General features: G+C 40.5%; 1 pseudogene; it reads left to right on the forward strand.

Annotated features, from left to right (window-relative positions):
• The first annotated feature begins 53,678 nt into the window (after window positions 1-53,678).
• LOC148012341 (trans-cinnamate 4-monooxygenase-like) lies at window positions 53,679-105,252 on the forward strand (annotated as a pseudogene).
• The last annotated feature ends 38,927 nt before the right edge of the window (window positions 105,253-144,179 follow it).

Genomic DNA, 144,179 nt, shown 5'->3' on the forward strand with positions numbered 1-144,179 from the left:
AACAATATGACCTTCTTCGTTTTTCATTTTGTCTAGGTTACAACAAGCAATTTGTTTTTGTTATCATTCTTTTCTTTTCTTAGATTGTTATCCTCTCCTTCCATCTCTCTCTTTTTCTATGACCTAGCATATAGTATCATAGAACATTAGTATTTAGTACCTAGTACTCAGTACCTAGCACATAATATTTCATTTTCTCTCTTCCTCTCCCTCTCATTTTCTCTCCCTCCCTCGCCCTCACCCTCTCTTCCTCTCTTTCCCTATTAGGTTTAATGATATTTCTCTTTTTATCTCTCCTCTCTCTCTCTCTCTCATTTCATTTTCTCTCTCCTCTCTCTTTCTCATTTACTTTTTCTCTCTTCTCTCCCTCTCTCATTTCCTCTCCCTCCCTCACCCTCACCCTCTCTTTCTCTCTTTCCCTATTAGGTTTAATGATATTTCTCTTTTTCTCTCTCCTCTCTCTCTCTCATTTCCTTTTCTCTCTCCTCTCCGTCTCATTCCTCTCCCTTCCTCTCCCTTTTTCTCTCTCCTCTCTCTCTCATTCCTTTTTTTCTCTCCTCTCCCTCTCCTCATTCCCTTTTTCTCTCTCCTCTCCCTCCCTCGCCCTCACCCTCTCTTTCTCTCTTTCCCTATTAGGTATAATGATATTTCTCTTTTTCTCTCTCCTGTCTCTCTCATTTCCTTTTCTGTCTCTACTCTCCCTCTCATTTCTCTCCCTCCCTCTCTCTTTTTCTCTCTCCTCTCTCTCTCATTCCTCTCCCTCCCTTGCCCTCTCTCATTCCCTTTTCTCTCTTCCTCTCCCTCTCTCGCTCTCACCCTCTCTTTCTATCTCTCTTTTCCTATTAGGTTTAATACTTTTTCTCTCTTTTTCTCTCTCCTCTCTCTCTCTCATTTTTTCTTCTCTCTCCTCTCCCTCTCTCATTTACCTTTCTCTCTTTTCCTTTCTCTCTCATTTCATGTCCCTTCTTCACCCTCACTCTCTCTTTTTCTCTTTCTCTATTATTTTTAATAATTTTTTCTCTTTTTCTCTCTCCTCTCCCTCTCTCATTTTCTCTCCCTCCCTTGCCCTCACCCTCACCCATACCCTCTCTTGCTCTATTTGCGTATTATGTTTAACATCTTATCTCTTTTTCTCTCTCCTCTCATTCTCTCCTTTTTTCTCTCTCTACTCTCCCTCTCTCATTTCCTTTTGCTCTCTTCCTCTCCTTCTCTCATTTCTTCTCCCTCCCTCTCCCTCTCCCTCTCTCATTCCCTCTCCCTCTCCCTCTCCCTCTCTCTTTTTCACTCTCTTCCTCCCCCTCCCTCTCTCATTTCCTCTCCCCCTCCCTCTCCCTCTCTTTAATTTCCCTCTCCCTCTCCCTCATTTCTTCTCCCTCTCTCATTACTTACAAATTATACAAAAAATAAATAAAAAAGAGAGAGAATACACTCTTCCTCTCTCATTCTCTCTCTCCCTCTCTCTCTTCCTCTCTTTCTCTGTCATTTCCTCCCCCTCCCTCTTCCATTTCCTCCCTCTCCCTCTCTTTAATTTCACTCTATTTCTCCCTCTCCCTCTCCCTCATTTCTTCTCCCTCTCACATTATATACAAATTATACAAAAACTAAATAAATAAGAGAGAGAATACACTCTCTCGATCATTTCATCCCCCTCCCTCCTCCATTTCCTCCCTCTTACTCTCCCTTCCTCCCCCTCTCCCTCCCTCCCCCATTTCCTCCCTCTCCCTCTCTTTGTCTCTCATTTCCTCTCCCTCTCTCAATATATATATACAAATTATAAAAGAAAAAGGGAGAGGGAGAGAGAGAATGCACTCTCCCTCCCTCTCCCTCTCTCATTTCCTCCCCATCCCTCTCCCTCTCCCTCTCCCTCTCTTTCTCTTTCTCTCCCTCTCTCGTTTCCTCCCCCCTCCCTCTCCCTCTCCCTTTCTTTCTCTTTCTCTTTCTCTTTCTCTCTCTCTCGTTCTCTCATTTCATCCCCCTTCCTCTTCCATTTCCTCACTCTCCCTCCCTCCCCTCCCCTCCCCCTCCCCCTCCCCCTCCCCCTCCCTCTCCCTCTCTTTCTCTCTCATTTCCTCTCCCTCTCTCAATATATATACACAAATTATAAAAGCAAAAGGGAGAGGGAGAGAGAGAATGCACTCTCCCTCCCTCTCCCTCTCTCATTTCCTCCCTCTCCCTCTCCCTGTCCCTCTCTATCTCTTTCTCTCCCTCTCTCATTTCCTCCCCCTCCCTCTCCCTCTCCCTCTCTTTCTCTTTCTCTTTCTCTTTCTCTTTCTCTTTCTCTTTCTCTCACTGTCTCTTTCTCTTTCTCTCCCTCCCTCTTCCTCTCCCTCTCTTTCTCTCTCATTTCCTCTCCTAAACAAGCAAAAGAGAAAGAGAATTAAACCCTAAAAAAGCAAAAGAAGGGGAGAATGGACTCACCGATGAGATATGGCGAGGGTTTGGCGGCTCCTCTTCACGATGAAGGCTCCTCCTCTCCTTCGTGATTCTACATTAGGGCAAAAAACGCTTCAAAAATGGCACTTGTAAGAAAGTGATTAAGTTGCTAATTAGTTGAGGTTTAGGAAGAATAAAACCTCTAAATTTGGTTGTCCAGATGTGATTAATGAGAGAATATTTGGTTCATTGAAGAGGTCGGCCATTAATTGCCCTCATCTTTTAATCCAGGTGAGGGGTCACCTTTTCGGCCGTTTATTGTCTTGGAACTCGAGAGATTTTGTATTTTTGAGATTTTCGTACGAACTTCGCATTTGTTTGCTCCCGCGTTTTCTTTCTATACACTATTCTCTTTTACCATTCCTTTTGCTGCACTTGCTTTCTATCACTGTGAGATTCTTGCTCGATTCATTTGCTAGAATGTCTAGCAATACTACTTCAAATAACATAGGTGCAAGCACACGTAAATACAAGTTATCTATTCAGCTAGATCCGACTTACACATCTTGGAGAAGTATACATCATCGAGTATTGATAGATGAGATTGAAGCCAACAGGTTGCGAACACAAGGAATGAAGCATATAGATTTGTGGGTGGATGGAAATATCTATCCCAGGGATCCTTCTACAGGTAAACCACCTCCTTTTTTGAATGTCCATGACTATATAAGATATGCTGGAGAAGGTTACAATGGAATGCTTGGCTACTGTATGAGGTTATACTCTGCATCTTACACATATATAGCTCAAGTGCACGAAATGAAAAAAGCACTAGAAACTACACAAACAAAAATTTTAGAGTTGACAAGTCAGATTGATATTTTGAAAAATGTTAACAACTCATTGTAGAATAAGCTAATACGCTTGAGAGAAACTCCAGTAGGATTTAGAGAGAGGAAGAGACCATTAAAAAATATAACCAGCTTGTGTGAGAGAGGAAAGAAAAGGAGACTAAATCTTACAAAGAAATATGTCTCTAACATACTAGGCATAAATATCCGAGAGAATGAGGAAAGAATCAAACTTGTGAAGGAAACCATGAATAAGAAAGACATTTTGAGGATTCTTAAGTCACCAGAAAATGTGGATTTGAGAGGTCCAACTCTGAGAGAGTTAGTGAAGGATTTAAAAGGCACAATGAAAGCAAATGAAATCGTAGAGACATGTGATACTGTGGGTATAAGTCGAAAAGGTTACCGTGCTATCTCTGGATTATGGTTTAAAAATCTTAAACGCAATAGGGTAACTATATTTGGATTGCCCCGAGCCCTTGCAGTTTCCACTGCAAGAATTTCCATGAATCGCAAGATTCCACATGTTTTTGGAGATTACTTTCACATCGAAAGGTCTATGTCCTATGAAAAACAAAAAAAACAGGCAATTTTTTATTACAATGAGTTTAACAATATATGGGTTGATCTAAAAGGGGTGTAAATTGCAATGGTTCACATGTATAAAATCACAGTAGAAGAAAGTTATGGTGTTCTAAAGTTTTCCTTGAAGTTGGATGAAGCACAGATTCAAAAGGGACAGAAGATGGAAAGAATTAGCATTTGCCTCATGAACATGGCATTGGACCATAGCAATGGCGAGGGCAAAGCTCCATTGCATAAGATCCAATCCGAGATGGAGATTTGGTGGATTGGTGCAGCCGAGGTACCAATTGAAAATCATCAAACGTTGAAATGGTTGTTCAACCATACAGGTATTCCAAATATCATTAAGTCTCAAAGTGAAGGCGAAATGTTGGTAGTTGATGGGGTTGGTAAATTTAATGTGGAATGGCATATGAGTGCTGATTTGAAAACTATCAAATGTATGCTTGGAATATGTAATGGTGCAAATGCAAAATATCCTTGCATTTATTGCATGGAAAGTATTGGATCCAAAGATTGGAGTAGTTTGCCACCAGTAAGAAGAGCCCCAAATAGAGACTCTATAGATTTGAGTAAATTTAAAAACATAGAAGGCATTTGGGATCCCATTCTTTCCATCTCTCTTAAGAATGTTCATATTTGTACTTTGCATGCAGAGATTAGAATAATCGATAAGCTTCTCAGGTTGCATCTTGGCTACGCATATTCCATTAAGCCATTATCTTTATCAGATGAGTGTATTGATAAATGCAAGGCATTGCTATCGAAAATGGGATTTCATGGGGGCCAAGTTCACTTGAGAAAGGATCCAATACTTTCAGGAAAAACAAGAGATATCTTGGCCGATGTCTCTATGGGAGGCTCAAAAGCTAGACGATTCTTAGGAAACCATTCAGGAAGGCAGGTGAATGCGGCTTGGGAGTGTTGGAGAGAGCTATGTGAGATCACAACAAATGTTGCAAGCACGCCGAGGCTTGCGTTTCTTAGAATGGAGGTTTGGATACACCTTGATGTTTTTCTGAAACTCCTCAGGCAACATAAGACAACATATACATATGCGGAAGATTTCAAAAGATCAATCACAAAGCTTGTTCAGGCGATAAAAGAGGCATGGGGAGAAAAAGATATCACTTTTTATTTGGTAAAGTAATAATTATTTAATATTGGCTTATTTTGATAGGTTTTTCAATTGGTATAAAATTTGTGTTACTTTGTATTGCAGCATATTCTTCATATTCATGGACCTTTCTTTGTGGAGGAGCATGGCCCCTTAGCAACTTATAGCAACCAAGGCATGGAAAAATCCCACTATCAAGCACGCACAAGTTATTTTCGAAGCACAAGGCATGGGGGAGGAGTTACAAAAAGCAATGCTTTGGAGAAGCTATTCAACTGGTTTTTTCGACGACAACTTCAAAGAATGCAAATAAAAGACAGCAATGACACATGAGCAATCGCACTTTTATATATAAGAAAGAATATATACAAAGCTAGTTTTCCAAAACTCTCACATTCTCTTCCTCCTCAGGAATCTTTCCTCTATAACGTAGAAATTTTTTTCTCTTGTAGCCAGCTATAGATTTTACATCAATTCTGTCTGTAGCTAAGGTGTAGGATGAAAACGCCAAAAAGTATCCTGCTCTAGAAGCAGAGTAACCTGGACTGTAGCCAAAAATCCTAATTGTTGCAGTCTTTTCGAAAACATTACTTTGTGGGCATTATATTGTAATCATGAGAAACCTAGAAGCCTTGTAAGAGCTTTAATACAAAGTATCCTCCATGCTGCGTCCTCTGAGAAACTACTATGAAGTACAAAAAAGGATTCAGGGTCAATCCTAGCCAAGTAGTGGCTGAGTGCAATGTCTTTGGTGGTGTTACTAGCAGCTCTCGATCCTTTGCCACGCCCCAAGAAGTTATCTGTATCAGCAATCTCCAACTGCAAATAAAACCCATACTGAATGAGCATGAAATGTAAACCTACTAATGTGTAAAAGCAAATTCAAAATTATCTTACCACTTGATTTTCATCGTACTCCAATTTAAACGGATTCCATAAATTAATTGATGATGCTATCTCATTGGTGTTAGTCAATTCTTTAACATATTCAGACTCTTCTCTTCCAAAATTGGAAATGCCGAGCTCGCTTTGAATGCGATCGAAGTCCTCATCAGTAATACTCAACTCTTTCTCAGCTTCTTTGGCCTTTTCAAAACAAAGAGAGAGGGCCTCACCAGCATCAATAAACTTATCATCTAGATTTTCTTTATCAAGTTTCAGAATCTCTTCCTTTGATTTATTTTATGTGTCAATTATCCCATTTGCAGCATCAGAAGCCTCTGCAATAATTGCAAGACAATAATCTTCCTTGAGATTAAAAAGTTTTTGAATATCTGATAGTAAAATGTACTCCTTGTCCTTGAAATGGTGCGCAGATCGGACGCAGATAGCTCACGTGGTGAATCCCGGAAGGTCCCCAAGAACAAAGTACTCTACTTTTTAGCACAAAAACCAATGTAAAAGCAAGCACAACATGAGATAAGAGACAAATTGGGTTCAATCTCCCCCATGCCTTGTGTGAGCGCTTCACAAAGCATGTATTTTAATGTATATTTCCAATCTTTATGCTCAAAAATAGCCCAATTACAAAAATATGACAAGCTTTTAGCTTTTGAGTTTGCTTTCTACCAAAAATAGGAAAATAAAGCTAATGGACGGTGCCCATAGAGTCTGGCACGCCCAATCTCAATGTCCAAATAGAAATAACATATCCAGGCGCATAAGCGCATACAAAATAATAATAAATAATCGATGTCTCTATAGACATAACAAAATATAGGCGTGGCGCCTATCAAAATCTAATCCAAGAGTCGAAAACCCGCTAGACTCCAATGCTTTCCTCCGCACTGCTGCTATCTCTACACATCAACTGAAGCATTCACAATCGTTAGTAAAATAACACAATTAAACCGACAAAAGTGAATACCTAGCAGTCTTCAGCTACATAAATAAATCAACCGGTTAGAAATAAATCCTAACCTTAATTTATTACGAGTGCGCACTCTAAACTCATAAACGTTTATTAATTTAATATGCATTTTGCGGAATCACCCGCTATGGAATCACCCATGTACACACTAAATTAATGAAACGCCCGAAAAGGACAGGCGTCCCCATCAACTTCTCGCACAAAGAATCCTCTTTGCGTATGAGCCCCGGTCATCTAAGTTTACGGAATCCACCGTAAAACCTCACGGAATCCACCGTGGAATATGCCTCCTGGCATCATACCCCCGGGGTGGGATAGCAATTGACCTCAATTGCTATTAGCTCAATGTGGAGCTAACAGAGTGGGGAAAGCATTTAGGTCTCTAGCGTGCATCCATTGTGCTTCCTCTACAGGATGGTTCTTAAATTTCACTAGATATCTAGAATACCTTCGGCCAGTTCTAGTGGTCATATAGTCAGTGTCTATGATGGCTTCTGGTTCAAGTATTTCAGTCTCTTCTTCTAGTAAAGGTGGGTTTTCATAGACAGGGTGGATAGGTAATTGTCCTCTAAATGGTCTCAATAAACTAATATGAAATGTATTATGAATTTTCCAATGTGATGGCAGTTCTAACTTGAATGCATTGTCATTAATCTTATGAATAATTCTAAATGGTCCGTAGAATCTAGGGGCTAATTTAACAACTGGATGTCTATCTACACTTTACAGTCTACGCTTTTCTATTCTAAGCCAGACATAATCATCAACTTTGAAACTCATGGCTTGTCTTTTCTTGTTGGCTTGTTTGGTATATGATTGTTGGGCTTTAGCAATCATATCCTTTACTTCATCAAAAATAGTGTTATGCATAACAGCAATATCATCGGCACTTTGTATTCTATTAGACAAAGATGCAACAGGTGTAGATAATCTATATCCATAAATAACTTCAAAAGGTGCTTTCTTTGTAGATGTGTGCGGTGTATTGTTATATGCAAAGTGTAATAAATGTAAATGAGTATCCCATGTCTGAGGTTTAGAGATAGTGTATGCACGTAAAAGATCTAGAATGGTGCTATTTGTGGCTTCTGTTTGTCCATTTGTTTCTGGATGAAATGCAGATGAGAAATCAATCTTTGTGCCTAGATTTGCAAACAGTGTAATCCAAGAATTATTACAAAATCTAGAATCTCTATCTGAAATAATCACTTTCGGCAATCCATGGTTAGTAAAAACAGTTTTCAAAAATAATTGTGCTGCTTGTGATGCTGTTAAAGTTTTCTTACATGCAATGAAATATGCTTGCTTACTAAATCTATCTACAATTGTCCAAATCATGTCATGGTTAGATTTAGTATTTGGTAAACCAGTAATGAAATCCATAGATATATGTTCCCAAGGTTTAGATGGAATGGATAAAGGCATTAATAATCCATACTGTTTACCATGATGTCTTTTTATTCTTTGACAAATCAAACATTCTGAAACAAAATTAGATACATCTGCATCCATATGCGGCCAATAAAAATCTTCAGTTAACATGCGTAATGTAGAAATGATACCTCTATGACCTTGATATGGGGGACAATGAATTTCATTCAAAACAAAAGATCGGAATGGAATAGTAACACACAGTCTCTTTTCAAAAAACATGAATCCATCATTATATGACAATGAATCAACAAGAATGAAATTATTTTGAACTAATTTTTGCCAATCAGAATGAAAAGTAATATCCTGGTGATATGTGTCTTTCATAGCAATCAAAGAATCAAAAGATATGATAGAAATGTTGTGAATTGCAGGTCTTCTACTCAATGCATCAGCAACTACATTTTGTTTTCCAGGTTGATATTGGATGATAGGATGGAAACTTTGAATGAATGAAGCCCATTTGATATGACGGTCAGAAATTTGGGGTTGGCTAAGTAGATGTCTAATGCTTTGCTGGTCGGTCTTTATTATGAATTCTAAACCCATTAAATAATGCTTCCATTGTTTTAATGCTTGTACAACTGCTAAGATTTCCTTGTCATAAGTGGAATATTTAAGCTCAGAGGGTTTCAGTTTAGAACTAGAATATGCTATTGGATGGTTGTCTTGCATTAGCACGGCTCCTATTCCTGATCCGCTAGCATCGGTCACAACTAGAAAGAATGGTCTGTTAAAGTCAGGCAATTGTAGAACAGGGGCATTGGTCAATGCACGTTTAAGTAAATCAAAGGATTTCTGCTGGTTTTCAGTCCATTGATAAACAATGCCTTTCTTAAGAAGTTTGGTCAGTGGTAAAGCAAGTAATGAGAAATTACGTACAAACTTCCTATAGAAACTAGCAAGACCAAGGAATGAGCATAATTCATGTACATTTTTAGGAATAGGCTAATGCAATATTGCATCAATTTTCTTAGGATCAACTTTTATTCCTTCTTTTGATACAATATGACCTAGATATTCTATTTCTGTCTTAAAGAATTCACTCTTGTCAGGATTTGCAAACAATTGATTTTCTTTCAGTAATTGAAAAACTAATGATAAATGCTGATAATGCTCTTTTTCACTTTGACTGAACACTAAAATATCATCAAAGAAAACAATCACACAATATTGATATTTTAGAAAAATACGGTTCATCATTCTACTGAAAGTGACAGGTGCATTAGTTAATCCAAATGGCATAAATAAGAATTCGTAATGGCCAAACTGTGTCTTGAATGCAGTTTTAAATATGTCGGATCTATCTAACCTCACCTGATGATATCCAGATTTAAGGTCAATTTTACTGAATATAGAAGATCCTTGCAATTTGTCCATAAGGTCATCAACTCTAGGTATAGGATACCTATTCTTTACAGTAATCTTGTTTAATGCTCGGTAGTCAATACACATCCGATAAGTATTATTCTTTTTCTTGACTAAGAGCACAGGTGCACCGAATGGGGAACTGCTAGGTCGAATTAAACCTCTATTTAGTAATTCTTCTACTTGACTCTGGATTTCTTTTTGCTCTATTTGATTGTGCCTATATGGGGCTTTGCAAGGTGGTTGTGTGCCAGGTATTAGGTCAATCTTATGGTCTTCTGGACGTGATGGAGGTAAACCTGGTGGTAGGTCTTCTGCAAAACAATCCTTAAAATATGCAAGAAATTTCTTATGCCTAGGGTGCATATGAGTTTCTTTTGCGTGCAATTCATTCACCCAAATGAGATATGATTTAGTATTCTTGCGTAGTGCACGTTTTGCTTGGATATGCGAAAGCAGTGGAAACATATGAGATGCATGCATACCAAATAATGTAATAGATTTTCCTTGAAAATTTATATTCATTGTGTGTGTGGAATAATCTATGTTGGGATTATGTTGGTGTCTCCATGGCATTCCTAGAATAATGTCGCTTGACTGTAATGGGACAACTAAGAAATTTCTTCTTTCAATATATGGACCAATTTGAATTTCTAAATCTTGAACTTCTTGTGTGCCATTGTACCTAGTACCTAAAAATGCAGCTTTTATGCGATAGTGCGTAGGTACTGTATGCAGTTTCAATTCCTTTACCAATTTTGCTGAAATAAAGTCATGGGTACTACCGTCATCATGCAATATAATTCTTTCTTTTCCATGCACCATACATTTCATAGTCAACAATGAATGTAAAGTAGGCATACCTGGTAAAGTGTCGGAAGTAGTAACAGGATCATCTTCCTCTTCAGTGAAATCCGGCATATCCTCATGCTCATCTTCGTCCATAGCTCCAAGGTAGTTGATATGTGCTGATGGCTTCTTTGAATGACAATTTGCTGCGAGATGCCCTGGTTGGTGACACTTGTAGCATACGATGGGCTTGGCTTTGGTCACATTATTTGCAATGGCTGGGAGTCTGGGTATATTTGGATTTGCTTGTGGAATAGACTTAGGATTTGGATTGACAGTGGATGGTAATGCAGGTGGTTTAGGCCAATTCTTGCGGAAAGATGGTGATGAGAAACGACCTGGATTAAACCTTCTGAAATTTAAATTGAATTGTTTAGATCCATAATTACCGTTTGCTTGGAATGGCTGTGGTCATCGATCTCTTCCGCGTAACTTATCTTCAGTGTCGTGAGCTAAGGAGATGGCGTCTTCAAGGGTAGCAGGCTTGAACATATTCACCTCAGCGTAGTAATGTCCAAAAAGTCCAGACATGTACTTCCGCTTATGTGTCGTCTCTGGTACGTCTTCAAGCATGCGTAGCTGTAAGAGTGCATTCCAAAAACGCTCTGTATACTGTGGAATAGGCTCACGATCGCGCTGTTGAAGTAAATCCCATTGCTTGATAGCCTTCTCATGAAATTGCGGTGGAAGGAAATTTTGAATGAACTTCTTCTTAAAATCTTCCCATGTAGCAGGACATTCTATGCTCTTGCGGACTACAGTCCACCAAAGTGATGCTCTGTCTATCAGATGATTAGTAACACTTGATTTTATCTTTCTCAGGATAAGTTTCCTCATGGAAATAGTCATCAAACTAGCTAATGAATGATAAAACAGTCTTTCCTTCTCTTATGCCATTGAAAGTGCGAAACTTGAAACTTCGTTTACTTATCTTGGATTCCTTGCAGATGGTTTGTGCTTCAAGAGTGGCGTCGATGGTACGGCGAATCAAATCTTCAGCTTGAGGTTCTTCTTTATCAGTGGACGCTCCTTGTAGCTTTGTCAATTGCGCTTGCAAAGCTTGCCTAGCTCTTCGCTCTTCCTCCAATTGCAGCATGATAAGATCCAGCTTTTGTTCCATGGTAGGCTCGGGTAGGTCGTCTTCCGCCATAGGATCATCCATATGTGGGGTAGTCATCCTGTAAAACTCAACAAACCTTTCTCACTCAAAATCAGTTAGCGGGATGAGCGTAGCTCAAATTTGGGGTTACAAGGCTATGTATTTTTGGGTATTTTCTTCTTCAATTTTCAGAAATTCTGCAATATTTCTGTCTCCGTTTGCTGAAAGTACTTCAACGAACTTGCAGATAGGTAAAACAGCTTGCTGCGAACAACTTTCCAGTTCAGAGTTTTTGCATACGAACAAGTCTTCTATGAGTTTTATGCACTAGTCAGTTCTGATTTAGTCTGACTTGCAGAGTTGCAGACTTAACAGACTTGCAGAGTTGTGGACTTGCTGGACTTAGGCCGACTTGCAGAACTTGCAGAACTTGATTCCAATTGATTTGCTGAACTTGACTTCTGGAGCGCAGGACCCGGAGTTACTGACTTTGTTTGGCTTAACTGACTTGCAGAGTATGGAGGGACTTAAGCTTAATGAATTAAGCTTAAGCTTAATAAGCTTAAGTAAGGAAGAAGCACGTCGTGAATTTTCGTGGGGGGGGGGCCGTTTTTGCCTGCGCGTGATTTTCGGGACCCTCCTCTTGCCAGACGATTTGACGATTTGAAGCTTTTAAAGCTTCTCAAGCTTAAGATTAAGCTTTAAGGTCATACTAAACTTGATTAAGAAGAAATCTTATCTCTGTTTGCAACGACTTGATGAAGAGAATAGATGAGTGGTCCTCCGCCGTCAGAGATTGGTCCTTCGCGATCTGACAGTGGAAACAGGGGTTCTTGATCGCCAGAAGTCTGCCTGTATCGACGGTTCGCGACGAAATTGACTGTAGAGGCCGTTTGTTCCTGGAGCTCCGCCTTCGCCCGAGATTGGTAGCGATTGGAAGCCCTTGATCTCTGCTCCGCTCTGATACCACTGGTGCGCAGATTGGACGCAGATAGCTCACGTGGTGAATCCCGGAAGGTCCCCAAGAACAAAGTACTCTACTTTTTAGCACAAAAACCAATTTAAAAGTAAGCACGACATGAGACAAGAGACAAATTGGGTTCAATCTCCCCCATGCCTTGTGTAAGCGCTTCACAAAGCATGTATTTTAATGTATATTTCCAATCTTTATGCTCAAAAATAGCCCAATTACAAAAAATATGACAAGCTTTTAGCTTTTGAGTTTGCTTTCTACCAAAAATAGGAAAATAAAGCTAATGGACGGTGCCCATAGAGTCTGGCACGCCCAATCTCAATGTCCAAATAGAAATAACATATCCAGGCGCATAAGCGCATACAAAATAATAATAAATAATCGATGTCTCTATAGACATAACAAAATATAGGCGTGGCGCCTATCAAAATCTAATCCAAGAGTCGAAAACCCGCTAGACTCCAATGCTTTCCTCCGCACTGCTGCTATCTCTACACATCAACTGAAGCATTCACAATCGTTAGTAAAATAACACAATTAAACCGACAAAAGTGAATACCTAGCAGTCTTCAGCTACATAAATAAATCAACCGGTTAGAAATAATTCCTAACCTTAATTTATTACGAGTGCGCACTCTAAACTCATAAACGTTTATTAATTTAATATGCATTTTGCGGAATCACCCGCTATGGAATCACCCATGTACACACGAAATTAATGAGATGCCCGAAAAGGACAGGCGTCCCCATCAACTTCTCGCACAAAGAATCCTCTTTGCGTATGAGCCCCGGTCATCTAAGTTTACGGAATCCACCATAAAACCTCACGGAATCCACCGTGGAATATGCCTCCTGGCATCATGAAAGGTATACATGGCAGGGAAGGAACAATATGGTGAGAACTCTCATCATGTTGAGGGTTTGTATCTCCTTGGCTCTCCTCAATGATAGTCTCAGCTTTGAAGTGAGCAACATCCAAATTCTCAGCAATAGAAGCCTCAAAATTTGTATCTACAACCTCCTCTGTTTCCCTTTCATCTACCAGATCATCTAACATGCAAAAGCTCGGAGACTTTGCTCCTTCCAACTGTTGCTCCTCAGCTTTCATAGGGTATTTGACAAGGGTGAAAACAATAAAAGCAACAGATTTTCTCATCATCTTGCAGTTTTTGGAATGAGTGCAGCAAAATATGTCTGTTGAATGAAACCTCTCCAGAGAGTGGGCCCTACACTTTCTAGTAAATACTGCCTTTTCATTTCCTGTTGACCCAATGGGAACATGGACATATTCAATTGTGCCAACTTCAACAGAAGGACCTGCAAGAGTTTCAAACTCCAAAAAGTCCTCCATAATATATTTTTCACAAGATTTCAGAACTTTGTCAAGTTCCCTTTTAGGATTAAAAATATTTTTCACAACTCGATAGAATGAGAGACCCATTCCATTCTGAAGCATAAAATCAAGTAGCCTCTCTGATGGAGTGATATCAATGAGCTCTGATACTCCTTGACCTCTCACTACCGACGTTCGCTTCCCCGGAGATGTACTTAGCTTTCTTACACTGGTGGCAGAGGATGGAGAGGAAAAAGAATGCACAGGCTGATCAGATGTTGATGCACTTGAGCCTTTTGAAAGCCTTTTTCTTTTACCAGTTCCTGGAGAAACCTTGGATCCTTGGAATTCTATGGGTTCAGACACGTTTACAACTTCTGACGATACGATGCGATAAGAGAGAAACGATTCAGACGGATAGGCCCCCTCGCACTGTATCGGTGATCCCAGTAAGAAGCGCTAGAGCCACAACATTAGTCTCATACACGTGGCAGTAGCCGTTGGGCAACACGTGGCTGATAACCACGTGGCGAAAAAGTGGACCGGTCATTACTTGACACGTAGCATACGGACCATAAATGCAGATACGTGGCACAATCAGTATCGGACACGTGTCTGACACGTGTCATGATTGACCTGGGTATATAAGTGGTCATTTTTCCGACGTGTACACTTTTCATTTCTCGAGCTCTTCCCGCCTTGCTTTCCGATACGGTGCGATACAAGACTTGCGTCGTCTCCGTTTCTTACCTCTCGCGTTGTATCGGTTGTCTTTCCGCTTAGTCCTTTTTTCGCTAGCAAAAAGAGGTGTGCCGATACGGAGCGAGGGCGTCCAAATGGTGTGCTTGTTTCCTCCATATCGCGCCATATCAGTAGTTTCCTCCATATCGTGCCAATACAGAGCGAGGGCGTCCTTACACAGTGTTGGTTTCCTCCATATTGTGCGGTATCGGCATCTGATCTCCAATACGGAGCGAGGGCGTCCAAACAGTGTGCTCATTTCCTCCATATCGCGCCATATCAGCAGTTTCCTCCATATCGTGCCAATACGGAGCGAGGGCGTCCTTACACAGTGTTGGTTTCCTCCATATCGCGCCGTATCGGCATCTGATCTCCAATACGGAGTGAAGGCGCTGTTCCATTCTACTCGCTTTGTTCATATCACGCCGTATCGGAATTGCTCATTTCGTCACTTTCCTCGCCAATTTATCTTTCAGTTATTGTCCTTCTGGTTGTTATTTTTGCTTTTCTGGATGGCAAGGACAAAGCAAACTGCAAGAAGAGTGTATCTAGATGGGAAAGACAGTGGGGGTAGAAGAAAATTAAAATTTGATGAATCTAAGGGGGTAGAAGAAGCTGGTCCATCACAGGCTCCAGAGCATTTTACAATAGAAATCCCCCCTACACGAGGTGTTGTCCTTACATCTTCTATAAATGTTTCTTCACCTGAGGTTGAGGAAGCAAAGGGTGAGGCTTACCCTGTGAAAGATTCATACCCTACAATGGTACCTGAGCCCACATCTACTGAAGCCACTAAACACCCCAAGCCACAAAAGAGAAAGAGGAAGTCCAGGTTCTTCTATATGCAGAGATGTTTCAGTGAGATAAGGAAAGCCCAGAGAGCTACACAGCATGTCATTCCAAAAGGTGCTTTTATAAGGGTGGTTAAAGAGATCTTTGATAGATTGTCTCAAGTGGCAACTGTCTCTAGTTTAAATAAGAAGTGGCAACTCTCAGCCATTCTTGCCCTGCAAGAGGCCGTAGAAGATTTTGTTATTGATTTCATGAACGACGCTTACATTGCTGCCGCCCATGCTCATAGGATCACCCTTATGAATAAAGATTTCAGCATCATTAGTAGAGTGAGGTATAGGTTTGACAAAGTCCCGAGGCCCTTGCCTTCCAATGATCAAAAAGCCTTTGAAATCCTTAACGTTCCCCCAAAATTGTCCAGGAAAGAGAAAAAGCTAAATGTTGAGGATGTTAGTCACCTTTACCCTACAAGGGGTGCCACCCAGCAGGAGGCTTTCTTGAGTGAAGAAAATCAGGAGGTGTTTGAAACTGAAGACGATGTTGACAAGAGGAAAGCCGCATCACTTGCTCCCGTCAACAGCGAGAGGATGGGCAAAGTGTATGGGCAGATTCTTGTGAATGTTGCTGGGGAACCTGAGGAGGAATATCTTAGTATATCTCCCGAGGACAAGCCCATGTTGGAAAAAAGGGATGTCCAACTATCTGACTTCGTGGTTTTTTGTTGCATAAGGTAAGGTTTTTTGTTGCATAAGTTAAGTCTTATAGGTTCAATTATATTTTGGATGAAATTGGTATTGAATAGCTTTTGCTATTATCTGCAGGGCATTGGTCTCTCCTCTCACTCTCGATATCCGAAGAACCATATACATTGTTGATCCACTTCTCTCTGTGGAACTTTTTGCAAAATCTGGTTCTAATATTCCACCATTTTTTCGTAGCTTCGATAGTGTGACAAATTACCACATCTTTTTCCCTTATGTAGAAAGGTATTTTTCTTTTTCTGTAGAGGAAAATTTATGTTCATTTGCTTTCACCCTTCTACTCACCTCTTTTATGAATTTGCAGAGGGCATTGGAGTCTCATCTACATTAATTGTCTTTCAAGGAAAATTATCTTTATGAATTCTCTCAGCGGTGTTCACGGTCAAGCACGAATGTATGTTGGAAGAAAATTACTTACTTTGATTTCTTTTATAAATAATATTTTGAACTTACAAAGCTTCCTTTTGTAGTGCTGGTAGACTCGTTTCTACATTTTTGCATACAACATACGAGGATCTTGCTGATCCTCAAAGGCCGTATACTTTTCTTCTACAAGAAGTTCCATTGCAAAGCGATGCGCATTCTTGTGGATGGAGAGTTATCTCAAACATTTGCAGAACAGTGGATTCAAAGTTGTTACAAATAGAAGGAGTGAATGTAAGTTTATTTCATTTGATGTTTGTGTAACCCTTATCATGATGTCTTTTCACTAACTTATAATATTTATTCTTACAGTGTAGAGACTATCCTGAATCATATGTTTGGTGGATAAGGGAGAGATGCATCGAGCCGATTCTAGACAAAGCAATCACACCGTCTGATCTTGACTCCCCTCTTCCTCCCAAAACTTCAATGGCCAAGGGCACAAGCAAGGGAAAGGTCAAGGGAAAGGGTAAGGACAATGGCAATGGTAAAGACAAGGGCAAGGGAAAAGGCAATGGGACCATTGCTGCAGAGTCTAAGAAAAAAGGAATGCCAGTGCTCTCTCCTCTTAAATTTGATCCATCCCCTCTTAAGCCCCAAGAAAAGAGACTACCTGTAAAGGTCAAATTTTTTCAACAATCAAAGAAAGGCCCTGTGAGAAAAAATATCTTTGAAGAAATCGATAAAGAATGAAAATAGCAAACATAAGCATACACGAGCCTTTTTATTTTGGCTTTGTACATTTTTATGCAATTTTTGTACCTCATTGTGTAATGAAAATTTTCACTTGTAAATCGAATGTAATATACATTTTATACACGAGCCTTATTATTTTGGCTTTGTACATTTTTATGCAATTTTTGTACCTCATTGTGTAATGAAAATTTTCACTTGTAAATCGGATGCAATGTACATTTTATTTATACACATTCGAAAGGCGACTTGCTTCACGATAGCTTATGAAGTTCCCATTAAAAAATATCTTAAGGACAGTCTATTAAGATAAATTCCTGCCAAGTTTTCATTCTCAAGGCCCCAAACTCACAATTGTGGGAGACAAACAACTTGTACAAAAGAAAGAGCGCTCGGCTCTTTTACCAATTGTTACACCATTCACTTTGAACTTTTATCTAGGGGATATATTATCTAGCAATTCCAAGGTATCCCTCACATCTTTCAGACTCCAATTGGAAGTAACATTCACCTTCTTTACTTCTTCATGCAGAAAAACGTGCACCACAAGTTTATATGGTGTGTTATCTGTATCAGAATCCAAGGGAACCCAAATACCCAATCTTAGTTTGTATCGCCTGTAATCAAAGCCCAAAGCAAGATTTTGGCGAGGGATACTGTAAGCCAAAGCCAAGGATTGAGGGCATGCACTGCACCTCAAGATATCACCTTTATGATCACACTCTCTAGATTTCTAATGCGTCCCTATAGTGTTGTCCAAATCCTCTTCCGAAAAGTTTCTACTTAGCCAGGATACCTTCGTTCTTTGTAAATTTGCTGTTTTGAAGCAAGCCACGAAGATATGGAGGGGTATAAACCATGATAAACATATTCTTCTTGAGATCCTTCCAGCTGTCATGGACTTTTTAATATCTTGAGATATTTTGAATTTGAAACTCTGCACTGTTACCTTGTCAGGAATCTCCCAATTTAGAGATGAAAGACTTGGCAATGGCAAATCTTCGATATTCCCATACCTATCCGCTTTAGAGGGAACCACATACTGTGCATAATATATAGAAACCTTGCATTCACTATAAAAAGACACAATTTGATCAGCATAAATAATGCCTACCAATACCTTATGAATGGCATGGAAAGTCCCACTTAGGCTTTCCACAGGTTGCCATTCAATACTTGTTGACGGAAAGATATCTACAATGACGAACCGTTTGTTAGAACTTGCATAAATGGAAAAGAATTATATACGTTATTCAACTTATAACTTACAATGTGTTTGTTGGGGAACACGTTCGTTTGGAGGCAAGTGCATATCCTTGGCCATGTAAACATGTTGCACCTTGACAAACCAGCCTTCAGGCATAATTTTGAAGGCAATGATACGCCCCTTCCAGTGATGTTTTATATCTTCTCGTTTTCTTCTTTTCACCTTATGAGAACCCTTGCAAGATGGCAGCATGGTAACCCAATCGTTTACAGCAAAGGTTTTGGGCTCAAAATTTCCATCTACTCCCTGGCTATAGACTGTGCAAGAGTGTATTAAACGAGAAGGGCGCCTGGAGGAAGCCATGAAAAGAATGAAAGCGCAGAGAAAGAAGCTCAAAGAGGGGTGAATGAACTAAAAAGTAGCGCCAAGAACCCAAATGAGTATGTATTGGGCGCCAAAAACAATATTGAAAGATCTCCCGACTTTCAAAAAACTCATTATTAATTTCATCACATCTCTGTCATGTATTTTGTCAGATTTGTAAGTAAATAACGTCTTTGGGACTCCAAAACATGTCAAACTTTAGGGGTTTTGGCTAAAAAAGAAGAGAGAATCACGAAATGGACTCCACTATCTCTAAAAAAGAGGAGACAAGAATAACATATTCTTGCACACGTGGCAAACTCTCTTTGGCCCTTTCCTTAATCGCGTGATTAACAAAAGTGCATTTTTTGAAGCGTTTTTGGCCCTAATGATGAACAAAAAAAAGTCTTTCATGGGTAAGATTAGAATGACATATCATTACATTTTGGGTTCGAATATTGCACTACAGATGTATACACAAGGGGAATGTTACTTCAGTACAAATAGACAAACTGATAATTGTAAGGCTATTCTTTAGCTTCTCCCTCCTTAATACTTCTCTCCTTCTTTGGTAGGTGTTTTCTTTGGTCGCTTGAAGAACTTAATTACCTCAGGCACTCTTTTCTCCTTGGGCTTTAGAGGGGATGGACTAGATTTCAATGGAGAAAGCTTAGGCATGCCCTTCATTTTGGGCCCCTTTTGTTTAGACCTTGGAGACTTCTTTTTCCTGGTGGTTGCCATTTTCTTGCATTTGCCCTTGGTTGTTACCTGTCCTTTGGAAATTTTAGCTCGGAGAGGGAATCTGGGTCCACCAGTGTAATTGTCCTATCTAAAATAGGTTGAATACACCTCTCTCGTATCCACCACGTGTATATGAATCTGGGTAGTCTTTGCACTGTAACAAAGCGCACAAGTTATTTGAAGTAGCAAGAGACTTTCACTATAAAGAGGATAAATCATAGGAGACTTACATTCACCCCCTCTACATTTAGTAACTTTGAATCTATTATCCTTGAAGCATTTGAAACCACTCTCCCGCCACAAATATGTACGTCATTTTGCAATGGGACCTCTTGAAGAAGAAACTTGAAAGGTCCCTGAGGATCAACAATGCTTTCCAAACTAGTGTCCAAGTGGATAATAACAAGTCTAGTAGCATTGCATATATTACCTTAATAGCAAATATTATAAAATTTATCCAATAAAATATAAAATAAAAAGTGTTTATTGACAATACATCTTTGATTGGCCATGGATTCCTGAAAGAGAATTCATAAAAATGACCTCTCTTGCAGGAATGTCATATATTAGGCTCCAGTGTCCTTTGCAAACCAAAACACAAGTGAGAAATAACCCTAAAGACAAATGATGAAGAGATAGAATGTTGAAGAAAGTACATTTCAATATATGGAAAAAAAATATGATGGTTTGTGACACTATCAAAGTGCTTTAAAAACCTTGCAATATTTGAATTAGATTTTGAAAAAAAATCCACAGAGAGAAGTGGATCAATAACAACTATACCCTTAGCAATATCAATGCTAAGAGAAGTAACATATGCCCTGTATACAAAAGTAAAGAATGAATAAGAGAATGAGTGCAATATAAGGAACCTTGGAAAAATTGATTATAAATAAAGAGAAGCAAAAGACCTTACCTCAAACAACAGAAAACTACTGAATCTGTTAGTTGAGTATCCCTTTTCTCAAATAGGATCTTATCCTTTGGAGAAATGTTGAGGTAGTTTTCTTTCTCAGGACTAATAGAAACATTCATGACCATTTGGCCGTACACTTTGCCCATCCTCTCGTAGTTCACTAGGCCAAGAGACAAAGTATTTCTCTGCCAGATCAAATTTTCATTTTTTATTACCTCTTTCCTTTTCTCCTCCAAGACAACCTCCTGCTCACTTGCAACCCTTGTAGGATACAAATGGGTAACCTCTTCAATATTGGGTGCTGGTGGCTCTTTTTGCTTTCTCCTGGGTGGAACATTGAGGATTTCAAATGCCTTTTGATCAGTCGATGGAAGAGGCTTCAAAACTTTGTCAAACCTATATCTAAGTCTGCTAATCATACTAAAGTCTTTATTTCTTAATGTAATTCAATGTGCATGGGTAGGTGCAATATAAGCATCATTCATAAAATTTGTTTAAAAAATCCTTTGCTACCTCTTGCAAGCATAGTAGGGAAGACCGATGCCATCTCTTGTTGAGGTCATCCATAGAAGAAACAGAGGAAAACCTATTGGATATCTCCTTGACCAGTCTAAAAAATACAGCCTTAGGAACAATGTGACTAGTTGACTTTTGAGCCTTCCTGATCTCTACAAAACACCTCTACATGTAAAACCATCTTGAGTTTCTCTTATTCCTCATAGGGGCTTCCTCAGCAAGCTACTCTTGAGGAGAAATTGAGGGATCAACCTTACCAGATGACTTGTTCTCTGAGGATTCACCCTCACATACTATACCAGATGGTGTGATAGGGACAACAATTTATTGAATTGTCTCCTCAACAATCTGCTCAGCACCTTCTTCAAAATATTTCTTCACCAAGACCTTCCTTGCATTTTGGTTTTTCCTTGCCATCGATCAGATATGTCAATATTTTCGGACGAACGATAGTCGTGATGTAAGGTGTGAATTCGTGTTTGCGCCAACTAAGTTCTTATATACTCAAGGGTGTTGATGTCCACGTGTCATATTCTCACTGGCCGTTTGATTAGGGTTTCTGTAACGTTCCTTCTTCCACCCTCGCACCTATTTAAGGCCATCCAAATTTTTTCGCGCACTTTTCTTCCCCATTTCTCCCGCGTCGAACGTCTCCATCTCCATCTCCTTCCACGCGCTGCTCCAAACTATTAGTCTCCTCTTGTCGGCTCCTTCATCATGGACGTCCATCTTGTCTCCTTCTTCATCACCGACACCTCCTCTGTCCTTATATAATCCCAACTTCTTCTTCATTGAACCTGTCCCCTCCATCCATTATCCCTTCAACCTTCACATCACTCCCTACCTCCATAATTCGTCACCCCATCCATCCATACTCTATCGCCCTATTCGTCCATACTCCATGGCCCCCTTAGTAAATACTTCATGACTCCCTCCAGAGCTCCATAGTCCAAAACCCCCTCCGTCAAAGTAGTCCAGCCACAAGTAGATAAATAGAAAGGTTTTGATTTTCTTCCTATCTCGTCGTGTTCTCGTCAGAAATGACCTTTTCCTACCTTTGCGGAAATGGTGTGATGTTGGTTTCTGGATATTCCGAAAAGCTTCTATTTGCGTTGTTTTCCTAACTCATCCAACACGGAGTGAGGGCTACACTTCAAAGAACTTATACGTTGATATTCGCGTTGTGTGCAAAGTAGTCTAAAACCTTTAGAGCTATTGAATCTCAAGAAGATGTCTAATACAAATATGTCACACATGTGTGCCTCCACATGTATGAAGAGGAAAAGAGTCCTTGAGCCCACCATGACAAAGGAGTCAGTTGCCTTGGATATTTCAATAGCATCTCATATGTCTGTGACAACTCAAGTTTCAAGAAGGGCTTCAAAGAAGGGAAAGGATTCAAAGTCTCCTGTGAGGATCCTAGGGCTGTCTCAAATTACAGATGTCATAGCTTCTGAGAAGCCTTTGGATTTTCTCATATAAAACAATATTGACATTGCTTTCTATCCAACAGGTAGGGATATTATCAATCTAGAGTGGGACCTTGATCAAGTTCTTAATTTTTCAAATGACTTTTGTGAGGAAGATTTTGCAAAGTTTGAAGAGTTGGCAAATCCTGTTGTTCAGTTGGATTCCAAGGACTATGTTCACACCCCTGTTGGAAGATCAAGCACTAACAAGTCCTTTTTTACCAAGAAATGTGGTTATTATTGTCTTCATAGATTTTATGTATCTGAGTTATGCTCTTTACAACCAAAAAAATGTAGCCTTATGTTTAAGTCTACTACATTCATTGTATTTTCCCTTGTGAAATACCGTTTAAAATCTTATGAAAAGCATAAAGAAACCTCAAAATTATCTAGTTGTTGCCTTCTTAAAGAGATTGTAGATGAAGTGGATGTTGAGGAGAAAATAGACACCTAGATGGAAGCATTAGTTGCAAAAGACCTGGATGTTGCTAAATTCAAAGCAAAGATAGTAATTGAAGAGACCACTATAGAGGTTGATGAGCCATCTGACACTCCTTCAAGCTTTATTGTTCCATCTTTGCCTACTTTCCCAATTAAATACAAGGAGTACATACTATTGTTTGATATCCAAATTCTTTTCAATTTGAGAGAAGATTATTGCTTCACAGTTATGGTAGAGGCATTTGTAACTGCAAAAGGCATAGTGGATGTTGAAAATGAGTCCAAGGAGGAATTACTTAAATTAGATACTCAAATGTCTGATGATAAGTTTATAGATGCATCAAATGTTTTTTCCCTATGTTTAAGCAAGGTTAAAGATGCTGAGAGAGAGTTAGAGGCTGCTGACTGTTAGAAATCAAGCTCACCGTCAGTATGTCTTCATCTATGACCGACATCTATGACAGCTAGTGTGTACAGCTGTCTACATGTGACTACATTAAATAAGTCAGGTTAGTAGTCAGTCAGTGACCTGACTAGAGTTAGTCAGTCTAGTCTACGTATACACTAGGTCACTTTATCTTGTAGTGTATGTGCTTTTGAGTATAGTGTGTGGAAATGAAGGAATGAGCTTGAGAGCCTGAAGGCTCATGGATATGGAGTCTTTCCCTTTCTCTCTCTCTACTCTTTGAACTTGGTATCAGAGCTTCATCCATGAGGCTGTGGGAGAATGGGCATGACAACCTACAGTGCAAAGGAGATGGAAGTAAGGAATGAGGAAGAAGCTGGACACTTGCAAATGAAGCCATAGTCAAAGGAAGGAATCAGAGTGGACTGCCTTCTGAAAATCGTGGATTGCCTTCTGAAAATCAGCAACCTGTGTCTGAAAATCGTGGACTGCCTCCTGAAAATCAGCAACCTATATATGAAAATTTTCGCCTATTGATCTGAATGGACGGCAACCTATATCTGAAAATCTGCGCCTGCTGATCTGAGTGGATAGTAGCCTGTCAATCTTCAGTGGGGCACCTGGACAAGGTTCATAGAGTATGTATGCTCACTATTGAAGGTATTTGAAGTGTTCAAGAAGTAAATGCTTGTGTGGGAGCTCTGTTATGAGCTGGAGTGACAGACACAAACCTGAATTCTGGTTGACTGCAACCTGAAACTGAATTTGTTGATACACTCAGTTTTGGACTTGAAATTGCTGATGGTTACTCACAGTTTAGAGTTTTCAGACTGCATGTATGTACCCTTGCAGTGAGGTTACATAAGCTTAAGCTGAAGCAAACACATAGCTTATGTATTGACAGTTATATCTACAGTTGAGACCACTTGTTTGAGGGTTGTTTTGGGGTGTCAGTGGACTGAAATACCCTATTTTTTTTCTGCAATTTAGTGCAGAAAACTGTCATAAACTGTTACGGACTGAACTTAGTTAGTCATACTTATTGGACTGAAGGGAGTCAGACACTTGATAGACAGTCTATTGCATCATGGATAATGCACATGGGACTGACAATATCACTCAGATAGTTGGAGAGAAGTTGGATAATAAGAACTTTACATTATGGAAATTCAGAATGAAAAACTTTCTGGTTGGCAGAGGTTATTGGGATTTATGTAGAGGAGATGAAGTTGCTCCTGAGTTGCCTGCACACAATCCAACAAATGAACAGAAAAGAGCCTACAGGCTATGGAATGAAAGAGCATGCAAGGTGCTGCATTGGTTTTCCTTATGTATATCTGATGCTATGGTAATTCAAATCACTAGATGTGAGACTCCGAAGGATGCTTGGGACATACTGATGAAAAATTATGGAACCATGACACATGCAAGAAAGATCCAGTTGAAACAGCAGTTCAACAATATCTCTAGGAATGGCAAGAGCATCCAGACGTATACCACGGAGATTAAGACCATAGCTGATCAACTTGCTACTATTGGCTCAAGTGTATCAGAAGATGATATGATTACTGTTGCTTTGAATGGCTTAGGCAAAGAGTACAAAGCTTTTGACACTTCCATTTCTGTCAGAGAAGAGCCCCCTAGCTGGGAAGAGCTAGTTGCTTTGTTGCTGCATGAGGAAGTCAAACTTGGTTTGAATATAGGTTCTAGTGCATCTCAGAGTAGAGACACTGTATTGTACTCTAGCCAGCGTGGTAGAGGATCTAGAGGTCGTGGTTCATTTCGAGGTCGTGGTGACACTCGTAATACTTATGGACAGCACTAGCAGCAGAGTGATTGGCATGGTGCAAATACACAAGGCCAGCATGGATCTGGTGGGTTTAGAGGCAGGGGGAGATTACGCCGAGATAGAGGTGTTGGTTCTGGTTCATGGCAGTCGTCTGATCAGTCCAACAGGGACAAGGACTGTCATTATTGTGGTAAGTATGGGCACATAGAGAAGGAATGTTACAAAAAGCAGAATGACATGAAGACAAAAGGGAAACAGCATGGGCATTATGCATCCTCTAGTGGTGGTCAAGATGATCAGGTTGATAGACTCTTTGCCATGTAGCATGTGTCCAAGACTGCGTCAAGGCAGAACAGAGATGACAGGTGGTACATTGACTCTGGTGCATCAAACCACATGACCCCGCATGGAGAGTGGTTTGATGAAATGGTTGCAGGTACACATGGTCATGTATGTACTAGGGATGATACCCAACATGACATAAAGGATAAAGGGATTGTTCCATTGATGATGCTTGATGGCAAGAAGAAAGGCCTGCATGATATCTTACATGTACCGACCATAACAAAGAATTTGTTTTCTGTAGGTCAAATGGCAGAACAGAATTTGCAAGTGAGGTTTAACAAGGATGGATGTTTCATTGAGGAATATGGAAATGGCTGCAAGCTAACTGCCAAGGGCAGAAGGGATGGCAGGATGTTTACTTTGGAAGCGACCATTCCTGAACTTAAAGCAGCCATGTTTGCACATGATGAGAGTGCCATTTAGGATGTAGAGATTTGGCACAAGCGGATTGGACATGTGAATGTACAATAGCTGAAATCTATGCAGCAAAAAGAAGTAGTACTTGGATTACCTAAATTCAAGTATAATGATTTTGGTCATGTATGCCCTGCATATCAATTTGGGAAGCAGGCACGGTTTCCTTTCATGAGACATGTAAAAAAGAGCACTAGGCCTTTACAGTTGGTACACTTTGATGTCTGGGGTCCTTCACATAATGCTTCTTTTGGCGGTGCATGATATTATGTCTCATTTATTGATGATTTCAGTAGGTACACTTGGCTTTATATCTTGAAACATAAGGATGATGTGTTTGATGCATTCACAGACTTCAAGAAACATGCTGAAAATGAATTGGGCTGTTACATATCATGTTTGAGATTAGACGGAGGAGGTGAATATGTCTCAAACAACTTTGACAGGTATCTTGCTAAACATGGGATCAGAAGACAGCTCACATGCAGTTATACACCGCAGCAAAACGGTGTTGCAGAGAGGAAAAATAGGGTTTTGATGGAGTTAGCTAGAGCTATGTTGAATGAAAAATGTCTACCAAATGGTTATTGGGCTGAAGCAGTGGTGACTGCTATATATGTGCTGAATCGAACCCCTACAGTAGGGATTCATGATGTCACTCCGTATGAACGGCTATATGGTCATAAACCTGATATTTCACACTTGAAGGTATTTGGCAGCATTGCATATGTGCATATACCGGATGAGAAGAGGAAGAAATTGGATCCTAAGGCAGTGAAAAGTGTGATTATTGGATATGCACAGGAACGGAAAGCTTATAAGTGTTATGTACCTTCTACGCATGAGACACTCATAAGCAGAGATGTGGTATTTGATGAGTTAGCATCTTGGTATGGGAATCCTGTTGCAGTGCCTACTGATGGCTCACCCAGTATGAGTCATGCTGAAAATACTCTTGCAGAGAGTACTTCCATGACTGGTTAGACAGGTGATGCATCATCTACAGTGAGTCCTTGGACAGGACGATTACAGAGTCGCATTACTACATCCACTGACACGGATATGTCAGTGATGGGGAGAACAGATAAGGGAAAAGAAAAGGTTTTTGAAGATGTAACAGGTCCACTCACTACAGGTTATGATTCATCTAGCAGTGACAGCTTAGATAGTGAATTGGGGATTCTGTCTATTATGACGCCAGGTGCTAGACAGAGCCGTTATGTGCCGCCTCATGAGAGGCAAGCTCACAGTGAGCCACAGCTCAGGAGATCAGAGAGGGTCAGACGACCTGTTGACAGGTATACTTACACTGGATATTCAGCCCATCATTATGCTTATATGACGAAAGTAACAGGTTTTAGAGAACCAAGTAAGTTTGATGAGGCAATTTTAGATGAGAATTGGCGTGCTGCTATGGATGAGGAATATTGAGCTTTGGCTGAAAATTGTACATGGGATTTGGTACAGTTGCCTGAGGGAAAAACACCTATTGGATGCAAGTGGGTGTATAAGGTAAAATGTAAATCAGATGGATCATTGGAAAGATATAAGGCAAGGCTGGTTGCAAAAGGGCATGCGCAACAGTATGGTCTTGATTATGAGGAGACTTTCAGCCCTTTAGCAAAGATGGCTACAATTAGAACTTTGATTGCTTTGGCAGCAGCTAGAGGCTGGAAACAATCGCAGATGGATGTAAAGAATGCATTTCTCAATGGAGAATTACAAGAAGAGGTTTACATGGAACAGCCTGAAGGCTATGTACATCCAAAATTTTCAGCACATGTATGTCGGCTGAAAAAGGCATTATATGGGTTGAAACAGGCACCCAGAGCATGGAATGCTCGCAGTAGCAGTTATTTACAGCAACATGGTTTCCGATTGGGAGATGCTGATCATAGTCTGTTTGTGAAAAAGACAGATAATGGCTATGTTTTCCTAGTTGTCTATGTTGATGGCTTAATTATTATAGGAAATGATGAAAATGGGATTGCTGAAATAAAGACGTGTTTACAGGCTGAATTTAAGGTCAAGGATCTTGGAGAGCTGATATATTTTTTGGGGATTGAGGTTGTCTCTACACCTCAAGGCATATGGCTGCTACAGAAGAAGTATGCTCATGACATGTTACAGAAATATGGTATGGCTGATTGCAAGCCTATGGATACGCCTTTGGAGCAGAATGTCAAGATACAGATTGATGTTGGGACAGAGATTGAGAATGTTACTATGTACAGACAGATGGTAGGCAGCTTGATCTATCTCACGATCACTAGACCTGACTTGAGTTATGCTGTGGGGCTGATCAGTCAGTTCATGCAGAAGCCTCGCAAACCACACTTGGATGCAGTCAGAAGAATTCTGAGATATGTAAAGGGTACCACAGATCATGGGCTATTTTATGCATATGGGAAAACCCTTGACTTGATGGGGTACACTGATACTGACTGGGCTGGTTGCACGCATGACACGAGGTCAACCAGCGGCTATGCATTTGGATTGAGAAGTAGAATGATTAGTTGGCAGAGTAAGAAATAGCCTACTGTTGCACTGTCTAGTACAGACGTAGAGTATCGTGGTGCGGCCTTAGCGGCTTGTGAAGCTAAGTGGTTACAAAAGTTATTGAATGACTTGAGAGTACACTTGGACATCAAAGTCAAGCTGTACTGTGACAATTTGAGTAGTGTTATGTTAGCAAGCAATCCTGTTTATCATGCAAGATCAAAACACATTGAGGTTCACTACCATTTCATCAGGGAAATGATTTTAGCAGATCAGATTGACTTGGAGCATGTGAAGACTGAAGACTAGGTAGCAGACATCCTTACCAAATCACTTGGTAAAGATAAGTTCATTCACTTTAGACAGCTTCTTGGAGTGATGCAGATGATTTGAGTTTTGTTTTTGAGCTTGAGGGGGAGTGTTAGAAATCAAGCTCACCGTCAGTGTGTCTTCATCTATGACCGACATCTATGACAGCTAGTGTGTACAGCTGTCTACATGTGACTACATTAAATAAGTCAGGTTAGTAGTAAGTCAATGACCTAACTAGAGTTAGTCAGTCTAGTCTACGTTTACACTAGGTCACTTTATCTTGTAGTGTATGTGCTTTTCAGTATAGTGTGTGGAAATGAAGGAATGAGCTTGAGAGCCTGAAGGCTCATGGATATGGAGTCTTTCCCTTTCTCTCTCTCTACTCTTTGAACTTGACAAAGAGTTTGACCAATTTCAAGAGAGGCTTGGAATCTTCAATTTCGGAAGGGAGGAATCAGAATATGTAAAGGAGATCAATGATATCAAGGATACATCAATTAGCTTATGGAATCCAGGTAAACTTGAGAGCGATGAAAATCAAATGGTAATGCATTCTTTTATTTTTGTGGAACCACATATATATCTTCATTTTTTTCATTCTGACTATTACTTTTACCGTTGGAGATTCTAGATGAGGATAATTTCTTGGGAAGAGCCAAAGGATTGAGAGTTGGTGGTAGTTCCCTAAAAGGATGTTTCACTTGGGCATTACATATCAAGGATTGATCCCAATATTCTCTTGGTTTTACATAGCACTTTCTCAGAGGAGGCCTCATGGCCAACTCTCTGTATTAAAGCATTTACAAGGATTCTTGGATACTCAGGTTTGGAGTACAATGCACACAAAGTTATGTTTTTGGAAAAGATAGCGGTGATCCGAATACTTGGTTATGGTCCCAGCTTCTCTGCCTCCAGGGTTGAATACTTCCTTACATACTCATATTATGTTTTAGCAGCAAACAAAACAAATATCAAATCCATAGCTGGATACAAGAGAAGAAAGTTTTTACGTTATAGAGGAACAATGTCTGAGGAGGACGAGGATATAAAGGCTCTTAAAAGCTAGCCATGTATATAATATTTTGAAAATAGTGTCTATATTTTAAATTCCATCGCATTTATTGTGTTCTCCACCTTTGAAGTTTTCTGTGAATAAACCAATTGAATAACTCTTAAAGGGCATTGGTTTTTGTTGCTCCTTCTCCATGTCTAGTGCTCTGAAAGAAATATATACGTGCTTGGTAGTGAGATTTCTCCATACCTTGGCTATTGTAAGTTGCTAGGGGCCATTGCTCTTCCACAAATTAAGGCTCATGAATAATAAGAATATGTTGTGACAACCCAACAAGCAATAATTAGTTTAAATCATTAAACCTTTTTTTAAAAGTAGAAAGGTTCAAATTTATGTATATCTTACCAAGTAGAAAGTAATATCCTTTTCTTCCCAAGCTTCCTTAATTGCTTGAACAAGATTCACAATTGAATGTTTGTACTCTTCCGAATAGTTAGATGTTATATTTTGTTCCCTGAACATTTTTTAAAATATGTCAAGGTGTCTCCAAACCTCCATTTGTAGGAATGCAATTCGTGGTGTGCTAGCCATATTTGTTGTGATTGCACACAACTCTCTCCAGCACTCCCACAATGTGCTCATTTGTTTATGAGTATGATTTCTTAGAAATCATCTAGATTTTGCACCCCCCATGGAGACATCTGCTAAGACCTCTCTTGTTTTCTGTGATGCTATTGGATCCTTTCTTTGGTGAACTTGACCTTCATGAAAACCCTTTTTTGATGCTATTGGATCCTTTCTTCGGTGAACTTGGCGTTCATGAAAACCCATTTTTGATAGTAAAGCCTTGAAAGGGAAGTGGAACCACAAGGGAAGAAGCTCGAGAGCTATGGCGGATGGAGAGCAAGAGCAAGAGAGAGACTGAAACTCAAAGTGGGAACTCCAACAACCACAATGTGTGGCTAGGCCTTTCTTTATTCAAACTATCACTAAAAGAACAAATAATAAGTGACTGTGACAGTCGCCCGCCACCTGTAGTGTGTAGTGGCGGGTACTGTCAGTGTAGTAATACACGGGCGACTAGGTGGAGGCACCTTTACCCCCACAACCTCCCACTTAAAGGCGAATCTACCCCAATGAGAGAGAAAAGGAAAAGATAGTACAACATGTACACATGTACAATAGGATGAGGAAAAAGACTCGTCTCATCCAACACCCATCAATCTCCTGAGGAAGGCAAAGCGCTCTGTAGTGATGCTCTTCATGACCAAGTGTGCAGGATTCTGGTCAAGTGGAATCTTGAGAAGGTCAATAGACCTGTCCTCAATGACCTCGCAAATGAAGTGATACATCACTTCAATATGTTTCGTCTTCGCATGGAAGATCAGATTCGTCTTCAATATGTTTCGTCTTCTCATGGAAGACCGGATTCTTGGCCAGATTCTTGGCCAATTGAATGGCACTCATAGAATTCAAATGTAGTGCAAGCATAACATCTGTCATACCAAGGTCTGCAATCAAACCACCTAACTAGATAGCTTCATTGCAAGAATCTGTGACTTCAATATACTCGGCCTTTGTAGTACAAAGGGTTGTACACTTCTGTGCCCTGGACATCCACGAGATAGCCCCTCCAGCATAAGTAAACACATAGCCATATGTAATATTCCCGTTTGAATAAAAATATTACTAGACCAACCTCCCACGCACCGTAAAATCATGCAAAGATTATCACCAGTGCTACCGGCAATTGATCTATAACCGTACGCGAGAAATGGAGTACTCCGCATTGGGAATCCGGGACCAAGGTTCAAAACTGCATCATCTCAAGGGAAACATCCTCTTGGGAGGAGGTTAAGAGTATAACGATGAAATTAATTTCAAATTTTTTTACTATTCCTTCTCCCCCAGCCAATGCACGGCTGGAGGAGAGGGAGTGTGGGGAGATGGGCTAGTAGGGGCTCCATGAGGAAAGGGGGGAGAGAGAGCCATGCAAGGTAACACGTGGGGGGGAGGTCCCCTCTCCCCTAGACTATAAAAACCCCCCATTTGGGGGGAGTAAGGGACGTGTGGAAGGTAGGAGAGAGGTTTCGTAAGCTGTAGGAGACATCATCGCCGCGTTGTAGAAGATAGCTGCCATCAACCGTCCGGCTCGCTGCTACTGCCGCCACTCTCCGCCATGGGCTATCATGCCACCATCAGCCTCTGCCAAATCCACCTGCGAATGGTGTCATCCGTCTCCATGCCGCTACGTGGCTGTCAAAAGTTGTTAGAAGCTTCTTAGAAGCTTCTAAGGGGGCTTCTCTAAGCCCCCCTTCCCATTGGATCTTTCATAAGTAAATTTTACCCCTGGGATTTAAAGTCCCCTTCCCACTAGGTTTCCCACCAATCATCTTTACCTCCCTCGGGCTGTGAAGAGGAAGCCCATAAGGCATTCCTACCAAATCTCCCACAAGGTTCTAGGCCCGGTTCTTTGTAAAGAAGAAGAGGGGTTTCTCTAAGTCCCTTCCCACTCGATTTCCTCCATAAGCCCGTCCCTAAAATTTTTCCCCCCGCATCTTGTAGAGAAGAAGAGGGTTTCCTTAAACCCCCTTTCCACAAGATCTTTACCCCTGGAACTTTTATGAGAGGAAGGAGAAGTTCATAAGTCCCCATTTTCGCAAGGCCCATAAAACCATTCCTAGCTGGAATTTCAAGGAGAAGAATCTCTCACGCCTCTGTTTTCACAAGGCCTTCACAAGAACCCTAAGGCCTTCCAAAGCCAAATTCTGAAAGTCGATACTTTTGTCAAGGAGCCGTACCTCAAAGGGAATTGCACGTACTAGGGAGATGGGCAAAGATCATAAGGCTGCGAACCAAGGCAAGCAATTTGAATCCGCAAAGGCACACTTGCAGGAGGATCATCTCCTAATATTCATCCGCGAAGGCAATCCGCAAAGGCAAGTCATGATGGCTCCTAAAAAGTCACAAGGCGCACCTGCAGGAGGATCATCTCCTAATATTCATGTGGATATTTCTCCGAGCCCACAAGTCTAGGTTTTCTTCCTATTTTCTATTTATGTAGAAGTATTGCATTTATGCATCGTTATTTCATGGAATTAGGATGCACTTATGCTTGTCAAATCCACCTAGTTATGATGCGATTGAAATAAATTGGCTATTTTAAACTCACGATTGGAGATTGGTCGTTTGTACTTTCAAAGGAATGAACGAAAAAGAACATAAGGTGTCTAAGCATTCTTTTAGCAAGTTGCCTTTGTGCATTGCAAAGTAACGAATCTAGAACAACTAATGACTACCATTACAAGGTCAAGTTTATTGTAGTACACCTTGATTACGCATGGAAAGATTAACTTGCATGTCGCATTTTTTCTTCATAATGATTCATTAAAAAGGTCTTTATCAACCATAGGAAATTGCAAGGCATGGAAAAGATTCTAAGGGTTGCATGAAGTAGGTTAACTCTAGCTTCAATTGGCATAAATCTCATTTAACGACATAGTAGTTAGGAAAGGTTGCATAATGCACATACATCGTAAGAAGAATTTCATTCATCAAGAGATGTAGTTAGGGAAAGGCTGCATGGTTCATTTTAACATAAAACCTCAAAATCTTAGTGACATAAACCGTGAATGCAAGTTCTAGTAGGATCAATGGAAATTATGCCGTAATTTATAATGTGCTTTGGTCTTAACAAGAAAAGTTAGGGATTGTGAATCTAGTTATATACATAGAGGCAATGAATCGCATGCTTACGTGAATTGCAACATAATGTGACTAGTTTTCCCTTTTTGATCAATTTAACATCCCTCGGATTGGTTCGTCCTTATCGTAAGACAAGTAAAATCGATTACCCAAAACACCTAAACCGCAAAGGATTCGCATAGGATTGTTAAATCGATACATTATACTCCAAATACTAACTAGGGTTTAGCACGTTGAGGATTTGACCCAGTTTTGCACTTGTTGCCAAGTTGAAACCCTCATACCCAAAGGTCCTACCCACATTCACGGAATGTAGGGACAATTGGACGCACTTGCAAGAAATGATCTAGGGTTTCTACCCTAAGGAACACTCGTTCAAAAGATGAAACTCGGATTGAGTTGGAAACCCTAGGACCGATCGTTGTCGACCTAGAGCAACTGGGATTGGGTTGGATATGAAGACACCATAAATCCTACTTCTTGTCTAATGATGATTCCGTGATCAGAAGACGCCGTTTGATAGGTGAAATGATCCCACGGAATAGATGCAACACTTGTGCAACAAGTTGCAAAAGTCGCATGATCTTGTGGTTTGACCACAAGAGAGTTGCCAATTCCTTGGAATGAGATTGGCAAATTCTTGCGCAAGTTTAACTTGCAAGAGGATGAGTAGCCATCTTGCTATAGCATCTTTCTTGGAGGGAAAAGTTTCCAAGATAAGGGAATTAGGTATTTGCTTGGAAGCAAAGGACCAATCAATAATTCGGAGCGACATGGTCGCCATGATTTACTGTTAATAGAACTTAAGGTATTGGTTTAGTTGGGTTAATAGAGTGCAGCCCTAACCCAGGGACATAAGGGTTAACGGACAAACCCTTGGGGGATCTTTCCAAGTCGTAATTGATCCCGGATCGAATATTGGATGCATTCGGAGAGAAGAATTCACTCCTTAGTAGTTGGGCAAATAACGACCACTGGAAATGATTGTGCTTGCAATAGTTTAAAGAGCACTGTTTGCTTTGTTTGCTCAAGGAACTAAAGGATAAAAAGATATCTAATGCTTCAGGTTGAAGGCCTAAAGGGAGAGGCAGCCTCAGTTACCCCTGATTCTCTTCCTCACCCTAACCAAGGGAGTTATTAGCCGCGCTAGGAACGTGCATCGAACCTGCCGCGTGTGAGGTCTCTCCGTTGAGCACCACTTGGAGCACGAGGACACTTGCGTGCTAGGGGGGGACTCTGGCCATAAATCCCTCGCCTTCCGGGCCCTGCACAAGAGGCCAACATGACTCGGGATTGGATCTCGAGGCTCGCATAGTAGTCTATGGGTGGAATCTTGGATTAGTAGTCCCTGTGGATTGCTGGATAGCCTTCGGGTGGATTATGGATAAGCCTACCGGTTGGACTTTATGATTGTATTCCAAAGATAAATATGATAACTTGTTGAAAAGGAACTTGTTTGAAATGGATTTTCTTTGTCAAGTTCTAAGATTACGTGAAGGAACTGGTGTCTAACGGCGAATTAAGGAAGCTTCTTGATGCATGTCCAACTAAATGTGGTAGGTAATTAGAAAACTAAAGCAACGGGTTCGTCCTATGGATGGGTGGTCCCGATTGGCCGGGAACTTTTCTCAATCATAATGGACAGCAAGGGGATCTTCTCAAAGGAAATGAATAGCAAGGGCGCTGACCTAGAGTCTAGGTTATAATAATCCTGATTTATGCTATTTTAGGGGAACGGAATGGGACTATGCCTTATGGCACAGAGGTCGAGCCTTGCATCCCTCTCGTTTCCTATTCTCCTTGAACCAAGTACAACGTGAATCCGCTTCGGCCCTGGCATTTTTACGTAAAGTAGTTCGCTTGGGGTTTGACGCTAGTCGCCGTTTACGAAATGACTATTAGGGGAAACCCTGATTCAGGTCGGTCCTTAGTGGGAACTGCTAGAATACTTCCGCTACGTAGCAGATGTGGGAAGTCCTAGATCCACAATCCCCCTAACATTCCATGGGTGTACCGGGCAAAGCTTTCTAAACCTCCTTTCCGATGGACTGCTAAGACATGTCCTGAAGGGAATAGGTGGACACATTACAGTTGGCATCATAGCGAACCAACGAAGGAATTGTTTTTAAGAAATCTTAATAAGAAGAAGTAAAGAAAATGTCGCTATTAAGAACATTTTCTTACTTTCGATGATGTCTTGCAGAATTATGAAGCATGGAACAGGTTCTTAGTGTTCCGAGTCATATTTATGACCGCAATGCACTCCTCAGATTATCGACAAAGAATTGATATGATGAACATCCTAGACCGTATTTATAATCTATCGCCTTTGTACGTGGAACCAAGATGGACGGGTGACTCAAGAATTTACTACATAGCTGCCCATCGGTTTGTGTACCTTTGAACCAACCTAAAGAAGATCAAGTGGTTAGAGGACCTGAAGATCGTGAAGCTATTCATTTTTGTGGAGGCTCACGTAAACTCAACTTTACATATCGAAGGTCATAGCGTTGAGCTGAACTCATATGTATACGAGGAAGTGACCCGCATAATTCCCAATGACAGGATCAAGGTGTTGGGATGCTACGAGAAAAATGGGTACCAAAGGAAAGGATACCCTAATCTTTCGATTACTTATCAATTCCTTAAGATCCATGACCCGAAACCATACTATTATCCAGTTCCCGTAGCTAAATGTAATACAACATTATTCTCCCTGAACTAAATGTAATAGTTTCTCTATCATCCAAGGAAATATTGTACTCCGAAAGGGCTATGCCCATAAAAATGAAATAAGACTTCTTTTTATCAATGTCTGTCTTATCTATGAGAATTGATAAAAAGTTAAGTGGCTAGGTTTCTTGGTTGATAGAGCTAAATTGGGTATGAGATATAAATCATAACGATTAGTGAGTTATAACATTAAGAATCCTCTATCCAAGCACAACCCCAGCTACAGATTCCCAGTTCGCCCCCTACATCAAGTACGGTCGTGATCCAAGATAAAAAGTTTCTTCTCAAGCAGATCAAGCCACAAAAATTTGACGGGAAAGGTAGGACTGAGCGGATGCTAAGATTTGGATAGAGTCCATGGAAGATTACTTTGAAGTAGCCGGTACTGCACCTGCCAACCAGGCTATGCTCACCAAGCTGAAGCTCACCGGCGAAGCCAGGCTTTGGTGGAAGCAATGGTGCAGAGATCAAGGAATCTCGGAAGGATCCGTTACCTAGAAAAAGCTGAAGAAAGCTGTGTAAGGAAGATACTTACCACCTGCGTATCGCACACAAAAAATGAATGAGTTCTATGAGCCGAAACAGCTAGGTCTCACTCTTGATATATACTACTCAAAATTCGTCTCACTTCTTAAGTATGCACCATAGATGGACATGACATAGCAGGTATCAAAATTTTGTGCTGGTTTAAACCCATCAATGAATACTCGTCTCGAATCGATGCGCCCAACAGATCTACAGGACCCGCTCATTTGAGATGCGCCCATAATTTGGGAGGTGCAGGCTAGGCCAAGAAGTAACAAAACTTGGTCTTATAATGACCAGAATAGAGGAGCATTTAGGCCCCAAGTGAAGAGAGTTCAAGGTCAAAATCGGGGACAAAGAAAGAAAGCAAGGACCAATAATGTCAATAACTTTGTCCCTACTCAAAGCAATGGCCAAAATCTTTGTTGTTTCCACTGCAATGGACGGACCCATGGCCACATCCACTGCACTTTCCTCAGGGTTGCTTTAGTTGTCTAATTACCTACCACATTTAGTTGGACACGCATAAAACAACTTCTCTAATTAGCCAGTTAGACATTGATTCCTTCACGTAATCTTAGTACTTGACATAGAAAAACAGTGTCAAACAAGTTTCTTTTCAATAGGTTATCTTATTATCTTTGGAATACATCCATATAATCCAGCCCGTAGGCTAATCCATAATCCGCCCGAAGGCAATCCATAATCCACCTGAAGGCCGCCCGAAGGCAATCCAGCAATCTACAAGAATTACTAATCCAAGATTCCGCCCGTAGACTAGTATACGGGCCTTTGGATCTAATCCCGAGTCGCATTGGTCTCTTGTGCAGGGCCCAAAAGGCAAGGGATTTACGGCAGAGCCCCCCTAGCACCCAAGCGTCCTCCTACTCCAAGTAACGCCCAACGAGGAGACATCTCACGGTGGGTTCGGTCCATGTTCTCGGCGCGGCTAACAACCCCCTTGGTTAGGGTCAGGCACACAGTTGGGGGTAACTGATGCTGCCTCTCCTTTCAGGCCTTCAACTTGAAGCATTAATTATCTTTCCATCTTTAGTTCCTTGAGCAAACAATGCAAACAGTGCTCCTAAACTGTTACAAACACAATCAATCTAGTGGTCATTTAATTGGCCAACTGCTAAGGAGTGAATCCTTCTCTCCAAATGCATCCAGCATTCGATCCGGGGTCAATTATGACTTGGCAAGATCCCCAAGGGTTTGTTTGTTCACCCTTTTGTCCTTGGGTTAGGGCCACACCCTATTAACCCAACTTAACCAACATGTTAGGTTTCATAACTTAAGACAGTGAATCGTGGCGACCATGTCGCTCTAACTTAATTAATCCTTGCTTATTAGGCAAAACATAACTTCTTGGCAAATCAACCCAAGAAAGGTGATGTAGCAGGATGACTACCCATCCTCTTGCGAGTTAGACTTGCGCTAGAACTCACCAACCTTATTCCAAGGAGTGGCAAATTTATCTTGTGGATAAACCACAAAGCCATGCGATGTTGCAACTTGTTGCACAAGTGTCGCATCTATCTCATGGGATCATTTCACCCATTGAACGGCATTTCCAGGTCAAGGAATTGTTTAGTCAAGATGTAGGGTTTAGGGTGTTTTCTTACCCAACCCAACCCTAGTTGTACTATACCGACAACGTTCGGTCCTAGGATTTCCAAACTCAATCCAAGTTTTAACATTAGGTTAGTCGATCCTTAGGGTAGAACCCTAGATCATTGTTTACAGGGGCGTCAAATTGACCCAAACATTCTGTGAATGTGGGTGGAGCCTTTGGGTTTGAGGGTTTCGACTCGGTGTCCATGTATGATATTAGGCTGCATTTCTAACATGCCAAGCCCTAGCTAGTACTTGAGGTGTTTATTGTATCGACTAGTTATGCCTATGCGAATCCCTAACAATTATATTATTACAAGTGATCTAGCTAATTTGATCTACTTGTCTTGCGATAAGGACGATCCTTTCCTAGAGATGCTCAACTTGTTTTAAAGGTGTAAGTAGTTGCAAGACATCACAATACATGTAAACATGCAATTTATTACTTCTATACGCCAAAAGGTTTTGCAATAACCCTATCTCTTCTTGCTAAAGTCATTATGCCTGATAATCTGGAGAAGAACATACTTAGGACCTACTAGGATTTACATCAAGGAGTTATGCCATCAACCTTTTGTCTAAGCTTTAGAATTTCATGCTTTGATAAGCCATACAATATTTTCTAAATGCAACTTGATGAAATGAAATTTACACATGACGAATATGTAACATGCAACCCTTTTCTAGATAAAACATAGTTAATGAAGTTCATGTGACATGCAACCTTTAATCTATTTGACAAGCATCTTCGCATGCAACGTGCAAGTCTATGGTCCCATTTCCATGCTAAGCAACGGACGTTGACAATTCTTTCCATGCGAGTCATAACAAGGAAGTTATTGACTAAAAGCAAGATACGCTTGTTCTTTCATGGCCAAACAAGGATGCACTTAACAACTTCATCTTTTAACCCTAGGCAATATGCATTTAGGCTTGTCACTTTGAAATGCGTGACAAGGCAACATGCTACTAGGCTCATAAAATGGATAGGTAGCTTACATTCATAACATTGAAAATGCAAATAACCCAATTGCATGTCCTGCATTAATTTTTAGTAAATCGTTCGATTAGGAAATTTTTCCTCAAATGCATTTTAACTAGGCTAGGTGAATTAGAAACATGCATAAGTGCTTCCTTTCCATGAAAGTTATCGTGCTTAATGCATTTCTCTTACGTGGAATTAAAAACGTAAAACCTGGGCTTGAGGGCTCGTGGGGATGTCCACGTGTATGTTCCGGGAAGAGATCTCTGCGCATGCACCTTGCGACTTTGGCTTTGAATCCATTTATGCAGCGTGTTTTTTGTTGCAGTGGCTTCCCTCGTGATATTCGCACATCCTGAAGACTTACGGTCTACGAATTTTCTCTCGTGCGCGGGATCATGCCTTTGGAAGCTTGGATCTTGAACCCCGGGGACGAGCTGTATGCACACGGCCTAAGGAGGCTGGGATTGTTTTTCCTCGGGGACAATCCGTGTATACAAGGCTTAAGGTCTTGCCTTTAGAAGCTTCTAGGAAGCTTCTTCTTCCCAGGATCAAGTGGAAGAAAGGAGGCCAATGATTGGAAGGAGGGGATGTCGAAGACAGGGGGAGGTGATTGGGACGATGGCAAGGGAAAAATGGCAGAGCAGCGCTGTAGGCGGCGGTGTTTCTCATGGCGGTGGCAGTAGCTCCTCCTCCTCTCTCCATGATCGTGTAGCCGGCAGCCTCCTTCCCTCCTCTCTCTGTTCCTCCCCCTTGTGCCCATGCTAAGGGGTGTTTTTATAGTGCTAAGGGGGGGGGGGGGGGAAGAGACTCCACACACGTAGAGTTCTTATGCTCCTCTCTCTATTCCTCCCCCTTGTGCCCATGCTAAGGGGGGGGAAAGAGACTCTACACACGTGGAGTTCTCATGCTCCTCTCTTCTCCCCATGCACTCCACCTCTACACCTCCCTCTCCCACTCCCTCTCCTCCAGCCATGCATCCTTAAGAGACTCCACACACGTGGAGTTCTCATGCTCCTCTCTTCTCCCCATGCACTCCATCTCTACACCTCCCTCTCCCACTCTCTCTCCTCCAGCCATGCATCGGCTAGGGAAAGGGATAATTAATTAAAAAATTTTGCCTAATTTTTACCCAGTATCCCATTTTCCCTTTTTCCCATAAGGGTGTTCTCACTCGGCTTTGTGATTTTGAACCCTGGCCTTGATTGAACCTCGCGGATGGGGATTTTTATCGCGCGCGTCGGGTAACCACTTGGCCACCATCATTAGTCGATATGGGAGATGATTTTGCATAGTTTTTTTTGCGGCATGCGGCGATCAAGTCCTATAATATTTTTGGGTAGAAATATTACAATAGGACAATACTTAGCCCTTCAACTAATGCATCTGTGTGCACATGAAACTCCTTCGTCCAACTAGGAGGCTCCAAGATAGGTGTTTCGATAAGGCATTCTTTTAGGGTATTAAGGGCTTCTTCGCAGTCATCAATCAAAAGGAAATTAACATATTTCCTTAAGAGCTTGTGCAAACGGGCTACCTTGGTTGCAAAATGTGCAATAAATCTTCTGTAGTAGCCCACATGGCCAAGAAATCCTCTCAATTGCTTGATATTTGTTGGTGCTATCAAGGCGACAATCTTCTCAATCTTCATCGAGTCTGTTGCAATCCCTTGTGCAGAGAACAATATGGCCCAAAAGAACTCCCGATGAGACGCCAAAGACACATTTGTTAGGGTTGAGAGAAATCCCATACTCTCGACATCTATCAAAACATTGCTCTAGGTGTCCTCAATGCTCACGGATTAAGCTATAGACGTAGAAGTCATTGAGATACACCTCAATGAGATCATGTAGATGATTCTGGAAGGCAACCATCATTACTCATTGAAAGGTGGCAGCAGCATTACAAAGCCCAAATGGCATCACTCTATAGGCATAGGTCCCCCATTCTATGGTGAAGGTTGTTTTGGATTGGTCCTCTTCTACGATTTGGACTTGGTTATATCCACTGAATCCATCCAAGAGGGAATAGAGCTCATGGCTAGCTACTGTGTCCAACAATTGGTATGTAAAAGGGATAGGGAAATGATCCTTCTTTGTCTTCGAGTTTAGCTTTCAAAAGTTCACACATATTCAAAGTTTCCTGTTCTTCTTGGGTACAACCACAATGGGAAAAACACATTCACTGTTAACCTTGGAATAATTGAACTCGGCTTCAAGAAGCTTCAATAATTCAGCCTTCACTAGAGTAGAATAATTAGGATTCATGCGCCATTGTCTTTGTCTCACTCGTTTGGCATCATGCTCTAGGTCAATGTGATGTTGGCATACTGTGGAATCAATCCCCTTTAGATCTTTATATGACCAAGCAAACACGTCTAAGTTCTCCTTTAGTAAGTCTCGTAGGACTACTAGTTTCTTCTTCCGAAAGATTGAGACCCAATTTCAGGGGACATTCAGTACCATCAGTATCCAGGAACGTCACTTGCCTTTCACCTTCCACTTCATGGATAAATGTCCCACGAATTTCTTTTGGATAGAGGTATTACTCTTTCAAGAGAGTAGTGTCATTGTCTGATGTTCCATTAGAACCAGTGTCCTCCTTCTAAATTGATGACTCATTTGTTTGTTAATATTGTTGGAAGGGTATCAGAGCTTTGTTTGCTTCTGTGTGAGTGGTGATTTCTTATGGACTTAGGGATTCATCTTCAGGGGATGCATCTAGGAATGTCACAAAGCAAGGACCTTCTAGAAGTCGTGGCTCTAATGGCTCTAGCTTCTATTGACAAGGGACATCATCATCATCTTTTCTCCATACTGAATAGTTAGGGTGACAAGGGCCACTGGTGAACTTAATTTTTATGCCTTTGATCCATTGCTTATCTAGATTCTGTATACTTTGTGGTCCATTAGTCAACCCAAATGGAACCATGTTCATTATATCCAACACCCTGAGATCTCCGGCCTCTGAGGTCTCTGTGGGGACATCAACAAGATCATCCGCTATCAGAGGATCTTCTTCAACTGCACTTTCATAACCTACTTCATTTCCTTTCTCATCATTTTCATCCTCTTCCTTTGGAGGCTCTGTCTCTGCTTCTGTAGAGGCTTTGTAGGAGAAGAACATATCCTCCACCTATGTGTCTCTTTCTGCTTTTGCTTCTACTTCTAGCTCTGTCTCTGTTAATGACTTTGCTTCTGCCATGTAACAGGGGGAAAAGTACATCCATGCTTCTATTTCGCTGTCAAAGGTGATTTCAAAAGTCAATTCTAGTTGAGGGAGGAGGTATTCTCCCATAGACAAAGTCTTGGCTTCCTTTGGTAGTTGGCTTACAGTGCTCACTGTTAGGGATTGTGCCTCTATTTTATTGGAAAATATATCTTTAACAGCCTCTTCGTCTCCTGATGTACCATTTGTTACCTTGTTGGAGGAATCAGTTATGACTTCGATGGATATGGATCCATTGCCTTTTTGTGATCCATACAATTTCAACACCACTTTATTGGGTGCTCTACCTAGGGTTAGGGTTCCTTTGAACCAATCCGTCCTGGCTCTTGCTTCAAAAAGCCAAGGTCTTCCCAATAGTAGAGGGTGTGCAATTTTCAGTCTCTCTTAACAATGATCCCGACACATGTGAATTTTCCCATCTCTCTTTTTTATGAACTAGCTGTAAAAGCAACTTGCTTTTTGCGTGTCATCCTAATCTAGAAGCTTTTTCTAAAATTTTAGGATTTTTTACAATAAATTACATAAAAATAGACCAAATTTGTCCAAAAATCTAGTTATTTTGGACCATTCATGCCACTCACACTAGTACTAATGACTCAGATCACATTGACTCTCTTGATCAATAAGAAAGTCGGATGATGATGCACTTCAGAGTTTTTCACACTATGTCTGCGTAGCGGCATGACATCCACCCCCTTTGAATCTGCATATCCTCCAATATGTGCCAAAATCCTAGTTGCTATCCTTGAAATATTCAAGGAAAATCTTTAGTTGATGGATTCTTGTAGACTTTCTTTAGCCTTCAATACAACCTTTGGGGAAATTTTAAAATTTTTGGGAGATTTTGTACCTTTCTTCATCCAAGAGAAGACAATGCTATCTATTGTTTCCCATCATTCAAGATCTTTTTTGTTGCACATCCAATATTTATCCCAACAATTAAAATACACCTTTGCATCTGTAGCATTTTGACGACTACAAACTGGTGCCCAATATTGTATACATACCTTGTTGAAGTTTTTGGAATGTCTATTTGTATTGACCTAATATGTTTAATTGCACCAAGTTCCAAATTAATGAAATTCCCAAAATTCATGAAACCCATTTTGATTTGGGTTTCCCATATTGATGGAAAATTCCCCAAATCCCAAATATGGAGTTTAAGAAAGAGGGGGAAATTGAAAAGGGGAGAAATAAAATGTCAAACATAAAAAAATAAGAAAATGAAAATTCGAGTTACAAACTTCCAAGAAGTGTCAGCTTTGTATTCCCCACATTTTCCCTTATTTTATTGTTGAGGGAAGATTTGGGCCAAGATATGGCTAGAAGATTCATGTTACATGAATCCTCCATGAATCTAGAATCCCAACTCTCTCATTGGTTAGGCCTATATTTGTTTATTCACTCCTTAAGGGGCAAAAAAGAGAGTCCATATTTCTCCTGATGAAATTTATGAGATGCTTTTGGTAGCTAGGTCTTAGCTCCATGGGGACAATATTCACTCTATCTATAGCATATCACCCCCAAATTGATAGTCAAACTAAGAGGATAAACAAGTGTCTTGAGACCTACTCAAGACATTTTTGTCATGATGTACATCATGTGCAAGATTCTTGGCTCCATTTAGAGGATTTCACCTATAATAATTCTACTCATACTTGCATTGGAGTGTGTCTCTTTGAGGTCTTGTATGGTTACACAATGCCCCTTTCTATAGTCATATTTAGGGAGAAGTTGAATCCTGATGGAAGAGAAGAATTGGACTGCATGTAAGCCCTACTTGAGCAATGTAAAATGAATCTTAAAAAGGCCCAAAAATACAAAAAGCTCTATAATGATAAAAAAAGGCACTCCTTTGAGTTTTAAGAAGGTGAGTTAGTCCTCCTAAAAGTATCCAAGCCCTAATACTCTACACTTAAGGGATGACTCTAGCAATAAGTTGACACAATGTTATTATGGGCCATATAAGATAGTCAAGAGAGTAGGTGGCTTGGCTTATCAACTTTGACTCCCTTCCTCTACTAAGATTTATGATGTTTTCCATGTGATTCAACTAATACCTTTTATTGGGCTCCCCAAGGACTATGTGGAGGAGCTACCACCCATAGATAAAGAGGGCATCATTTAATATACTCTTGAGATAGTCGTTGGACAATGAGAAAATCGCCTTAGAACGAGCTTAGAACTTAATAAAATCCAAGGAAATTTGATCAATGGCACAATTTACCCTTGGAAGAAGCATCCTAGAGACCATCATCTATTTTGGAGGAGTTTCCCTATCATAAAGATGCAATCTTAGCTGAAGGGTACCTAGTTTTAGTATAGTTTACTATAGATAGCTTTAAAACAGCACACTCCTTTGAAATAGTTTCTACCCTACATTATTGATAGCCAAGTGTAATATATATGGGTTGAATGTATGCTAGCCATCTCATTTAAAGCAACTCATAGAAAGTTCGACTTGATTTTCTACTGCAAGCCTATTATGGAAAATAGTTGTCCACTATTTGAAGGACCCCAATTGTGAAGAATTGGTGGCCAAACTCACATAATGCCAACTCTTACATGATATACATATCATATATATCTATATGTCCTAATTCCACAAGGATTTGAGCTTCCCCACATACATATTATCCTTTATAATGTTGAACAAAGTAGTACTCTATAACTCCACTATTAAGCCACATCAATAAGTCCTCCTTTTATTTTTTACAATAAAAACCTTAGGGGTGAGGATCACATGTAAAGTGTGGAATAGATGAGATAGACAAGGGAGTTAGCATGGAAACAATAACCGATCATACCAATAGGGTATATAAGGCATTGAGAAAATCAGTCAGGGTATCAATTAATCAAAAAATCACGTCTCATCACCTTCTCTTCATCTTTCATGGCTTCCCTTGTCTCTCTCTCTTTTATGATCTTTTGTCTCGTCTCTTCTCTCTCCCCAATCCTCTTCATTACAACTATTCATCTATACAAATATGCAAATGCACTTTCCTCTTACGGTTGCTTATATCTCTAAGATGCTTCATTTTAGAAAATGGAAGATATAATAGAAAGTAATGTAGATAGAGTTTTTGATATGATATTGATTTAGAAGGATTAAAGGGAAAAAATAGCATGAAAAATGTTTAAATGAATATAGAATACAGTTAGGACCATTAGATATAGAAAGTACCATTTTTTGAGAGAGGAGAAAAAAGCGACTCTTTGGAGTCAAAATTAGCTTGCCTTGCTAATGCGGTGTTGTGCCACTATGTGGACACAGTGTGAAAGTCTCTAGAGTGTATCATCATTTGACTTTCTTATTAATGTAGGGAGTCAATGTGATTTGAGTCATTAGTGCTAGTATTAGTGGCATGGATGGTTCAAAAATACTAGATTTTTTTACCATTTTAGCCTATTTTTGATATTATTTATTGTAAATATCCTAAAAATCTAGAAATCCTTCTAGAATAGGATGGCATGCAAAAAGCAAGTTGCTTTTTCAGCCAGTTTTGGGATCTTTCATGAAAAAGAAAGATGGGTAAAATTGCACGCGTCATGATCACAGTTTGACAAGTAGTAAACAACACTTTAAACTGAGAGAGGAAGAAGGAGTGATCTGGGAGATCCCTAACTAGGTTTCCTAGAATTTTACCCCCTTTTGGAGCTAATGGAGCCATCAGATTTGGGTTCGAAGAAGCAGAGAGGAAGCTATTCTTTTATCCATATTTTTGGTCTATGAGAAAGATCTAGGAGATTTAATGTTGGGAGATTGTTTTTGAGTAGTGCTAGACATCAATACATATTGATTTGATTCATTATTCTGCTTTACATTTATCGTGTTTACCTCTTCTCTTTTCTTTTTATTCTCTTCCATATTGTTGAGATGACAAGCTCAACACATGCAGACATTGATGATGGACCGCCTGGTTAGATGGGTCCACACATCTACACTTAGCACGTCGATGGCCATTATGACTCACACATGGCCATTGACTCATTACTTATTATATTCAGGTTGTTACACCTATTTACAGATGGCATAGTTATAGCGCTAGTCAACTAGTGTAGTCGGTTATGCATTGTTTGACTTAGTAGGCCACTTTCCTTTATGTTGCATCTTATCTATACTTTGTGTACATTGTAAAGAGTGTGGAAAAAGAAGAAGAAACCAGCAAGAAAACGTTTTGGCCTCCATCCCTCTTCTTGTCTCTTGAGTGAGCTTCTCCTTGTGCATTCTGTGTGTGTTCGGCACAGCATCTTGAGCAACTCCCCCCGCCACGCGATTCTTAACATGTTATCAGAGCCGTGCTACTAAGAGAGGCTGATTTCGAAGGCTGAAGTGAAGGAGAAGAAGCAAGGTTCGAGCAAGCAAGCCACGAGTAAGAATCTCTCCCATTCTTCCACTCCTTCTCTTGGATAGTGCTTGTGGAGGCACCGGAAGCAAGGTAGAGCAAAAATCTCAGATTGTAGTGAGATTTGGTGTGCGCAAAGAGCGCTGTGTATTCTGCAAATCAGCCCTTCAAGGCTATCCACAGTTATTTTGGGCATCTGAGACAGTTTCAGGGCCTGTTTGAGAGCCACAAGGTTGCGGACAGTAGTTTCAGGGTACACTGTGACTTCGATTGTATTGACCGAACGTGGGTGCACAGGTTACACATTTATATCTGTAAGTTCAAAGGTGTTTACCAGTGAGTAAAGACAAGGTTTATCTGCAAACAGGTTGCAAATTGCATGTATTGTTGAGCAGACAGTGAAAAAGGCTGTCTGGTGTATTGTTGTGCACTACAGGTCGAGGGTTGCAGAAGATTTGCTTGGTGTTGGTATTAATTTTGTGATAATGGTAGAGAACAGTGGAAGCCCCATCATTGAGAAGCTTGACAAGAACAACTACCCATTATGGAAGTTTCGTGTCACGAACTTCCTTATTGGAAAAGGCCTCTATGAGTTTGTTTTAGGTGAAGAAAAGGAGCCGGAGGTGAGTGATCCTCCAACTGCAAAAGAGACAAAGGCACGAAAGGAATGGAATGCAAAAGACAAGAAGGTCATGTATTGGTTGTCTGTAGTAATTGACAATAATATGCTGGGACACATTAGAAATGCAGAGAATGCATATGCAGCTTGGACCATACTTGAAAGTATGTTTTCTGTAAATACAAAAGCACGAAAGATTCAACTTAAGCAAGAGTTGAATACATTGAAGAAAGGGAAGATGTCTATCAATGAGTATGCATTGAAGGTAAGGAGCATTGCAGATGCATTGGCAGCGATTGATGCAATGCCCTTTTGATCATGATTTGGTGTCGTCAACCTTGGGTGGACTTAACAATGAAAAGGCTTGGAAGTATTTTGTAACTTCCCTATATGTTAGAAAGCCATTCCCAGATTTCGATGAATTGGTCTCTCTAATGATCACTGAAGAAATCAACATGCAGAGTGAGACATCTGAAAGAAGTGGTGAATAGGTCCAGGCTTTCTACTCCAGTTTAGGAAGGGGACGTGGCACGTTCTCTTCAAGAGGCCGTGGTACAGGACGTGGTAGTGAAAACCAGCAAAACAGATTGAATCAGCAGTTTGGCGATATGTAGGTTTCACGAGGTCGTGGTAACTTTAGAGGCAGGGGGAGCTTTAGAGAAAGAGGTGGATGGCAGAACAGAGGTTCTAACAACTCTGGTATTTTGTACCACTACTGTGGCAAAACAGGTCATATTGGAGCCCAATGTTATGCTAAGAAAGATGATATCTGCAATGGTAAGTTGCAGGAAGGAAACTATACATCGTCTTCACGACAGAATGAAGACAAAAATGAATGTTTGTTCATTATGCAGCATATGCTGAATGTTGTTACAGGAAAGGGAACACATGAAGATGTTTGGTATGTTGATTCAGGTGCATCCAATCATATGACCAGCCATGAAGAATGGTTTGGAGAGATGCAGGATTTGCAGAATGCAGGTTATGTGCAGACGGGTGATGACTCATGCCACCCAATTTTACACATTGAAAAAGTTCCCTTGTCCTTGCATGATGGTAAGACAAAGAGTCTTTTAGATGTATTACATGTGCCATCTATTACAAAGAACTTGGTGTCAGTCAATCAAATGGTAGAGCAAGGGTTGCAAGTCAGATTTAATGCAAAGGGCTGCTTTGTAGAAGACTTCAATGACAAGTGCAGGTTGGTAGCAAAGGGAAGTAGAGTTGGACGTATGTTTACTTTGAATGCTGGAATTCCTACTATGAATGTTGCTATGTATGCCAAAGGAAAATGTGTTGTTGCAAACATTGAAATTTGGCACAAACGCATTGGACATGCAAATGTACAAAGGCTGAAATTAATGTAGTCCAAAGGGTTGGTTACAGGTTTGCCTACATTTAAAGTTGTAGAATTTCATAAGGTATGCGAAGCATGTCAGTTTGGTAAGCAGGCAAGACAAATCTTTTCACATGACAGAGATGTAGGCAGAAATATCCTTGACGTTGTGCATACGGACATTTGGGGGCCTACACAAAATGTATCTCTTGGAGGCAGTTCATACTTTGTCACATTCATTGATGATTGTTCTAGAAAGCTGTGGGTATATTTTATGAAGGAAAAGAGTGAAGCATTTGAGCACTTTAGAACCTTCAAGGCTGCAGTTGAAAGAGAAATAGGCTTGAAAGTAAAGTGCTTGAGTTCAAATGGAGGGGGAGAGTACCTCTCAAATGAGTTCAATGATTTTTCTGAGGTCTCATGGGATAAAGAGACAGTTCACATGCAGGTATACCCCACAGCAAAATGGGGTTGCAAAAAGGAAAAACAGGCATATTGCAGAAGTTGCACGTGCCTTGATGGGCTGAAAAGAATATGCCTAAGCATTTTTGGTCTGAGGCTGTTCATACTGCTGTTTATATTATGAACAGAACCCAGCTACAGTTCATGGTATGACCCCCGAAGAATGTTTTGCAAGTAAGAAGCCTGATGTTTCACACTTGAAAGTGTTTGGCTGCATTGCGTATATTCATGTGCCAGATGAGTTGCGAAAGAAATTGGATCCAAAGGGTGAAAAGTGTGTCTTTATTGGATACTCTTTAGAGCAGAAAGGGTATCGTTGTTATAACCCTGTCACATGTAAGTTCAGAGTGAGCAGGGATGTCATCTTTGATGAAATGAGCAGTTGGTATGCATCTAGTGGTGATGCATTGGATGATGATGATGATCATGATACTCATGTGCAGGCTGAAAAGCAAGAATCATGGACTCTTAGTGGACCAGAGACATCATCTAGTAGTCCTTGGTCTGGGAGACTAAGGAGTATCTCTACATCTTCGGGTGCATCTAGTAGCACTACAGGTAAAGACAAAGAAAATAATAAAGTGTCAGAAGGCATTGATGCAGTTCTTGATGGAGATTCCAGTGGCTCAGAGAGCTTGGATGATGAGCTTGGCATTCCTTCAATGAGGACTCCAGGTGTGCAGAGAGCACGCATTAATGCAAAGACTCCATTGAGTGATCCAGTGACACGCAGATCTAGCAGGGTCAGATATCCTGTTAAAAGATTTGGTTTTGAAGGTTATGTAGCTCACCATTATGCTTATATGGTGAAACTAGTTGAGAATGTTGAGCCCACATGTTTTGAGGAGGCTTTTGGTCATGCTCATTGGGATGCAGCAATGAATGGGGAGATGGCTGCATTAGAGGCCAATAAGACTTGGGATCTAGTATCATTGCCGAAGGGAAAAAAAGCCATTGGATGTAAATGGATTTATAAGATTAAACACAATGTAGATGGTTCTATTAGCAGGTACAAAGCTAGGCTGGTTGCAAAAGGCTATGCCCAGACATATGGCATAGATTATGATGAAACCTTCAGTCCACTTGCTAGAATGGCAACTGTCAGATGTGTGATTGCTTTGGCAGCAGCCAAAGGTTGGAGGTTGGAGCAAATGGATGTGAAGAATGCCTTCTTGCATGGTGATTTGCAGGAAGAAGTGTATATGGATCAGCCAACAGGTTATGAAGATTTAGAGCATCCCATATATGTGTGCAAGTTGAAGAAGGCGCTCTATGGGCTCAAGCAAGCACCTAGAGCATGGTCTGACAAGATTAGAGAGTATCTTGTCAATATTGGCTTTTATGTTTCTGATGCTGATCACTCACTTTATGTGAGAAAGGAAGATGCAGGTTTGGTCATCATAGTCATCTATGTGGATGACTTGATTATTACAGGTGATAGTGATAGTGGGATTGCTGAAGTCAAGGATTCTTTGAAGAAGAAGTTTGAGATGAAGGATTTAGGTGAGCTAAGATACTTCCTTGGCATTGAGGTGATCAGATGTGATGATGGTATATGGCTGTCCCAAAGACACTATGGCTTGGATATGTTGTCCAAGTATGGTATGGCAGCATGCAAACCACTTTCAGTCCCATTGGAGTAGAATGTAAAGTTGAGTGTTGATGTTGGGGATGAGATAGAAGACCCTACTATGTTCAGGAGGATAGTGGGGAGTTTGATCTACATGACCATTACAAGGCCAGACTTGAGCTACGCTGTTAGTCTTGTGAGTCAGTTTATGCAAGTACCTAGAAAGCCACATTTGGATGCAGTCAGATGCATATTGAGATATGTGAAGTCCACATTACATTATGGACTTTTCTATGAGGCAGGTACAGATGTACAGGTGTTTGGATACACAAATGCAGATTGGGCTAGTAGTATGTCTGATAGAAGATCTACCAGCGGATACATGTTCTCTCTTGGAAGTGCAGCAGTTGCTTGGAGCAGCAAAAAGCAATCTATAGTTGCTTTGTCGAGTACAAAGGCTGAGTATAGAGGTGTTGTTGTTGTAGTATGTGAGGTAGTATGACTGTAAAAGTTATTGGCTGATTTGGATGTGCAGGTGGAAGGCCCATTTGTCATTTATTGTGACAACATGAGCAGTATACAGTTGGCTAGAAACCCTATGTTCCATGCCAGGACAAAACATATTGAGGTACACTACCACTTTGTGAGAGAGAAGATACTAGCAGGTGAGATTGACTTGGTGTATGTCAGCACACATGATTAGATAGCTGACATCTTCACGAAGGCATTGGGTACAGAGAAGCTTCAAAAGTTTCAAAGCTTACTTGGAGTTGCAGAGATGCAGTTGAGCTTGAGAGGGAGTGTTGAGATGACAAGCTCAACACATGCGGACATTGATGATGGACCGCCTGGTTAGATGGGTCCACATGTCTACACTTAGCACGTTGGTGGTCATTATGACTCACACATGGCCACTGACTCATTACTTATTATATTCAGGTTTTTACACCTATTTACAGCTGGCATAGTTATAGCGCCAGTCGACTAGTGTAGTCGGTTATGCATTGTTTGACTTAGTAGGCCACTTTCCTTTATGTTGCATCTTATCTATACTTTGTGTACATTGTAAAGAGTGTGGAAGAAGAAGAAGAAACCAGCAAGAAAACGTTTTGGCCTCCATCTCTCTTCTTTTCTCTTGAGTGAGCTTCTCCTTGTGCATTCTGTGTGTGTTCGACGCAGCATCTTGAGCAACTCCCCCCACCATGCGATTTTTGACACATATCCTATCTCTACTTCCTTCCATCTTTGATCCCCAATGGATACGACCTTTCGAAAAAACCCCTTAGACTTTGGTAAATCAGACATGAAAGGTTGTTAAGAGACAAGATGGGAGAAATTTTGAGTACCATTTCAAGTGATGTTTTGCAACAATTGGTGCAGAATATGAACATGCTTATACAACAACAACAAGTGATACAGGCTTCTGCTCAAACATAAACTATTGTGATAAATGCTCTGCTAGCAATAGAGCATGAGATGGAGTTGTTTAATGGAAAAAATGCATCTGCATATTTGCATGTCTATTCTCAAAAGATGGAGTTCGCTGGGGTGTCTCCACTTGCATGGGGCTGGTATTTTGTAGGGGTATTTTGCATGTCTATTCTCAAAAGATGGAGTTCAGTGGGGTGTCTCCACTTGCATGTAGCCAGTATTTTGTAGGGGTTACTGTACATGAATTGAAAGTGAAAATTACTAAATTGTACATGTAGGATACTAACTCAGTAGCTTTCAAGAAGACACTCATGGTAGAATTTTACATTGAAGACACCAATTTGATTACACGCAAGACTTTTTAGGAGTGGGTTTCACAACCTAATAAGGGTCTTGTGGGCTATAGAATTATTAAGAGAATTTGAAAGTCGATTTGAGCAGTTAAATCTTTCAGAACAATAAGCTCTTACAAGTGAGAAAATTAAATTGTTTCTACAAGTACCAGATCCAAAGCTTCAACAGAATCTTGATGATTTGCTAGAGGATCTGACTATAGAGACATGCCTTAAAACAGAGTGGAGGCATGTCAAGAAAGCTACTACTGCACTTGTGAAAAAGCATAGAAAAAGAGAAAGATTGCATATCTACCCTATGGCTACACTTGCTATTCCCAATGTTAGGGAGAAAGATGTATTAGATGAATTGGTCAAAGGCATACAGGATCTTCAATTGAAGGTCACAAAATTGGATGATAAAGAACAAGAGGAAAGGTGGCAAGCAACAGCCCTAAACCAAGGAAAATATGTATGTGGTGTGATAGTTTGTAGCATGAAAGGAAGAATTATAATGCTTATTAGGAGGCTTTTTCACGACAAGTCATCTTTTGGAAAGATGGCAAGATCAATGCACAAGAAACATGATTTCCTCTTACTTTTAATTTTGGAAAGGGAGGTATGAAAAAGTTGTTGGAAGACTTGGTTGTTGGAAATGCTTATGCAACTCTATATGCTTCTACTTTTGGTCTACAGTTGGATAGAATGCATGGCCAAAAGTGATGGTTGGTCCAAAGGCTGCAATATGGACACTTTCTTTGCATGCAACTAAAAAGAGAAAAATTACTGATAGTAAAATGTCTTGTGTAGGGCAAGACATTTGTGACATAACTAGTTAAGAATCAAGGGTAGATGCATAATGAGTGGATGCATATCCAACAAAAAGGCAAAACACAGATGCACTTATGGAAGAGAAACAGAAGAGAGATGAAGATAATGCAATGATATATAAGGAAGTGATAAGAAGAAGTGTGGATTTGTCTAAAGCTTCAAATCAGCCACCTCCCGAGCATGTGATGGAAGAGATTGAGCAGGAGCAAAAATAGGATAGTAAGCAAGAGGGCAAACAACTTGGATATAAGCTATAGTTTGATATTGAGACAACCATGGATGCCTTGGAAGATCCTATATTGGAAGATTCAACTATTGCACCTATATATTTTCTTAATGCATCTGAAGAGGTTGGTGAAGATCATGTTTTACTTGATTCATGAACTCAAACGAAGATTGCTGACTTGTTGGATACACATGATCTGCATGATATAGTTATTATTTCTGAAACAGTTCATAAGCTCAACGATATGCCTTTACAAGATGTTAGATGTAATGCTTTATAGCTAGAAAATGTTTCGGATGCTTTGTTAGAGGCTTTGATTGACAATTCTAAGATGCTTCAAGATATGGACTGTTTCACTATTTTTAGTGATGGTGAGAATGTGTTGGATGAAAGTGAGGCTCAATTTATATTTGATGTAGTACACATTTTCCAGTATAAGCAGATTTCTATACGCTTGACTTTGAAAGAGCAGACATGCTACTATGTATTTGTTGATGGGTTCATTGATAGCATGTATATGGAGATTAGACAACCTCTAGTGTATGATACGCACCCAAGGCCTTATGACCCTAGAGGGGATACTAGATGTGGTTCAAGAGTTATGCACATGCTGAGGATTTTGATCTATGATCTAGGGAGATGCCTTCTTATATGCATGATAAGTGACAAGTTGAAGCTATGGGTGTTTGAGCCGGGTGGTGCATCGATTGCACATATTGGAGAATGTGTGAGTTCAGAGGGGATGGATATCGTGCCACTACGTGGACACAGTGTGAAAAACTCTAGAGTGCATCATCATTCCACTTTCTTATTGATCTACAAAGTCAATGTGATCTAAGTCATTAGTGCTAGTGTTAGTGGCATGGATAGTTCATAAATACTAGACTTTTGGACAATTTTAGCATATTTTTTATATTATTTATTGTAAATATCTTAAAAATCTAGGAAAAATTCTAGAATAGAGTGGTATACAAAAAGCAAGTTGCTTTTTCAGTCAGGTTTGGTATTTTTCATGAAAAAGAAAGATGGGCAAAATCACACATGTCGCGATCGTGGTTTGACAGGTAGTAAATAGCACTTTGAAGTGAGAGAGGAAGGAGTGATCTGGGAGATCTGCCTTAGGATTTTACCCCGCTTTCAAAGCCAACGGAGCCATCAGATTTGGGTTCAAAGTAGTAGAGAGAAAGCTATTGTTTGATCCACATTTTGGTCTACGAGAAAGCTCTTGGAGATCTAATGCTTGGAGATTTCTTTTCTGAGTAGTGCTAGACAAGGGATTTCAGGTTTTGTCAATACATATTGATTTGATTCATTGTACTTTGTCTTTATCGTGTTTACCTCTTGTCTATTCTTTTTCTTCTCTTCCATCTCCTTTCTCTACTTTCCTCCATCTCTGATCCCTGGTGGATACGACCTTTTGACAAAAATCCCTCCGACATTGGATGTCATGCCATTATGTGTACACAGTGTGAAAAAATCTGCAGTGCATCATCATCCAACTTTCTTATTGATCTAGATAGTCAATGTGATCTAAGCCATTAATGATGGTTCAAAAATACTATATTTTTTGACATTTTTAGCCTATTTCTTATAATATTTATTGTAAATATCCTAAAAAGCTAGGAAAACTTCTAGAATAGGGTGGTATGCAAAAAGTAAGTTACTTTTTCAACCAATTTTGGGATTTTGCATAAAAAAGAAAGATGGGTAAGATCACGTGAGTCGCAATCGTAGTTTGACAAGCAGTTTGAACTGAGAGAGGACTAAGGAGTGATATGGGAGATCCCTAATCAGATCCCTGACCAAGTATCCTGGGGTTTTACACCCCTTTCAAAGCCAATGGAGCCATGAGATTTGGGTTTCGAGCAGTAGAGAGGAAGTTGTTGTTTGATCCACGTTTTTGGTCTACAAGGAAGGTCTAGGAGATCTAATGCTTGGAGATTGCTTCTGAGTAGTGCTAGACAAGGGATTTCAGGTTCTGTCAAAACATATTGATTTGATTCATTGTGCTTTGTCTTTATCGTGTTTACCTCTTGTCTATTATTTTCTTCTCTTCCATCTTCTATCTCTACTTCCTTCCATATGATTTGATCCCCGGTGGATACGACCTTTCGACAAAAGCCCCTTCGACAGCAGCACTCAAAAGAAATAGGGGAGGAGCATGTGGGTTGGTAGCTACCTCTATAGGGTCCTAGGCACCAAATTATGGATATTCAAAAAAATAAACTCATTTAGAGAAAATTAAATACAAAGAAGTGAGTTTAAAAATAAGTACTTAAAGTATATTTTGAGAAAAAAAATTCTATGAAAATTTAGAAAATTTATTTATTAGAGCAAAAATAGATCCAAGTTATAGATGTGATACGTTTTGAAGAATGTTGGGTTCCATCTTAGAGTATGAAAAGAGCTAGTTACTAGGGTGAAAAGTAGGGGAGGTCCCCTCCTTTCTAGATGGGATCTACCAGAAAAAGTAGGGTGGACCCTAAGAATGTAAGAGGGCTAGAAAAAAATAACCATGCAATAATGACCATGAAAGAGGGACTAATCTAAGATTAAGATTTCTTAATCAATTTCTTACGAGACCTTTTTTGAGTCCATATTTTCCTTAATGGATTTTTGAAGGCTTTCCTAACTAATAAGAAAATGCAAGATTTCTTTAAATCATCACTTCTTTTAACAGTTGAGACAGTTTTTTTCTTCTAATGCTTTAGCCACAATCTTGGTAATCACATGTAAAGAAGCCCTTATATAGTTGTAGATTGGTGCTCCTCATGGAGAGCTCCTCAATTTCGGTGGTTTGAAGTGAAATAGCTTTAAAATCATCCTTTTTGATTTTGTCTTTCAAAGAGCTATTCCACAATGGTAGAAATCAAGAATGAATTTTAATTCAAATGCTAGTCTTGATTTAGATCCTTTGGGTAGGGAGGGAGGGGATGAAATTGCTAATTATTAGGCTTAAGAACTCAAAAAATAGCCTCTATATACAACAAATATGGTATTTTTGTTAAATTTTTTTCCCAAAATACTCAAGAATGTGATTTCTTAGCAATGTTTCAACCCAATTTCTAAAATATTAGCCTTTGATTAATTAAACATTTATCAATTTGCATATAGTCAAGGAATCATAGGAGTCACTTATTTTTCACATCCTCAAATTCCTATTTGTATTGCAAGATATGGCAAGGAGAGAGAGAGAGAGAGAGAGAGAGAGAGAGAGAGAGAGAGAGAGAAGCATATCATTATTGTTTCCAAAGTTTGAATTTCAAATTGGACATTGTTGTTGCCTCCAAATTTTGTATCTGAAGTTCGTAAATTGTAATCTTTTGTCCTTTTCCCCCAACATTAAGGAGGATTTGAAACTACAAGGAGGCTCCAAAGTACGTAAAGATAGGCAAATCCACATACTTTGAGGAGAATTTGAAACTTCAAGGAGGCTCCAAAGTATGGAAGGGATAGGCAAATCTACATATCTACACAGTTTTTTGCTTTTTTTTGTTAGACCCATACCAAGTGTCCATAGGGGCATTTCTCCCCTTTGAAAAATCAGCCATGAAACATGTAAGTACGCTTATTCACAAAAGGATAATTTGTGAGCTGAGCGAGTGGTGGAGCTTGATTGCAATTGGGATACTCCTCCCACCAAGAGGAGGATTTTCGAAGTGTTTAAGGGACAAGAGCCATAAGCGTGCAAATATTCCATGAGACACCCTTTGTGAGCTGAGCGAGTGGTGGAGCTTGATTGCAATTGGGATACTCCTCCCACCAAGGAGGAGGATTTTCGAAGTGTTTAAGGGACAAGAGCCATAAGCGTGCAAATATTCCATGTAAAACGTAGGTGTCTCTAATCCATGATGCACCTTGTCAGGCCAACTTTGGGGACCACATAATTATTTACTTAGTACCAAAAGAGTTAGAGCAAGGAGTACTAAGAGCTAGGCTTGCCTCATATGACGCCTGAATTCTAAACCCTGGTCCCTTCCGAGTGGTGATCGAATAGTCGCGAATCGAGGTGGTCAAAAAGAACAATTCAACAAAGCAAGGAAGCCCTCGAGATCGTGCGTTGAAGGGCCGCAGGCGGGCTAGATTTGACAAGGAGCTGACGTTAGAAACGCTCTCAAGAAGAGGATATGTGACGTTAGAAAGCGCTTGAGCAGAGGATACGATATCTTTATGCAGTGTTTGAAACAGCTATAGCCTGTAACGCACACGCAGAGACAGATGAGAGAGAGAGACTCAGTAGGTTGGTTAATACGATAAAGTGCAGCCTAAACTCTGCTATGACAAATTCATAAATGGTTCGTATTACGCCTTCGATAATACTAAAGACGACTCATACGCTGTGTCCATGGTTTCTGTAATATTAGTCCACTACGGACGAGCCGCGCTCAACCATCTTAAATTAGTTCATAATTATAGCAAGTCTAGTGTATGCGTGGTAGGGGTGGACGTGCTAGCAGCTAGTAATTTACAGTAAAGGTAGAGGCCAAATCTTCAAGGACCTCTGTTGATTTGACGTTACATGACGTCAAATAGTAGGGCTTATTCCACCATGCTAGTAATTGATGAGCGAAATTGTAAGGCTGTGACACATCCATATCATCACTCGTGTTAGACAAATCTTCTTCGGGTTACGCAGGTTCTGATCACATTGCTCATCCAAATAAGTGTCCAACTAGGTTAACGGGTTTGCTGCGGATGACTTCGGCTATTCTGCAACTTGAGAGGTTCTGCAGGTTTTGATGACATTGCTCATCCAAATAACTGTCCAATTAGGTTATCGGGTTTCCTGCGGATGACTTGAGCTATTGTGCAACTTGCAAGTGTTCTTTTTGGCTCTTTGTAGGAGATGAGTCTTGTAGCTAAGCCTCTTGATGATATTGTTGAGTGGCTGAACGCATTGATGTAGTGGCTCCTCTTACAAAATGCAAAGAAGCTAATTTCCACAACAAGCTAAAATATTAAAAATAAAAGTAATACACTAAAATGTTAGGAAAGCCATAGCCAAGGTAGTTATGCTAACATGAATCATGTTACCATTTGATTCAACGGCTGAGAATAATTCATAAGAGGCCATAGCATGAGATCTTCCTCATGCTATGGAGGGACATGGATTCCACCCTAATGCCATGCTGGCCAAACAATATACGCTTTCAATGGATGGTAGGAGATGGAACCCTCAAATAAGACATGTTTAAAATTGGCAAAAGATAATTGGCAAGTTACAACTTAGCCTTTTATATCTTGCCTTAGATCTAAGGCAGAATATTGACTAACGTATTATTTTGCTTTATTACAAGTCGTTCCGACGTAAAAGAGCTTTATCCTCAAAACTGAAGTTGGGACAAATTACAATGAAGTTTACAAAGGATAGCTCAAAGCATATGGATCTATACTGAAAATGAAACTTTAAGTTGAAGGAGATCATATAAGTTGATGAAGGAGAAGTATAGTAAAGAAATAGTTGTAGCCTCTCCAAAATAGCTTGTAGTACTATTTTGGTCATAACTTGAAGTAGAAATGTCCAATTTCCATGTGCAAACTATAGAAATGTAAGGAATAATATGTAGTATCTAATCATGCCATCAAAATCCAATTTGGATGAAGATAAGGTAATTAATTTCTATTCAAAAATTTAATGCAACAAGTTATTTACTAGTCATTGAGGGAAGTATCATCTTGAATAAGCCATGGAAATTGTTCCAAATACAAAGTATGTTGCTAAGAAGACTCTTCCATAGGCAAACCCTTCAACTTAATGAGATACCCGATTAGAGTTTGATTCCTTAGAACCTTCTCCCACTTGCCAACATTCTTTTCGGGTTCATAAATCATCAAACCATATTAATCAAGGGGAGGTAGTTTTTCAAGAACTCACATTTCAGGGCCAACGTACTTCTTAAGTTGGGATATATGAAAGACATTCTATATATGAGTAGTTGTAGGAAAATTAAGTTCATATGCAAGATCTCCAACTTGCTTGATTATTTTTCATACACCATAAAAGTGATGGCTAATTTTAATATGCCTTCCCTTAAGAGAATCATAATGGGAATTTGGAACCCTTAATAAAACCTATTCATCTTTGTCAATTTCGCGTGCCTTCATTTCTCATTTGCGTAGGATCTCATTGTCTCTTGAGCTTTTCCAATATTTTCATTTCATTGCTTCATAAGATCCTTCATCTTCTCGAACTCGTCACGAACATGAGGATTCACATCATCGTGAAGCAACGCGAAAGGTACTTGAATGTTGTAACCATATAATGCTCTGAAAGAAAACATTCCAATGCTCATGTGATGAGTATTGTTACAGCAAAACTCTGCAAGGTGAAGCCAATGATCCCATGTATTTTGTGTATCATGGAAAAAGTATCGTAAGTAGTCCTCTAGCCATTTATTTATCCTTTTGGTTTGGCCATTGTTTGTGAATGATAAGAGATGCTAGGAATTAAAATAGTCTCCATAGAATAGAATAAACTCTTCTGAAAGTTTCCCATAAATTTAGTATCACGATCAGGAACAATCTTCATTGGCATCCTATCAAGATTGAACATACTTTCCATAAATTGGTCAACTACTTACTTCGCTATAAATTGAACATTTTTTGGGATGAAATGGGCTAATTTAGTCAACCATTGTATAATAAGATAAATGCTATTCCACCCATGCTTCGTTATAGTTAATCCCATAATAAAGTCCATGCTAATGTTGATCCACTTTCCATGAGAGAAATAGGTAGTGGCCGAAGCAATCCATTATGTAGAAGTGTAGAATTTTGGTTGTTTTGTTAATATGGAAGATATCTTATGATATAATCTTTAACATCCCTCCAAATGTCTTTCCAACAAAAGCTCTTATGGATATTATCAAATGTCTTGAATAACCCATGACGGCCCGCTAAAGGTGAAGAGTGCATCTCTTGTAGAATATGGTCTTTGAAAGATGAATGAGGAATCAAATAGACCCATCCATGATACCTGAGAAGACCATTATACTGTTTATAATTTGGATACTTTTCTCATTTTTCTTGTTGAAATTCCTTCAATGTCATTTTGGATACTTGCTCACTAAGCAAGTACTCTTTAAGAATGTCATGGATCTAGTCTTTATGCATGATGTAAATAGTAAAAATGAAACATCCCCATATTCTTGTTAAAGTGTCCGCTACCACATTATTTTTTTTCAACCATATATGATATCTCAAAGTCATATCCTTGAAGAGTAGCCAACCATCTTCGTAGCTTGGGCAACAAATTTGGTTGCAAAAGAAAGTATTTCAATACAAGATGATCACTTTTGACTTTGGAATGGCTGCCATAGATATAATGATGTCACTTTTTAATAGCATACAATGTCGCTAACATCTCTTGCTCATAAACATATCGTTACCACTCCTTATCATCAAGCTTTCAGCTCTCATAAACTATACCTCATGATTTGGATATAAACAACCCCTACTCCTCTTCATAAGCATCTGTACATATGATCACTTTTGACTTTGAAATGGCTGCCATAGATATAATGATGTCACTTTTTAATAGCATACAATATTGCTAACATCTCTTTCTCATAAACATATAGTTACCACTCCTTATCATCAAGCTTTCAGCTCTCATAAACTATACCTCATGATCTAGATATAAACAACCCCTACTTCTATTCATTAGCATCTGCACATATGAGAAACTCAGAGGATTCGGGCATGCAATAATAAGTGTTGAGACTAGAAGAGACTTCAGCTTATTAAAGCTTTTGTTGGCTATGGAGTCCCAATAGAAAGCTTTGTTTTTAGGCCTCACTACAAGATATAGACCTTATAGCGACGTTTAAAGCGATGAAAATACAAACAACAAAATTTTCCCCCGTCGTCGCAAAAAGTGTCATTATTGACAATGCCATAGAATCGTCGCTATATGCGTCGCTATTGCGATGCATATAGACGCATATAGCGACGGTTGCAGACAATTTGCGATGCTCATAGCGATGCGTGCAGTAAATTTGCGACGCAAATAGCGACGGTAACAGAGAAAAAAAAAATTAGTGGCAAGGCAGAATATAGCACTCTGTGCTGTATGAGAGCCATACAAAATAGTTTCTGCACTGCTGCATACAAAGCGTTTGCAAACAAAAAGAATGTATACTGAAATCATAAAACTGATACATCAAATAAATACATGATCGCATAAAATGCGATTGGTACAATCATGAAACGATATCACTAATACATAGAAAATGTCTACATAGATCAGGCAACTAAAAACTAAAGGTGTGTGAGCTCTAAGGATCCAAGGGCGAGCTACAAATCCTCGTTCCCCAAAAGCTCGTCTCACCACAAAGGAGCATTAAACGGATTCTGCAGAAAAAGAAACAACATATCAATCCACCATACAATAATGCATTCAAATATCTCATTGTAACTACAGACAAGAAATATGAGTAACTTACAGGGCCACCGCGTCTATACAATCGGTCGATCAATGCCCTGAAACCGTGCCTCTCTGCATATCGAGTCTCAAGGCCTTGTGGATCGCGATTTGTAATGGAGTGCTGCAAAGAAAACAAAATGCTAACTGTTAGAAATATAATTGCCAGTACAAAGAATATCTCAAAAAAACAAATAAGGAAAACAAAAGAGAAACTTACAAAGTCCTCCAAATATGTCATGTGGCCGCCACTCCCAAGATGATGTACCGATCCGGCCTCGATTCGTGCCCTCGCCGCCTCCCGCTGTTGACTCCAACGTCCTGGCAAATTTGTAGCCTTCTCCCTCAGTCGGTGCTAGTCGTCTGCATCTAACTACTCAGGCTTTGGAACCCCACTCTTGATTGCCTTGCGTGCGTCGGATCGTCTATGTGACATGTATGCACGCATGCAATCCATCATCCAGCCCGTAGAGAATTTATCCACTGCGGCTTGCACTGGGAACTCCTCGTGCAAGGATGCTACTATGTAGTCCTTGCTCCCCTCCGGTATGTTCCTCCAATGATCCAGGTGGTTGTGCCGAAAAACTTGTTGGCGCAACTCCCTCATGCGAGCCATCACCCTCCTCCCCTCATCATTCATGATGATGGCTCATGACCTGTTATCCACTAGGTATCCATAACCCCTAGGAGTTTGCCTAAGATGGGCCCTCTCCCATCTCCGTCCACGCTCCTGGGCATATCCAGGAGACCCCTATACATCTGTTGTACCGACGGGGGTACCCTCTCCCGGAGTGCCACTCAAAGGGGTGCCACCAAAAGGAGTGCCACCAGAAGGTGTGCCATCTACCGACGGCTGCGCAAAAGCCAGAGTAACTGGAGTAGACATCCCCACAAGTGTGACAAATCCTTGAGGTGACGCAGCTCCAACTAAACGACGAGACGGAGACACCACATCCGTGTCTCCACAACAACACCCCCTTGATCCTCCTGCAGTCGCAGTCCCTCCCTCTGGCCCAAGTCGCGAGCGTCGAGATCGTCTGCTCGAAGCTGAAGTATCTGATCGCGCTGAAGCTGATCTAGCTGAGCGTCGTGACGAAGAATGAGACAGCTCCTGATCTGCCATCTCTCTGAATCTCACGAGCTGATCTGGAGACATGCGTGCCATCATGTCCTGAAACTCCTCATCGCTCATCCCTTGACTCATCCTGAAAATGTTGATACCTGCACAAATAAAAAATGATGTTAGAATAATCAATTTAAACTATACAAAGCACATTAATATAAATCATTTTTGAAAAATCCCTCTTAAAATGCATATCTTATCTACCTTTATGTAAAATCTGAACAACGAATTGAGTAATACAATTCTCCAAGAATGAAGTATTCTATGGTCCCATGTTAATCTCTTGACACAACTTTGCATACACTGGAAGGTCGATAGACATGTCACCACAAAAGAACGAGTCTGCCTCGTTCTCAAAAAAATCTACGACTTCTGTATTTCCATCATTGTTAGCTGATGCGGGCTCCAAGCTTGCGGTGGCCTCTACCCCTTGTAATATCGATCTCTCTATTTGCATATTTTCTTCATCTATGCCTGGAACATCGCTTTGATCATATACTCTCGCACCTCGAGGAGTTGAAGGTATAACATACCACCATCGAGGTTGTCGGGGGTTTGGATAGAAGATTACCTGTTCACAAACACTTACAAAGTGAGTTCAAACCATTGTGACATAAACCATGTCGTATTACAATTAGCAAGAAAATGACTATTTGTACTTGTTCACAATGGGCCGGCAACACAAAGGTGTCGCGCAAATCCGTCCATTTTTTTTCAGAATCTATTTCAAGAAATCCAGATGGACCTCGTCGAACTGTTGCTCCAGCTCCTCCAAGTACCACTTTGAACCACTGCACATCGAATAGTATCATGGAGAAGCTACGGTAATCCACCATAATAATACTTTGCAAGTTCCCAAAATACTCCATCTCATCCACAACAGGGTTCGGATTCGTTGCTCGTCGCCGGCTCTCTTGCTCAAACCTTGCCATGACACCACAGTCCATTGTGGAGCGCATTTGGCCAATACGCTCCACTCGAAAATGCCGTCCGCGCGACCACGCTGCACTATATATTTTATACTGCATATTGAAACACTCAAATTAGATGTAGCAAGAAAATTTAGATATGACTTATTCTAAACCCGTCATTACCTTTGGACTACATCCCCTCGAGAACTCCCACTCCATTGAGACCTCTGTCCCTTCGCTGGATGCTGCGGTCAAGGCTCCATGCAACCATCGTGTTGACATAAACCGTGGCATCTCCTCCATGCCTTCGGGATATCGAATCGGTCGGTGATGCGTACTGCGTCGGAATTCAGCTCGCGCTTCCTCTCGATCTTGCCTTGCAATCTGGTACTTGGCGAGCCAGGTCTCCATGGAGGCATGGTGCAACATACAAAAGCGATTCACCTTCTTTTCCATTAAGACATCCATTCTTTTTTCTACCCCATTTCCAACCACCATATCTCCAGTCAGCCTATCATCGTCCTTCAGCATCCATAGCATTTCATTGTCCGGTTCCACCGTTGGTAGTCATTGTGAGATATGCACTAATGCCTCTGACACCAACCAACCTTCTGCCATGCTACCTTCCGGAAGAGCTCGTTGTCACACAAAGCCTTTCAGGGTTTTCATGAAGCACTCTAGCAAGAACATCCATCGCATATGGACAGGTCCAGCAATCTCCACTTCATCCACAAGATGCACAAGAAGGTGAACTTGTATCGTGAGTATGCTAGTGGGCAGGTATTTCTCAAAGAGATAGACCGTCTCAACTGCTCCCCGCCTTGCGGATTCAATAGAGGATGTCTTAATCTCTTTCTGTGAGATCCATTGCACCAAAGTCGACAACTTGTAAATGGCCCCGCGAATTTCTGGAGTTAGGCATCCTGCGATCGCGATCGGTAGAACAAACTGCCACAAATGAGAAAGCATTAAGAATAATGGTCACTTTTCAAATTTCAAAATGTCCACGCTAATTAAAATCCATTCTGTTCACAAACCTGACATATTTTATGCCAATCATGGGATTTTAGCCTAGACATTTGGTCCTCTTTAGAAAATGTAGACCTAAAAGAACGCATCATACCCGTCGGAGTGCGGATAGACTTGATTACTTGCTTCACAATGCGCTCTTCTTTGGTAGACAAAATCCAGGGAGTGCGAGAAAGCTGCACTCCCCCTTCAGCACTCGACTGTGGCCAAAGCGCCTCCATCTTACCTACCTCCTTTAAATCCATTCGTGACCCTAAAGTGTCTCTCTTTCCTGTGATGTGGTCCCATAGCAAGCTGCCCACATTTTTGAAAATATGAATGGGATCCAACAAGTGGTTGACCTCTAAGTGGGTCCAATATGGCAACTCGTAGAAAACTGAGAACCGTCGCATTCCATTTGGATGTGATTCCGCGTTTACCATTTTCAGCTTGTACCAGCTTGCAACGTTCATACGTGTTGGAGGTCGTCCAAGAAAACCTACCCTGAGTTCATGATCCTCCGGCAAGAAAGCGGCGTGTCCTTGATATACCATCTTCTTCATTGTTCGTGACCTTCGGGAGTCTAACTGTGGCCCACATAATGGACATGCATGATAACCTAAGGTAACCAGACCTGCAAGGCGATCCACGACCTAGTGAATACTTGATTGAATGAAGTAAAATATAGATATTACCAGCAAGAACAAAGGTTTGATCACCTGAGCACTCTCCGAATCCCGAAAAGTCATGCATCGTCCACATGAGAATGGCTCGAATGTTGGCTGACCGCCGACCATCGCGCCTGCTCATATCTTGCACCGTGACCGCCTCCTCCCACAAAATCTTAAGCTCATCGACTAATGGACGAAGATACATGTCCATATTTTTTACTTTGTAGCGGCCCGGGACGAGCAAGCTAAGGATGAGATGTCCTTTCTTCGTAGAAAGCCATGGAGGGATGTTGTAGTTAACAAGCACTATAGGCCACACATTGTAAGAAGTCGAGCACACACCCAATGGGTTCACACAATCCATGGCGAGACCGAGCCGAAGATTCCTTGGCTCTCGCGTAAAGCCTAGGAAGGTAGAGTCAATGTGGCTCCATGCACGCAAATGTGCTGATATTCGTTGAACTCCATCCGTGGACCTATTCTGCACATGCCACGTTGTCAAGCTTGCCATGGCAGATGTGCGAAACATGTGGTTTATGCGAGCGATGAGCGAAAAGTGTCTGAAAACGTTTTGAGGGATGGTTTTCCCTTGCAAGTCCTGTCGATACCTATGAGCACCACACTTTGAACATGTCTCCATAGTCTTGTATTCATCTCGAAACAATATGTAGTCGTTGATACATGCATGGATGTTATTCTAGTCCATGCCAAGCTTCCGTAAAACATGTCGTGCATCATCACGAGACTCGGGCATAGTATTTGCAGGTGGCAATATATGATATTTCAATAGCCTAAAAAAAATCATAAAACACCTTGAAAAAACACAAATGTTTACAATAATACTATTTTAAAAAAAATCAATGAAGTATGTGTGTAAGGTACCTGAATAACTCAGTCACACTCGTATTGCTCCAACCGTATTTTGCTTGCACACTTAAGAGTGCAAGCAATGTCTTCAACCGAGATACTCGGCACCCATCATATAATGGTATGGATGCTTCCTCTCTAAGTGGGTCAGATGTCTCAACATCCATGGGAATCAATGCATCGATCATTACCTCCACATCAGGCTCCAAGATTGTAGGCAGGTTGGGAAGGTTGTCTGTCTCCTCTAGCATTGACGGTATAGATGGGCCTTGCGAGTGATCAATTGGCTCCTGCAATCCATCCATCACACGTCCACGAACTCTTCTAATTGGCCACAAAGGGTGCACTCCCCCTTGGGTCGAGACATCATCCCCCTGGATACAAAATTTGCCAACAAGACCCAATCTTATTGTGTATGGTTTTCAATTAGCTTGAGAGTACAATGCATCAAAAATGCTAACTTCAAATTACCGTTTGCTGAAAATCCGCAATCGCCTGATCAATGATCTCAGATTGAAACTCGCCAAATCGTCGTACATGTTCTATAAACAATCGGCGTTTCCATCTAATTGCCAACTTGCATTGAGAGCAAGGACATGGGACACGCTGATTAAGATACGTCTCGCGGTCTTGAACAATAAGACGTTCTTCGTTTACCATCTTATCTACATTACAGAAAACGAGGCTTAAATGGATAGCTTTATGGAGATGTACGTCAAGTTGCTAGTTGACCATAAATCTTGCATTGTATATAGTAGTTGAGAGATTTTCCGATGTTATATCTTGGCCTTGTATCATGCTCAACAATTTGTTTGTCCCGGTAGATAATTATTTGTTATATCTCGGCTTTGAGTATAAGTAATCCATTTTAAAATTAATGCGCGCCATCTATGAAATTTTATAACTATAGTAGTAAAATTTATTTCAATCAATTCTACTCATAGTCATAAGACCTAAGAGAAATTATCCTATACTCAATTTAAGGGTTTCTTCTTCTATAATAATACTTTTGGGTTCATTTTGATTAAGTACGTGGCCCATGGCAAAGCACATTGCATACCATTATCAATAAGTCTATTATCTTAAATTTCCTTCCCCTCCCTCTCCCTCTCCCTCTCCCTCTCCCTCTCCCTCTCCCTCTCCCTCTCTTTCTCTCTTACTCTCTCATTTCCTCTCCTAAACAAGCAAAAAAGAAAGTAATTTAAACATTAAACAAGCAAAAGGGAGAGAGAGAGAGAGAATGCACTCTCCCTCTCTTTCTCTCCCTCTCCCTCTCCCTCTCCCTCTCTTTCTCTCTCTCTCTCTCCCTCTCCCTCTTCTTCTCTTTCATTTCCTCTCCTAAACAGGCAAAATAGAATGATTTAAACCTTCAACAAGCAAAAGAAAGAGAGAGGGAGACTCACCAATGAGATATGGCGAGCGTGGGCAGCTTCTCTTTGCAACAAGGGCTCCTCCTCTCCTTCACGAACAACGGCGGTGGCGGCGCCAGTGGCGGCGGCAGCAAGTCTCTTCCTCTTCTTCTCTCACAAAGCCTTCGCTCTCTCCCTCACTCTCGCTCTCAAAAGGCGGAACAAAAGAAATGAAAACGGCACTAGGGTTTGGGCCGCGTTTTTTTTCCTGCGGCGTCGCAAATAGCGACGCCGATATCCATCGTCGCTAATCGACGTCGCTAATTGTTCAATTCCTTGTAGTGCCTATCCATTAATGGAGCAACCATACGAGCAAAATTCTTGATGAACGTCCTATAAAAAGAAGATAATACAAGAAATCCTCTCAAAGATATCAAATTCCTAGGGGTAGAAATTTTTTTGATACATTTCATGTTAATTAGATCCACTCTAATTCTTTGCTCTCCCACAATATGACATAAGTATTCCACTTCATCTTTCATGAAAGAATGCTTTGTCATCTTGGAAAAGAGTGCATCTCTTCTTAAGGGATCAAAGATCTCTCTTACATAGTTCAAATTCTCATCCTTGGACTTGCTATAGATAAGGAAATCATGAAAGGATATAAGGACTATTTTGAATAAGAATATCTGTAGTATTTTGTTCATAAGATCTTGAAAAGTAGGGAGTGCTTTGGAAATCTCAAATGACATAACCAAGAAGTGATATATTCCCCTTTCAGTTCGAAAGGCTATATTGAACTCATCCCTTTCCTTCATTTGAATTTGATGGTAATCCAAATGAAGATCTATTTTGGTGAAGAATTTTGCATCCTTAATTTCATCCAAAAGCTGATTGCCAATGCGGAAAATAGGATATCTATTTTTAATCATTGACTTCTTAAGTTCCTATAATCAATGCACATGTGAAATGATCCATTCTTCTTCTTGATCAAGAGCATAGGAGAGGTAAATGGCAATTTACTTGATTGAATCAAGCCTGTTTCTAACAACTCTTTAATTGCTTTGATGGTTGATCATCATCTACTTTTAGAGCTGTCAATTGCTATTTAGTGATGTATTCATGTATGCTACTAATTTTAAATGCCTTGGCTATGCTAGAATATGATTCCTAATCAATACTAAAGTCAAGAATTTGGGAATATCTCAATGGTTCAATTTAACATCTCTTCTTGGTCAGTTTTGTGACAATTTGTGCTTGTCTTTGATGACATTTCTTATCATTTTTTTGGGTTGCAATCATGGCTAGCAATAGTGATAGTAGGGACCTTCTACATGTCAAGAAGCTTGAGGGTGTACATAACTTTGCAGTGCTAAAATTACTTCCTGTAGAAGAAACAAGGAAAGCCCATTAAGTCAAAGAGGATACGACCAATAGACATAGAGCTAGAGGATTGGGATGATCTCGATGAGCTTGCATGCTCTAGAATTGAGCTTCCAGTTGTTGCAAACTCTTTGTTGTTCAAAATAGAGGTTGGATTCTGCATATGCTATGTGGATGAAACTTGAGGAGTTGTATTCTGAAAAGAATGCTGTTAGCAAGGTTTACTAGCTAAAGGCGTTGATGGATCTCTACATCAAGAAGGTAGAACCATGTCTATACACCTCAACGAGTTCAACTCGATTTTAAGCGAGTTAGTTTCTTTGAATTTTAATATTGATCAGTACTAGATACAAGCATCATATTGACGTTCAAAGCAACGAAAATGTTCATATTTTTTTTTTCCCATCATTGTTAAACGTGTCGGTATTAGCATTCCCATGAAACCATCGGTATTGGTGTCAGTATTTGTGATAAACACTAACGCATATACTAATGCCAATAGCAATGAATTGCGATGCATATTGTGATGCCAATAGTGATGCATGCAGTAAATTTGCGATGCTAATAGTGATGGTTACAAATAATAAAAAATTTGTGGTAGGATAGCAAGATATCCTATCACATGTAGCACTATGTGCTGTATTAATATTCTACAAATGGATTACATGGTAAGTGTGCAATAGTTGTCAAAATGAGGGAAAAATGCACTTGAACCCACAAGACTGATACATAAAAAAAATGCAAGATCGTTGATGAAAACTCATGAAATCATGGCAAGATACAAAGGATGATAATAACATAGTACATAGAAGATTACTATAAGATATAGGCCTTATACCAACGTTAAAAGCGACGAAAATGTAAATAACAAAATTTACCCCTGTCATCGCAAAAAGCGTTGTTATTGGCAACACCATAGAACAGTCGGTATTAGTGTCGTTATTGGCGTCGGTATCAGGATACTGTTACCGACGCCAATAATAACACTGATACCAACGGTCTGGGACAATAATAACAACGCCAATAATGATGCAAGCAATAAATTTACAATGCTAATAGCGACGGTAACATGGAAAAAAAAAATTGTGGCTATAGCACTGTGTGCTTTATTTGGGCTATACAAAATAGTTTATGCACTGTGTACAATGCTTGTGCAAATAAAAACAAAGTATACTGAAATCATAACACTAATACATAAAATAAATACATGATCACATAATGAAATCAATTAGTACAATCATGACAAGATATCACTAATACATAGAAAATGTCTACACAGATCAGACAACCAAAAAAGAAAGGTGTGTGAACTCTAGGGATCCAAGGCAAGCTACATATCCTCACCATCCGAAAGCACATCCCGCTGCAAAGGAGCATTGAATGGACTCTGCAAAAAAAGAAACAACAACACATCACTCCACCATACAATAATGCATTCTAATTAAACATGGTAACTACGGACAAGAAAGATGAGTGACTTATAGGACCGCCGCATCTATACAATCGGTCGATCAATGCAGTGAGACCGTGCCTCTCTACATATCAAGTCTCAAGGCTGGTCGGATCGCGATTTATAACATGATTGTCAATACAAAGGATATTGCAAAAAATAAACAAGAAAAACAAAAGAAAAACTTACAAAGTATTCCAAATATGTCCTGTGGCCACCACTCCCAAGATGATGGACCACTTCGGCCTCGAGTGTGCCCTCGTCACCTCGCACCCCTTACTCCAACGTCTTGGAGAATCTATAGCCTCCTCCCTCAATCGATGCCAGTTGTCTGCGTCTAACCACTCGGGCTTTGTAGCCCCACTCTTGAGTGCCTTGCGTGCGTTCGATCGTCTGTGTGATATATATGCACATATGCAATCCATCATCCAGCCCATTGAAAATCTATCTACTGAGGCTGGAACTAGAAACTTCTCATACAAGGATGCTGCGATGTAGTCCTTGCTCCCCTCCAATATGTTCTTCCAATGATCTAAGATGTTATGCTGAAAAAACTTGTTGGCACAACTCTCTCATGTGATCCATCACCCTCCTCCCCTCATCATTCATGATGATGGCTCGTGATCTATCATCGACTAGATATGTATCTCCTGACACAACTCCGCATACACTGGAAGGTCGATAGACATGTCACCACAAAAGGATGAGTCCACCTCGTTCTCAAGGAATTATTGGACTCCTGTATTTCCATCATTGTTAGCCGATGCTGGCTCCAAGCATTTGATGGCCTCCACCCCTTGCAATATTGACCCCTATATTTGCATATTGTCTTCATCTATGCTCGAAACATCACCTTTATCATATACTCTCGCACTTCGGGGAGCTGAAGGTATAACATACCACCATCGAGGTTGTTGGGGGTTTAGATAGAAGATTACATGTTCATAAATACGTACAAGAGAGTTTAAACTATTGTGACATGTACCATGTCGTAATACAATCAACAAACAAATGAGTCCATGCACTTGTTCATAATGGGCCGGCAACACAAAGGTGTTGCGCACATCCATCCATTTTTTTTTTGAAATCTATTTTGAGAAATCCAGATGGGCCTTGTCAAACTATTGCTCTAGCTCCTTCTAGTACCACTTTGAACCATTGCACATCGAATAGTATCATCGAGAAACTACGGTAATCCACTGTAACAATACTTTGCAAGCTTCCAAAATACTCCATCTCATCTATAACCGTGTTTGGATCCATTGCTCGTAGCCGGCTCTCTTACTCGAACCTTGCCATGATAACACAGTCCATTGTGGAGTGCATTTTGTCAATACGCTCCACGCGAAAATGCCGTCCGCACAACCACGCTGCACTATATATTTTATACTGTACGTTGAAACACTCAAATTAGATGTCGCATATAAAATATAGATACGACAAATCTTAAGCACCTCATCACCTTTGGACTACATCCCCTTGAGAATTCCCACTCCTCCATTGAGACCTCTATCCCTTTGCGAGATAATGCGGTCAAAGCTCCATGCAACCATTGCGTTGACATGAACCACGACATCTCCTCCATGTCCTCGGGATATCGAAATTGGTCAATGACGTGTACTACATTGGAATTCAGATCGCGCTTCCTCTCGATCTTGCCTAGCGATCTGGTACTTGGAGAGCCACGTCTCCATTACAAAAGTGATTCACCTTCTCCTCCATTGAAGTATCCATTCTTTTTTCTACCCCATTTCCAACTGCCACATCTCTAGTCAGTCTATCATCGTCCTTCAGTGACCATAGCATTTTGTCGTCTGGATCCACCATTGGTAGCCATTGTGAAATATGCACTAGCGCCTCAGACACCAACCAACCTTTAGCCATGCTACCTTCTAGCCGAGCTCGTTGTCACACAAAGCCTTTCAAGCTTTTCATGAAGCACTCCAAGAAGAACATCCATCACATATGGATAGGTCCAGTAATCTCCACTTTATCTACAAGATGCACAAGAAGGTGGATTTGTATCATGAGCATGCTGGTGGGCAGGTTTTTCTTAAAGAGACAGACCGTCTCCACTACTCCCTGCCTCGCGGATTCAATAGAGAACATCTTAATCTCCTTCTATGAGATCCATTGTATCACAGTCCACAACCTGTAAATGGCCCCGCGTGTTTCTAGAGTAAGATATCATGCGATTGTGATCGGTAGTATAAACTGCCACAAATGAGAAAACATTATGAATAATGGCTACACTCCAAATAGCAAAATGTGCACACCAATTACAATCCATTCGTAGTACAAACCTGACATATCTTATGCTAGTCATGGGATTTTAGCCCTGATAATTGGTTGTCTTTAGAAAATGCAGACCTGAGAGAACGCATCATACACGTCGAAGTGCGGATAGACTTGACTACTTGCTTCACAATGCGCTCTCCTTTAGTGGACAAAACCCAAGGAGCGCGAGGTAGCTGCACGCGACTATCAACACTCGACTGTAGCCAAAACGCCTCCATCTTACCTACCTCCTTCAAATCCATTTGTGCCTCTATAGTGTCTCTCTTTCCTATGATGTGGTCCCATAGCAACCTGCCCACTTGAAAATATGCATGGGATCCAACAAGTGGTTGACCTGTAAGTGGGTCCAATATGGCAACTCGTAGAAAATTGAGAACTGTCGCATTCCGTTTGGATGTGACTCTGCGTGGACCATTCTTAGCTCGTACCAGCTTGCGCCGTTCATACGTGTTGGAGATTGTCCAAGAAACCCTTCCCTGAGTTCATGATCCTCTAGAAAGAAAGTGGTGTGTCCTTGATATACCATCTTCTTCATGGTTCGTGACCTTCGGGAGTCTAACTATGGCCCGCACAATGGACATGCATGATAACCTGAGGTAACTTGACATGTTCCAATGCCACGACCCAGTGAATACAAGCTTGAATGAGATAAACTATAGATATTACCAACGAGAATGGAGGCCGATTTACCTGAGCACTCTCGGAATCCCAAAAAGTCATGCATCGTCCACATGAGAATGGCTCGAATATTGGCAGAATATCGAGTATCGCGCTTGCTCATATCTTGCATGGTGACCCCCTCCTCCCACAAAATCTTAAGCTCATTGACTAATGGACGAAGATACACGTCCATATTTTTTACTTTGTAGCAGCCGGGGATGAGTAAGCTAAGGATGAGATGTCATTTCTTCGTAGAAAGCCATGGAGGGATATTGTAGTTGACAAGGATTATAGGCCACACACTGTAAGAAGTTGAGTGCAGACCAAATGGGTTCACACCATCCATTGCAAGACCGAGCCGAAAATTCCTTGGCTCTCGGGCAAAGCCTGGGAAGGTAGAGTCAATGTGGCTCCATATGCGTGAATCCGTTGATATTCGTTGAACTCCATCCATGGACCTATTCTGCGTATGCCACATTGTCAAGCTCGCCATGCCGGATATACGAAACATGTGGTTTATGCGGGGGATAAGCAAAAAGTATCTGAGAACTTTTTGAGGGATGGTTTACCCTTCTAAGTCCTGTCAATACCTGTGAGCACCACACTTTGGACATGTCTCCATAGTCTCCTATTCTCCTCGAAATAGTATGCAATTGTTGATACATGCATGGATGTTGTTGTAGTCCATGCCAAGCTTTCGTAAAATATGTCGTGAATCATCACAAGACTCGGGCATGGTATTTGCAGGTGGTAATATATGATATTTCAATAACCTAAAAAAAATCATAAAACATCTTGAAAAAGTACAAATGTTTTTAATAATAGTGCTAAAAAAAAAATCAATGAACAAGGTACTTGAACAACTCGGTCACACTTGCATTGCTCCACCCGTATTTTGCTTGCACACTTAAGAGTGCAAGCAGTGTCTTTAGGCGAGATACTCGGCACCCATCATATAATGGTATGGATGCATCCTCTCTAAGCGGATCAGAAGTCTCGACATCCATGGGAATCAATGCATCGATCATTGCCTCCATCTCAGGCTCCAAGATTGTAGGTAGGTCTGGAAGGATGCCTGTCTCCTCTAGCATTGACGTATAGATTGGCCTTGCAAGTGGTGGATTGGCTCATGCACTCCATCCATCACACGTCCATGAACTCTTCTAATTGGCCGCAAAGGGTGCAATCCTCCTTGGGACAAGACGTCACCTCCGTGGATAGAAAATTTTCCAGCCAGACCCAATCTTATTGTAAATGATATTGAATTAGCTTGCGAGTACAATGCATGATTGATATTAACTTTTCTTACCGTTAGCTAAAAATCTGTATTTTCCTGATCAATGATCTCAAATTGAAACTCGCCAAATCATCATACGTGTTCTATAGACAATCAACGTTTTCGTCTAATTACCAGCTTGCATTGAGAGCAAGGACATGGGACACGCTGATTAAGATATGTCTCGTGATCTTGAACAACAGGACCTTCATCGTTTTTCATTTTGTCTACGTTACGACAAACAATTTGTTTTTGTTATCATTCTTTTTTTTCTTAAATTGTTATCCTCTCCTTCCATCTCTCTCTCTTTTTCTACGTTACGACTACGACTACGACCACGACCATGACTACGGCTATGACCATGACCACAACTACAACCATGACCATGACTATGACCATGACGACCACGAAGACCACGACAATGACTACGACCACGACTACGACTACGATCATGACCATGACCATGACCACGACCACGACCACGGCCACGACCACGACCACGACCACGACCACGACCACGACCACGACCACGACCACAACCATGACCATGACTACGACTACGACTATGACAACTACGACCACGACCACGACCATGACCACAACTACTACTATGACGACTATAACCACGACCACGACCACGACTATGACTACAACTATGACTACGACCACAACCATGACCATGACCACGACGACCATAATCACGACCACGACTACGACTACAACTACGACTATGACTATGACTATGACTATGACTACGACTATGACCACGACTATAACTATGACTACAACCACGGCCACAACTACGACCACGACTATGACAACCATGACCACAACCACGACTACGACGACCACAACCACGACTACAACCAGGACCAAGACTACGACCATGACCATGACCATGACCATGACCACGACCACCACGACCACGACCACCATGACCACGACTACGACTACTACCACATATGACTACGACTACGACCATGACCACGATTACAACCACGACTATGACTACGATGAAGACAACCACGACCATGACTATGACCACGACCACGACTACGACCACAATGACCATGACGATCATGACTACAACCACGACTACAACTATGACTACGACCATGACCGCGACCACGACTACGACTACGACTACTTATGTAGAGATGAAGAGAGAGACAAGAGTTGAGAGAAGAGAGAGAGATCCAACTAGAGCATTTGATACCCATAGTCAACACACCGTGGAAAACACAAGCACAAATTGATATTGAATTATGGCAAGAAAATCCACCACAAAACAATGGTTATAATACTCGAGGTAGGATTTTAAAGTCTTATTGATTTCAATTGGTCATGGATGCCATACTATGGGTAGGTTGTACTCACAAAGAATAGGATTGGCGATTCACCTTATCTTCTCTCCATCATCAATAGAATTCTCCTTTACCATTTACAACTCACCCACCTTCTCTCCACACTATTACACACTACAATCTCTATGAAGAGATTGATTTTTATGGAATATGCAAAGTTATTTTTGAATTTACCTTATGAAAAATGAATGTTTTTCATAATGAAAGACTGATTGCCTTTGTTGTATACTTGTGTGGTGGAGGCTAGGACAAGCCCCATGTATGAGAGGTCTCTTTGCAGGAAGAACATTATGCTAGGAGGCACAAGTATGCTAGGGCTCTCTAGCCATATATCCCTAAGGTTTGTGAGGATCAGCCTAATCCCTATGAGCCTAGGATGAGCTTATTGTAAGGTCCTATTCACTTTTCTCTCTTTCTCTCCCTCTCTCATTTCCTCACCCTCCCTCACCCTCACCCTCTCTTTCTCTCTTTTCCTATTAGGTTTAATGATTTTTCTCTCTTTTTCTCTCTCCTCTCCCTCTTTCATTTCCTTTTCTCTCTTATTTCCTCTCCCTCCCTCACCCTAACCCTCTCTTTCTCTCTTTCCCTATTAGGTTTAATGATTTTTCTTTCTTTTTCTCTCTCCTCTCTCTCTCATTTATTTTTCTCTCTCCTCTCCCTCTCTCATTTTCTTTTTTCTCTTCCTCTCCCTCTCTCATTTCCTCTCACTCCCTCACCCTCGCCCTCACCCACACCCTCTCTTTCTCTCTTTTCCTATTATGTTTAACATATTTTTTCTCTTTTTCTCTCTCCTCTCATTCTCTCATTTTTTCTCTCTCCTCCCCCTCTCTCATTTATTTTCCCTCCCTCTCCCTCTCTCATTTTCATGTTATGTTTAATGTCTCCCTCCATCTCCCTCTCGTTCTCCCTCTCTCATTTCCCTATTATGTTTAATGTCTCCCTCTCCCTCTCTCATTTCCTCTCCCTCCCTCTCCCTCTCCCTCTCCCTCTCCCTCCCCCTCTCTTTCTCTCTCTCTCCCTCTTCCTTTCCCATTTCCTCCCCCTCTCCCTCTCCCATTTCCTCCCTCTCCCTCTCGCTCTCTCTCATTTTCCTATTATGTTTAATGTCTCCCTCCCTCTCTCTCTCCCTCTCTCATTTCCTCCCCCTCCCTCTCCCTCTCTCTCTCCCTCTCCCTCTCTTTCTCTCTCATTTCCTTTCCCTCTCTTAATATACACAAATTATATAAAAAAAGTAAAAGAGGAAGAGAATGCACTCTCCCTCCCTCTCGTTCTTTCATTTCATCCCCCTCTCTCTTCCATTTCCTCCCTCTCCCTCTCTTTCCCTCTCTTTCTCTCTCTCTCCCTCCCTCTCCCTCTCACTACAACAAAAAGGCCTCATAGACACACATTTAGACGCGATTTTTGAATATAGAGAAATTCTTATGGGCGCGTCTATCTGCCCGTCTATTTGCGCGTCTACCATTTCGCGTCTATAATCGCATGTATCAACGAATTTACACGCACAAATAGACGCACATATACATGCGCATATAGACACGTTGGTAGGCGCGCTTTTACAAGGACTGGTAGATGCAAACGGAAAATAAAAAATATCTTTTTTTAAAAAAAGATATTTAATTTCTTTTTTAAATTTGAATTATGAAGCGCCTGTAGTTTGCATTATAGACACACGTATAAATACGAATTATCTGCAATTTAGATGCGCGGATAGACGCGCAAAACAGAACTAGAAAAAAAAACCAGATAGCATGTGGTTGCTTTTGGGAAAAAAACAATGTATCTTACGGGCACGAGAATTGAAAATAAAACTCCATGTATTCATTATATATCAAGAGCATTTACAAGGGAAGTTTAAGTGCTTGCGACCTAAAGCGTAGCCGCAAGCAGTAGGCTCAAAGAGATATCATACATATATAAGAAAAGAAGGCCTCATGAGGAGGTATAGTGCTCCTCTACGAATTTGAAGAGGAAACATCTTCGCTAGTACCACCATTGCTACTAGCGTCGCTATCCCCCTCCTCGCTATGCTCCACATCCGGGTTCGCCTACACACACAAAAGATTAGGGTTGCTTACATAGACAAGGCAGAGAAAAAGTTATAATTAGCTATACTTTTAATAGGAAAGTAAGAAAAACATACCTCCTCTGGTTGTCGAATCCTCATGGCCCGGTTGTATTGGTCCTCAGTGATGAGACCCTCCTCATAAAAGTGAAGCCATGTCGTTGCGTGGTTATGGCCTCGAATAGGTGTCCTACCAACGATTGTAGTCTGCAAAACATTTAGAGATATACAAAAAATTATGAGTCACAATATATTAGAATAAAATATATAAAGAATTGAAAGAAATATAAATTAAAAAAAACTAGAAATCAAAATATACTTACAAACTCTGCCTCCCACGACTCTCTGCCGCCCGATCCGTAATGCGACAATCCCATTGTTTCCATTTGGATCCGTCGCGCCTCTGCATGCTGGCGACTCTTCACTTTCTCTGATGCTTTCTTATTGGCTTTCTTCCACTCTATGCGGTGGCACATAGGTGGTTGGTTATAAGCTCCACGCCCCTCCTCCAGCCTTCGCAGTGAGTCCCTGGCCCGTGTCATGAGGTGGGATTGTCAAGATTGTGGGAGAGAAGGAAGGAGTCTCGCTTGAAGCTTTCTTGCTTGCACAATGGGGGAAGACACACAAGGGTGGAGGCTGAAAACAGTTTTCCTCTTCTTAGTTGTGTAAGCCAAAAGAACTCTATTACAAGGAAATAGAAGAACCCTATATATGGGTCTCAAACCAAACTCAACTAACTAAGGTGGCATACAAACTGAGCCACGAACTAGAGTAGATAAGGATAGCTATCATGTGGCTATTATTCATGGGCGGTGTACCAACCGCATCTGCAACTGACAAGTCGGTGACATAAATACACAATGGTCACCCTGGCGTATCACGAGTGGAGCTCGATATCTCAACACTCCCCCTCGAGCTCAATCCCAATTCCTGCACACCAAGCAGGTCTCTGAACTTGCACAGCTTCTCTGCGCCCAATGCCTTTGTGAATATGTCAGCTACCTGATCCTCTGTGCTGACATAAACTAGATCAATAAGACCTAGTAAAACCCTCTCTCGCACATAGTGATAATGCACCTCAATGTGCTTTGTTCTAGCATGATAGACTGGGTTATTTGCCAAGTGTATACTACTCATGTTGTCACAATAAATGACAACTGGCCCATCTGTAGACTGATGCATATCATAAAGTAGCTTATGCAACCAAGCTACCTCACATGCAGCCATTGCTGCACCCCTGTACTCAGCCTCTGTGCTCGACAAGGCAACTGTAGGCTGTTTCTTGCTGCTCCAAGTGACTGCAGCACTCCCAAAAGAGAATACATATCCACTGGTAGATCGTCTATCAGAAATACTACCAGCCCAATCAGCATCAGTGTATCCATGCAACTGTATCTGAACCCCAGTCTCATAAAATAGTCCATACTGCAATGTGGACTTCACATACCTAAGTATGCGTCTAGCCGCATCCAAATGTGGTTTCCTTGGAGCCTGCATAAACTGACTTACCAATCCAACAGCATAGCTCAAATCTGGCCTGGTAATAGTCATATAAATCAAACTTCCTACTATGCGTCTGTACATAGTAGGGTCTTCTAGAAGCTCACCTGCATCTGTGCTCAGCTTCACATTTTGCTCCAAAGGAACTGAAATAGGCTTACAGCCTGTCATCCCATATTTGGACAACATGTCCAATCCATACTGCCTCTGCAAGAGCTGTATCCCACTTGGTGATCTAATCACCTCAATGCCCAAGAAATAACGCAGCTCTCCCAAATCCTTCATCTCAAACTTCTGCTTCAATAGCATTTTCACATGAAGGATATCTTCATCACTGTCACCTGTCATAATCAAATCATCAACATAAATGACGAGCAGCATAATACCTTTCTCTGTTTTTCTCACATAAAGTGAGAAATCTGCCTTGGAAATCTGAAAGCCAATAGTGACAAGATACTGTCCTATCTTGTCAGACCATGCTCTAGGTGCTTGCTTCAAGCCATACAAGGCTTTCTTCAACCTGCAAACAAACTCAGGATGAACAGCATGCACATAACCTGGTGGCTGCTCCATATAGACCTCTTCTTGCAAATCACCATGCAAGAAGGCATTCTTTACATCCATCTGATGTAAAGACCATCCCTTTGATGCAGCCATAGCAATGACTGCTCTTACGGTTGCCATCCTTGCAACCGGACTAAATGTTTCTTCATAGTCAATGCCATATGTTTGTGCATACCCCTTGACTACTAATCTTGCCTTGTATCTGTTCACAGAACCATCAGCATTGTGCTTCACCTTATAAACCCACTTACAGCCAATTGCATTCTTACCTTTAGGCAAAGGTACTAACTCCCATGTTACATTTGCTTCCAAGGCATCCATTTCTTCATCCATGGCTTTCTCCCATTTTTCTTTTCCCATAGCTTGCTCAAAAGAAGTGGGTTCTGGTTCATGTATCACCTTCACCATATATGCATAGTGAGTGGCTGTAAATCCATCATATTTCAGCCTATCCACAGGATACCTAGCTCTTGTAGACCTGCGCAAAGTAGGTTCACTCCCAGGTGCTCTCAAAACATCCCTGGTCTTCCTTACTCCAGGTGTAACAATAGAAGGAATACCCAACTCATCATCAATGCTCTGTTCTGAGCCACTGGATTCACCATCCACATAAGAGTGACCTGCATTCACATCAAACATGGGCTGATCAACCTTCTCTTTTCCTTTTCGTGATACCTGAATACCACTATCTGCATTGCTTTGAGAAGATTCTCCTGATCTCAATCTGCCTGTCCATGGCGAAGAATGTGAACCACTGCTAGAGGACGCTCCAGGTCCACTAATATTTTGTGACTGCTGCTGTGAATTCTGTGTAGCATTATCATTTTGTACATCTTCATCATCAATCACATTTACTGGTTTATACCAGCTACTCATCTCATCAAAAACAACATCTCTGCTCACTGTAAACTTACGAGTAGAAGGGTTATAGCATCTATACCCTTTTTGCTGCAGAGAGTAACCAATAAAGATGCACTTCTCAGCTTTTGGATCCAACTTGGATCTCAGCTCATCTGGCACATGTACATAGGCAATGCAACCAAAAATTTTCAAATGAGAAATATCTGGTTTCCTACCAGTATACCTCTCCTCTGGAGTCATTCCATGTATTGCTGCAGTGGGAGTCCTGTTCATTATGTAGACTGCTGTAGCAACTGCTTCAGCCCAATAAAAATCTGGCAAGTCTTTTTCATTGAGCATGGCACGAGATACCTCTCCAATATGCCTGTTTTTCCTTTCTGCAATTCCATTTTGTTGTGGGGTATAACTGCATGAATATTGCTGCTTTATGCCATGCTCCTGCAAGAACTTTGCAAACTCATTTGAGAGGTACTCTCCCCCTCCATCTGACCTTAGGCATTTTATCTGCAAGCCTGTTTCTTTTTCAACCATAGCTTTAAGAGTTTTGAAATGCCCAAAAACTTCACTTTTCTTTTTCATAAAATACACCCAAACTTTTCTGCTATAGTCATCAATAAAACTGACAAAATAATGACAGCCTCCAAGAGATGCAGCTTTAGTTGTCCACACATCAGAGTGAATTAATTCCAATGGCTTCTCACTCTCTTGAACATGTCTAGGAAATGGTTTCCTTGCCTGTTTTCCAAATTGACAGGCTTCACATACCTTATGCATTTCTGCAACCTTGAATTTGGGCAATCCTGCAACAATATTTTGGGCCTGCATTGATTTAAGTCGCTGTACATTAACATGACCAATGCGTTTATGCCAGATATCAATATCTGCAACTACACCGGTCCCATGTGCAAACATTGCTGCACTCAATTCAGACATGTCTGCATCCAATGTAAACATTCTGCCCTTCTTCTTTCCTTTTGCTATCAAGCGACCTTTATTTTTCATATCCTCAACAAAGCATCCATGAGGATTAAATCTGACCTGCAAGCCCTGTTCAACCATTTGACCAACTGAAACCAGATTCTTGGTGATATTCGGGACATGAAATACATCGGACAGGTATTTCTTTTTCCCACCCTGCATAGACAAGGGAATTTTTCCAATCTGCACAATAGGATGTGCAGTATCATCACCAGTCTCCACAAATCCTGGTTTTTCCATTTTCCTTGCATCCTCCATCCATTCTGCATGACCTGTCATGTGGTTTGATGCACCTGAGTCAACATACCATACATCATTGCTTTCTTCTGCACTTGTCATAGAATTGTTCATGTGCTGCACCATGAACAAATGCTCATTTCTGTCATCACCCTGTCTACTAGAAGATGCATAATTCCCTTGTTGCAGTTTTCCATTCATGATGTCATTCTGCTTTTTATAGCAGTCTTTAGCCATATGACCCATTTTACCACAGTAGTAGCATTCAACATTACTGTTTGCATTTTGGCCTCTTTGCCATCCACCACGACCTCTTTGGCTCCCCCTGCCTCTAGAGTTACCACGTCCTGCTCCATAGGACTGGTTTTCTTGAGTTTGCTGCATATTCTGATTTCTGCCACGGCCTCCAAATCGGCCTCCTCTACCTCTGCCTCTACCTCTTCCAGCATTTGAGTAGAAGACAGCTTCTTTTGAAGTTCCTCCTGAAGAAGATGCACCACCATTTCTCTGTTCCTCAGAAATTAGAAGAGCAATCAACTCCTCAAAATCAGGAAATCTTTCACGAACTGAAATGGATGTCCGAAACTGTGCATAATCCTTTCCTAGACCATTCAAGGTCACGGAAACTAAATCATCATCTTCCACTGGCGACCCAATGGAAGCAAGTGCATCTGCAATCTTCTTCACCTTCATGTGGTAGTCGTTGATGCTCATACTTTCTCTTTGCACATTATGCAACTCTTGCTTGAGCTGCATTTTCCTGGCTTGCGTATTTGTGCTATACATTTTTGACAAAGTATCCCATGCCTCCTTTGGCGTACTTGCATCCTGAATATGCACAATCATAGAGTCTGAAATACTGATAGACAGCCAATACATAACTTTCCTGGCTCTCTCATGCCATGTTTTAAATGCCTGCATTTGTTGTTGATTGGGAACATCAGGAAGAACTGGTTCTTCTTCATTTCCTGCAACAAATTCCCAATATCCTTTTCCCATAAGGAAATTCGTCATTCTAAACTTCCATGCCTGGAAGTTGTTCTTGTCAAGCTTTTCAGTGACAATCTGTGAAAGAGAATCAGACGCCATTACAGAATACTGCAAGAAATTCTGTCACTGTAAAAAACACAGCTTCACCCTCACAAGGGAGAATCTGCAAATCTGGCGAAAGTGGTATTTGACCACACAGTCACTTCCTAGTGACGATTTTGCATCAACAGGCAACAGGGATGATTCTGTAACTCCCAATGTCTCTGCGCACAAGCATACAATGCAATTTTTACTGTAACTATTCACCGACCTGTAGAACAGTGGCTGCACAGCATAAAACCGAGCCTTTTCCTGAGTGCGTGCAGAAAACTTCCGTTTGCAAAACAGGCCCCGAAATGGCCTCAAATCAAAAAAACAAGGTCGCCAAGGGCTAAAGCCCTTTCCCGCAGCATATACTGCCCTCTTGCTTCACCGCGAAGGGCGTCTCAACCTGAGACAATGCACTCCTGCAATTTCCGGTTGTGCTACCTGCAGAGATCTGCTCCCAAAACAGGAAATGAAAGCAACACTGCTCCTCTTACCAGACCACCGCGAGCTTGGCTTGCTTTCTTGAGCTCCTTACCACGAACAAGGCTCTGATACCATGTCAAGATTGTGGGAGAGAAGGAAGGAGTCTCGCTTGAAGCTTTCTTGCTTGCACAATGGGGGAAGACACACAAGGGTGGAGGCTGAAAACAGTTTTCCTCTTCTTAGTTGTGTAAGCCAAAAGAACTCTATTACAAGGAAATAGAAGAACCCTATATATGGGTCTCAAACCAAACTCAACTAACTAAGGTGGCATACAAACTGAGCCACGAACTAGAGTAGATAAGGATAGCTATCATGTGGCTATTATTCATGGGCGGTGTACCAACCGCATCTGCAACTGACAAGTCGGTGACATAAATACACAATGGTCACCCTGGCGTATCACGAGTGGAGCTCGATATCTCAACAGGGATCTTTTGTTGTGAAGCATATCCCTCACTTTTGAACGTCCCCAATCATCCGAGAATCGCTGACCCTGAGGATTTGGGTACCTTCTATGGACTGCCCTCAACACCTCCTGCCACAAGCCGCTTTTCTGATTTTTGAAGGCAATGAAACAATCTTTATACGTCGCATGCATGACGCTCCTCATGTATGCCATTACATCCCTTCCTCATCATCATGAAAGATGCCACTAGCATTTGTAACTCTATAGCACTGGCGTACAACGTTCTTTACATGATCTACTGGTGAGGGTGATCGCTCGCCACCTCCTAGGCAACCCCCACACAAGCCTCGTCCTCCCCCTCGACTCTCCCTCCTCCCTCTCTGTCGACTATCCTCTGCCTCACTAGACGCACGAGCTTCTGCAGATGCACGTGCTTCTGCAGATGCTTGTGCTTCAGCCGATGCACGTGGAGCACGTGGAGTACCTACATTTGGAGTACCAGCATGTGGAGTCTGGGAAGTAGTGCCAGGCAAAGACGTCAAAGGCGTCCCAGACATGACACTGAACACCTCGTCCACTGTGGGAGAGCAGCCAAGGTGTCTTGTCATCTCTCCCATGAAGTCTTCCCTACTAGAAAAACCTCCAAAAAATGCATTGACCCCCTGCCAAAGGAGACCAATGTATCATTCATGCGATCCACAGGAAAAAGATAAATTTACTTGCATACAAAAAATCATATATTACCTACATTTTCAAAGAGCTTTCTTTAGACATTGAGCATAACACTTAAGTGCTAATGCTTCTCTTAAACAAGAAAACTAATAAATACAAACATGGGATTGGTCACATTCATCATTTCAAAAATATATTGTTTACTATCAGAACTGGGAGACCTGGCGTGTGTATCCCCGCGTCTAAATTGCAGGTTAGACACGCTCCAGAGTGAACCTTCTGTCCAGCGCATCTATTTGTGCATCTAAGATGCAGCACAGACGCGTTGTCAGACGCACATTCCAGGTTAATGCATGTGTATAATCGCATGTAGACAGAAGGTCAACCTTCTGTGCAGCGCATGCATCATCGTGTATACAGTGCAAAGCACATGTGCTCTAAGACGCACCCTCAGACGCTATGAGAGGAAACATTTTTCGCGTCTATATCTGCATCTACACTGAGATGTAGACATGCTATCAGACATGCTCAGTCGGCTGATTTTAGACCGACGACTGCCATTGATGATTTACAAAATACAATACATAATGGAATCACAAATCCTAAATACACAGACAGAGCAGAGAGAGGAAGAGAGAAACAAAGAGAGAGAGAGAGAGAGAGAGAGAGAGAGAGAGAGAGAGAGAGAGAGAGAGACTCACCTTGGGTGTTTGGTGTGGCGGGTGGTGACGTTTCTTCCTTCTCCTTCTTCCTCTCCTTGGTAAGTTATCCTCCCTTGATGCTTACTTGCTTGCTTGCTGCTTCTTCTTATTCTCCTCTTTCTTGTTCTCTCTTTCTTCCTCTCCTTGGCTTTCCTTTTTCCCTTCTTGTGTGTTTGAAATGAAAGAAGAAGTGAGTCATGAGGAGGTGAGGCATGAAGAGACTGCATGTCGGCTAAACTCAAGCTTTAGAACCGCAAAAAATGCAGGAAAGGAAAGGTGCAGTTTGAAAAGAAATGATTTAAGTATGGTTTGAATTTTGACGTGTACGTCTATTTTTGCGTATATATGCGCGTCTATTGTTCAGATAGACGCGAGTATAGACGCAAACATAGATGCGGAAATAGACGCCAATATAGACGCGTAGGTAAATGCAGATATAGATGCGCATTTGGGCTTTATCATAATTTTTTATTTTTAAGATAAGTTTTGATAGTGAATTCTTATCATAAGTTTTAATGTATTTATGATGATTTTTGTGTATTTAAAATTGAGATCTTATGTAAACATAGGAATGACAAATATTTTGATGTTGTCATGAATTAGGTTTGATCATGTCGACGTCCTCATCACCTAGTGTGGTGCAAGCTGATGAGTCAATGAGCACATCCTCAAGTGAGGATGAAACATTGCGTCTTCATAATCCAGATGCATGGCTACGACGAAAAATTAAATGCATGTGTGATCGTTGTCGAGGGTGTATTTTTCGAGCACGTCGAATTGCAATGTCACACCTCAGCTTGTATGGAGAATGGGACCGAGAAAAATCACCGGTATTCATTGTTTTTTTTTTACCACTAAGATTGCATATCTATGTTACGAGAATTATATATCAACGTACATGAAACTCCCTTTTGTGGTTGAGCAGGATGCGGTGCCACATCCTCAGATGCTCCCTCTCAGGCGTCGAGAGGCTGCAAAACGTCGATGCGAGGAGGCAGAGTCTTCACGAAGAGTAGAGACTGACGACCATGATAGTAGCCCTCATGAAATGCCCCATCAAGTCATAGAGGATGAGATTCTGGACAACATGGTACACCATCTATTTTCGCAACTGGTTCAGGGAGAAGGTCACTCTACGAAGCCAAATGATCCACTATATGGAGCATCATCTACTCCGTTGTATGAAGGTTGTACGTACTTCGTTCTTCGTGCGTCCCTTGAGATACTTAACTTGCAAACAATTTATGGATGGAGTAATGTCAGTTTGGATGCGTTATTGAAGTAGGTATCAGTTCAGTTTGGCTTATGAATCATAATATTAATTGTTCTATTTTGAAATCAGACAGAAATATATGTTGATGGTTTTTTAACTCACTTTTAAAAATATATGTAGGTTATTATCACAAATGTTTCCAAAAGGAAACAAATTGCCAACTAAGAGAGAGTAAGCAAGACATTTCTTGACTTCTCTGGGAGGCCTTGATTATGTCAAGATCCATGCATGTGTCAATGATTGTGTCTTATTTTGTGGGATTCATGAGTTCGCACGAGAGTGTCTTGTTTGTGGCGAATCAAGATACGAAGTGGAGATAAGTCAATGGATGTGCCTCATAAGGTTTTGCGACATTTTCCGATTGTTTCAAGTATAAAACTTATGTTCAAGTGTAAGTCTATTGGAAAGCTCATGTCATGGTATGCTTGTCATCGTTCAAGTGATGAAAAATGGAGGATCCCTGCAGATACACCGGCATGGCAACATATAGATAATTTGTGGCCCGTTTTCAAAGAAGAGCCAAGAAATTTGAGATTTGGTTTAGGTATGGATGGAATCAATCCATTTGGCATCAAAATCACATCATACAGTGTATGGCCAGTGGCATTGGTGAACTATAATATTCCTCCATCCATGGCAATTAAAAAGGGACATGTGATGTTGTCCCTTCTGATTCTTGGAAAGCACAAGGTAAAAAACATGGACATTTACTTAGAGCCTTTGATTGAAGAGTTAGAAATGTTATGGGAAGGTATTGAGGTGCAAGATACAAGTGCATCTGCATCCTCTAGAGATTTCACATTGAAGGCCATGTTGTTGTGGACCATGCATGACTTTCCAAGATATGGAGAGTGTTCAGGTACATGTATATAACTCTATATTTGAAACTCAAGGCTTGAATCAATTGCATTTTATTAATTCACTTGTTTTTTCAGGTTTAACCATGTCAGGATATCATGCATGTCCTATTTGCGGTCCCTCTCTAGTTTCCTCTAGGCCGGCACGTTTAAAGAAGGTTATCTATGACAATCATCATCGATTTCTTCCTATTGACCATCCCAAATATGTTCTCCCTACTAATGGAATGACTCCACAATCTTAACCATTCGAGATTTGAAGGAGAGATGGATTAATGCCGACAGCCACCCTCCACTCGGCATGAGTCGATAAGAAGTGCATTTCTCTCGATTGACTTTAAAGTATTTAGCATGATGAATTGTTTACATAATATATTGTTTGTTTGTTAGGTTCTCTATATTTTTTCGTCTTCTATACTGGACTGAACTCAAGATCAATCACCTGTTGGACCCCATGCACATATTCAAAAATATTGTATCTACATTATGGGATCACTTGATAGGGACTCGTGATTCAGTTAATGTAAGGGAGGATTTACGTAACATTGGTCGCATGAGACGAGCCTGGCCATGCATTGGACCCAGAGAAAAGATTGAGCTACCCCATGCACCTTGGATGTTGTCAAAGAACGAGGAAAAAATAGTCAAGGAACAAATATATAGCTTTCAAACACCCACAGGATGTATGAGATGTCTCAAGGGAGCCTTCATAAAGAAAAAGAAAAGAGGTGTGGAGCAACTATCTGGTTTGAAGTCCCACGATTGGCACAAAATGATTCAAGTAAGGGTATCTCTAACCATGAATATAGTAATTAGTGGAGTAACTATGTGCAAACTTTGGGATATGATGACTTTTTCCTCAACTAATCATTTGATCTATGAATATTGCTTACATTCAGTTCGTACTTTCTACTAGCATATCCCATTATGTATCCAAAGATGTACGTGATATCATTTACAAGACGAGAGAGCTTGTGAGGTGTGTATACATTGTATTTTTTCATTATATATATTTGAATTTCTACACAAAAATAAACAAGCACATCATACATCTTGAGAGATACGTGAGCTCAAAGGAAATTGATCCAAACACATTGCAAGATGCTCGAGTATTATCTGTTGAGGTGGTTTGTTTGGTGGAGGAAGTTTTTCCTCGATCCATTTTAACTACTCAATTACATTTACTCGTACATTTGATTGATGAGATCGCACTTTGTGGGGCAGTTCATGTAAGGTGGATGTTTTTTCTTGAGCGCTTCATGAAAACCTTGAAAGATTTTGTGAGACAAAAAGCACAGCCTGAGAAAAGCATGGCTGAGGGTTGGTTAGTGCAATCATCCCTTGTTTATATCTCTGAATATCTTGCTGAAGTGGATCCCTCTCAACCACGACTATGGAAAGATGATGAAGACTTAAGGATGACCTCTATAGTACCTCAAGGAAAAGAAATGAGTAAAGTGCTAACAAAAGAAGAACTTCGTAAGTTAAATGGTTTTTCTGTGCTCAATAGTGATGTAATGAGCAAATGGGTGACACTATATAATGAAGCAACGGCAAGAAGAAAAAGCGAAAGACAAGAATTTCGCACTAGATATGGACGTAATGTCTCATTTCCAGATCATCTAAATGTGCTCCTACATCATATTGATATAGATTGGTTACATGAGGAAATGGAGAGAATGGAAAAAGAGGAGGAAATTAATATATCTCAAGAAGAGTGGGAATACGCACGAGGTTGCTTATCAAAGGTGAGACATACTATCAATTAATTTATTTCTATAAGTTTTATTTTATATAAATAATTGACATGTTTGATCTTTTATCTTTTACTACTAGTGCACATTATTCAATTCACTTTGGTGTGAGGGTAAACATCTTCGAACTCAACGTATAGATGAAAAGAGAAATACCCAAGATTGTGGTGTCTTGCTCACTTCGAGGATGCCAATAGTACCATGGAAGGTTATTGTGGCTTGATCCAAGATATTCTGAAGCTTGACTTCAGACGATTCTTTATATATGTACTAGATGTGAAGTGGTTTAAAGAAGTGGTAACAAATGGTGAGCATTGCACAATCAGACGTCATCCAAGTGGTTTTGTAATCATTGACTCTACAAAATTTCACCAAAACAAGAATGACACATTAGTACTACCTCAACAATGCGAGCATGTATATATGCAATGGCTAATTTTTTAATATGTATACATGTGATACATATACACAATATAATAAGTACTTAAGTTTTTTGCTTTTGTTTTTCAAATATAGGTTGTGTATCATCCAATGGTAAACAATAACGGATGGTGGTATGTCATCCCTATATCTAATCATTTAAAACCAATATATGGTAATATTACCGACATGGAGATAGCAAATGACAATCCAACAATTAATGATGATGTGCATGATGACACCATAATGGATGATATGTGTGATATAGTATAAGATGAACCTCGCAAGGATGTTCAAGGAAATGGAGAAGAAGACAATAATGTGATTGTCGATGATATTGATGAAGTTATTGAGCAATATAGCAGCACATCTGATAGTGGGATAGACTTATTTGTTTTGTTACCTCTTGGTAACATAGACCTAGAAGTAGATAGTTTAGCAAGGGCTGATCTCATTGAAGATGAGATGGATCATTCACTATAACATACTTAATTTGCTTATTGATTCAATGTGTGTTCCTAATTCTATGGTTTTTATCAAGCGCACACGTGCATACTCAAGAATCAATAGTCAATTTTAAAGCTAAATTGAATTTTTCATAATAAAAAGGAAGTATCTTTTATCATCTTCAAGTATGTAGAGAAATTATGAGATACATATTGCAATGCTTGCTACTAATTGTAAGGTTTATGTCACTTGTCGCTAATTACTTATATCACGCTTGTCAACTGGAGGAACTGCCATTCATTAGAGAGCAATGAAAAAGTAATTATTAACTCTATTTTTTTAATTCAATGATTCAATATGTATTCTTAATTCTATGGTTTTTATCATGCGCACATGTGCATGCTCAAGAATCAATTTCAGGTGGTAAAATAATTATTAACTTTGGTTTTTTAATTATGTGAATTGCTAATTTTAGGTGGTTAAATAATTGTGCGTCTGCAGGCGCCTCTATATTAGCGTCTATTTGGGTAGATATATAGACGCAAAATTCGCATCTATTTACATGCACGTTTACACACACTTATAGAGGTTGTGATGGACACACCCGACTTTGCGCGTCTATGCCTCGTTTATGTTGTAGTGTCTCTCATTTCCTCCCTCTCTCTCCCTCCCTCTCTTTCTCTCTCTCTCCCTCTCTCATTTCCTCCCCCTCCCTCTCCCTCTCCCTCTCTTTCTCTCTCATTTCCTCTCCCTCTCTCAATATACACAAATCATATAAAAAAAAGTAAAAGAGAGAGAGAATACACTCTCCCTCCCTCTCCCTCTCTCATTTCCTCCCCCTCCCTCTCCCATTTCCTCCCTCTCCCTCTCGCTCTCTTTCTCTCCCTCCTTCCCTCTCCCTCTCTTATTTCTTCCCCCTCCCTGTCTTTCTCTCTTATTTCCTCTCCCTCTCTCAATATACACAAATTAAACTCTAAACAAGTAAAAGTGAGAGAGAATGGACTCACCGTAAAGATTGGAAGGAGGGTTTGATGGCTCCTCTTCGCAACGGCGGCTCCTCCTCTTCTTCACGAACAGCGGGGGCAACAGTGAGAAGCCTTCTTCCTCTCCCTCTCCCACCCTCTATGCAAAACGGTCACTCTCTCTCTCACTCTTCCTGTCGAAAACTTTCACGAATGCATGAAATGAAACGCGCTTGGGTTTCAGCCCGCATTTTTTTTCTGTGTGGGGCATCGCATTTGCGACGCAAATAACAATACCACTATTTATCATCGCTAATCGGCATCGCTATGGCCTAGTTTCCTTGTAGTGGATGCTAGCATAAATCACAATACCAAAAAGAAAGAGGACGTGAGATGTATGAATTGAAGGGCAAGCTACAAATCTTCGCAATTCGAAATCTCATCCTCCTGAGGTAAAGCATCATTGAATGGATTCAGCAAAAAAACTACACATCAGTCCACCATACATGAAGTATTTTAATAAAAACAGTAACTATGGACAAAAAATATGAGTGACTGACCAAGCTGCCGTATGTATATAATCTATCAATCAATGTGGTGAGACCGTGTCTCTTTGCATATTGAGTCTCTAGATTGGTGGGATCATAGTTTGTAATGGAGTGCTCCAAAGAAATAAATACAACTCTTAGAAACACGATTGTTAGCACAAACACAATATTAGTAAGTTTGGAAATCTCCCAGTCTCCACTTTTTGAATACTAAAAAGGTGGCACCCTAATAACATGCCCACAAGTTTCTCAAAAGTATATGATATAACCTATCATTGGAAAGGACTTGAAAAATGAAATCTATTGAGTTATAGAGCGCTTGATTTGGAGTTATAATGTTTAACTTATGACAAATCCAAAGATTTGACTATGTGTCCCAAAATTATTAAAAATTCCCATATTCCCCAAGATAGTGTTTACAAGTGATATTGCAAAAAAGAAAGCGAGAAGAACAAAAGAAAAACTTACAAAGTCCTCCAGATAAGTCATGTGGCCACTACTCCCAAGATGATGGACCACTCGTACCTCCAGTCGTACCCTCACTGCCTTGCGCTATTATCTCCAATGTCTTGGAGAATTTGTAGCCTCGTCTTGAGTCTCCACTAGTAATTTGCGTCTAGCCACTTGGTCATTGAGGCACCACTCTTGAGTGCCTTGTGTGTGTTCGATCGTCTATGTGACATGTACGTATGCATGCACTCCATCATCCAGCCTGTGGATAACCTCTCTACCACAATGGGTACCAGAAACTCCTCCTACAAGGATGCTACTGTGTACTCCTTGCTCCCCTCAGGTATGTTCTTCCAATGGTCCAAGACATTTTTCTGAAAATCTTATTAGCACAACTCTCCCATATGAGATATCACCCTCCTCCCCTCATCATTTGTGATCATGGCTACTATCCTATCATCTAGGGTATGTCTAAGATGTGTCCTCTCCTACCTACGACTACACTCCTGAGAATAACCAAGAGACCCCTGTACATCTGGTTTACCCACGGGGGTGGTATCTCTCGGAGTAGCACACATAGGGCTATTACCTGCGGATGGCTGACCAGAAGCTGGAGTCACTAGAGTAGACATCCCCCACAGCTTCACTAGAATGACGAGACAAAGACATTGCATCAACGCCTCCACAACAACCACCTAATCCACCTTCTTTGAAATACGCACAAGAGCGAGGAGTAGCAACTATATCTCAAGCCGACCGCAGACTCATTGCATCCACATCTCTGCAGCATCCCCTAAAACTACTTCCTTTATCTGGCCCAAGTCTGGAGCATCAACCTCATCTACTAAAAATTGAAACATCAGAGCATGCCGAAGTAGATGTAGCGGAATGGCTTAATGGTGTCCGAAGACATCTCATGGTGTTTGCCATATCTTTGAATCAAGCCATCTAATCTAGAGACAAATTTGTGAATATCTCCTGTAACTCCTCACTCATCCTCGACTCGTCATACTCTCCAAATATCATCAAAGGTCACCTATATAGACAAAAAGTAATGTTAGCATGATCAATGTAAAGAACCAAGCAAAGCACGATAATATAACTTTCAAAAAAATGATGTTACTTAAAATGCATATTCTAGAGTATCCTTATAAGCGATTCATCAACTAATAGAGTATGTGGATGCTACAAGTAGACTTAGCCTATGGTCCTATATCAATATCCTAGCACAACTCAACATACACTAGAAGGTCACACTACAACAAAAAGGCTCCATAGATGCACTTGTAGATATAATATTTGAATTGTGTTTAAAAATGTCAGGCGCGTTTATTACTGCGTCTACTAGTGCGTTTAAAATTTCATGTCTACAAGCGCACTTATAGTGAAAACTACACGCGCATATAGACGTGAAAACAGAAACAAATATAGATGCACGTATTGACGCACTCCGTAAATATATAATTATATTTATAAAAAAGTAGATATATTCAAATTCTGCGTCTATAGAGGCATGTAACTGCGCGTCTAGAAAGACGTGTACTTTGTAATTTTTTGGCGATTGTTGACATGCATTTTTCCTGCAATTTAGATGCGCGGATAGACGTGTAAAACAGGGTATGAAAAAAAAAACCAGAGAGCATGTGGCTTTGCAACCCACATGCTCTCTGGGTTTTTTTTTCCCATCAAATTTTATGCTTAGGGAAAACAGAGAAAGATTATTATCGTGAAAGTAAAAGAATGTGGAGAGCCAAAGTCCATATATTGATAATAACACATGGTGAGCGTACTGTGCTGAAATATTTGTATATATTTCGAAGATTTTTATACTAAAAACAAAACAATATAGAACACGAAATTTCATATATAAAGATGAAACGTTTATACATGACGAGGTCTAGTGCTTGTGACCTCAAATATGGTCATGGTCGCAAGCACTAGCTGAAAGTAATACATATAAAAAATCAAAACTACAAGGCCAAGGGAAGGCATGCATGTACGAGGCTCCTCTACGTCTTCTCAGAAGAGGCATCATCATCGCTACCACTACCGCTATCGGTGCCACTGCCGCCACCGCTACTGCTAGTCTCCCCTTCGCTATCCTCGACTGCATCAGGGTTCGCCTACATAAAGGATTAAGGTATTTATTACAAACAATAAATTAGAGTTACCTATACTTTTCATGTAAAAAATAAAGCATACCTCTTCTAGTTGTGAAATCTTTATGGCACGATTGTATTGCTCCTCCTAATCAATTCCTCCTCATAGAAATGCTGCCAAGTGGACACCCAGTTATAATCTTGATGGTAGCCTACCTCTCTAGGAGTAGGCATCCTACCAACAATATGATACACCAAAACAATTTTAACATACAACATATTAGAACACACTACATAATGAATTGAAAAAAATTACAAAATTTAAATTTTTTTAAAATAAATAATACTTACAAACTCAGTCTCCCATGACTCCCTGCCACCCGATCCATAATGCGACAATCCCATGGTTGCCATATAGATACGTCGCGCCTCTACATACTGGCGACTTGTCATTTTCTTTGCTACTCTCTTCTTGGCCTCTTTCCACTCCGTGCGGTGATAATTGGGTAGTTGGCCATATCTAGAAGGGTGTCCATGCTCTTGTCTGCACGGTGACTCAGTGGCGCGCATCATAAGGTGAGACCTCTTGTTATGAAGCACATCTCTCACCTTTGACCATCCCCAATCATCTGAGAATTGTGAATTCTCGGGATTAGGATACCTTCTATGTACTGCCCTTAGCACCTCTTACCACAAACCAATTTTTTGGTGCTTTAGGAGAATCATACAATCTTTGTATGTGGCATGCACGACACTCCTGAAGTAGGCTTACTTCCCTCCCCTAAGGGTTATACAAGATACCACCAACATTTGTGACAGAGTAGTACATTTGTGGAGGCTCATCACCTCTCTCATTTCCTGGTGAGGGTGATAGAGAGCCGCCTCCTAGGTAACTGCCACAAAGCCCTTGACCTCCTCGTCCTCCCACATGACTCTCTCTTCTCCCTCGACGGGCACTACCCTCCACCTCACTTGATGCACATGCTTCTGCAGATGCACGTGCTTCGGCCGATCCATGTATTTCAGCTGATCCATGTGCATCAGCTAATCTGTGTGTATGCATAGTGCGTGGAGTACGTGTTAGAGGTGTATCAAGGTTTGGTGTGCCAAGGTTTGGTGTTTGTGTGGCAGTGCTAGAAAAAGATGTGATAGGTGTCCCAGACATGACACTAAAAACCTCCTCTGCAATGGGAGGGCGACCAAGATAACTGGTCATCTCTCCCATGAATTGCTCCTTGTTCGCAAAACCTACAAAAAAACTACTAACACCTCTAGAAAAATCCACTAACGTGTTGTTCATGCATTCCAAATCAGGATCAATGTTGGAAGATCAAGGATTCCACATCTATTCAAGCAAAAATCCATGACTACAAAATCAGGAAGCAGGGCCTGACGAAAGCATGGCTGAGGGTTGGTTAGTGCAATCATCCCTTGTACAAATCTCTGAATATCTTACTAAAGTGGACCCCTCTTTACCATGACTATGGAAAGATGATGAAGATTTGATGATGACCTCTATAATACCTCAAGAAAAAGAAAGGAGAAAAGTGCTAATGAAAGAGGAACTTCATAAGTTAAATGTATTTTGTGTGTTTAACAGTGAAGTAATGAGAAAATGTGTGACAATATATAAAGAAGCAAGGGCAAGAAGAGTAAGCAAAATGCAAGCATTTCGTGCTAGACATGGACGTAATGTTCCATATCCAAAACATTTAAGTGCACTTCCATGTCATATTGATATAGATTGGCTACATGAAGAAATGGAGAAGATGGAAAAAGAGGAGGTGATGGATATATTGCAAGAGGAGTGGGAATACACACGAGGTTACTTATCAAAGGTGAGACATACTTATAATTAAATTATCTTTAGTAATATATTATATAATAATTTCACATGTATCATCTTTAACTAAATCATTAATATGATCTCAACAATATACTACTAGTGCACATTGTTCAATGCTATTTGGTGTGAAGGCAAACATTTTCGAACTCAACGTATAGATGATAAGAGAAATACCCAGGATTGTGGTATCCTTGCAAACTTCCAAGATACCAATGGCATCATGGAAGGTTATTGTGGCTTAATCCAAGATATTTTGAAGCTTGACTTTAGGCGATTTTTTATATATGTACTAGATGTGGTGGTTTAAAGAAGTAGTAACAACGGGTGAGCATTGCATAATTAGACGTCACCCAAGTGGTTTTGTAGTGATTGACTCTACAAAATTACACCAAGGCAAGAATAACACATTCGTACTACCTCAACAATGCGAGTAGGTATATTATAAGATATTTATTTTCATATATATTACTTCTTGATACATTCTCAAAATACAATAAATATCTAAGTTGCTTACTTTTTGTTTTTTAAATACAGGTTGTGTATCATCCAATGGTAAACAATAACCGATGGTGGCACATCATCCCCATATCTAATCATTCAAAACCAATATATGGCAATGCTACCAACATAGAGATAGTTGATGGCAATCTAACAATCAATGATGATGTACATGATGATGCCATGATGGATGATATATATGATGTAGTGCAAGATGATCCCCGCAAGGATATTCAAGGAAGCGCAGAAGAGGATAACAATATGGTTGCAAATGATGATGATGAAATTGAGCATAGCAATACATCTGACAGTGGGATAGACTTATTTGTTTCATTACCTATTGATAACATAGACCTAGAGGTAAATAGTCTAGCAAGGGCCGATCTCATTGAAGATGAGATTGATCATTCATTTTAGCATATAATTAGCTTTGAATGATTGGATGTATATTTGTAATACTCAAAAACAACTAAAATATCAATTAAGAGCCATTTACTTTTGTGATACATATAACGTTTATTGTGTTATAGTATTAGAATTGAATGCGCACATCCAAAGAACAATACACCAAGATGCACAAAGAAGTACAATAGGGTAAGCTATATTAGACCACAAAGAAGTAAAGTTGGTAATGTATTCTAAAAAATACTAGCTGTTAAGATGTTTGATCATATTTAGGGACTTTATGAGAAATAAAAAATATGTGTGTTTATTTTCGCATCTATAAGGGCATTTAAAAACGCGGGTATATAGACATGTTTTTCGCGTCCATATACTAGCACCAATAGACGCGCTGATAAACGCGCTCGCTATTTTGTGTGTACAGTGTGCATCTATAGGGCCTTTCTCTTGTAGTGTCAATAGACAAGTCACCACAAAAGGATGAGTCTCCCTCGTTCTCAAAGAATTCTTGGTCTCCTATCTTTCCATCATCATTACCTGATTCTACCTCCTCTACATGCGGTCGTGAACGGAATAATATGCACGGGGGGTCCGTGAAGTTGCTCCCCACAGAGATGCTTAGTAAGATGGGAGCAAAAGATGATGAAGAATACTTAACTCAAGGTAAATTCACAATTGAAATAGAAGTTGGAGCCAACATAGATTAATCACAAGGAACTTTAGACACTAAACTAGATAGTAAAAAGACTCACATCTAGTAAATGTATAAAATTTCCTAGTTAGCAAGTAGGGAATTTTAGATCTCAACTAGGTTTCTAATTTTACTATATAGAAATGAAGTTAGAACTAGTAGATAGACTAGTATCTAGTAAATTCATGTATTTTTCTAGTTACCATGTAGGGAGTTTTGGATTTAAACTAGGATTTTAATTTTATTAGATAAACATAAAGGCATCGATAACTAGTAAAATAAGTGTTTACTTAACAAATAAATCTTATAACTAATAAGTCATAGAAAATAGTCATTATCATAATAAGCTAAGTAACACTTCTTAAAACCATCTTATGCTAATGTGTTGGACCCGAACCTATGTTACTAAGTCTTGGACAACTATTAATGTAGCTTACATCTCAATCTCCTCTTGCATGCTTTGCATTTCAAAGACACTTTTCATGTGTAGGCAGTGATAGAAAAACCATTTCATATAGATATTGTTTGCACCAAACATAGTTCTATGTACTAATCACATGATGTGTAGAACTTTTAATGTGATGTAGTATTGCAAAGATTCTATTATGGTAGCACAGGAAACTTGCAAATTTATCAAGGTGTAAACTAGCGAATGTAATTTTTTCATATCCTAGGTATTTATTCATATTCTCATGCATGGTTTATATATCTAATGTCTAGATAATCATGCATTTGCATATACACTTATTTATTAAAGTCGCACATACACATGATATATATTGTGTCACAAGGATAGTTGGGACCACCTTAAACCTTCTATTCAACCCTAATGTAGCACAAGAAGGTGGAAGATGTGTTTACTTGGCACAACAGACACCAGGGGACCACATGGTGCACTACCGCCTTGTATAGGTGCTATGCTAATATGCATGCATGGTGGATCTCCAATGGTCTTTGGGTCCTTTCCATCCTCTCAGAGATGGCATCCAACCATATCCGCTTTTTAATCTCCCTTAGGGTGATCCTCTTAGGTAAGATATCTAATGGTCCCTCCCCATTTAGACCCAACACCTTTTCTTGATGATAAATCCCTATGTCGCACATGGGAAGGATTCAAGGAAAACATGAAATCTCCTATGTTCAAATGGATCAAATGCTCAGAGAGCATTGTTAAGGCCACAAAGAGACATGGCACCAAGATGGTTGCTTGTAGAAGAGGGAATTGCCCCCTTGTTGCTAAGGCATGAGAAGTTGCTATAAGTGCTCTTGGCATTACTCTTTGAGATCATGTACTGCAGTTGGAATCGAGGAGTTTTTCTGAAAGGAAGAAGAAAGGAGGGTCTCTATTGCTAAGGTCCAACTCAAAGGTATGTGAGACATCATGGGTGATGCTCTAACTACTTGGTCTCTAGGTGCACTTAGATCTAAACACAAGATAGAAACCATCGTTTTTGTAGAAGATGAGATGGGTAATATGTTTTTTGATGATCAAGGGATTGCTTGGATGTTTAGTTGCCACCTCTCCTTGATTGCTCAAAACTGATCCCCCAAAGTCACATGACTATGAAGCTAGGTTGAGGCCTTCTTTAGAGACTTTGTTAAAGGGATCCCTATGCATGAAGCTCTAATGCTCAAAAAGCCCTTCTACAAGGATGAGAACAATATAGTACTATGGGCAATGAAAAAGGGGGAGGCCCAATGCCATGATGGCCTCCCCCTTGAACTTAATTGGGTTCGTGCCTCAAGATACCTCTCTGAGATTTTAAATATAGGGCTCATTAAATTAGTGCCCAAGTCCTTTGAGAGAAGCAAGCCAACTCACTGCAGGCCTATTAACAATGCTCCCCTGTGCATACAAGGTTCTAGCCAAAACTTTGGCTATGAGAATTGGGATATTGTTGTCCAAAGTGGTCTACTAGAGAAAATATGGTTTCATCCATGGGTGCTCTATACAGAATGTGGTTATGAACCTTGTGCTTGCTATAGATGAGGCTCTGATTTACTAAATCAACTTTTTCTTTGTCAATATGGACCTTGATCTTAGGGATGGAGGAACCTAGAAAGAACTACATGCGATCAATTGCTCATCAATTGGCCTTACAGAGAGAGAGTCATTGGCTTTGTAAGGTCACATCCGGACACAAAACCCAATGGTCAACTTCACCAAACCCCAAACTGGTGCACCTAACTAAGCTTATAACATCCCCCATAGGCAACCCACTCTGGGTGTGCAAGAAAGAAAGGGATATTAAAGATCCGTAGTGACAAATGACAATCAATAGGCTACTTATTAGAGCTAGGTTCTCCAAGATTGTTAAGGTACGTTTGTGGTGTGTATCATGTAGGAATAACAAGGAATGTACCAAGCACCTGTTCTGGGGTTTCCCCTAGTCCCAAGTAGTTTGGAATGAACATAGAGTGCCAATGACATGGTAAGAGTGCACATGGAAGTTTGTCTTATAAAGAAATAAAAATGGGAAATAGATTGAAAAATGGTTATATAAAATACATTGGTGCCTATATCCATAGCCCATCTAGTTGTCCTATCACTATAATATGTAGGTGTCCCAAAAGATTACCCACAAAAAAATGCATGATCATAAGAAGGGGACCTAAAGTGATTCTAATTAAAGGTGGTTTACAGAACAAGCATTACCAAGGTGGAGAGAGAACAAGATAAATCCATATACTTAGGAGTTTGTTGCTCGTTTAAAGGTCCTATATGAGCAAAAAGATAAGTGTTGTGTTAATGCTTTTGGGGGTGCATTTTGTGTTAAGTCTGGATTCTTTGGCCACAAATTCCCTATTTCTAGTCTCCCCACAACTCTTAATGATTCTTTCTTTCAGAAGCACATAAGTCATTGTGGGGAAAATCACATTAGTTTTCCTTGTTTATCTTTGGTATTGATTTTTAATGGTGACTTTCCATATAAGTAAGTTGATCTTGGGAGATAGGGTACTCAACCACACAATTCTCATCTTGTACTTCCAAGTCCCCGATTGAGTCCTTGATACCTCCATTCTGTTACTACCTTCTTTCACTTCTTGAAATCCTTTCTACTTTTGGCAACTTACTCTTGTTTACTGTTACATATGACTAACTAATAACTAACTATTAGCCAACATTTGAGTAGCTAAATACGTATAAACACTTATAGTAGACATGATAGTTTGATTAGTAGAGGGGGACAATTTATTGTCTTCAACATGGACTCAATGAAATTGAACTATCAGTGAGCTTTTGATGAGGATGAGCTATATGTTTGTTTATTGTTATTACTCAATTGAATTTGGTTCTTTTTTTGTATTAGAAAAGATATTTTGATTGAGTGAATTGTCTACTTTAGTTCTTAATAATGGTGCCCAACACTCACATTGAGTAGAAAACTCACATTGTCAAAATTAGATGCCACCAACAATTAGCCCAACAAGTAGTCCAAGAGATAGACCTTGCTGTCAAAGAGATCAGGGACTTCTGATTCTAGCTTGTTAGGGGTAGATAGAAGTGGATTTCTGAATTGATATATTGCCATATCACCTTCAATCTTCCATATAAAGGCTAGGTAGTTGTAGATGAATATCTCAATTTCTTGTAGAGTATGTCCATAACTCATTCAATTCTCACTAAATAATATCAACCCCCAATGGATAGCCTAAGTATCTAAAGGTTATTCTAGGATAAGGTCGGGCTTCTCCTCTACCTCTTTCTACCTAGGTCTATTGTGCTATTCGCGATTGGGTTGTGTGAATGTGTTGGCCCTACCACGATTGTTTAGCTCATTTCATTTTACATAAACTTTAGCTAGAATCAGAAGCACCGAAAGAAGCCCAATGTGCTTACCACAGGTATTGTCATCCCAACCATCTGCAGCTCATGATGTACAACATTGTCTACAGGATGATGTTCAACACAAGGTTCAAATTAAGGGTTTGATGACCCCCTCTATGTGCAGCTCATGACCCTTAATAGGGACAATGGCCTTCTCGTGCAGAGCTTCAAGTACAATGTCTATGGTGACTTTGTGCCTTCCTTCAAGCCCTTCCTCCGCGGGTACCTCAAGCAAGTCTCGGACGCCAACCAGCGGAGGCACGCATTTCTTCGGGATGCATTTCTTAACGAGCGCAATTAGAAGCAAGAGTTACTCGTCATTTGCTGCTTTATATGGATGGCCTGTGATCAAGATAACGAAGAAATATCTCTCTGATCTGTTTTTGTTGTTGCGATGAATCTACAATACACTAAATATATATGTACACATACACATTCTGTAAAGGTAACAGCTCATTAAGACTGTGATGAGCCCCTTGAAAGCGCACATGCTGTTTTCCTACGAGGATGAAGAGGTTAGTATGAGCTACCACCCACCGTCCTCCCTCCAAGCTCCCTCCCTGTCTGTAGATTCCGACCATCTATTGTACTGTACCAAAGGAAACATTACTTAACCTAAATGCTATGTATTGAGGATTTTGAGACCCACGGTGCAATGCTTTAATCTACAAACAGGTTCCGATGTTGTATGGGTGCAATTCCTACCATTCTGCAAGACCTGTAATTTCTGATGTATTCTTCTAATTGGCTTTGCAGGCAGAAGGGGGAGAAGATTGGAGTGGACTTCTTTCTGGACGCCTTCCTCAAAGGAGAGATCTGTGAAAACAGTGTGCTGTATCTTATTCAAAACATGAATGTTGCAGGTAGGCTATTCGCCTGTATCTTGCTGTAGAAAATTCAATCTTCTCACTTGGAGCATCGAACAATCTTCAATACTTCTGGGGGCCTTTACAAACCTGATCTGTATATAGATAGGGAGTTCTCCTCACTCATGGTGGAAGAAAAATGTCTAATAATGGATGACACTCTACTCAGTATTGTACACCTGTAGGTGCTACAAGGAATCACTTTAGGGAAAATTGATTCTATAAAGTGCTTAGATTCTTCACCTTGTCAAACATTCATGAATTATGTTCTTATATGATTGTTTGGACTTATTTTCATGTGCAACAATTGAGACCACATTGTGATCACATCGAAATGGGACGTTGCAGAGCTAGTGAACAATCCATACATCCAAAAGAAGATAAGGGATGAATTGAATTCAGTGTTAGGAAAGGCTGTACCAATAACTGAGCCTGATGTTCCAAATCTAGCCTACTTGCAGGCAAGCTTCCCAGATTTGTGCATAATTTTTGGACCCTTGAAAATATTCTGCATGTATATGTGGATGAAATGCAAGATCTGTGCAAAAGATTATTTGGAACTGTAGCACTTCATGTGTGCAAAATTCTCTTCAAGTCAATGAAGATGAAGAAACATCGATACCCAGCATTGGTGTTGTTTGTATCAGGCCACAGTGAAGGAAATCCTCCAAAGAAACATGCTTATTCCCTTGTTGGTACCCCATACGAACCTCCAAGCAGCCAAGCTATGAGGCTATGACATTCCAGCAAACACAATAGTTTTAGTAAATGCATGGGTCATAGCAAATGATCCCATGTATTGGGACAAGCCAGAAAAGTTCATGCCGGAGCGGTTTTTGGAGTGGAAGATAGAGCTCAATGGGGCTGACTTCAGGTTAATCCCATTTGGCTCAAGCAGGAGTTGTCTAAGGAGTATTATAGCTTTGCCAATACTAGCACTGGTGTTGGGCAAGATGGTGCAGGCCTTTGAGCTTCTACCTCCACCTGGCATGGATAAAGTGGACCTGAGGTCTGTTGGAGGAGGGCAGTTGAGTCTCAGTATTGCAGTGAGGTCCACTGTGGTGGTCAAGCCAATGGAAGAGAGAGAGAGAGAGAGAGAGAGAGAGAGAGAGAGAGAGTGTGTGTGTGTGTGTGTGTGTGTGTGTGTGAGTTGATGAATATCTGGGGTGTTGTGCTTCTACTGCCTAGAAGCCCCTACAGCCTGTAATTCCTCCATGAATTGGACAATGGTAGTCTAATTGGACAATGGTGCCCAAGACTCACATTGAGCAGAAAACTAAGGACATAGGGCACATGAAGAAGGTGATGATGAGGAGTCAGGATAGTTGGGAACTGGCTGCTAACATGAAGGGCTACATCAAGCAACATCAATCACCATGGCATGGCTTTCATCAGAGGCACCATCAGTAATATTTAAGCACATGTACTAATTACCAGTCAATGTTGGTTTCCAGCTTGCAAGATGTCAGTGGGATGCTACCTTATGAAATGCCAAAGGATCATGACACAAAGGAAGTAACCACAAATGCTCAGGTGAGAGTTTTAAGAAATTTTCTTGTCCTTTTCTTCAACATGGTTTTTTAAGAATAGTAGATCAAATTTGAAGAGATGCAAAATTTGAAGCCAATTTTCAGTTGGATGAGCCATTCAGTGCATGACAAGTCCATTATGCAATCTCTTTATGGGCTGCGAGTAGCTTCAGGGAGACGCTTGACATCAATAGAGCAGCTAATATATGGCATAAGAAAGACAACGCAAGCTTGGGCAGTTGTTCCTTCATACTGGGTTTGCCTAGCTCCTTGCCTTGTATTCATGATGTGTGATGTCATCTTTCAGCTCCAGCTATGTTGTTGATCCCTTGGTAGTTCTTTAATGGTTTTGAATAATATAATTAGCTACACTTTATTTTTCTAGAAAAGGCTGAATTGGTGAGTCAAGAGGCATTAAGTGTTGGGTAGGAAAGTCAAAGACAGAGATTGAGGAAGGAATAGCAGGGCAGGGAGCTGATGTATCATGTACAGAAAGTTATACACTAGAAAGGAGAGGAGTGGATCAGGTTGAGGATAAATAAGGATGGGCAAGGCAAACTAGGAGGGGATGCCTTATGATTTTGTAAAGCACTATTGATAGGTTTCTCTTTGATTCTATAGTATTAGGTGGTGTTAAGGTGTAACCAACTAAAATATTTGTATGTATGAGTGTATAAACATTGAATTTGGTTTCTTTATAATGCTATCAGTATACTAACTCCAAAATTTGCAGCCATCATTTGAAGGATCACAAGTTGCAACTTTACATGGTGCTAATTTTAACTCTTCAAATAGGTTATGGCTGAGGGAGCAGCAACACATCATTTGAAATTATTGATCCCTACGTTGCTCAGGTACCAGTTCTCACCAATAAAAATCTTAATTTTGATGCATAATCACTTTCAGAATTGTGTCTAGGATAGCAATTAATAAACAGTGCATGCCTTTCTCCTTTGAAGCACCCCATATCATAGGTAGGACGTTTCAAAAAGCATGTGGATAGACATGTTTTGGAGTACAGTCATTAGTGCAAACATCACTAGCAGCAATGTGTAAGCTGAGGGCTGCAGGCTCACAGCGACATCACATGTGGAAGAAGTAGGAGATGTATTCAACATAGATCACGCTGAATTCCATGATGCATAGAATCAGTAGAAGCAAACTCAAAAATGATACCTTTTGTATCGACTTCTTAGAGCTTAATGAATTCATAAGAATCATTGGGCATATTGGATTTGAAGGAGTGGTTTCTTGAGTTCTCTTGAGACCATCTATGGATTGGTACTTTAGTTCACCTTGGATATTCAATAGCTAAGACCAATCTAACTTCTTGTGGAATATGGCTTGCTTGTAGGACATTTTTCATCGACATCATCATTTCTAATAGGAGTATCAATGTTTAGCTAGCATTTGAGAAAATCAAGGATTCTTTATTGTGAATCTTTGTCGAATCTTTTAGATGAAGCCTATGCACACTTGAAATCTCACTTCTAAGAGGCTTGTTCTATCTAGCAGCTTTTGCCTATGGAGTTAGAGTGGTCATGGTAGCAACTCTTCTAGACATGGGCTATGCCTGTAAAAATTAGATGGCACAGCGAACAGAATCTGAGAAAGAGATAGAGAGTACACAACAGATAAGAGGAGAATCAGTAAATTCTTTAGCTCCAAACAACTGATACAAAGATGGCTCTGTCCACCCGTGCGCTTTCACTGTGTGAAGCTTAGATGGCGATCTAGACAGAAGATAGGTGAAGAGCTTAAGGCTAGCTGGAACAACAACTCTGACTGGGTGAAAGATGAATGATCGATGGCTGTGAAGGGGTTTAGCTTTTATAGTCTACGAAGGTCGTTAGGTCGGCCTGATTGACCTACCATATGAGCCTCCACTAGTCGGCCAGGGAATATTCCCTTTACCATCGGGCCGGGGGCGCTACCCCCGGACCCCCGCTAGAGGGGCCACTAGCCCCCTAGGACCCCCCTAGCCAGGGGCTGCTTCCGCGGCCCCTGGACCTCAAAATAGGGGCCCCTTTTAACTCCCTTACCCCGCAACTCGATGCAATGTGCCTCGAGTTGCTACCAGCTTAACCACTCCATCTAACCCAAAGATTAGACCCATAATAGTCACCTTTTTGCCATCTAGTCACATAGACCTCATCTGATATACAAGTCAGGACTCAACCAATGTCCGGGATCACATTTGGCTTCTCCTCATAACGGGGGTCTTACAACTTTGAGCACCATGGATCATTGGTGGCACCTAATGAGGGTGGGGCATTGATTATATCTAACAATGCCAACAAGGTGCTTGGAGGAGGGGAAGCATATCAAACCTTGGATTGCCACCACAAGTTATGTATCCTTATAAAGGAAATCCATAAAAGGTACAACTCTTGCTACTTTAGTGCTCTTACATTAGGTGCACCTCTTACTACTTTGGTTGTAGCAAATCCCAATAAAAAGTTAGATTGGTTGAAGTTTGAGCTTGATGAATTTGTATGTTTCATCCACCTATCTAAATAGCTTGCTAAAACATTGAAAATGAAGAACGTAAGTTGAGGGTTTTGATATCCTATTTGCATGTACTAGTAAGATAAATCAATTTGACTTGGTATGATACTTCAATCTATTGGATTCCTATCTTGTGGGCAAACTCAACACTAGCATATGTGTTTGGTAAATCCTGTAGTTTGAGAGTCTAGATAGTAAACAATTACATTTATCCCCATTAGTAAGTATGATACAGTATGGTTCCATGAGCAAACAATTCAAATATCATTTCATTATTTGTATTGTTATGGATAGGACTACACAGTTTGAAGCATACAACTAATAGAGTAGATCTATGTTGTGGAGCTATGGGAGATTGCAGTGCCTTTAGGATCAAAGGAAAGGCAATATGCTAGAAATGGTAGGTCTTCTCTTGTTGCTCTGTGTTTTTTTTGCAATGCACAGGTTTGAGCCTTTTGATATCCTTACTGATTGTAAGCACGAAATGTAGCTAGGGACAACATTGTTGGTAAAGCAACAAGGATTTGCATTTTTAAAAAAAGGAAGGGAGCCTTAGGAAGAGCCAAGAAGACTTAATTTTTTTAATGGTGGAGCAAATCCGAAGAGGATGACAACTCTAGACCTATCTTAGGTATTGTATAACGTGGTGCAGCAGAGAGAATGTAGTGTTCAAAACAATTTTTTTAGTGGATTCAATCACAATTCTATTGCTAACAATACACCATTGTGAACAAATCATGATTAATTTGCTTAACATGATATATTAGTGTGATAATGGTTGGTATTAATGGTTCCGACTAGTTTTCTTGTATAGGAAAATTTTACTATATCTATGGTTTCAACTAGTTTTCTTATCTAGGAATATTTTACTAGATCATCAACTAGGAATTTTAAAATTTTTCTATATAGAAATATTTTACTAGATCACTAACTTGTAAAGTGTTCCACTTTTACTAGTTGAGACTTTTTCTAGATACTTTGATAAGTATCTAGAAAATCTCTCTTTTTTTACTATATGGAAAAGTGTTTAAAGTTCCTTGTGATTTATGTTCTCTTCAAGGCATAAGTTGTCAAAAAGACATACTCCTCCAATCATAAAGCATGGACCTTCATATATGCCAACAAGCTACGTAAACCCTCCATAACATATCAATGAAATCATAGCCCTGGCTTTGATGTTTTATCTTCACTCGTAAGCATAGCTTGAATCAATGAAGCTCTCAATGATAGCATGTCAAGTGATTAGTTACAAGGTGCATCATGGAATAGCAATCCTTAAAGGAAAAGACACATGATCACAAATTGGAGAGTGAGAAGTCAAAATCCAGATGTATTTTGAAGAGCTTATAACCACTTTTGTAGTTGATATGGAGGTAGCTCCTTAAGGTTAAAGGTGTCTCTGATTATCTCACCTTGAGTAATGTTGATGTGATCCTTGCAATTTGGTTTGTATACAAAGGACTTGGAGTGAAAAAAAGTCGTGATGCGATGAGGGAAGCCTCGATCCATGTGTTTGAAGACACCGATATCTCACTAGTTTTCCCATTGTGCAAGCATTGCCACCGCAGCATCTTCTCTTCTTCATCTATGGTCTTCATCTTCATCACCCCATCCTTCGTTTGTGTCATCTTCTATCGATTTCGCAATCTCAGCCTGTCGTCACCCTCGTTCTCACAGCTTCATTGCAGCTACTACAGTGTTTTCAGATTCGTCACCTTCTATGCTGCTATCTTCTCCACACCATACTTGTTGAGAATCCAGCAGGAGTGGTTGTACGCTCGCCGGAGGAGGGTAGCGATGGATGAAGGGTTTGTCTCGTCTCTGAAGGTTGTAAAGTTTTCTCCCGCGAAGCGCGAATAGGAAGAGCAACAAGAGGAGCGTAAGAGGCGAATCAGGTGCAGTATTGCCGCATACACACTCTCAGGTCTCGACAAAGCCTTCGTTGCCCTCTCTTCATCTTTAACTTTCTCCTTGTAGCAGCTTTCCTTGTCAGCTACTCTTTCGTCACTTTGCAAAGTTTGACATTGCTTCCAGCTTCGACGTCTCCTTCATCCACGAACTCAGTTCGCCAACTTCGTGTCGTCTACAATATTCACGATCACGCAACACTCCTTCTCCTTCGTCTTCACCGAGTTCGCCAAAGCCGTCTTGGTCATCCTTCGTCACCTATTTCGTTCTTCACCCCTTCTTTGTCTACAGGTCGCGACTTGAGGTTGGCCACCTCATTCTCGCTGGCTCCCCCCGCTAATGATCTCCTCGTCGCATTCTTCATCTACTATGTCGTCTCGCTGGCTCCCCCCGCTAATGATCTCCTCGTCGCCTTTTATAACTAATCATCACCTCGAAAAGGCTTTAGGAAGTTTTTTTTTTTTAAGCATTATTCGAATCATGCGATGTTAATTACTTTATCTGTTTGAGGTGTCAAAGGAAAGCATCCTCTATTGACGTCAGAGATTACGTCTTTGTAACTTATACTATCCAGATTCAACCTTGTTTAGCGCAGGGTTAAAAATACACTTGTGATGCAAAAATAATCATGTATTTCTAGAATACTAAATTTTTCATCATCTTCATAAAGTATCATCCTTTCTAGGAAACCATCCCTTATTACAAAATCGCCATAGGAAGAGTATACTTCGTGTGTGCACCGATTATAATGTGTTTTTTAAACTCCACCTTGACTCTTCTAGAATAAAATGGAAACATCACAAGATTTTCTAGTGGTTCATAAGCAAGAAGTTTATCAAATATGAGGCATGTCACAATTCCCATGTAAAAAAACTTCAATATAGTCCGAGTGTAAAGGACAGATTGTTGTGCAACTACATTTCTATACGTTGCTTTCTTTGTATGCCATAAAAAGGTCTCTGACTTGGGTAGCTAAAGCATCTGTTTTGTTTTAAATTCTGGCAGACTCACTATCCATGGGCCTTTCGGTTTGATTATCTCGTACCTTCTGCTGCAACATATCACAACTAGCATCTAGATAATAGTCCCAAGAAAATCCTTCAATATTTGAACTATCTTCATTGTATATTGGAGATGCCTCCACAGTCTCTATTCCTTCTTGAAGAATGTCAAACTTTTCATCACAATGGCAATATACATTGGTGATGCATGGAACAAGTTCCCTTTCCAATTCAATCCATACATTATTTGGATACTGGATTCCTGAAGTCCTTGCATGAAAGTGTGAGATTTGTGCTCAACTTTATATCATTCTTGATTTCGTTCCCCAAGAATCCATGCTATGCAATCAATTGCACAAAAAAAAACTTATGGATGTATTGAAGAATTTGTGCCTAGCCTAACTATAGGTGCTCGTGTGTCATGCAAATGCAAACAAAGAGACACACACAACAAAAACACTGACTAATGTGATCAATTTCTTGGTGAAAAAATCCGCCCTCAAATTTGTAGTGGTGGATACACAACGTCACAACATCCGCCCTCCCAAACCTGCACATCCTCCAGATGGGCCACACCTACCTATCCTCATCACCGTCAAGCTCAACGGTCAATGAAATCTCTTCACCTTCTGTAAAAGCATCTGTAATGTCCACATCTTCATGTTCATCATCTCTTGGTTCAAGCCCATCATAAATCGCATCATCCAACTCCTCGACTGCGTAGATTGCATCATCTCTTCTCTTGAATAGTTTTATTCTCTTCCATGCAATCAGAATTTGCAAGGCCGTATCATCAAGCTCTGCTAAGGAATATGTAGCATTGTCGTGGACATGCTACACTAAATAGGACCCAAACCATCTTTTGGAAACCTTGTCGATAACACTATACTGGTTGTCTAGACAGTTGTCATAGACCAACACCTAATCCCATTCCTTAATTTCTTTAGGCCTCAATCTGTCTACTATCAAAGACTACAAGGGAGCACACATATAGCAACGCTAAGTGGCAACATTTTTTTTCGGCGTCGCTATCTGCATCGCTAAAAACGTCGCTATTAGTGTCGCTATTTAGCGATGCAAATACCGATACTAATAGTGACACTAATAGCGACGACTTGCTACAGTAACATTTCGTGGAAACCCGAATGTTTCTTTCAAACGAGCACGCGAAGGCGGAGAGAAAGAGAAAGGGAGGTGAGAAAGAGAGTGAGGTGAGCAAGGAAGCAAGCCAGCACACGAGAAGAGGCGCGTTGCCTGCATGAAGAGGTCGTGGAAGAAGAAGAGAGCATGACGGTATGCCCTGTTTTGGTTTCTTTACAATCTTTGTTTTGCTTTGCAATGTAGGTTAGAAAATGTTGGTTTCTCTTTGATCTTTGTGTTGCTTTGTGTTGCTTTGCAATGTAGGTTAGGAAGTGTTCAAAGAGAGAGAAATGGAAGTGAATTTTTTCTTGTGTTGGTTTTTATTCTTTGCAATGTAGGTACGAAAATGTATGTGTGTGAGCATAGTTTAGAGCCGACCTCAAAGATAGATAAGTTTAGAGCCGAACTCAAAGAGATAGTTACGAAAATGTAAAAAAAAAACCTAAAATATATATAGTGGAGTGGTCCCAATATACAATATAGAATCGTTATTAAATTATCATTCCATTACATCGCAGTCAAGATGTCTAGCACTCACGACCAACATGGTGGTGATCATGAGGCTTGGCTCAATCAACGTGTCCCCTGTCCATGCACGCAATGCAAATTGGTCATTCGTCGGAAACGTCGTTTGTCCATAGAGCATGTGCAACAGTATGGAGAGTTTCGAGTTGAGATAATCGACCAAGCAGTCTTGAATTATGAGATTGCGGTAAGTTCTCTCTCATTACTATATGATATGTAATTGATTTAAGTATAACAGTTTGGGGTTATCTTAGAAGTTAGCTCCTTAACGTCCTTTACAGGGTCACGGCCATGTCCATACATTGCAATCCGCATATCTCTTATGTCCAGTAAGACAGGCTCGTCCGCGCTTTATATGAATGCTATTCGAGATAACTAACTGGCTCATAGAAGGTGATAACTCTCAACCCCCTTCTATGGGTGAGAATGCTGGAGACATGGATGATCCTCCTGATTTTTTAGAGCCCAAGTTAGAGGACATGATCGAATCATTGCTTCGGATGGACTCGGAATCCCAAGATCCTTTAATTGCGGAGGCTGCCATTCCATTGTATGATGGGAGTCGGGTATCCCCTTTGAAGACACTTCTTGCATTGTTGAGCATGCAAACTAAGTATGGATGGAGCGATGCGAGTGTGACAGAGCTATTCAGGTATATTATGATGTGTATGAAGAAAGAGAATCATGGAAAATGTCAAATATTTGACCAGATTCGTAAGACAAGGTCTTTTTTGGGCAATGACCTAGCTAGGGATAATATAGACTCGGAACTGCATGCAGTTTCGGGTTCAGTGGCTCGAGCATTGCCTCAAAAGAGTTTTGTGTGAAAATTTAATGCGAACAGTAAAGAGGTGAGGATGCTATGTGGCAGTAACAATGATTAAAGAAGAAGAGAAGAATGTCTCGAGATGCAAATAGTCCTATTTGACCACTATACATAACTAGCATTGAAAAATAAAACAAATGTGTATTTTTAGTGACTCGCCAAAGTATTGAAAGCTAGTAAAATGTGCTATGTAATACTCTAATAACGTGCTTCATTGCAATTTGTAGAACATTGAAATCTTACATTTTGCCTACCCAAAACACAATGCTTGAGTCTCGTGATGATGCAAGACAAGTGCTGCGAAAGCTAGGCACGGATTATAATTGCATTCATGCTTGCCCCAATGATTGTGTTCTCTTCTCGGAAGAGTTTGAATTGTTGGCCACATGTCCCAAGTGCGGTGTGGACAAGTATCGAAATGACTTGCAAGGACAGACTGTTCCGTAGAAGGTTTTGAGGCACTTTCCACTAATACTGTGTGTTCATCACATTTTTCAGACCAAGAATTTTGCAAAGTTGACTACATGGCATGCGGAAAATCAATCCACTGATGGTGTATAGCATACACTAGCTAACTTTGAAACATGGCATCACATTAACGAGACTTTCCCTAATTTTGCAAAGGAGGCGAGGAATCTACGATTCGATCTTGCCATGGATGGGGCAAATCCTTTTGGTTTACGTTCCACCTCCTATAGTGTATGGCCCGTGGTCCTTGTTAGCTGCAATATACCGCCATGGCTTTCCACCAAGAAAGGACACCTTTTGCTCAGCTTGTTTGTGCCTGGACCATACAAAGTCAAGAATATGGATGTCTACCTCTCTCCACTAATTGATGAGCTAAAGGAGTTGTGGAAGGGAATTGTAGTGGAGGACATGAGCAAACATATTGGTAGGCGATCCGCAACTATAAGGGAAATTCTTATATGGACCATGCATGACTTTCCAAGTTATGGAGAATGCTCTAGTAAAGTGTATTTTCTTATTTTGCTAGTTTTCTTTGAGCAATGTTGGTGTTATGATATGCCTCATTGTACATGTGTGTTCTGCAGGGCTAGTCATGTCAGGTTACCATGCATGTCCTCTATGTGGACCATGGTTGGATTCTCGTATGTCAAAATCTATGAAGAAGATGGTATTTGAGGGACATCGGGATTTTTTGCTAGAGGGTCACGTCATGAGAGAAGGATTTCTTGGTTGCCCTCCTGCAAGAATGAATGCACTAAGCTCGTTTGATCACAGGATGGTGGACCAAGACTCACTTCCTAGTGGAATGCGACGCTTCTCAATTTTCTATGAGCTGACTCATTGGAAAAAATTGAAAATTAACCACCTTTTAGATCCCATGCACATTTTTAAGAATGTGGGTAGCTTGCTATGGGACCACCTCACTAGGCAGCGAGACACACTAGGAGCGAGGATGGATTTGAAAGTAGTGGGAAAGATGGAACCATATTGGCCTGTATGTGGCATCGACGGTTGAGTGCAGTTGCCACGTGCTCCTTGGGTTTTGTCTGGCAATGAAGTGCGATGAGTAAAGGAAAACATCAAGTCCTTTCACATGCCGACTGGCCTAATGCGTTCTCTCAAGATAGCATTCACAAAGGATGACCAACTGACTGGACTCAAATCCCATGATTGGCATAAGATGTGTTAGATATGTATGGTATGAGGCTACGTATGGCATGATTCTGCATATTAGATTTCAGAATCTCCATTTGTTTATACACAATATTAATTACATGGTTTTCACAGTTCATATTGCCGATCCCAATTGCGGGGTCTTTGACATCGGAGGTACGGACAACCATTTACAAATTGTCCGAGTTGGTTCAGTTTGTCTCCCAAAAAGAGATTCACACATCATCGATTGAATCCACGAAATGCATGGCCGTAGAGACTGCTTGTCTTTTGGAGAAGTATCTTCCCACTAGCATACTCACGATACAAACCCATATTCTAGTGCATATTGTAGATGAATTTCAGTTTGCAGGTCCAGTCTATAGTCGATGGATGTTTTTCCTTGAATGGTTCATGAAGACCTTAAAGGGATTTGTGCGACAACGGGCTCATCCTGAGGATAACATGGCTGAAGGTTGGTTAGTGTCGGAGGCCTTGGTGTACATTTCTGAGTGGTTGTCCACTGTGGATTGGGACAAAGGCTTGATATGGTCACTTAAGGAGGATGATCGTCTGAATGGAGATGTCCTAGTGGGAAACGGAATAGAGAAGAAGATGGACGCATCCATGGAGTCCAAGGTGAACTGATTTTGTATGCTACATAGCGCTACGATGAAGAAGTGGCTGCAACGGTATGAGGATGCTCGAGCTGAGCGAGAGTCTACAAGATCTAACTTTCGACGGAGTACGCGGCAACGGCCCATTCGATATCCAAAGGGCTTAAAGGAGATGCCTCTACTCATATCCACTAGATGGCTATATGAGGCCCTAACCAAAGCATCTCAAGATGGAGAAATAGTTACTGAAGAAGAGTGGGACTTCTCACGTGGATGCAATCCCAAAGTATGATGCAATCCCAAGGTATGCAATCCCAAGAAATTATGATCTATACTGCAAATCGCAACTAATATACTTGTTCTTCTCCCAGTATAAGGTCCATAGTGTAGCATGGTCACGTGGACGACATTTCAGAGTAGAGCACATCGACAAGTTATGCTCGACAATGGACTATGGAGTGATGGCAATGTTTGAGCAGGAAAGCCGATAGTTGCAGCGATGGAGTATTTCGGATGTTTACAGAGTATCCTTGCAGTGGACTACCAAAGTTTCTCCGTGACTATATTTGATGTACAATGCTTCAAGGTTACTCTCGAAGGAGCAGGTGCAACTGTTTCGCGAGAGCCAAGTGGCTTTGTTGAGATTGACTCAACGAAGAAGTGGACCGATTTGAGTGATACATTTGTTTTTCCAAATCACTGTGAGCAGGTAAGAGTCCCTAATACTTGACACAGTTTAGCAATCTCAAAGTGAACTTTTATACTAATCGTAATATGGATCAGGGCGTCTTTTTCCCTAATCCGCAATAACCTCAATGGTGGTATGTCATTCCCATGACATCTAGGAGTATCCCCGTGTTTGCCAAAACCCCCGTACCGATCGTAGAAGAGACACCTTTAATAGTGGCAATGATAGAAGGCATACAAGAAACTAGGATGAATCGCCTGGAGGACCAAGGCATCTCACCTATGGAGATAGAGGATGGGTTTTTTGAAAATGAAGTAGAGTTCTCATTTTGTGGAGAATTTTGTATAGATCTCCTGGTGTATACTAAGCTATGTCAAGATGAGATTGTGGAACCCTAAACAAAAGTGACTCAATCAAAATGTTCCTCCCACTACAGCAATGTCAATTTTTGCAAATCGATTAGGACAGTTTGTATGTTTTTGGAGGGTGTTTTGTATTGTCTAAATTTTTTTAATTATTTTAAAATGAAGTCTTGCTAATTAATTCTTAGTTTTATTATGTCTTGCAATTCATTATCTAATATTATTATTTTTCCTTGTATGTTCAAGTTTAGGATTTGGGCACAGACGGCAGGATGAGTCACGATTTTACAGATGATGACATTGACGCGATGCTAGCGCGTTTCTCACCGGAGCAACTAGCACGGGTTAGAGATAGAGCCGATGCACAGCTTTCCCGTTCCACCTCAACATGATCGATAGACTCTAGACGATCCGATGCTTCGGTCTCCAGTAGACGCAGTCGCAGGTCTCGCTTTGCTTTAGAGTCACGTAGTCGAGGAGGAGGCAGCTCATGTTGTGGGGATACAGATGCAGTCTCTCCCACTCGCACTGCCACCAGGGAGTCGACACCGTCTTTCACTGGCAGTGGTGGGCAGACGTCTACTGCTCCCACTTCTTCATGTACCCCATCGATAACTCCCAGGGCCGACAAGAAGTACACAAAACCCACTCCTCTAGGTATGTATTTTCACATCCTTTTTCGCAGTAGCACTTATCAATTCAAGTTGTGTTTGACACATTTGTATTAATGTCATGAAAGTACCCATTTGTAAAATCTTGCAGGTTACTCGTATCTCATAGATAAGGCATCTGGCCATTTATACATGAATGATGATGGAAAAACTGTCATCTCTAGGATGCATGAGTTGTGCCAACAAGTATTTCGGCACAACATTACAGACAAGTGGAAGGAGATCCCAGATGCTAACAAGGAGGACATAATCGATACATTGTATCGAGAGTTCCCTCAGCCCTCTAGCAATGATAGATTTTCGAGAGGGTGGATGATGACGCGTATGTGTGACTATCAGTCGCATAGGCAGTGTGATGCATGGGAAGCAGTCAAGCAAGGCAAATCAAAGCCGGAGTGGCTGGATACAGAGGACTGGAGTAATTTCCAGGATGAGGTGGCATCCACTCCAGACAAGTGGAAGCAGCAGAAGGATGTAGCAAAGGCACGCTTGGACGTAGGATCGGTGCATCACCTTGGTAGCGGCGGCCACGCAACATTCCTGCCAGATTTCGTAAGTATTAATAGGGTAGAGTACTCTAATTTAATGACATCCATGTTGATGTATGTATTTCGAACATGAATCTCAAGTACGTTGTTTTTCAATGTTTGTGTGCCACAGCAAAGTTTTACGAATCGTGACTCGACTGCACTAGAGGTGACATATGGGGAAAAACATGGCTTGAGTACCCTGATCGAGAAGCTTTATGCTCACGGAGGACCGATAAGTAGTAATAAATATCATTCCTAATTTGAGAAATCTGTCATTATATGTCAATTTGTATTTGGTACTCACAATTATATAGGTATTTGTTGTTGCAGACTCCCTTCGATATGCCACTACAGCGAGAGGAGTTTTCTGATGCGGATGAGTCGTAGAGAGAAAATTAGGCTACATAGGATTACTCCCCATCTTGTATTATGTAAGGCCTTATGGCCTCTATCCTCCATATGTAATAGCTAAGTGTATATGATTCGGACTTCTATGTTGTAGCATGACTCCATATTTCCTGTGTCGTAGTAGCACTTCTCAATTTAAGTTCTGTTATTTTTACACATTTGTGTTAATTAATGTCATGAAAGTACTTGTTTGCAAAGTCTATTCATTATTTGGTATCGATTGTCTAACTTCTTTGACAACAAGAATTGTCTCTTAGCCTTGTGTGGCTCTAACTATGGCAGGACTGCATGTGCAGCGCTGCCACAAAAAAAATTTATTTTCTGCAACCATCGGTATCAGTGTCGAAAAATCACCCTGCAATCATCGGTATTAGCGTCGAAAATTCCTCTGTAACCGTCGCTAATTTCGTCGGTATATAGCGACGCTAATACCGATGAAATTAGCGACGAAAATAGCAAGGCAAATAGCGACCGTTTTGTAGCAATGCTAATACCGATGCTAATAGCGATGACGGGGATATTTTTCATATATAAAGAAAATGTCGTTATATACGCCGTTATAGCATGTATATGTTGTAGTGAAAGTGGTCTTTGTTGCGAGTCCTGGCCTCTTTGAGCTTTTGAATTGCTCTCTCAATATCTTCACATCTTCTCTCCAACTGACGAAATACGAAGAGCCAAAAGATCTTCTCTAGTCATCTCTTCTTGTTGCCATGGTAAAGCACTCCAAGTAAGTGTGCAAGTCTCTATAGGCATGACTCTACACATAAACTTAGCTGGCATATAACATGTAGTCACACTGTGAGTAGTGAGATCAGCCCAAAAGGCATAAGGGCGCAACAACCTAGGCCACTCCCAAACCTATCCACCACATGCTTTGTCCAAGGCTTTCACAATTAGCAGATGGCCTCTTTCGCTCTTCCCATCGCCTTTTGAATTATATGTGGAAGTCAAAGAAATTTTAATGCCAAGGCGAGAGAAAAACTCCCTAGCCTCATCAGCATCCAACTCACCTCTATCTGCAATAAATTTTCCAATACATTCATACCTACAAATAACATCCTCTAATAGAAACTTAAAAACCATTGAAGTAGACTTCATTCATAATGATCTTCCTTCCACTTAATTTGTGAGGTCTTCTCGTGCCAAAACAATATAGCACATCTACCATAAACCAACAACCATAGTAATCAAATCAAGAACCCACTTGTAATGAATACATAGCATATAGGTAGGATGAAGCTCATCTCTATACCTCACTGAAGAGAACAATTGACAATTAGAGCATGTCTCAACAAACTGTGAGATATCTTTGTACATGACTCTCCACCAATAGCACTCTTTGATCTTCTCATATGTCGCCCAAACAGCTCGATGCCCATCCCAAATACATTCATAGAATTCTTTCATGATCCGCACACCTGTGAAGCTCTATCACAAACAACTCTTAATGGCTTTCATCCTCTTTTCATGGATGCTTCCAAATTAGCCCACTTTGCAAGAAGAAACCATAAGCTTTTCTTCTAATCTTCTTGAAGTCTACATCAATCCATCCATCGTGTCTAGACATAGTACTCAAATAATGTCCAATATGTAAATACTCTCCTGTATACAAAGTCTCTTCAAAGATTTCCAAAGGAGACACATGACAAATATGATCAGCATGCATGGCTAAAATATTAGCCCCACCATTAGCATCATCAATGCAAGAAAAATCCATATCATCATACCTTGCTCATGAAAGCATATCAATTACTGGGTTGTCTTTACCTACTATGTGCCTGAACTCAAGATTCATGGACTTTATGTATCCAATCCACCTAAGCATGGCAATATCTAGAGTAGAACAACTTGTGATCACACCTAGAAGAGACAAACAATCAGTCTCAACTACCACAGCAGCTCCAATGAAGTACTCTCTGTCATTCTTGAGAGTTGTGACAACTCCCAAGACCTCTCTTTTAACTTGTGAATACCTTCATTGCTGTTCATTTAGGACTTTCGCCCCAAACCAAATAGCATACCTATTCCCTTTTGCATTGTCTTGGCCAACAACCCATCCAATGCCGATAGGACTAGTATCAACAGTAAGAACAATAGGTCTCCCACACTCGTAATCTGCCTTTTGAAGAGTCAGAGTAGGTCTCAATAATTTCTTCAGTTTCTGCATGGCTTTAGTATGCTTTATCTCCCATGAAAAAAGTTATCCTTTGCTTAAGAGCTGGTAAAGATCATCTGCAATATGAGAAAAATGAGAAAATCAAATAAGATAAGACACACAAGCTCCAAGAAACCTGCAAACCTCCGAATTAGAAGAGCAAGTCTCCGCAATCTTCTCTATGGTATCAACCTTCGCAGGAGAAGGCTTCCTACCATAATATCAACACTTATGTTCAACAATAAAACTTCTCTAGCTCCAAAAATAGACTTCAACCCTGAAAAGGTCAAATTCACTTCCTCCAGTCTATAAAGAATCTTCTTAACATCTCTAATATGTGAAGCCACAAAGAACCTGCATCCATGATCGTGTAAAGAATAATCTTTTGCTTGGAAGATAATCTTTTTCTTCTTCCAAGAAACCCTTGATAGGTAAATCATCAATGAAAGGAATAGTCAACTCATGAATAAAATCTTGTAGAACCTTGTTCATCTCATTCATCATATGGGCAGTCCAATTAGTAGCTCCTTGCGGAAGCATACACATTCCGACAAGGCCTAAACGTGTCTTCATTGTAGTCAAATCTCTGCTCTCAAGGGCAAGCTTGAACTGATCATATCTAGAATAAAGATCGCTGAGTAAATAGATAGCATATCCAGCAAAAGCCTTAGCAAACTCATCCACAATAGGTCCAGCACCAACATTTCGAACAGTGACCTTATTTATTGGCTGTAGGTCCCGTATGAATTTGGTGTCCCATTCTTCTTAAAAACTGTGAACCATCTGTTGGAATATGGAACTAAAGATGCCTCTAGAATCCCCATCCTGATCCACTCATTCAAAAGCTCTACCAATTTGGGCAAGTGAGTCCTTGGCATAGGAATAGGCCATAGATTCCAAGGGACATGCGGAATGGTAAAAATAACCATAGGCGTCACAACCCTAGGATCAATGCATCCAATCTCATATGGAAAGAAAGCAAAAGGTTTCTCATGTCTGCACAACATGTCTTCAAAACATCTTACCTCTTTAGGAAGTAGAAAATCTTCTGTCCCAATATTTATCTCTTTCAATGTCTCAGCTGAAAACTTATGTTTGATACCTGTAGGATCTTGTAAAGGAGATTGTATAGTAGCTCTCCTAATCATCTCATCAATATCCAAAGGTAACAATCTTGCAACTGGTCTAACCTTCTTGTCAACTATCTTATATTTTGTTTGAACTCTTTCTTCATTGCTACAACCTACAAATTTCACCGCTCAATGAAAATACCCTGGTAAAAATAAATTTTGATGTGTATACAGTAACACCCAAATCTTTTTGTTGAAATATGTCTGCAAAGAATACTTTTTGCTGAGAATTCTCAGCAACCAAATTCTTTTGAAGCATGAAATCAGCAATTTTGCAATACATCGCTAGAAAATGGACCTATAAGACATATGACAACTCTTGATTGTTAGCATTTAGCAATACCGAAAGTTCTTCCATGGTATCTAAGCATGAAAGGCCATCATAGAGACCATCTATCCGGTCTTCTTCTTGCAAAACACATGCAATCATCAATTCTTTTTCTTTTCTTTTTACATATTGCCTAGCATCTCTAGGCATATCTAAAATATATTGAAAATACAAAGTACTTTTAGTGGATACACCATAAACACATGAGGAAAAACTTATGTTGCCAGGAGGCGAGAGCTTTCCCTGAATCGTACCACTATCATATCGCAAGAGAGTGGTACCTAACAAAAATCTAGCTCTCCTACTGTGGAAGAGGGGAATCCCTCAAGGAATCCTTATTTTGTTGATGATTAACACAAACGGTCATGAATTGAATAGCTCTCTTCCCATCCTTGCTTCGGATCCATGCATAGGTAGACCCATCATCCAAAACTTTAGTCTTCATCCGAGACTCAGCAATAAATGGTTGCCCCAACATAATAGGATAAGAACAAGAGTTCTATACAAACAAATGATAAGACTCACTCATATCTCCAACAGAAATCTTTAGGTTTGGACAAGCAGCATACAAATCTCCTATAGTGTTGTTGGCCGCACGCATGTGCCAAAACATGATCCACATCAACTTGCCATCTACCAATATCATATAAGCTCGCACTATGACATTAATCTCGGATCCATGATCCAAAAGAGAAACACAAGGAGTGCCAATCTTACCAAGCTTGAAGATAGTTTCTGTAGTTGCACGAGCCTAGTGACTTCAAGAAAAATGGCTACGAGGCACCAATCTAGCTGGTTCATCTTTTCTCTCATCATATTATACAGGCTAAAGCAAAGGATGAAGAGACTTCTTGGACTACATACATAGAGCTCTAGCTATAGACTCCTCAATAGTCTCCTCATCAGAAACAACCTCCTCAATTTGCAATCCATAGAGAATAGCTTTGGCAACTGCTAAAGCCTCTCGATGGATCATATCATGTGTTGACTCTTCAATATCCTATCGTTTTTTTTTATGATGTCGATGATAACATCATGAAATTCTCTTTTGGCAATCCCCAAGACTTCTCCAAGTATAAACTCAATTTTGTAATTAAGAATTTGATTCTCAAGTACCATTTTCAAGTGCATGGTCATCTCGATGTCAGATAGCACCTTGAATCTAGGTTACTTTTTCGGCTTTGAATCCTTTGTCTTTGCGGCCTTCTAATCTTTTTGTACTTTTGGCTTTTGTACGTTAGCCATACTTTGCTCTGGTCTTGAAGAAGAAGGCTAAAGAACTGGTTCACTTATCCTAGTTTCCCTCTTTGATCCTTCAGGTTGATCATTATCTCTTTTGCACTTTTTATCAACAAGCGCTTCAAATCCTTGAGATTTTGCAATGTAAGCATAGATAGAAAAGACATCTATGTGATCATTCCATCCAGTCCCTTTTTCTAATTGCATCTCCTATGGATGAAAGTTTGGATGATGAAGCTTTACCTTTCTTTTCTGCATGCACAGCATAGGACCTATAAAGGAGACTTGTCCTTTGGCAACTGCTCCAGCTGAAGACCATAGGCAACAACTTCTCTTGCCACCTCTTGTTTCACATAAGAAGAGCATAAAAGAGATTCCTCCAATAATTTCTTCATATCTCCTTTTCCAAAATTTGTTTTAAAGCTTTTTTTTGTATCTCCAAAACATATCATCCTGTCCTTCCAAACCATGAACTTTAGTCTTTTCCCCCTCTTCAAAGTCTTGATAGTCCTTCCGCTCATGGTCCGGACTATCGCACCACATGCAATGGTGAACATGATCATTTGTGGAAGAATTCATTGGAGTAGAAGAAGATGGGATAGAAATTGGAGTTGGGTTAAGTGGTTTCTGTTCTCTTCTAGTCATCTTAATTTGAAGATCTTTCAAGTTCTTTGAAATTTCTTCCACCATGTCTTCGATAGTCGGTTTGGTAGATGGTTTGACAACCGCAGTAGGAATAGGCATAGGCATATGCATAGAAGTAGGCATGGACACAGGATGACAAATAGAAGAAGAAGTGGATGGAGCAACAGGAGAAGTTGAGGTAGGAGAAGACATCGCTAGAGGTGTTTGCATGTTTTTCTGCAAGCGAGCTTTCCATCTTTGCTTTTTTGTAGGTGTAGAGACTACATTGGCAGCATCTTGCCACTCTGTCTTGAATCCCATAGGTTGTGTACGGTCTTCAAGATGCTCTCCCAAATATTCCTGAAGTGTAGCATCAATCGCCCTGCAAGAATAACTCCACTTTCTCAGAGTTTAGGGCTCTTTGCTCAAATGCTTCCAACTGGTTGTATCATTCTTCAAACTCCCACAATAACTCGGAAGCAACAAGTCCTATGTTCAACTGATAGACTCACTCTCTGAACATCTTCCGCATAGCAATACCATAATCCTCCAAAAAATATTCATCTTTGAGTGCCTTATTGAAGACGTTCCATTTTGAGTGATGCACAAATAAATCAATCACTCTAACCCGCAAAGCAAGCATGCCAGACCGTAGGAAATAGTTGCTCCAGTTGGTAGGAACTCCAAAGAAGCACATTTGGATTTCAAAGGCTTTAAGATAGGCTGAAACATTTTGGGCATCAAATAATTTGCACTCACTTACCGTAGCCTCGATCGCTTTCGTTGCACCATGCCTATGCTCTTGTTCTTAATGTAGCATTTGTTGTTGATCCAATTGTTGCTTATGTAACTAATGCTACTGCTGCATTGTTAACTGCATCTCCTAGTTCTGCATCATAATGGATGAAGAAAGAGTTTCCAATAAGTTCTTCATCTCATCCATAAAAAAGGAAGGAGCACTTAATGATGAAGTGGGTGGAGTATTCGAAGAGTCTCCCATCTCAACAATCAGAAGAATTGCTTTCGCATCGGGTTCTCCAGGTGTTGTGAATGAAATAATACTTGATGTGAGAAAAAGTCGTGTTGCGATGAGGGAAGCCTCAATATCTGTGTTTGAAGACACCAAGATCTCACTAGTTTTCCTCTTGTGCAAGTGTCATCACAGCATCATCTTCTCTTCCTCATCTATGGTCTTTATCTTCATCAGCCCATCCTTTGTTTGTGTCATCTTCTGTCGCTTTCGCAATCTCAACCTGACTGTCATCACCCGCATCCCCATGGCCTCATCTGCAGCTACTACAACCTCTTCAGATTCGTCACCTTCTATGATGTTGTCTTCTCCACACCATACTTGTTGAGAATCCAGCAAGAGTGGTTGTAGGCTCGTCAGAGGAGGGTAGCGATGGATGAAGGGTCAGTCTTGTCTTTGAAGGTTGCAAAGTTTTCTCCCCTGAAGTGCGAATAGTAAGAGCGAGAAGAGGAGGGTAAGAGGCGAATCATGCACAGTATTGCCACATACACACTCTCAGTTCTCAATAGAGCCTTCGTCACTCTCTGTTCATCTTTAACATTCTTCTTGCAGCAGCTTTCCTTATCGGCTTCTCTTTCTTCACTTTGGAGAGTTCAACATTGCTTCTAGCTTTGACATCTCCTTCATCCACAAACTCAGTCCGCCAACTTTGTGTCGTCTACCATGTTCATGATCACACAACACTCCTTCTCCTTTGTCTTCACCAAGCTCGCCGAAGTTGTCTCGGTCATCCTTTGTCACCTTCTTCATTCTTTGCCCGTTCTTCATCTATAGGTTGCGACTTTGGGTTGGCCGCCTCGTTCTTCATCTGCTACAACGTCTCACTGCCTCCCCCACTGATGATCTCCTCATTGGCTTTTATATTTGATCATCACCTCAAAAAGCTTTATAAAGATTTTTTAAAAAAAGTATTATTCAAATCATGCGATGTTAATTGTTTTCTCTGTTTGAGGCTTTGAAGGAAAGCATTCTCTATTGACATCAGAGATTACCTCTTTGCAACTTATACTAGCCATATTCAACCTTATTCAATGCAGGGTTAAAAATACGCTTGTGAAGCAAAAATAATTATTTATTTCTAGAATACTAAATCTTTCATCATGTTCATAAAATATCATCCTTTCTACCAAACAATCCCTTCTTACAAAATTGCCATAGGAATAGTATACTTCATGTGTGGACCTATTAAAATGCATTCTCTTTACTCCTCTTGGACTCTTCTAGAATAAAGAGAAAACATCATAGGATTTTCTAGTGGTTCCATAGGCAAGAAGTTTTCCAAATATGAGGCCTACGATTCCCATGTAAAAAAACTTCAATATAGTCCGAGTGAAAGGACCGTTGCTTTCTTTGTATGCCATAAAAAGGTCTCTGACTTGGGCAGCTAAAGTATCTGATTTTTTTAATAATTCTGGCAAACTTGCTTTCCATGGGTCTTTTGGTTTGATTGTTAGGTACCTTCTCCTACAGCATATCACAACTAACTTCTAAATAATAGTCCCAAGAAAATCCTTCAATATTTGAACTATCTTTATTGTAGGTTGGAGATGCTCGAGAGTCTCTATTCCTTCTTGAAGAATGTCAAACTTTTCATCACAATGGAAATATACATTGGTGATGCATGGAACAATTTCACTTTCCAATTCAATCCATACATTATTCCATATTGGATTCGTGAAGTCCTTTCATGAAAGCCTAAGATTTGTGCTCAGCTTTATATCATTCTTGATTTCATTCCCCAAGAATCCATGCTATGCAATCAATCGAGCGATGCTTCCACACAAAAAAATTATTAATGTATTGAGGAATTTGTGCCTAGCCTAACTATAGGTACTCGTGCATCATGCAAATGCAAAGAAAGAGACACACACAATAGAAACACTGACTAATATGATCAATTTCGTGGCGGAAAACTCCGCCCTTAGATTTGCAGTGCACTACAACATATACATGCTATAACGACGTTTATAACAACGTTTTTTTAATGTATGAAAAATATCCACGTCGTCGCTATTAGCATCGGTATTAGCATCGCTACTAAACCGTCGCTATCTGCCTCGCTAATTTCGTTGCTAATTTTGTCGGTATTATAGGGATACTAATACCGATGAAATTAGCGACGAAAAAAGCGATGGTTACAGAGGAATTTTTTATGCTAATACTGACGATTACAGAATTATTTTCTGACGCTGATACTGACGATTGCAGAAAATTAAAAAAAATTGTGGTAGTGCTGCAGATGCAGCCCTACCACAGTTAGAACCACACAAGGCTAAGAGATAATTCCTGCTATCGAAGAAGTTAGATAATCGATCCCAAATAATGACAAGACTTTGCAAACAAGTACTTTCATCATATTAATTAACACAAATGTGCACTGCATTGATAAAGAAAATAATAGAACTTAAATTGAGAAGTGCTACTGCGACAAAGGAAATATGGAGTCATGCTACAACATAGAAGTCCGAGTCATATACACTTAGCTATTACATATAGAGGATAGAGGCCATAAGGCCTTACATAATACAAGATGGGGAGTAATCCTATATAGCCTAATCTGCTCTCTATGACTCATCCGCATCAGAAAACTCCTCTCGCTGTAGTGGCATATCGAAGGGAGTCTGCAACAACAAATACATATATAATTGTGAGTACCAAATACAAACTGACATATAATGATAGATTTCTCAAATTAGGATTGATATTTATTACTACTTACCGATCCTCCACAAGCATAGAGCTTCTCGATCAGGGCACTCAAGCTATGCTTCTCCCCGTATGTCACCTCTAGTGCAGTCAGGTCATGATTCGTAAAACCTTACTGTGGCACAAAAACATTGAAAAATAACATACTTGAGATTCATGTTCGAAATACATACATCAACATGGATGTCATTAAATTAGAGTACTCTACCATATTAATACTTACGAAATATGCCAGGAATGTTGTGTGGCCGCCACTACCAAGGTGATGCACGGATCCAGCGTCCAAGCGCGCCTTTGCTGCGTCCTTCTGCTGCTTCCACTTGTCTGGAGTGGATGTCGCCTCATCCTGGAGATTACCCTAGTCCTCTATATCCAACCACTCCGGCTTCGATTTGCCCTGCTTGACTGCTTCGCGTGCATCAGACCGCCTATGCGACTGATAGTCACGCATATGCGTCATCATCCACCCTCTCAAAAATCTATCATTGCTAGAGGGCTGAGGGAACTCTCGATACAATGTATCGATTATGTACTCCTTGCTGGCATCTCGGATCTCCTTCCACTTGTCTGTAATGTTGTGCCAAAATACTTGTTGGCACAACTCATGCATCATAGAGACGACAGCTTTTCCATCATCATTCATGTATAAATAGCCAGAGGCCTTATCTATGAGATATGAGTAGCCTGCAAGATTTTGCAAACGGGTACTTTCATCACATTAATACAAATGTGTCAAGCACAACTTGAATTGATAAGTGCTACTGTAAAAAAGGATGCAAAAATACATACCTGGAGGAGTGGGTTTCTTGTACTTCTTGTCGGCCCTAGGAGTGATCGGTGGGGTGCGTGAAGGAGTGGGAGCAATAGACATGTGCCCGCCACCGCTAGTGAAAGACGGTGTCGACTCCCTAGTGGTAGTGTCAATGGGAGAGACTGCATCTATATCCCCACAACAGGAGCTACCTTCTCCTCGACTACGTGACTCTGAAGCAAAGCAAGACCTACGACTATGTCTACTGGAGATCAAAACATCGGACCGCGTCTAGAGTCTTCCGATCATGCTGAGGTGGAACAGGAAAGCTGTGCATCGGCTCTATCTCTAACCCGTGCTAGCTACTCTGGTGAGAAAAACGCTAGCCTCGTGTCAATGTCATCATTTGTAAAATCGTGATTCATCCTACTGTCTGTGCCCAAATCCTAAACCTGCACATACAAGGAAAAATAATAATAATAGATAATGAATTGCAAGACACAATAAAACTAAGACTTAATTAGCAAGACTTCATTTTAAAATAATAAAAAAAATTAGATAATACAAAACACCATATTCCAAAAACATACAAACTTTCCTAACCGATTTGCAAAAATTAGCTTTGTTGTAGTGGGAGGAACGTTTTGATTGAGTCACTTTTGTTTAGGGTTCCACAATCTCATCTTGACATAGCTCTGTATACACTGGGAGATCTATACAAAATTCTCCACAAAATGAGGACTCTGCTTCATTTTCAAAAAACCCATCCTCTTTCTCCTCTATCTCCATAGATGAGATGTCTTAGTCCTCTAGGTGGTTAATTAGGGTTTCTTGTATGCCTTTTGTCATTGCCGCTATTAAAGGTGTCTCTTCTACGATCGATACGGGGGTTCTGGCAAACACGGGGATACTCCTAGATGTCATGGGAATGACATACCACCATTAAGGTTGTTGCGGATTAGGGAAAAAGATGACTTGATCCATATTATGATTAGTATAAAAGTCCACTTTGAGATTGCTAAAGCGTGTCAAGTATTAGGGACTCTTACCTGCTCACAGTGATTTGGCAAAACAAATGTATCACTCAAATCGGTCCACTTCTTCATTGAGTCAATCTAAACAAAGCCACTTGGCCCTTGCCGAACAGTTGCACCTGCTCCTTCGAGAGTCACCTTGAACCATTGCACAGCAAATATGGTCACGGAGAAACTTCGATAGTCCACTGTAAGGATACTCTGTAAACATCCAAAATACTCCATCTCTGCAACTACATGGTTTGGATATGTGGCACGTCGTCAGCTTTCTTGCTCTGACATTGCCATCACTCCATAGTCCATTGTCGAGCGTAACTTGTTGATGTGCTCTACTCTAAAATATCGTCCATGTGACCATGCTGCACTATGGACCTTATATTGGGAGAAGAACAATTATATTAGTTGCGATTTGCAGCATAGATTGTAATTTCTTGGAATTGCATCCACATGAGAAGTCCCACTCTTCTTCAATAACTGTTTCTCCATCTTGAGATGCTTTGGTTAGGGCCTCATGTAGCCATCTAGTGGACATGTGTAGAGGCATCTCCTCTAAGCCCTTCAGATATCGAATGGGCTGTTGCCGCGTACTCCGTCGAAATCAAATCTTGTAGACTCTCGCTCAGCTCGAGCATCCTCATGCCGTTGCAGCCACTTCTCCATCGTAGCGCTATGCAGCATACAAAATCGGTTCACCTTGGACTCCATGGATGCGTCCATCTTCTTCTCTATTCCGTTTCCCACTAGGACATCTCCATTCAGACGGTCATCCTCCTTAAGTGACCATATCAAGCCTTTGTCCCGGTCCACAATGGACAACCACTCATAAATGTACACCAAGGCCTCTAACACTAACCAACCTTCAGCCATGCTACCCTCAGGATGAGCCTGTTGTCGCACAAATCCTCTTAAGTTCTTCATGAACCGTTCAAGGAAAAATATCCATCGACTATGGATTGGACCTGCAACCTGCAATTCATCTACAATATGCACTAGAAGATGGGTTTGTATTGTGAGCATGCTAGTGGGAAGATACTTCTCCAAAAGACAAGCAGCCTCTACTGCCATGCATCTCGCGAATTCAATTGATGATGTGTGAATTTCTTTCTGGGAGCCAAACTGAACCAACTCGGACAATTTGTAAATGGCTGCCCGTACCTCCGATGTCAGAGACCCCGTGATTGAGATCGGCAATACGAACTGTGAAAACCATGTAATTAATATTGTGTATAAACAAACAAAGATTTTGAAATCTAATATGCAGAATCATGCCATACATAGCCTCATACAGTACATACCTGACACATCTTATGCCAATCATGGGATTTGAGGCCTGTCAATTGGTCATCCTTTGTGAATGCTGTCTTGAGAGAATGCATTAGACCACTCGGCATGTGAAAGGACTTGATGTTTTCCTTTACTCGCCGCACTTCATTGCTAGACAAAACCCAAGGAGCGTGCGGCAATTGCACTCGACCATCGACGCCACTTACAGGCCAATATGGTTCCATCTTTTCCACTACTTTTAAATCCATCCTCGCTCCTAGTGTGTCTCGCTGCCCAGTGAGGTGGTCCCATAGCAAGCTACCCACATTCTTAAAAATGTGCATGAGATCTAAAAGGTAGTTAATTTTCAGTTTTTTCCAATAAGTCAGCTCATAGAAAATTGAGAAGCGTCGCATTCCACTGGGAAGCGAGTCTTGGTCCACCATCCTGCGATCAAACCAGCTGAGTGTGTTCATTCTCACAGGAGGGCGACAAAGAAATCCTTCTCTCATGACATGACCCTTTGGCAAAAAAGCCCGATGTCCCTCAAGTACCATCTTCTTCATAGATTTTGACATATAAGAATCCAACCTTGGTCCACACAGAGGACATGTATGGTAATCTGATGTGACTAGCCCTGCAGAACACACATGTATAATGAGGCATGTCATAACACCAACATTGCTCAAAGAAAACTAGCAAAATAAGAAAAAACGCTTTACCAGAGCATTCTCTATAACCTAGAAAGTCATGTATGGTCCACATAAGAATTGCCCTTATAGTTGCGGATCGCCTACCAATATGTTTGCTCATGTCCTCCACTACAATTCCCTCCCACAACTCCTTTAGCTCATCAATCAGTGGAGAGAGATAGACATCCATATTCTTGACTTTGTATCATCCAGGCACAAGCAAGCTGAGCAAAAGGTGTCCTTTCTTGGTGGAAAGCCATGGCGGTATATTGTAGTTAACAAGGACCACGGGCCATACACTATAGGAGGTGGAACTTAAACCAAAAGGATTTACCCCATCCATGGCAAGACCGAATCGTAGATTCCTCGTCTCCTTTGCAAAGTCAAGGAAAGTCTCGTCAATGTGATGCCATGCTTCACAGTCAGTTGGTGTATGCTGTACACCATCAATGGATTGATTTTCCGCATGCCATGTAGTCAAATTTACAAAATTCTTGGTCCAAAAAATGTGAGGAACACACGATATCAGTGGAAAGTGCCTCAAAACCTTCTGCGGAATAGTTTGTCCTTGCAAGTCATTTCGATACCTGTCTGCACCGCACTTGGGACATGTGGCCAACAATTCAAACTCTCCCAAGAAGAGAATACAATCATTGGGGCAAGCATGAATGCAATTATAATCCATGCCTAGCTTTCACAGCACTTATCTTGCATCATCACGAGACTCAGACATCGTGTTTTGGGTAGGCAAAATGTAATATTTCAACGTTCTACAATCTGCAATGAAGCACATTATTAGAGTACTACATAGCACATTTTAATGGCTTTCAATAAAGAATCATACACATCAAAATATACCTGAATAACTCTGTCACACTCGCATCGCTCCATCCATACTTTGTTTGTATGCTCAACAATGCAAGAAGTGTCTTCAAAGGGGATACCTGACTCCCATCATACAATGGAATGGCAGTCTCCGCAATTAAAGGATCTTGGGATTCCGAGTCTGTCGGAAGCAATGATTCGATCATGTCCTCTAACTCGGGCTCCAAAAAAGCAAGAGGATCGTCCATGTCTTGAGCATTCTCACCCATAGAAGGGGGTTGAGAGTTATCACCTTCTATGAGACAGTTAGTTATCTCGGACAGCATTTGTATAGAGCGTGGACGAACCTGTCTTACTAGATGCAAGAGATGTGCGGACTGCAATGTATTAACATGGCCCTGACCCTGTAAAGGACGTTAAGGAGCTAACTTCTAAGATAACCCCAAACTGTTATACTTAAGTCAATTACATGTCATATAGTAATGAGAGAGAACTTACCGCAATCTCGTAGTTCAAGACTACTTGGTCGATTATCTCAACTCGAAACTCTCCATACCATTGCACATGCTCTATAGACAAACGACGTTCTCGACGAATGGCCAATTTGCATTGCGTGCATGGACAGGGGACATGTTGATTGAGCCAAGCCTCACGATCACCACCATGTTGGTCGTGAGTGCTAGACATCTTGTAACGTGTCCACTAGGATCATCCAGGACACGTCTTAGCAGTCCATCGGAAAGGATGTCTAGAAAACTCCGCCCGGCACTCCCATGGAATGTTACAAGTTTTGCAATCCAGGTCTTCCCGTGTCTGCCCCGTAGCGGAAGTATCCTGGCCGTTCCCACTTAGGATCGACCTGAATCTGGGTTTTCTTGTTTGGTCATTAGCTAGCAGCAACTAGCGTCAGACCCGAGTGAATTACTTTACGCAGAAACGCCATGTCCGAAGCGGATTCACGCTGCACTTGGTTCAAGGAGAATGGGAAACGAGAGGGATGCAAGGCTCAACCTCTCTGCCATAAGGCATAGTCCCATTCCGTTTCCCTAAAACAACGTAAATCGGGTAAGACGTAACTCTAGGTTATCACTCTCATTATTCGCTTTGGTAATGATGATCATCCCGCTGTTCTCCGAGGTTTTTGAGAAAAGTTCCCGGCTAACCGGGACCACCCAACCGTAGGACGGACCCATGGCCCATCCTCCGCACTTTCCTCAGTTTGTTTTAGTTATGTAATTATCTAACACATTAATTTGACATATAACAACCAGCTTCTTTAATTAACCCTGTTAAGCACTGGTTCCTTCACGTAATCTTATCACGTGACATAAAAAACAATATCAAACAACTTCTTTATTATCATTTCATCATTTTATCTTTGAAATACAAGGAGTTCCGCCCGTAGGCTTGTCCATAATCTGCCCGAAGGCTATCCAGTAATCCGCCAGGGATCACTATTCCAAGCTTCTGCCCGTAGACTAGTATGCGGGCCTCGAGATCCAATCCCGAGTCACGTTAGCCTCTTGTGCAGGACCCGGAAGGCGAGGGATTTACGGCCAGAGCCCCCCTGGCACCCAAGCGTCCTCCTGCTCCAAGTAAAGCTCAACGGAAAGACCTCTCGCGGTGGGTTCGGTCCACGTTCCCGGCGCGGTCAACAGCCCCCTTGGTTAGGGTCAGGCAGGCAGTCAGGGGTAACTGAAGCTGCCTCTCCATTCAGGCCTTTGACCCGAAGCATTAGATATCTTTTCATCTTTTTAGTTCCTTGAGCAAACAATGCAAACAGTGCTTTCTAAACTGTTACAAGCACAATCAATTTCAGTGGTCGTTTATTTGGCCAACTGTTAAGGAGTGAATCCTTCTCTCCGAATGCCTCCATCATTCGATCCGGGATTAATTGCGACTTGGCAAGATCCCCAAGGGTTTGTTTGTTCACCCTTTTGTCCTTGGGTTAGGGCCATACCCTGTTAACCCAACTTAACCAATACCTTAGGTTTTATTAATAGTAAATCCTGGCGACCATGTCGCTTCAATTTATTGATTGGTCATTTGCTTCCAGGCAAATACCTAACTCTCCTTTTTCTTGGCAATTATTCCCCAAGAAAGGTGATGTAACAGGATGATTACTCATCCTCTTGTAAGTTAAATTTGCGCAATAAGTTGCCAACCTCATTTCAAGAAATGACAAACTCTCTTGTGGACAAATCACAAGTCTATACGATGTTGCAACTTTTTGCACATGTGTTGCATCTATTCCACGGGATCATTTCACCCATTGAATGGTGTTTTCTGGTCATCGAATTACCTCCAGCCGAGTAGCAGGGTTTAGGGTGTCTTCTTACCCAACCCATTCCTAATTATATTGGCCACGGTCCTAGGAATTTCCAACTCAGTCGGAGTTTCACCATTTGAACGAGTGATCCTTAGGATAGAAACCTTAGATCATTTTATGCATGAGCATCCAATTGACTCAACATTTCGTGAATGTGGGTATGATCCTTGGGTTTGAGGGTTTTGACTTGGCAACAAGTGTAAAACTAGGTCGAATCCTTATCGCGCTAAATCCTAGTTAGCACTTGGGATATTTGTCATATCGACTGAACCATGCCCATATGAATCCCTTGTGGGTTAGGTGATTTAGACAACTCAATATACTTGTCTTGCGACAAGGATGAACCTTTCCTAGAGATAATAAACTAGATCTAAAGGAGGAAAAAATAGCTACAGCTACACCAATACATGTAAGCATGCGATTCATTGCTTCTACGCATCACATGGTTCACAATAACCCTATCTTTCCTTGGTAAAGTAAAAATGCCTGATAATCTGGATACTAACTTTCCTAGGTCCTACTAGGACTTACATCAAATAATCATGCTTACAACCTTGTTGTCTACACTTTAGAATCTCATGCTTTGATAAACCATGCAACCTTTCCTAAATGCGGCTCCTGATGAATGACATTTTTGCATGACGACTATGCAATACGCAACTTTCTCCTAGCTACAATGTAGTCAATGAAGCTCATACAAAACTAAAGCTAGTGTTAACTTATTCCATTTTACATGCCACTTGCAAGTCCATAGATCATTTTCGTGCTCTTCTATTTCTTTTCGAATAACATCTTATGGGTGTTAACTTTTCCTCATGAATCATTACAAGGAAGATTTATCTAAAAATGTGACATGCCATTAATCTTTCCATGCCTAGTAAAAAGGTGTACCTCAATAATTTCAACCTTGTAATGAGGCAACAGTTGTCCTAGGCTCGTCACTTTTGAATGCACAAAAGGAAACTTACTGATAAGGTCCTACAAATGCATAGACACCTTATGCTCTTTTCATTCATTCCATTGAACGTACCAATGATCAATTTTCATATCTTAAGCTATTTCTAGTAAATGTTCAAATAGCCAATTCATTTTCCAATTGCATTTAACTTGACTAGTTGAGTTTGAACATGCATGAGTGCTTCCTAATCCATGATGTTATCGTGATTAATTCAATGCTTTTGTGTGGAATCCAAATAGATAAAACCTGGACTTGTGGGCTCCGGGAAATATCCACGTAAATACTAGGAGAAGATCCTCTTGCAGGCGCGTCTTGTGACTTTTTAGGGCCCATTGTAGGCGTGATTTTGGCTTCCGGATTGCCTTCGCGGCCTATAAATTTACTCGCCTTGGTATGCAGCCTTAAGATCTTTGCCCTTCTCCCTCATACATAGAAGATCCCCTTTTGAAGTACGGATCCTTGAAAAAGAAATACCGGTTTCTGGGATTTGGCTTATGGAAGGCCTTAGGGATTGGAACTTGGGCCTTTTGCAGAAGAGCTGTGGAAAATGAAACTTAATAAGTGCTTGCGGGAATTGGGGCTTTCTCGAGCAAGCTTGTGGGAATTGAAGCTTGTTATGGGAAGGAGCTCTTGCGAATGGGGCTTGCAAGAAGGGAGGCTTTATGAGCTTCTTTAGGGAAAATCGGGGTGGCAAGGCATGGGTTTACAGATGGCTTGTGGCCTTTGAAGCCTATTAGCAAAAAAAAAAACCTCTTGCGAATGAAGCTGCGGGAATTAGGCCTATGGGAAAATGGGCTTTAAGGGAGGGCTTTTAACCCCCGGGATAGACCCCGTGTGCACAAGGTCTTAAGCCTTGTTTCTTTTCAGAAGCTTCCAAAGCTTAGGAAGCTTCTGCTTCTCGAGAAAGCACGCGATCAACGGGAATGAATAAGGATTAAACGAAATGGGAGATGACGTCAAATGGAGGGGAAAAAAGATATGGACTTGTCAAGGAGATGGTGGCGACTGTCAGTGCTGCATCGGCAGCTGGCAATTAACCCGGCGGCCCTTCACGATTGGCGCTGGCCCCTTTTTCAGCGTGGCGGCAGCTCCTTGCTGGACGGCAGACTCTCCAGACTCTCTACTCCCATGCACGGCATCCTCAACTTCCCTCTCCCTCTAGGCAGCACGACCCTCTCCTTCTTTCCTCCTCGCAGCCTTTGGCCTTCTCCTCGGCAGCCTCCTCACGGCCCTTCAGCGGCAGCCTCCTCACGGCCCCTTCGCGGCCTCTTAGCTTTTTCCACCACCCCCCCTTCTCACCCCTTAGAGGGGGGTATTTATAGGGAGGGGGGGGTAAGGTCTCCCTCCCCCCATGTGGTGCCTGCATGGCTCCTCTTCCTCCACCTCTCCTATTTCCCCTATTTCAGTCCATCCCCTTCCCTCAGCCACGCTTGGCTGGGGGAAGTAATTAAAAAAATTTGCAATTACCTTATCCTCTTGACCTCTTCCCAAGAGGCTGTTTACCTATGGCTATGCGGGTTATTTAACCCTCGGTCCCATTTTGCCAGTGGAGAGGTCATGATTCTTCAGTCCCGATTTACCAATGCGGAGTACTCCATTTCCCGCGTACGATCATAAATCAGCTACCGGAAATGGAGATAACCTTTTCACAAATTTACGATGCGCGGGAGGTTGGTCTAGTAATATTTCAAACGGAAATATTACACATCTTGACTCCGATGTAATGGAATGATAATTTAATAACGATTCTATATTGTATATTGGGACCACTCCACTATATATATTTTAGGTCCTTTTTTTTTAATTTTCGTACCTATCTCTTTGAGTTCGGCTCTAAACTTATCTGTCTTTGAGGTCGGCTCTAAACTATGCTCACACATATACATTTTCGTACGTACATTGCAAACAATAAAAACCAACACAAGAAAAAATTTGAAAACACTCGCTTCCATTTCTCTCTCTTTCAACACTTATTAACCTACATTGCAAAGCAACACAAAGCAACACAAATATCAAAGAGACACCAACACTTTCTAACCTACATTGCAAAGCAAAACAAAGATTGTAAAGAAACCAAAACAGGGCATACCGTCACACTCTCTTCTTCTTCCACGACCTCTTCGTGCGGGCGACGCTCCTCTCCTCGCACGCGGCTTGCGGCTTACTTCCTTGCTCACCTCCCTTGCTCACTTCCCTCTCTTGCTCACCTCCCTTTCTCTTTCTCTCCGCCTTCGTGCGCTCGCTTGAAAGAAATGTTCGGGTTTTCACGAAGTGTTACCACAGTAAGTCGTCGCTATTAGTGTCACTATTTGTGTTGCTAAATAGTGACCCTAATAGCGACGCTAATATCGACGCCGAAAAAAAACGTCGCTACTTAGCATCACTATATGTGTGTACCCTTGTAGTGGTGGTAGATGTGTAACATTAGGACAATGCTACAAGCCATCTTCGACCTCCACCCCTTGCAATATCAACCCCTCAATCTGTATATTGTCCTCATCTATGCTAGGAACATTACTTTCATCATACACTCTCGCACTTCGGGGAGCTAAAGGGACAACATACCACCATTGAGGTTGTCAGGGGTATGGATAGAAAGTTACATGTTCAAAATCACATACAAGAGAGATTCAACATTTGTGACATATTTGTATCGTAATAAAATTTAAAAAAACAGTTCTTCATGCATCTATTCACAATGGGACACTAAGACAAACATGTCGCACAGATCCATCCATCTTTTTCTAGAGTCTAGTTTGAGAAATCTAGATGGACCTCCTCAAATGGTTGCCTAGGCTCATTCTAGTACCACTTTGAACCACTTCACATGGAATATGATTATGGAGAAGCTACGGTAATCCACTAAGATAACACTTTGCAAGTTCCCAAAATAATCCATCTCATCTATAATGGTGTTTGGATCCATGGCAAACTAAAAAAATAACAAACCAAGATGAGAATGGATCGTCTGCTCTTCGCGACAAACGCTATCTTTGTTTCTCTCCATCCCTTCATGTTTTCTCACTCATTCTCCTCTCTTCCTCCCTCTCTATCTCTCTCTTTCTCTCTTTCTCTATTTCTTTGTTATCTTTCATGTTTTATTCTCTCTCTCTCATTCTCTCTTCTATTCCGTTCTTCTTCTCTCTCTCTCCTTTCCTCTCTTTCCCCTTCAATGCACCTCATTCTCAAGAAAAACAAACAAAAGAAAAGAAGAATGAACAAGAACAAACCACGAGGGGATAATGTACTCACCGCAAAGGCTCAAGGATTGATTCTTTGTCTCCTCTTTGTGATGACCCCTCTTCTTCTTTCGTGCACTTTCTCCTCTTTTCACAAATGGCGACGTCGGTGGTGGTGGCAGTGAGAAGCTCTCCTTCTCTCCCTTTCTCTCTTCCTCTCCCTCTCACTCCCAAAGCCACGATCTCTTTCGCTCTCTCTTTTGCTCTCTCTCAAACTCTTTGCCGCAAAATACTATGCTCAGGTTTTGCCCACTTTTATTGTCTGATTATTGTCACTATTTGCATCACTATTTGCATTGCATTTGCAACGCAAATAGCAACACTGCTAATCTACATCGCAAATGCCCGTCACTATGCCCCTATATCCTTATAGTGGTGGATGATGAGTTCAAGGTCACTTTCTTCCTATGCACTTTGCGTGAAAGTTGGGATACATTCAACACATCCATGAGCAACTCTATTGCAATGTTGTTGTACTCCGATGTATAGAGAGCTCTTTGCTTATGGAAGAGCTAATTTCATAGAACAATGTAGCCAATAAGTCTTCCAACGCATTGCATACTAGAGGTAGGTCTCGGAATAACAAATCTAAAAATAAAGGGCACAACTAGTCTGATGTGAAAGATGTAGAGTGCCATCATTATGGCAAGAAATGTCACTTTAGGTGTGATTATTGTAAGTAGAAGAAATAGGAATTCAAGGGTAAGAAGATTAATGACAATAAGGACGAGAAGAAGGAAAACAAGCCTGCAAAGAAGAGCAATGTTAAGATAGAGGAAGTCAATGTAGTCAGTCATGAGAGTGATGATAATGGTGATATGCTCTTTTCTTCTTCTTTTAGTGCACCTTTGGTAGCAGATTTTGATGATAATATGACTACTTGGATATTAGATTTGGGTTGTTCATTTCATGTTACACCCCACCATGAGTTGTTTACTAACTACAATGGTGGGAGACATGGTATTGTCTACTTGGGGGAAAACTATGCATGTGATATTGGAAGTATGCACTTGGAATTTCAACATGGTTTAGTGCTTACCCTCCATCATGTGAGGCATGTACCCAAACTCAAGAAGAGCTTGACTTAGCACAGGGAAACTAGATGATGATGTTTATCACACCACTTTTGGGGATGGCAAATGGAAAATATATAGGGGATCTACAATCATTGCTAGACCAATTTTGGGGATGGCAAATGGAAAATATATAAGGTATTGTCTACTTGGGGGAAAACTATGCATGTGATATTGAAAGTATACACTTGGAATTTCAGCATGGTTTAGTGCTTACCCTCCATCATGTGAGGCATGTACCTGAGCTCAAGAAGAGCTTGACTTAGCACAGCGAAACTAGATGATGATGTCTATCACACCACTTTTGGGGATGGCAAATGGAAAATATATAAGGGATCTACAATCATTGCTAGAGGCTCTAAGAGTGATACTTTGTATACATTGCACATATCTAGTATGCATGATCATGTTGTTGCCATTACGGAGCAGCCAAGTGTTTCTTTGTGACATGGTCAGTTGGAACACATGAGTCAAATTGAAATGAAAGTGCTTTCTCATTTGGTTATTTTTCATGTTTGAGATATGATAATTTTGACCATTGTGATCATTGTATTATGGTAAATATGCTCAAACATCACATAAAAAGTCTTTTTTATTGAAATCTTCTCCTTTAGAGTTGGTACATTCAGATGTATGTCAAATTCCAAGATTGTATCTAGAGAGAAAGAAATAATTTATCACTTTCCCTGATGATGCTACATGCAATGTATGGGTGTATCCTACTGGTTTTAAAGACGAAGCGTTGGATAAGTTCAAGAAATTTCTAGCATTGGCTAAAAATATGACTGGTAAGGAACTCAAGTGTCTTTGCTTTGACAATGGTGGTGAATATGTATCAAAAGCCTTTCAAGACTTTTGTGACAACAAAGGTATAAAAAAAGAGTTCACTTCCCCTCATAAGCTATCCCAAAACGGAGTCGTAGAGTGTATGAATTGGACTATTTAAGATAAGATTTGTGCTATGTTGTCTCATACTACATTACCCCATGGTTTTTGGACAAAGGTTGTTATGAAAGCCATTCACTTGATTAATCAGTCACATCAAAATGGTATTTGGGAGGGGAGATCTTCTCATGAAGATTACTGAGGCAAGCCACCTCCATATGCTCATTTGAGAGTGTTTGGGTGCAAGGCATTTGTGCATATCCACAAGGAAGAACACAACAAACTTGAGCCAAAGTCTTGTAAATGCATTCCTAGGATATGGTGATGAGGGTGAAATGGGGTATAGATTATGGGAACTTGAGAAAAGGAAATTAGTAAGCAATAATGATTTTATCTTCCATGAGGAACACATGCAAAAAAAACTTTAAAAGATGGAGGAAGTTAGAAGGGTTGTATTCAAAGAAGATGTACCTATAGGATAGCAGAGAATGCGCACTAGACAACAATAAATACCTACTGTAAATGACCTTGAAAATGAAAGGAATCATGCTAAAAATGGTCGGCAAGGTGTTTTTCATGATGTATCAAAGCCTTAGTAAGATAGCATGTAGTTAGGACACCCATATATCATAGGACAACATGCTGAAATTTCAAGACAACAAGCTGTCAAGGCAAATTTGCAGGCCACCCCCCCACAGTCCGCAAGTGATGATGAACCTTTGGTTTGTAGGTCTACCCGACCTTCAAGATTGCCTGATAGGTGTCCTTGGTGCTTATTATGCTATTGATTATGTGATGTTGACTAATTGTGCTGAATCATTATGCTTCAAGGAAGTTATGGACAGATAGGATAGCAACAAGTGGTTTAAGACTATGCTGTCAAAGATAGAATCTCTTGAGAAGAATGGTACTTGGAACTTGGTGCATTTGCCTAAAGGGTAGGAAATTCTACCATGAAAGTGGGTTTATAAGATTAAAATCACTTTCAGTTCCTCATCAAAGTACAAAGTACACCTTGTTTCAAAGGGGTACAAGCTCGAACATGGGATTGAGTTTGATGAAATCTTCTATACTCTAGTCAAAATGACTACTTTGATGAATTGGTTGTATATGAAGATATGAAATTTATATAGATGGATGTAAAGACTACTTTCTTACATGGTGATCTACATGACGACATCTATATAGAGTAGCTTGAGGGTTTTGGAAAAGGGGAAAGAGAAGATGGCATGTAAACTCAACAGAAGTTTGTAAGAACTGAAAAAAGAACCTCAAGAATGGTATCATAAGTTTGATGCATTCATGTAGTCTCAAGGTTTTAATAGGAGCCAAGTGCATCACTACTTATACACTAAGATGGCAGTAGATGGCAGCCTGATTATCTTGGTTTTGTATGTGGATGACATGCTAATTACAAGAAGGGATGTTCATGCTTTGGACATCCTAAAGAAGAGTCTACATAGTAGATTTGACATGAAGGATCTTGATGAGGCTAATCATATTCTTGGGATGTGGATACTCAGGGATAGATTGAAGGGGCTTCTCTATCTGTCATAGTAGGAGTATGTATCCAAGATTTTGCAACATTTCAATATGGAGGGGGAAAAAGTGATTGGGGTCTCATTACCTCCATAAGTGAAACTCAGTGTAGAGGAGAACCCTACATTTGATTAGGAAAAGATTGAAATGGCCAAGATTATGTATTCTTCAACTGTTGGTAGCTTGATGTATGCTGTGTTTGTACCATGACTCTTCTCACATGACATTTTTGTTTGTTTTCCATACGTGCAATGTTTATGCATATTAATGTATAAAAGTTTGAAGGAAGGAAGATAGAGAAACTTCAATTCTAGTTATTAATAAATGACTCCAACAACACCCCCAAAAAAACGTAGATAGCTACTTAGTTACAGTACAATGTGATCATTCATGCTAGACACATGTAAAGAGTACAAAGTGCTAAACCTTGGTCATGTAGCAACAATAACTTATTCTTTGGAGATATTCTAAGAATAACTATCAAATGCAATGGACTAACATGGTTTTTTGGTTTTCCAATGCTTATCAATCTTTTTTCTAAGTCTAATTCATGACAAATAGACATTTTAACTGCAAAAAAGGATCCATGCTGGTAAGTAATATATGTACATCTACCACTTTAACTACATGTAAAGTCATTATGACAAGGCACATATCCCCTTCCATTGCAAGGGATTAGGCTTACAAGTGTCCATATTGACATATTTTTTGAACCATGTAAAACACTTACCAACATGTCTAATTTCATACTAATGCTCATGTCAAAAGACCTGTGTTCCACATGTATTTCCCCAAATATATGCACAACCTATAACACAAAAATATATGTGCTATGTTTGAAAATTTCACAAAAATTTGAACGGTTGTTTAATCACATTCTATCTACAATTTTCCCACAAAGTTTTACGATAAAATAAACATGTCAGCTAAATAGAAAACAAAAACCCAAGGAGCTCTTGTGACTCCAACTAAGTTTGCAACCATTAGCTTTGTGGCTTTTTTTCCTACACTTTCTTGCACATTCATTAGGCATCTTATATACAAACTAAAGTCACATTCCACTTTTAAAAAAACACAATAATAGAGCTTGACACCATAAAATGTTAAATGATGATATGAAATAAGAATGAGAATTATCAATTTGGCTTGTATTATTGTAGGTATACAAAGAAATATAAGAAGCATATACATATGTTTGAAGCTATCTTTTCATGACTATTAATATAAAGAAACCTATGTACTATACTATATATCCGGATCATATCTCATGGAAGGAGGTATCATTTTCATCTCCTCCGTGCTCATCACCCTCTTCATTGACCTTCTCCTCTTACTTTGTATCATTTCTTGCTCATCTCTCTTTCTCTCTTCCTGCTTCATTGTGTTTCCCTTGTAGATATTGAAGATATCACCCTCTTCATTGACCTTCTCCTCTTACTTTGTATCATTTCTTGCTCATCTCTCTTTCTCTCTTCCTGCTTCATTGTGTTGCCCTTGTAGATATTGAAGATATACACTTAGAAATAAGTAAAAAGATCCATTCTTAAAGCTAAAAGAAACAATTGAACATACTTTACTAATCATAATTGCTTGTGTTTTGTGATGATGCTTATAGGTTGTCTCATAGCAAGTAGGATTTCGACCTATACTATTAAACTAAAAAATGAAGACACCATTACAAACAACAAAATCAATCATAGATTTTGGCACAAAAAATCTTAAGAAAACATATAAATATTTACAAACTCTGACTTCCATGTAGGGATATCTCATGATCCAAAATATGATTATCCAAACTCCTCCATTTATATTCATTGTGCCTCCTTCTAAGATCCCATGATCCATCCTACTTTGTGCTTCATCCCACTCTTGATCATGTGCAAAAATTGGCATAGATATATGACCCAAACCTTGTTTCCTCCTCTTGTTTTCTATTGCTCTAGACTAAACTAAGGTCCTTTTGTTAGTAATAATTTTTTGAATCATTTCTCGTGCTACCCAATGGTCTCTTAACCTCAAATGCATGGGATTAGGAAACTTCTCACTTGGAGCTGAGTGAGTTCTTGATCAAAGAAGGGCATAAAGAAATCTCTATAATGTGCATGCACTACCCTCTACATGAAGCTCACAAGTTTTTTCCCCTATGGTCATAGAAGACCCCAACCATGCTAGTCACTATGTAGTACATGAGTGGTCTATGTTCTTTCTAATTTGGCTTCACATGGTCTTTCTTCATGTGGTTGGGCTTGTGATGTAAAGGGCATATAATCACCCTCATCCAAATAGATTGCTAGATATATTCTACAACAACCTTTCCATTTATGCTTGCATCCATGTTTGGTACTACTCTCTAAAAATTGTTCATATGATGGAGATGTGGAGGCAACCCTAGATGGGGATTGTGAGGCTTTTTGTAGATGAGAAGGCAAAGAACTAGTCATATACTCATAAAGCTTGGCTACAGAAGGGTTTTTTCAAAAAACACAATAACAAATTTCATGAATTTCTCATGAGTTGCATTCTCTATCTCAACATCAAGGTAATATTTGGAGATGATGATCTCATCCACATGAATATTTCCAATAATATGATCAAATATATCTAAAAAAGTATAGTATAATCAAATACATCTACAAAAGTGCATCACACTAGAGCTAGTAGCATGACATTATCTATGCACATATGCATATGTTACAAGCATAGTGTACACACATAGGCAATACATAAACTATAGCCCATTTGTAGCCTTGGGCCATGCATAGCCTATGCATAAGCCACACATAGGATATGCTACACATGCTACACACATGTATACACATGCTTATAGGCACCATATAGTGTATATGCATATGGTCCATATACAAATAGGATACATGTCATAGGCAATGCATACACACAAGTAACACATAGGTTGTGCATGGTCCATTCACAACCCATGCATGGGTGATTCATAGGCTATGCATGGGTGATGCATAAGCTTTGCATGATCCATGTAGAGGTTATGAATAATCTATGCATATGCTATGCATCGGCCACATAAAGGCTACCCACACATACCATATGCCGATGCATAGGCTTAGTGTTTTCATGTGCATATGCATACATATATGCATACACACAAACTATACACATAGATACGTAGAGGATAC

Source organism: Lygodium microphyllum, chromosome 27 (genome assembly GCF_053477565.2).
Source record: "Lygodium microphyllum isolate KBCC chromosome 27, Lygodium_microphyllum_v1.1.10, whole genome shotgun sequence".
In the NCBI taxonomy this organism is placed as follows: Eukaryota; Viridiplantae; Streptophyta; class Polypodiopsida; order Schizaeales; family Lygodiaceae; genus Lygodium; species Lygodium microphyllum.